The sequence below is a fragment of the Centroberyx affinis genome, unplaced genomic scaffold, assembly GCF_046629955.1.
Source record: "Centroberyx affinis isolate AG114_WGS23_722 - 3 ecotype Tasmania unplaced genomic scaffold, CSIRO-AGI_Caff_v1 ptg002187l_1, whole genome shotgun sequence".
NCBI classification, from domain to species: Eukaryota; Metazoa; Chordata; class Actinopteri; order Beryciformes; family Berycidae; genus Centroberyx; species Centroberyx affinis.
Genome location: NW_027280495.1, coordinates 182,501 through 309,281, shown reverse-complemented (window position 1 = coordinate 309,281; position 126,781 = coordinate 182,501). Strand labels below are relative to the sequence as shown.

Sequence of the window (126,781 nt, the reverse complement as noted above, 5' to 3'; positions counted from 1 at the left end):
TAAACCTCGCCGACACGTAGTGCTATGACAGCCGCTGCACTAAACACACTGCTGATGAGGGACAGAGACTAACAGAGACTAACAGCCCGCAGGCCGACCGAGTGCTACGATAAGTGCATTACTAAAATGAAACATCACTTACATCAGGAATGGCAGTCCCGTAGTGTATTCATCATTTATGCGCAGCGTAAGAAGAAATCCTCATGCCTGTAGTGGCCCGAGTAGGACGAGCCGATGCATTGGTATGATCCAGATGTGTAACACCTTCCCTGCCTGCTCGTTTGTTCATGTATTTAAAAAGAAAAAGAAAAACAGGAAAAAGAAATGCCTGCTTTGACTGGAAGATTATACAGCTCGGCCGGACTTAAAAATAGATAGATAAATAAATAAATGTTACCAAAAGTGCTTAGCCAACTCAGCTGGCGTCATGTCTGAGCGTGTGTCACTCTGGGCTGCGATGCTTGTGTGAGGAGACAGTGATGGGGGGGGAGGGGGGCGGGGGGGGAGGGAGGGGGGGGTGGGGTCTATTGTCTCCACTGTGGATGACATCATCCCAGACCAATGGCAAAACACATGTGATAAAGGCTCAGTCGGGCTCTGTGGCAAGCTCAGCACGTGCGGGGGGGGTGGGGGGTGATGGTTAGGGAATTGAACCCACAACCCCGTGTAACAAAAAAAGAGCTGTAGTAACCATTCACATATCACAGCATGTGTTTGTACTGGAATATTACTGTAATATCATATGAGATGAATGAAAAACAATAAAGTTGGATAAGATATTGAGTACTACAGAGACACTATATGAATATTATGAGTCCCTTTAGTAATATTATAGGAATAGGCCTATTATAGTAATTTTAATCAGGATGTTGGTGCATTCAGGCACAATTAAGCAAATGGTATAGTGGCAAATACATTGAACCAACAACCTATTGTACTAAATTAATACTAACTGTAACAAACATATAGCAATGCTGCTGTATTGCTGTTCCATACTGTTCACATATGACAGCAAAACGATGTGTCCCTATAGGAATATTCTTGTAGCATCATAGGAGATAAAAACAATAAAGTTAGATAACATGAGCTCACTATTGATTACTGCAGACACACTGTCCCTATAGGAATATTATAGGAATATTATAGTGATATTTAATTAGGATATTGGTGCATTCAGGCACAATTAAAGGGGAATGCCACCCATTTTAACACTTCACATATTTTATTTCTGTGCCCCAGGACAGTTCAATCAATACTGAATGTGCTCTTTCCTAAAGCTAGAAACTGGAGAACTGACCCTTGGATTTGTGATGTCACTGGGATGTAAAATCTGGCACTGGTCCATAGACAGTGAATGGGACACTGACTTTGTTGACCCATAAAATTTTTGTATGAGTTCTTGCAGTTCATGCCTGTTTGCAATGCTAATATATAAACTTAATTTCAACTGAACTGGGGCACAGGAATAGCATGTGAACATGTATTGATAATGAAGATGGTTGTAGCTTTTTCTCTTATCTCACCATTGAGCAGCTAGGTATCCAAGGCTTTCAATGCAAGAACAGAGAAATCCACATTTCTCTGAGTTGAGGTGATTGACACAGATGTTATGCTGATCTACAAATTATCTTGAAATTATGTTAAATTGTGAAAAGAACAAAATGTCCTTGTCAGGTAAAAACGTATCTCCCAAAGGTAACTTTTCAGGAATTCAGTATAAGGGTTGTAGAACTTTCTGAACCCACACAGGAGCATGTAATCCTTCAATTCAAACTTAAATATGAAAATCACCCCCCAAAAAATAGGTTTTTACCCGACAATGATGAAAAGTTTTGGACTCTGGCTAAATACAAACTATGGAATGACTAAGAGCACAACAGCATGCACCTCTAAACGCATACAAATGAGGCAAAGCATAAGATAATTTGTTTTTCTAGTCGTCTGCCACAGTCACCCATTACAGCGAGGATAACGAGGACGAGTATGGAGCAAACAGATCCATATTAATTTTAGCAAGCAATTTTAGCATTCACAGCTGCTGAAAAGGGCAGCAAGCAGAGACGTTTAGCTGAGCCAGTAGTTACGCATCTTGATGTAATAAAATAAATCAAGCTAAATGACTGAATTATCCTGAATGTGGTTCGATTTTTGAAACAAGCCTGAAAATGAGGGAATCATTATCATTTCCATCAGATGAATCACTTTGATCACAGTTGATATTAATGCTTGATTAATGCTTAAGACTTGAGTTGTCGATTTTGTATGATTCTCCCTCACTTCCACAGAGTCAAGAGGCTCCTCTGGGAAAGGAGTTTGTTTCTCACCTGGAGATGAGAGGAGAGCGTCCACAAAGGATTAATTACGGCTCTTCCTCCTTGGAGCTTTGCTACCGCTCTCCCCTGACACGACGCGCCTGCTTCCTGAAGTGCTGCTTTTCCTCGAGGCTCCATCTCTCCCCCTGCCACGACTGGAGGCCCTCACCCACCATGCCTAAACCCAAGGCCATTCCTGCAGGTAAACACTTAGTCTCAAACTAACAGTTTGGCCTGGCCCACCAATTCACTTTACAATGGATAACAAAGGGATACATCTGTGCATGTTACTTGCCCTTGCTGTACTTGGTAAAGTACAGTAAGCATCTGTATATCAGACAATGTGAATAGCCAATGTTGCACATTTGTACATCCTGCATAATATACTGCATGTCCTTGCAGTGTAGCCTAAATGTCTAAATCTAGAACAGCAAACATCTGTAAATCTATATATGAATCAAAAGCCAACATAGCGAGAATTCTTTTTACCCAGTAGAAACTCTTTATTATTGCAGCACTATGAATACAGTGGATCTTCAATTTTTTAAGATTCTTCTTATTTTATTGGACTTTTCTTTATACCCTATTAATTGCCACTGCAATGACCCACTTTGGGATCAATAACGTTCATCTTAATTTATCTTATCTTACCTTTTCTGGTCTGGTCTGGTCTGGTCTGGTCTGGTCTTACCAGAGGTAATGATGGTCATAGTGAGTGGTTCATACTCACATTGTTCTCCTTCATTACCATGTTAGAGCAGCTGGAATGGGAAGGCAGTATTAAGTTGCGATATGCTTCTCATATGTGGGAAGTTACCTCACGATCTGCGGTCAAGTTTCTGTTGATTCATCCGCTTCCAGGAGGTGTCAGTTACGCCTCTTGTAAACCTCTTAAAGTTCAAAACAGGCCCTGTAATGAGGACTCCAAGTATGATCTGTGCTGAATTTCGATCAGATAAATGATGGAATAGTTAAATAATGAAAATATGAGACCTGTGAAACAAGCCATTATAATTCTCCATTCTCTTTCTCCAGAAGTTTCCACATCATTCATGAGACGTATTCCCTAATCTGGGCCCCAGGTTGTATTCTTTCTCTTTTTTCGGTAGCAGGGTGGCCTGGTGGTTAGAGAGACTGTCCTTCAGCCAGATTACCCGGGCTAAAGCCCTGCTGAAGTGTCCTTGAGCAACCCGCTGAAGCCCTACCAGCTCCAGGGCCGCTGCTCTGTAGCTGAGCCTGCCAGAAGAAAAAAGGATTTGCCTCCCTTGGGATCAATAAAGTATCACATTATTATTCATTCATTCATTTTATTTACCTGCTTATTCCTCTTCAGGGTCACAGGGGGGCTGGAGCCAATCCCAGCACCCAAGATATCTTTTTATCTTAAATTTTTATCTTAGTTTTATCTTACTTTTATTTTATTTCATCCTTACTGTTTATTTTTGTTTTTCATCTCACGGAAGCTGAACAGCTTCTGGCTTTAAGTTCACTGTCTTTCTTTCATATGCTTCATCTACTGCATCTTTCTCTGGCAAAGTGAGCTCTACAAAGTCCACAGTCCTGTCAGTGTCGGGCTGCTGATCTAGACTTCTTATAGACTCTTATTTGCATGGGGTTTTCTCTTCTAACAAGTAAAGAATTGCTATGATAACAATGGCCCATGTTCACTCAGAAACATTGTTAGTCATGACTACCGCTGACCTTGCCCCCAATAAGAATCATGTTTGCAAGAGCACCCCACACTATTACAACAACATCATCACTTAGTGTTTGTTGCTAGTGTTTACATGCTTTTATTAGACAGTGTGCAGAATCACAGAAGATGCTCTTTGCCCCCAGACCCCCACCACATTTTGGTACCTTCTGATGTTGAACAAACTGTTTTGCAGAAAGAGTTTTACCATTCTAAAAAGTTTGTTGTTTAGGGAGATTAGGAAACACACAGCTCCCCTGCTCAGAGACAGTTTAGATGAAAAACAACACTCATCATCAAAACCTCCAGCAGCATATGTTCCAGGTTAAGCGAACCATATGGAGGAGGACAAGGAAATGAGTGTTGAGGGTGTGAATGCTTATGCAGTTGAGTAAAAGTTCTTAAAGGAGACTTTGCACTAACTGGTAATTTGAGAATGTAAGCAGAATAAGTGAATGGCTGGGGAGTCACCACTAAAGAGAAACCCAAACAAAACAGAAACATGGAACTGAAAAATATTGATTGTGAAAGAGTATAAGTTTAAGAAAACCTTGCCAGCATAGATGTTCTATATTTCACTTGATGAGGGAGCCTGAGCAGGGACCAAGCCTGGTAAAAACAACCTGAAAACAAGACAACAGTAAACAGCATGTCTTCCCCCATGAATGCTGCTGTCTTCCTCACAGCCGATCAGTAACAATATGTCAGTTTGTTTGGACCTGTAATTGAAGCGCCCCCCCTGGGTCCCAATCAGAGTCATTTTGAAAATGTTAAGAGTGCAGTGGTGAGATGCATTGTTTCCCCAAGTTTCACCAAAATCTGATCAGTGTTGTCTGAGATAGTGTGCGTGACACACGGACAAACAAACAAACCAACAAATGAATGAACAAATGAACCAACGAACCAACGAACCAACGAACCAACAAACCAACGATCCAACCATCAAACAAACAAATGGATGAATGAACAAACAATGTAGCGCCCAACTTGGACTAATCAGTGTAGTTTGGAAAATGCCACATCGCAGTGGTGAGATGCATCATTCCCTGAAGTTTGTGTACAAACAATCACATCATGTAGCGCCCCCCTTGGGCCACTGGGTGTAATTTGGAAAATGTAACAATGCAGCAATGTGTAGGGCTAGAGTTACTTACCAACGGCCATAACAAAGAGAAACGACAGCCTATAACACACGATGACATCTTTTGTGCCATTTGGGTAACTTGGGTAATATGTATCCAGTATTAAACTTGGTATCTAAATGTCAATACAGTTGTGTGATGTAGGAGTCCTGTACTAGTGAAACTGCCAGTTATTAAATACGCTGCAACACCTTATTAAAATGACTAAATGGTTTACTTTTTTTATCTTATCATACTTATAATACTTATTTATCTCACTGACTGTGTTTATATACACAATAATCTTAGAATTGTCCTTACTTTGATTATGAGAATAATATGAGAATAATTATGTTTATCAAAGTTATGTTTTGTCAAATAATCCATGAAATAGAAAAATTACTTTTTTGAGTTGTTGTTCTGCTAACAAGTTCAAAAAAGCCAGTTATCAAGGCACAATGTAAGCTAAAGCAGGTAAAGTGATGAAACCAATTTGGATATAAGCCTAATCACATTTCATCACCATTCATCACTTCATTTTTTATTGGCACCTCTTCAAATACTATGTAATCTGCTATCGCCATTGAGCAATTCATACCTCCTTTTTTATCAAAGACACACCTCATGTATTGAGCTCTAACTGCCCTTTAATGATAATAATCGGACGTACTGTGATTATTGGCTGAGTCAACCATGCCTCCCCCTGAATGTTGATCACTTCCCTCATTTCATACAGCTTCTCTACTGCTGTATGTCTTCTGCTTCTCTGTAACTTTCGCAGAATTTATCCAGTACTGAGACTCAAGGCATGAAAGACAGATTTAGATGGTAGTAATGAAAAATAACAACCCAAGGGCTGTGTCTACATGCACACCAGTACTTCAGTCTTGATGTAATTATGATAATGGAGACATGGGCCATGGGACCTTAATATAATTATGTTACTTTGATTAGGTCATACTTGAGACGTGGAGTCCTGCAGTCAGACAGCTAAGTACCATAATCCACATAAGCCTGTCCATCAGTATTTTCATAAATGACATTGCTTATATCATCAGAATCACTTTATTTGCCAAATACAACAAATGTATAGGAATTTGTCTTGGTCATATTAGTGCAACTATGCGTCAACTCACTCAGTGACACAACTGTATACTGGCTCACATGCCACTATAGGGGAATAAGTACGTTTACATGCACACAACAGTCTAATTATTGCCCTACTTTGATTATGAGAATGTTTTGATTGTTTTTACAGGCATTACAGATTCCATATTGACTGATTTTGTTGTGAGCCTCCACGTCAATCCTTTGCCTCCGGTCATTAGCTGCAGTCGGATGGTTTTTATGTTCCCATGCCACTTTCCCACAGCTTGTCTAGAGTTGAGACTCAAGGTAGGTAGACTGGGAGTAAACAAAGATACAGTATCGTTCAAAATGTTCAAGTCAAGGTGCTTAGGCAAGTGTCAAAAAGCTAGTGACAACTCTGATTGACAGGGTTTCTCATATTAAGGTGTTCACATGTCCAAACAACCCTCTGTTAATTTAATGTCACAGTACTTCACGCCTTAATTGCAGTATTAGCATTAATTTGCAGTATTAATATTCTGATTACATTGCTTTATTTCCTGAATCAAACTAAAATAATATGATTAAGATTTTTACATGAGCTATATTTTAATCAAAGCATTGGTATTCATATAGATGTACTGTACTCTTTGGTGACACCCTGCAAACATAACAACTCTCTTTCAGAGTATTCATTGTTTTGTGGAATTAAGACAAACAGTCCTTAAGGTAGCATAATAAATCAACGTTTATTTCCACTGTTCACACATTAAACGTGCATATCAATAAAATTAAAGCTGAAATGTTCATATAAAGAATACCTATACTGTAATACTGTTACAATATAATATGGCTCTACAGATTCTAGATTAAATAAAGAAAAAAACAGAACTTAATATCACTTGCTGAGCAGCACAAGGAGACACTGTCAGTTTAGGAAATAATAGGAAATGTCTTCTCTTTCAGCACATGTATCAACATTCTCAAATTAATGGACCTGCTCATTGTTTGTGCTATGATAAGGACAAAACTTTTCTTTACAGTAATTGGAAAAGCAGCCTCTTTGCTCTCTGCTGTGCTTTTTAAAAGTCATGTTGTTGGTCATGTTGTTTGAAAAATGCTCAAAGCTTCGGTGTGAAAGATAAGAAAAATGGTGTTCCTCTCGTATCGGTACACAGAAGTGCAGACTTGTTGTCATAACCGCCCGTACTCGCAGAGAGATGAGATAAAGCCATGCCTTTCACCATTTTGTGCTGAAGACAGAAGAGTAGTGCGCACACACACACACACTGCACACACACACACACACACACACACACACACACACACACACACACACCCACATGTGCTTAAAGAATTTTGTATTTCATAGCCCAATCTAAAGCAGGATCTCTGACCTAGAATGATTTCAGTTGTCGCACCTGGAATAACAAGGCGTTTGAAACCCTGGAGAGCACCTGGGCTAGCCGCGTCCTACATGGTACCAATGAGAGTAACTGACCTTGCGGGACGGGGCACCAGGCAGTGATAGACTTATATGTGCTTAGCTGTGATCCACATGTACAAGAACACATTAACAGCCATATCAAAATATTACGTACGGTACTTTAAAATAGATATTACCACAAAATTCTTAATCCAGTATACGTGCAAAAATAAACACACCTACTCTCTCACAAAACTCTCACACACTGACACGTGTTCATCTTTTACATGATATACAATGAATAACCAATGTATAGATTAGTAATAAATATCAACACACAAATATTTTTTTTTACTGATCACTGTTGCCTTGGTAATACTATTCTTTTTGTATAAATGTCGGCTAAGTGTAATGTCACACCATGCACATGTCAACTTCCATTTCACGACTCCCTTCAAAATACAAGAAATCTTTATAAAGCCTGTCTGAATTGCCACTTCTCGTAATCTGAAAGACAAACGAGTTGAATTTCCTGGCTGACTATTTTCAAATAAGCCCACACAGAGGGGGGGGCTAGATACTGGAGGTTTGGGATTGTGTGTTGTGTTAGCCAAGTGATAAGAGGTTGGATGTGGAAAAGGAACTCAGGGGGTGAAGATAGGGTAGAAAAAGAGTGTTCAGAGAGGAGTTTAACGGTCACCATGTCTCCCCCTTGGTTTAAGCTGATAGCAATGATTAGATAAAGGTCCAGTGGCACATATCACCTGGAAAGTGAGAAGAAGAAGAAGAAGTGAGAACTTCAATTCCAGTGGCTAAAGCTATCCTTCGTAGCATAGTGGATGGTAGCAAAGTTCAAAAGTCCAAAGTTCCAAAGTCAATCAGATATTGTACGGTATCAAGAGTAAATAATGATACAAATATTTAGAAACGCTCAGGATAAAAGACAAAAACAGAGAGAAAACGCGTTTAATTAATAGACTGTAAAAAGAAGGAGAGGAGCTGTCTCTTTCTCTCTCAGAAGCCAGGCACGTGGCAGTAGGCCTCCAGCGAGGCCAGCAGGATGTAGACGAACCAGATGGAGAGGAAGAGGAAGAGGGTGAGGAGCTTGGCAGTCCGTGGGCCCCCCAGCTCCCCGCCCGACACGCCGGGACGCCGGCGGTACAGCAGCACCAGCACGCACAGCACCGCCATGATGGTGAAGAGGGTGACGGAGAAGGCCAGCGAGCCCGGCTGCACGTGGAACGTCTTGCCCTTGGTCCTCCAGTAGACAGAGGCGATGGTCCAGGCGACGCCGATACCCAGGAACACGTTGACGGCGTTGCTGCCCGTCACGTTCCCGATGGAGGCGTCGGCGTACTGGTCCTGGATGGCTGCCACTTTGCTCGCAAATGTATCTGTGATAATATAGAGAACAGTTGTGAGGGAGGCACGAGGCAAAACATGAGAAACTGAAATGTGACTCTTGATGTGAGAATATGCAAATCAGGTTTTCACATGTGTCAGTCAAGTAAACCTCCTTCCATTTTGTGTCTCATGCCCCGCCCCTTGTGGTTTCACAAAACATTTTTCTCAGGACGTGAAGTGTTTTCAAATTCCCTCAATTTTTGTGGAAATGTTTTTTCCTCCCTTTAAAGGATTTGAACAAAATAAATAGGTAAAAAGGGATGTTTTTAATAGTTGAAGATATGGTGCTAAAAATTTGCTTATGGCAAGAGCCATTTTCAAAACGTGTTTTATATGTTTAAGACATTAAACCAGTGCAAATCCCACTGCCAGTGACTTTCTAAAACACAGACTGGTGACTTATCATAACCATAATGGGATATCTACCAGCTGCACATTAGCCCTTAGAAAGATAAGGATACTGCAACTCCCTCAGAATTTATGGAGGGCAATTACCAACGAAACACTTCTTACATCAGCCAAGCGGAAAGATTTAGCAGCCTACAGGACAGTGGTAGGTACAGGATCTCCTCACCATATGTGGCAAACTAGGCAGAGAGTGTGATCCTAAAATATCTAGGGTTCACTGCACCGACACCTGTCAAAAGCTTATTGAGTATGGATTGAGAGTCACATTTGTGTTTCTCTATGGCAGAAAAACCTGTTCAGAAAATAGTGAAATAGGACTACAATTAGGCAACAGAAAATAACAAAGAAAATATTTTTTTCCTTTACAGCTGTAAAGACAAGAACTGTGGAGAAAGGGGATCTGCCGAGTATGTATATTTGCCACTACTACAGAGGCAACTTCAGAGGTAGCACAAGACAAAACACTTTGATTATAAAGAGAGCTGATGGAGCTGATAGACGGCCAGACACCCACCTGGAACGGAAGTGCCAAGGGCCACAAACACCACAGCGGTGACTGAGTCTTTGAGGCCAATCGTGCAGCCGAAATGCGAGGCTAAGTCACCGGTCACAGCTGTCAGAACGCCAATGAGGGAAATAGACACGAAGAAGCAGGCCCAGCCATTCCAGTACTCGGTGGGCGGCACAAACGCGAAGAGAACCTTCCAGAAAACTGTCAGGAAGTGCATAATGTAATCAAAGCAGGATGGCAAACGTTCCTCCCCACTCTCCTCCTCGTCGTCATCGCCTGGCAAAGAAAGAGAAAAGGGGCATGAAGATGCACAAAGTACATACACATGCAACGCTATGCTTTTGAGGTTTCCGAAACCGCGTGACAGCTAAATCTGTAAGTATGGGACACATTTTTCTGTCACTTCTGACTGTGACTCAGTGACAGGGATATAGGATAGGATGTAGTCTTGTAGGCTTACTTTCAGTGTATATATGTGCATGCAAACTTAAATGAGTTCAGAGAGAGAGAGAGAGAGAGAGAGAGAGAGAGAGAGAGAGAGAGAAGGAGAGAAGAGAGAGAATTTTCAGAAAATGACACATCCCTCTTTTGCAATGCAGCTTTCTGCCCAAACGTCCTGCGCTCTTGTGCAGATCTAAGAGGTTCAGAGAGGCAAATGAGTGGCTTTTGAAAGGGCAAGATAAAAAGAGGGTTCACCATACTGCTTACATCTACATAAATTCTTCAGATCCATTTAATTGTTCAGGCAGCGGTGGCCAATTAGTTTTTAGGGTCGGCCACATGAAGAATTCACCATGTCATGCATTTTTAATACAGTGACTAGCCTAAAAGGATGCAGTTCTCAAAATAAGCACAGCATTACCAGAAGATATAAAAACAGGCATTGTTTTAGGATTAAAGTTCACCGTCAAGCTCATGAGCAAACAGCATCGTAGCAGTGAAGCCAACCAGAGGATCCCCCTATTGTAATACTCAATAAAATGTCCAATATGGGGCTATTTTTGTTTTAATTCAGCAGTGTGAAACTGGAAGCATTTGTGAGGCAAAAAAAAAAACATCCTGCAGAACTGTCAGGCTGGACAGAAGCAGCTGGTGGGCCGGATCTAGCCTGCAGGCTCGTCTCCCACAGGTCTGGTGTAAGGGGGACGAACAGAGGAGTCACTTCAGGACTGTGGGACTCACCTGCACTGACAGTGACAGCACTGACAAACTGCTCTCTCCAGCTGCTGCTCCCCACCACCAGAGCCAGGTTGGTCTTCTTGATCAGCTTATCCACTGTGTTCTTCGGTTGCAAAGACAAAGAAAGCAAAATTAACACGACAATCAGCTGATGCCCATCTTTGAGTAGTAGTAAGCCAAATGAACAAACAGCTGAGAAGAAAATTACACCTCTACGGAAAAGGATTAGGGCCACATGTGAAAAGTTTTGAGATTCATCTCAGAATTCTGAGTATAAAGTCAGAATTCTGAGATCAAAGTCAGAACTCAAATACATTTTTTACATGGCCCTAATCCTCTTCTTTAGACCTCACTATACAGTCTGGCCTCATTTTATTCAATGTCATCTTGCCCTGTGTGTTTGCATGCTGTTCCTACTGTACTGTCTTTAAAAGGGTGTAAGGATGTCTATCTGTTACAGTCTCTCCGAAACCTAGTGAGCCGCTGTGTATTCAAGAGCAAGTGGCTCTTGTCAGAATGAATGAAACAATGACCTTCACCAGCCCCCGTTAGCTGGTAAGATGCTCCAAAATATGTTAAAGTCAGTGTGACAGGTGAAGGTGACACTGTCTGCTTGTTTTTGAGTTACCTTGAATTCATATGATTCCTCAATGACCACCTCCAGCTTGGTGTGCTCTCCCAGACAGGGGCAGCCCATCTTCGCCACGTCCTCCAGTCCCACCACTGTCTTGTTGTCATTGGTATCTCCTGGGACAAAAACAAGCAGCCAATATTATTCTATATGGAAATACACACTAATATCCCTATATCAGCCAATATTATTCTCCATGGGCATATGAAGAGTTGAGTGTTGAGTTAAGCACATTATGGGTTTGTTTTGAAGTTAGGAGTCATCTTAAGACGTTTGCTTATAAAACAGTTCATTTCTGAGGACAGAATCATTTATGTTTTTCAAATATTGCCTGATGAAAAATTTTCCAGATTTATATATAGCATTTTGGAATGAAACCCTTCGTATACAAGTAGTGATATAAATACAATATTGAACATACAGAATACCAAATTTGGACCCAGTCATGTTATTTTCTTCTTTTGCAACGATGCCACAGTTTTAAGAATAATTCAAATGCACAGAAGACATTACAGTGCATTTTCTAAACAAAACAAAACTAAACTAAATATTAATGTGCAATTTTATGTGTGGAGAAATACACTAACCATAAATAACAATTAATGTGCAGCAATAACTACTTGACACCGCAAGGATAAAAGCTGTCCATGAAATGCACCGAAGAGACAAATCCTTTCAATATTACACATTCAGAGTCTTTCCATTTAATGAGAGGAGATCAAAGTTATCAATCTCACCAACCTTGGAATTACCCCTGAGTTCAGAGGCCCTTTATATCACTGGATATAAACCGCTCTTTTAAAAGCAAGGAGCCAGCTCCATTCCAAGAATTTAAATAAAACATGAATGAGAGTGAATGCAAAGCAAACTCACTTGATACCATCGTGTCATGAGGAAGAGTCACACTGCTGCTGAAGTATGACAGTCGTACCATATGGCTGTGTAGATCACTCACCGTGTTTCTGTCCCACCTCCAGCAGAATAGGCTCCTCCAACACAATGGTGAAAATCTTGTTCTTCTCATACTCCTCATCGTCGATGATCTTCACATCCAGCAGCTTCCTACAGGCAGAAGGGTCAGAGCATCCGCGGTCAAATGGACAGAAACAGACAGCGAGTGAAATGGAAAAGAAATAAAGATGGAAGCAAAGACAAGATGAGCGATGGTGGACGGTTTTATTGTTATTTCCTGGAATTGATAATGTGTAAGTGTGTGTGTGCCTGAGTGCGCGCGCGCGCGCGTGTGTGTGTGTGTGTGTGTGTGTGTGTGCCTGCATATGTGACCACAATTTGAGGAGCTGAAAGCACATTTGCTGACTGTCTGGCTTGTGCTGAAGTAAGAATAGCCGACAGTTTTCACTAGCCCTGTCAACATCAGTTAACCTGCAGCTGCTGTGGCATGGTGTGATGTAGTTAAGGTTACTTTCCCATCACAAAATGGGAACCAACACGCCAGGAGTGTTTTCCAGCTGCCTTGAATATTCTAATAAAAAATACTGTAGACAAGTGGTGGTCTACCTGCATGAATATGATCACATAATGAATCATGAAACGAAGGTGTTGGATACAGTGAGAGGATGGCAGCTTTGCCTCTTCTAAGTCAAGGTATCAGCAAAACATCAATAATCCTTTAGTACAGGAAACCTGCACAACAATTAGTTTCTTAACACCCCACAAGAGGGCGAGCTCCATCTACACCAAAAACTTCTACCAGAGAAATCAGATGAAATAGCTTCCACACCTCCCACTCACATCAAAACTATTCACATCAAAACTGTTCAGATAGGGTCAAATAAGTCGCCAAGTCACGGTAAATTGATTGAATTATATTGTTCTTGGTGTCAGTTAAGCCCAACCCATTTAGCACTCCAAACAGGTTAAACACAAACTCTAAGAATTATTGATAAATACAGTTTGTAATATTAATACTAGTACTGAAATATAAGACAAACGTGTGGCTGTGGCGTCTCATTGTGACCGACATGCTTGCCTCAGCCCTCTACATTCTCCTACACTGTCACATTGAGTCTTTCTCTCTCTCTCTCTCCATCTCCCTAATGATATGTGGGTGGCTGTCTATTTCTGTCTACACATATACTCACAGGATTGGACACACGCAGGCTGTGCTTTTGCAAGCAGAATAAAAGAAGTTTATTTTAAACATTACTGATACGTCATTGACTGTCTAATGCTAGAGAAAGTCATGCCAATAGGAGCACTGCAATGTACGCTTCTTATAATAGAAGAGAACGATAAAATAGTCTTTTGAGTTTATTTTTAAAAAGCCGACGTTTGCTTTTCATGTTGGAAACCTCAAGGTATTTATTTAGAAGCATCGTGGAAGAACCTGAAAATAAAATCATGATTCACCTTATTCCCACAGCAGCCATTTTGAACTTATGTCACCCTTGGGGTTTCAAACTACCCAGAAGAACAAGTAGAGCCCAGCTGTGTATAACTGTACCAAGCATCTACTAAGATGCACATCATACAAACGCTGGGAATCGGACAAATGTTGATCATGTCACAGATTCCCACTGAAAAACATACTAGAAATGAATGGATCTCAAGAAGCTGGAAGAATATAGGTTTACATATTTGGCCGACTCTAGCCACAGCTACTGGAATCTAGCTAGCTTGTAGCTAACTAGGTAGTAAGCTAACTTCCCTGCTAAATTAAAGCAGTCATTGTTGTTCCTGTGATTGCTAACTCATTAGTTAACTGTTACATCTTTCTGAAGTCCTCACTTTTGTGTTGAAGTAAAGCTAGTTTTATATAGCCTATAGCTATGGCACCCTGGGTGTGACAGAAGTTCAAAATGGCCGCTGTGGGAATAAGGTCCATATAGCAACACCAAGTTCTGCACTCCTGAACCACATTCTGCAGGTTGGTACAGTGCAACCCGAAGGGCACAGTCATACCGCATCAAGAGTGTAACTCATCAAAAGTATATTACATTCTGGGGTAAATTGGCCATCTCTGCTCCTGTGTAGGCTCTATCACTGGGATACATTTCTCTTTAAGGCCATGCTGGGTAACATTCACTGTTATTGCATCTATATCACACAAACGTGGAGAATTGTCTGAAGTCCCAAGATTAATTTCTGTTTATGATCCCTAAAGCTCCAACTGGAAGGAGCATAATCTGCTCCCTGTGAGGAACAAACTGCAGAGCAACTTAAGGAGCTTCACAGGCTCAAAACAGTTGTTAGGGTAAAAGAAGGTAAAACTATGGAAAGTGAAATTTGTGAAAATTGCCAGTGCTTTGATTAAAATTATTTTTCTTTCCTCTCTTTACCTTTTCTGTGACTGTCTATTGCTTGTAATAAAATGTTTTTTGTCTGTAAATGCATGTGCTGCCTGCCGATGTCTCGGGTAGGTCCCCCTTGCAAAAGAGATCATTGATGTAAATTGGATTAACCTGTTTAAATTAAGGCTGAGTAAAAAGAAAAAAATCAATATAGGTCCCTTGGGTGGCACGGTGGCTCAGTGGTTAGTCACCTGGCAGAAAGGCCCTCTCTGTGTGCGGTCTCCATGTTCTCCCCGTCTTCGTGTGAGTTTCCTCCGGGTGTTCCAGTTTCCTCCCACAGTCCGAAGACATGGGATTGGATTGGACACTTAAATTGCTCATAGATATGAATGTAAGTGTAAGTGATTGTTTGTCTATCTGTGTTAACTATGTGATGGACTGGCGACCTGTCCAGACTGTCTCGCTGCCTTCCTCCCAGTGCATGCTGGGAGGAAATTTAATGAATGAATACATTTCCCTAATCGCTGTAGCTATACATTATGTCTTTATGCCCACTTCCTCCAAGAAAAGTTTGGGCAGCTGAGAGGCATATTGATCAGGGGAACTGCCATTCAGTTGAACGACCCCGGTTCAAGCTCCTGTCAGCAAGTATCCGCCCTGCTGAAGTGTCCTTGAGCAAAACACTGAACCCTACCAGCTGCTCTGTAGTTGAGCCTGACCTCTGCCCCCAAACAATTCCCCTGCTTACATCATTGTTATTACTAGTGCAGTGCCCGTTCGCTTTGAGCCCCACTGCTGCACAGAGCGCTGTTCGCTTGTTTATTCAAAGTTTATTAATATTGAACATGTCGCATGTCCAATCCGACACTGCACGTCCTTGGGTCCCCAGTAATACACCCGCCAAGTGTGAAGTAGATCGGACGAACGGTTCTTGAGATATGCGAAGGACACACATACAGACAGAGATTCCTTGCTCAATAGTATGATTAATATTATTATGGATGCAAAAGTAATTGTATTTATCACTGGTTTGAAAAAAAGACAATATATGGGTAACCCATTGTTATTTTGATCTTGGTGACAGTAATAAGAAAAAAAATAGATATAGATGCTGATCAAAGCACCACTATGAGGAACGATTTCCCTCCCATAGTTTCTCTCCAGCGTGAGATTAAGTTTTGTCTCCTTTGTAATGCGTTATTAGGTTATTATGCATATTTATATGGAAACAATAGGTTAAATACAATAATATATTGTATTGATGATGACATGACCTCATATCTAATATGTTATCTTGACAAATATAGTATAGTATAATAGTACAGGCTGCGTAAAACCTGAATGAGCACAGAAGGAGACAGGTGAGAGGAGATGAGGAAGAGGAAGAAAGGAAAAGAGGAACATAAATGCAACGATATGAAGCAAAATAGGAACAAGAATCACCAGGAGATATGATGACTTACTGTAAGCATAAAATACTAGAATAAACTTGCGACATTAGAAACAGGAAATCTCAAACCAGTGATGCTTAAATGGAGCAAACCTTTTCTTCTGTCTTACTGACGGCGACTCTTTAGAGAAAGTACACAACTTCAGAGTGGTTTTACTTCCAAATGTGTTCCCCGAAAACCCTGACTCTGCTGTTATCTGCATCTGTCAGGACGTTCAGGTTGTTATTGATCTAGTCTGCATTAAGCGTGAGAAGTAAAGAATATCAAGGTATTGATCTCCCTCGCAGAAGTGATCTCTTTCCCATCTCTTTCATCTTAGCTTATGTAACTGCTCCCGTTATCCACTTCAGCCTAAACTAGTGTGTAGTGCCACACACTTACAGCAGCTGACAAAAACATACAAGCAGAAAATACACAAGCATCAAAGGGTTTGTGCAGATCTTTTCCTAATCCATGAACACATAATGTAAAATGGTTCTCTATCTCAGGCTGTTTATTTTGGCTTAGAGGTTTGTGTCTGTAAATCCTAATCTATTTACTGCAGTGCAGAATTTAGACGGCAAATTTTCATTATACAGAACGCCTGGATTTTACCCCATTCCTCCTGGCTCCATGTCAAGTGCTTATAAAACTTGGCTTCCTCCTCTCTTGTTCCTCTGCATGCTGAAGCATTGACAGAAACGGGCAGATGTACACAGACACAAAGACACACAGAGGAACAGACAGTAACACACACACACACACACACACACACACACACACACACACACACACACACACACACACACACACACACACACACACACGCAGAGATGTCACAACAAGCCCCTCTGGTTGTGTTGTGCCTGCCCAGGGAAACACCCAGGTAGGAAAAGCCAGCTCCACCATTTGAAAGAAGAACTTTGGCAGCCTGCTCAGCAGGAAGAAACACAGATATACAGAGCATCTGCAAGCTTGTGTGCTCAAAGACACACACACACACACTCATGCGCACAAACAGAAATGCATAAATGAGGACGATGGCAAACACACAGAGATGACATTTGCATACATCCTGTTAATCTTTTAATAGGACTGATTGAGCAACACTCCAAACGAAACAACCTCCTTAAATTTGAGTCAAACTAGAGAATCTGATTAGCCTAAAGTGGGATGAAATTCTGATCTGGTTGAAGGACCTGGGCTTCCCTTTTGAAAATCTGTTCAACTAGAGGATTTTAGTCTCACAGATCTATGCCAAAGGTTGATTGCATCAGACAACTCTGATCAATGCCTTTCATCCACACACCAAGATAGCGATGTGACACTTAAAGAGGAATGACACCCATTTTCAATAGTAAAATATTTCTCTTTCTCTACCCTTCTGACGCCAGGTTCACGACTTAGACTTACTTCACTCCAAACCTCCATTGTCATTGCCTTGTACTGAAAAGGGGGCGTGCCAAATTAGCATCTAAGGTACTTGAGCAGGCTCTGGAACTGAGTCAAACTTTTCCCGTATGATCACAGTACTCCCCGAAGGGTAGAGAAAGACAGATTTCTCTGTTAAAAATGGGTGGCATTCCCCTTTAAGTATGGCGTTCTTCGAATAGGAATCATGCAGCATAGGTTTTCTGGTGGCAAACTGTTCTGCTCCACTGGATCAGCTCTCCACACTGTTGAAGAAAGCACGACTCCAGACACCATAAAGTCTGCAGACACTTCTGCCATTGTGAGCTTGCTCCAGCCCGATGAACAGGGTCATGGTCCTGTAGTTGAGGAGTTTATTGAATGTTCAGCTTCTGTTCGAATGCGGACACATGCTGCCTGTCTGTAAATCCAACAGATCTACGGGAAGGACTAACAGCTGCAAATAGCCTCTTCAAATTCTGATATCATTTGTGATCCCATACTCAATACACATGATGGTTTGCGATGTGGGTGGTGATGAGGATAAAAATAATGTCTAGTTGTGTTGCGTACCTTATTCATATTGATTCTACGGGGTTTTTTTTAGGATGGTTATTATTATGGTTATCAAACCACAACAGAAAAGGGAACAATTGCCACTCAGATGGTCTCATAATTTTGGAAATTTGCCAGCAACCTCCTTCTAGTCTTCCCCAGCCTTGGTAATGCCGTGTGCTGTGTGGTACGGCAGTGTCAAGTCATTATTACAAAGATAATAGTTATACACTATTATCTCAATAATTGCACCTGTATGTGCTGTGTTAACATGTTCAGAACGTTTGGGACTCCTTTTACCCCTCTTGACTCCCTTTAATCGCTTTGGCTGTTTGAGAAGCTCTTTTTTAGTTCTCATTTGGAGCGACATTTTGTTTGATGTGAGTTTAAAGTGAATGTAACACACACACACACACAGACAAATACACAGCGCCAGGCAAATACACAGATACATGTGCACAAAGATAGACAAGCAAACTGACTAACACAGAGACAAATATATTCACAAATTCTCACCTGCATTGCAAGGCAAAAAAAGACAAATAGGGATATCTGCATTCTCTTTTGACACAATGTATTCACCTGCCTTTTCTCCCACTCAGCCGACCCACATAATACACCTACACACGAGCCCTGAAATCCTCCTCACATAATATTCATCTGACACGCACAGACGCACACTTTTTCTCCAGCAATGATTTCCTTTCCTGTTCCTAATTGTATTTGCTTTGTCCTTTGTTCCACTGTAAAGCATTTTTGTGATGAGCTTGATATGTTAAAGGCATTTTCTTTGTCAGGTAAAAATGATTGGCGTGGATAATTGCCAGTCTTTTGCTCATCGCAGATAAGCAGATAAAACAGACACTACAATACACTCACCATTATCAAAGTGTACTCATCATTCAGCCAATCCTTCCATGCAATGTTCAAGAGATAGCTGTAAAAACATCACACTTTCACTGTACTCTTTGCACTCTCTACCTTTCCCCCCTTGCTTTTGTATCTGCCTCTCTGCTGGTACATCCATGAATTGTTTTGTTGAAATTATCACACAAGCTACAACACATACACCTGTTTCAATAGCTGCTCAGCCTTCTCCCCATCTCTCTCCTCTTTCAGTCTCTTGTCTGATTTTCTTTCCTCTAGTCTGTCTTTCACATACCCTTTCTTTGTTTTCGCTGGAGCATTCGTTGCTCTGCATTACAATGAACTCCCATATAACCCCCATAGAAATCCCAATGTGCATGCATGTTAATCCTGAATTCATAGCTGCTGCTATTTTTTTTTTTTTTTTACAGCAGCCACATTGTTTCATTATCTGCATCACAATTATATCCTCTTATCCTCCCTCTCTCATCCCTCTGAAAGATCTGAACTCTTCACAGCAAATCTATGGCTGCCTTTACACCAGGTATTAGCATGTATCCTAGGTGACTGGATTATGATCAGATAGCGCAAAAACACATAAAATCCAGGTGTAAATGCACTTAACACGCATTGAAAATCCAATCATCTAAACTCCAGAGGTGGACAGAGACGCATTTGACCATATTAGTAGTGTAAATGCAATGCATCTGCAATGCATAGTGTAAATGCAATGTAATCCACATATAGTGGCTACGTTAACTACGTGCACGGATCCAACCGCAAAGCACAAAACAAACTTGGACAGTAACATACTACCAAAAATTGATCAGGGGAACAAGCAAGACAAGGTAATTACTGTCAGTTTTAAAGGATGTAAATATGATGAGAGGAAGTATGTACATGACAATCTGATGGGGGAAAGAGAAATCCGCTCCCAATGTGGATGCATGAGATGCATTTTAACACCAGGTATAAACTAGCTAAAAGATATCTGGGCACAATCCAGATACGAGACGCATGTTAATGCCAGATGTAAAGGGGGCCTATGACTCCCAAACGTAGTCCCGTAAAGGTTAAGGCTGGTGTTTTTTAATGCATTTCTTACTGTCAACAAATCCTATGAAAATAACAAAATCAGCAATGAATTTGTTTGCCCAATGAAGCCATGTCCCAGCAGCCATAGAACTCCATTGTATTAAACGATTAAAAACACGTCAAAGAGCCATGCCGTTGCTCTGGGCAGCATATTTCATCATCACGATGCACCGGGCTGGCCGACTTTTTCCTCAAACATCTTAATAAGCCGGCTGTAAACATGTTTTCGATCTCAGGAAAGTAGTTCCGTAGCACCGAAAATAGTCCCCGGCGTAATGAAGAATTTGTTCCCATTTGAATTTGATTTGGTAATAACTACAATAGCCTGACTTTTCATGATAACAGTTAGCGATTTTTAAAATTGAAACTATGTCTTTGTGAGCTGTATTTAAAGGTTTTTAGCTTAGAATTGGAGCCAATCACTTCCGGTTTGAAGGCTAAAAATGGTATGTGGGAAGTCGGGAAGTAATGGGAGTAGAGCAAACACATTGTTGATTTTGTTTTTTTCACAAGATTTGTTGATGATAAGAAATGTATTTAAAAACATCAGCGGTATCCTTCAACCCATAACCAGAATAACCAGCTTAATCTAGGAAGACTGTTTAACAAACTAATGTGTAGTCTGTAATGCTTGGTCGAGGCAGTGATGAGTGACAACAAGACATTCACAACAAAGGGGGAGCCCAAACTGAACTGTCACTCACATGGTCTCATCGTTCTGGAACTCCAGCTTGCCCGCCACTTCCTCGTAGTCCTCCCCGGCCTTGGCGGTGCCCTCTACTGTGTGGTACGGCACCGCCACCTTCCCCCTCGCCCCGGACGTCCGGTGAACCTTCACCTGCATGTTGCCGACGCTCTCGCTGACCCGCATGGAATTACTCTCAAATGTGAAAATGCCAGCATGGTCGTCATCGTAGATGGTAACCGTGGCGGTGTGAGCGTTGCCCAGAGCTGCCTTAGGGGGGATGTGGGACGAGATGCCACTGCCCACCATGCTGTTGCTGGAGGTGATAGAGCTGGGCTCCAGGACAGAAACCTCAGCACGGTGCGCGATGCGAGGGTTGCTAAGGTGCACGTAGAAGTGCTCGTCCTCTTCGAAAATGTCGTCATCGATAACGCCAACAGTGAACTCTTTGACCGTCTCGCCGGGCTTGAAGACCAATGTGCCTTCAGCAAACTCATAGTCTGAGCCAGCGTTGGCGGTCCCATCCTCAGTTCGGTAGTCCACCTGTGTGGCACCGGGGAAGAAGTGAACTTGAAGTATTATATAAGGTATTACACTATTAAATAATTTATCAAATGGAGTTATAATAAGATGCTGAATTATTAACATTTATGTATGCCTAAAACAGTTAGATAAGTAGGCGTGGAGTTGATTTTAAATTGACCTTGAGCTGCATTTACAATAATTCTGAAATCACTTACCTTTACAGTGCAGCCACTTTCTCCTCCATGGCGCCCGACTGACAGCTTAAGTGAGCCGCAGTTCTCAAAGCACTGGTAGTGATGAGGTTCAAACTGCAGGTAGATGGTATGGGGATCCTCCTCCTGGCCACTGGCCTCGTGACAGCTCACCACCTTCCTGGCCTGGTCGGCGGCATGCTTCTTCAAGATGTTCCCAGCTCCAATCATCATGCGCGTGGCTTGGATACGATAGAAGGCCCGGCTCTTCTGTTGCTGGACCAACACCTGGTAGTTGGCCATCTCGATCAGCTGCTCCATGTCCTTCTCCGGGTGCCTCTGTTTTAATTCTTTCAGTGTGCGAGCCATCTCCCGTCGAGCCTCTTCCTCTTGGTCTTGACCCGGACTGATGCCTCCACCTTCCTCTACCCCCTCCAACATCCCATCCAGAGCCTCTTTGGGGTGAGTGTGGGAGTTTACACCCTGACCGTCCATCTCCAGATCCATTTTGGTGAACATGGCATCTCCCTCCGTCTCGATGATAATACCACGGTTCTTGTCGGCACGATAACGCTTATGGACGTACTTGTAGAAGAGCAGGCGTCGGTCTGCAATCCAGGCTTGTAACACACAGAGGGGGAAGAAGAGGAAGGTGAGGACGGCTTCCCACACCTCCACCTCTCCAGGGGAGATCACAGATAGGATGAGATACAGCCAGATGTAGGCGAAAATGCTCCAGGTAGCAGTAACAAAGAACACCCGCAGGTGCTTTATCTTGCGGGTTTCATTTTCTGGCACTACGTACACACAGATGGCGATGATGATGAACATGTTGAACGCAGCGCTGCCCACAATGGTGCTGGGACCCAGAGAACCAGCCTCAAACTTATGGCCGACCACTTCAATGACAGAAAGGAGGATCTCCGGAGCGGACGAGCCCAGAGCCATCAGAGTGAGGTTGGACACCGTCTCATTCCAGATGCGCACGGTGGTTGTGGTCGTCTCTCCGTTGGGCTTCTTGATGGTGATCTCCTTCTCCTGAGAGGTGATGACTTCGATAGAAGACATGAAGCGGTCTGCGATAATGGACATACCCAGGAACATGTATATGAGAGCTGCAAAGTAAACGATGGCGCGTGCCACCTTATCGCCCACCGAGGGGTTTTGGGGGTTCCACATGGGCAGCACCACTCCCTCAGAGCAGCTGTCCTCGCCTGAGCAGTTGCCTGGCACGCTGCCGGCTGCATGGCTGGAGCTGGCCAGGGAGAAGTGGGTGAGGCCCGGCAGCAGGAGCAGCAGCACGGAGGTGAACAGGCCAGGGGTGAAAGGTGGAGTGCAGCTCAGAATACGCTTGTGCATTAACATGGCGGCGTGGCGATGCTAGGAGTCAAGTCTTCTGAGGCCTGAGTCAAATCTACTTCACGTCCAAATCTTCATACAAACTTCTGGAAGACAGAAGGAGAGGAAACTGCAAGTTGTATGGAGAATGAGGTCACATTCTTTATCAGTGGGAGGATGTTATTCAGATGTTTTTGTTTTTGTATTGTATGAGTTATTTTCTTGAAATAACCTGTATTATCAAACCTTTGGCATGACAAAAGTATCCACAATTATGCTCTTCTGTATGCAAATTGTGTGGGATCCAGCAGTTCAGTCGGACTGGAGAGTTTTGAAAGCCCGAAATTTCAGCACCTGGTGAAGTAATCGTTGAGTCATTGGTATTGATCAACAACCCTATCAAACCCACACAGATCTATTATGGTCATTTTGTGCAATGGGGATTTTTACGTACCTATTGCACATTTAACAGAAAAAACAGAAATTAAAAATAGAAATGAAAATTGCATGAGTACAAAGAAAAAAAAAAACGGTAGTCCTACTACTTTTGTCTTTATAGCCCAGACCAGTGGATAAAGACTTACACCACCGCAATCTACTATAATATTTAAAGGGGGAAAAAAAAAAATCCCAATTTCTCATGGCAGTACATCATTCCTTTCAACTCTGGTCTTAAAATTTCATTTAACATTTAATTTTGAGATAACTATGCCATTTTGACTTTGTCTGGTACCAGGTTTATAGCTTATAGTGTTACTCTTGGTAGCACCGTTCAGATGGCCACCTCAACACCTCAAGTGAAAAACAATTCAGAGAGCACAGCCGCAATGCTATCCAGAGGACTAACGTCTGCATCAATGTGAAGGGATAGGGAGAGAGGGAGAGAGAGAGAGAGGGAGAGAGAGAGAGAGAGGGGGAGGGGGGGGGGGGGGGAGGGAGGGAGAGACAGCTAAAATATCTGGGACTGTAATTTAGTGCATCCTAATGAAAATTTTAAGACCAATTCAAAAATAGGTTGCCTACCTAGGGCAGAAAAGATTTGACAGTGCTTAGTGTACATGCTCTCATTGACATGCAGCAGAGAAAAGCAGCAATCTCTACTCTGACCTGTATAACGGCTCCAGAGAGGGGTGTGAGTGAGGGGCGCGGCTTTCCATGAAGGCTACATTTGAGGGTGAAGCAGCGCAGCAAAGCACAGACGGAGAAATTAAGTTGTGCCTTTCGTTAACTTGCAAATAAATTACCTACAAATCAACAGCATTTCTTAGCTTAACAAATTCTCCTGTCTGCTGAACAGATTCAGTAAAGCATCAGTCAGCAAACCTTCCTCTAACTATGGTGTCTGATACCCAGAACAGGACCATGGACAGCTACTGCTGGAACAAGCAGGCACAATGAAACTGAAACATGGCCCTGGGTCTGGAAGTAAATTCATTTTCTCCATAGACATTTCAGAAAATCCTGATAATTCAACCGGCTACTAGATGAATCATGAGCTTACTGTATATACCAATAGATTCATAAAAAATAAACATGAAAAATGAAAACAAACATAAGAATACAAGACTGTAAACAATATTTTTAAGAGGGAATGAACAGCTCGTCCCATACAGCACTGTGAGTGACGTTATCAATTCCCTCTTCAACAGTGATACCAAATAATAATATAATATCAAAATAAAATGATGATTACCAATTTGTAATGATTTTGACTGCTGTGCAGACTCTTCTCCTCATCCATAACAAACAGAAATCATGTCTGACAGTAAAACCATGATGGAGCGGTGCCAATCACCTTTACAGGTTGCTAGCCGACTAACGTTACTTCACACTGGTCTGGCTACCATCCATGTGCAACTTTGGAGTGGGTGACGTTTCTATGGTAACAGTAAGCTCTCCAATTGGTGGGAACTTGCCAAAGCTTGTGGGTAGTGTAGTATTTCACATGGAACTCAGGAATAAAGACACCTCAGATTTACTGATGGTTTCTATAGGATCATACACTGTATAGTTGTTTTACAGTCTGGTGGCTCATGGTAAATCCACCTTATACTGTTAAAAGGTATGGCTAATAAACAAATTCCCTGTGGGAAAAATGTGTGAGATATTCAGTAAAAAAAAAAGTTTAAAAAATTCCTGTTGACATAAACAATAGACATTTGATGTTAGCCTATGTTTTCCTAGTCTTCTTTCAAATTGCACTTGTATTGTAATGAGATGGACATTTAAATGTGACGATCTAAACCTACTGCAGTAAAAACTAGCTCAGCAATTAGTGATGAATAAGAACTGTATTAAAGAGATACCATAATATTTTGACATTTGTGTGTGTTATTTTTCTTCAGTAGACACTTGCGACAATATGGAAGAAAAGTTTCTACATTTTGTCTTTCGGCGATGCAAAAGACGCCATATTAGCATTGTTAGCATTCCTCATTGAAATCATTGGCTACTAGCAAGCCAGAGGCTGCCAGAGGTTCCCATTTGTTTCAAAGAAGAATGCAGGACATTTTGCACATCTACCGATGCCAAAACTTTTTCAGCACACATTGACAATTTGCAAAATGCAAATGCTGAAAAGACACTCAAAGGACCATTAATCATTCATGATGAGGAAGGAACCTACTAAAGACCAAAATACCGAACTTGTTTATGCATTCAATGAAGTTTCTGAAGATGTAGCTACACTGGAGATATTTGACATATTCAAGGCTGCTAAGATACAGATGATACAGATGTGTATTATGTGTGTGTGTGTGTGTGTGTGTGTGTGTGTGTGTGTCCTCCAGAAAGCTTTTCAGTATTCTGAAAAGTATGCCTTGAACTACAACCAAATAAAACTCTTTTACATCAATGCAGTGCCAAGCTTAAGACACGATTATACAAAGATGAGCAGCTCTTTTTGTTTGTTAATCATCTCAAGTCTCCATATGCCTCTCACCCTTTCCTCACTATCAGTTATTGACAATAACTGCAAGATGTAACATGCAAAATTGCGCTTTTCCAGTTCGTACAGTTCCCCATTTAATTCTAAAATAATCAAAATCAATTGGAAAAACACCTGACCTGATATAAATGAGAATGATTTCATCCTCAAAAGTATTACTGTGTGGTAAGTAAAGGTCTCAGGCTGGCCAGTTACTAGTTGTACACAATGAGTCATACTTTGATACCAGCACTCATTTTGAGAGAGAAGGTGTGGGTTTTTTCAAATGGTGGATATCTCATTTTGTAATGAAACTCTTCATAAATGCTATTTCTACTATCTTGGGGATGAAAATTCAAAACAAAATAAAAAATGGAAAGAAAATTGAGCAAGCACAACATGTAACAACAATGAAACAAAAATGTAAATAGAGTATTTCAGAATAGTTTGTAAATGGATATTTCAGAGGCAAACATTCATTTGGAAAACATTATAATCAATATAATCTATGCAAAGAGGACATAAAGCAGACGCTGTTGCTGCATGCAGAGTGATTGAGCTCAGCATGATGGACTATGCAGAAAAACTTCAACTGGCAAATAACAAGATGGCCATGTTAAAATTAAATATTACTCCCCATTTTCAACATTATAAGAAACTGCAATACTCACCTGGGTGCAGCGGTCAGTGAGTCAGCTCAGTGGGGAAGTTGTGGCCTTAGGAGGTGAACTTGTCTTTCATATTGGTCTGAGGAAAAACAGACCAGAAAAGACTGTAAAGTGTTTCACCATGTATCACCATGAAAACTAACTGGAATGGATTCCACATTAAGGAACAAAAAAAACAAAACACAACAACTAAAAAACTAATAGGCCAGCAACTGGAATACGTATCCAAATAAATATTACTGGTCTAGGCTGGAGACACACCTCCAAAACATTTTGTTACTGGAAAATGAAAAAGACACAGTTGATTTCTGAGACAAGTTCGAAATTACAGATGCAAGAAAAAGCCGTTCATCCCAAACAGTGGGCTGCTCTGCTGTGCATAAGGGACAAAGTAGACTGATGCCCCATCCATTTGGTGCGCACAGTAGTCCCACAAATACTCACATAAAGCCCTATCTGAGCTGGACCCTGTTCCTCCACCGTCCCTACCCTGCACAACCAGCTAAACAGCGGACGGCACCCCTGTGAGCCATTCACACAGCAAGCTGATATAATGGTGTTGGCTTGTTGCGCTGGTGTCTTGGAGATGACGCGTAGCTTTCCATGGTGCCTCTTCGCGATTTTTTCTGACAGGTAGCCTACCTCAGCAAACTTAACACTGCCGGATTAGTTCTTCTGATTAAATTCCCCTTGTTCCACCGCGGTGACACCTCCCGTGCAGCTAAATATATTTTTTTGAAAAATCAAAATGCGTTTTCAGCTTTATCCTCTCCAGGCTACGTGCGATTGTTGATGCGTAAAATAATAAATTAAATTATTGACTCTGTCCTCAATCGTCCCGCTTGTATCAGTCATAAATTCCCCCAAAACAGTCAATTTCTAACAGCCTGTAAGAGTGTTTTTTATCCGAAAAAAAAAAAAATATTGATTGGAAAAAAAGAAATCCTTTTTTTCTCAGAGCTGGATAACGCAAAGAACCAAACAGGACTGCACATGAGAGTAGGCGTGAATGGATGGTGAAAGATTGAGAGGACGCAAACCATACAGTATACACGGATCAGGACAAGATGGATATCAAGCAGAGGGATGGTGGAAGACAAGAAAGAGGAGTCTGGTGTTATGCAAATGAAAGCCTTGTCTTACTCTTGCGGTGGGCAGCTTTGGCACAAGAAACGATGAGCGAGAAGGAAAAGCAGTAACACTGCAGAAACAGGGGAGGAGACGTTCAGAAACAGCTCTACACGCACGGCTGGTCCTACTGACTGCGCATCAAGAGTCCAGGATAAATGACTATTTCACCCCAAAAATCCTGACAGTGTGCATAATATTGTTGTCACTCATGATCCAGCGCGGAGTTGCTTGCTGTAGCCCAAAGGCCACAGATGTGAAATTCGTTGAAACACATAAAATCATACAGATGTTACCTATAGGTCTGTTTTGTGGGTTGGTGGTTTGATTTTGTAGCAGTCTGCCTGGCTATAGGCAGGGATGTAGTGGAGGGTAAACCCACCTAAACTCTGTTTTTAGCCTGGCATAAATCTTTATGAGGCAAATTCATAGTTCATATTATAATAAGTGGTAGCAAACTTATATAAGTCACAGGAGGATAGTGTCTTTTAATTGAAAAAGCATTAAGTCTTGCTTTTCTGAAAATATAATTGATTTTTGCTTTTATTGGTGGCTGTTAATAACTAACTGAAGGCCATAGTTTACCCACCTATTTATTTACCTTAGTAAATCACTGACATCCTGTCGGGAAAATGATGACCATGGTACAGTTTGAAGAGAAATAAAAGAGAGATTACTCTGGGATCTGGAGGCTTAACAGGAGCAGAAGGGGAAATACCCTAAAGATCATGAGGTGGAGCAGCACCTTGGAAAAAGACTGTTCCTGCAGAGAGCACTCACTGTAAATCAGAGACAAAACCTGGGTAAAGACTTGTATCATTACCCATGGAGATGCTTCACTTGAGCAATCCCAGGTGATTGATGCTGTGCTCATTCCAACTCGTCTTTGTTTATGTACAATGGATAATAACTGTCCATTAAAGTCACTTAAAAACAACTCTCCCCTCTCTTTTTGTACCACAAATGCATTTTCTCTGTGATAGTCATACACTGTTCAATCAAAGTGGGAGAGAAATTCTCGACATTTACTAGAAGGCATGAAATTCAAATCATTCACCCTCAATTTCAAGTGATTCACTTTCGCATTTAAGTGGTACATTTTTATGGGCTGCAGTAACCAAAGGGTTAAATCAAATGAGCCTTAAAAACTTTAACTGACTTGTAAATTTTCAATTAATTTGTAAATTGAGAAGACAAACTCGACAAGCCTCGCTTAATGTTGGGTGTTTGGGCCCAAATGTAGATTCTGACATACAAGCAAATTTCCCCAAACATATTAATGTCATTTAAAGGTTAAATAGCTTAAGTAGTTAAGGGGAATTTAGGGAGCATGTGAAACCACACGTTTAATTTAATCTAAGGCAGACCGCCTCAAGTTCAACTTAATTGAAAGCCATTCATTGTTTTGTTAGGGTAGAGCCAAAGATGCAAGAGCAAATAAATGGGAGTCATTAAACCCCTCTAAAATTTAGGTGCAGCTCATGTTGTCGAGGTAAGAAGCCTTTCAAGAATTTAGATGTTGGAAAGCATAGCTGCCTGGTTTTCTTTCCAGCCCATCTGCACCCTCTGGTGATGAATCTCAGCACTTTGCTGCATGTTGTTGGGTTTTCCATGGCTGCACAGCATGTGGAAAATATATTGAGATTGTTAGCATTGCTTTGTCTTTTGATTTGTGTTGTTCTCCAATTCTTTTCCTCTTAACTGACAGTTTTCTCAAGTTATTATTTTTAATAAACTTTACTTAAATGTAAGTCTTATTTCATGCTTACACCATCACTATTTTGTGGGTATCCAAAAAAACACACAGAAAAAAGACTTGAAAAGACAGTAGTATGGGAAAGAGAGAAGTATTTAGATAGACAAGAGGCCTGTTTTATGACATCAAATGACTTCATTTACTGTTTTTTGTGTTGATCCCATCCATATTGACAGCTTGCAATTTGTAAAAACAAATACTTTGGAAGTAAATGATGATGACGTGTATGACCAGTTTTGTTTGCTGAACCAAGTAAGCATAATTCTGGCCTTGAATTGCTCTTTTAAGAGGAAATTCACATACTACATTTCACCTCTAAGTGCACAGTTCACTTGATTGACCTTGCAGATGTTTCCAACAGAGCATGAAGTGGAGTCGTGAAATGCAGCATCCTAGAAGACCCCAAGGTTTTTGTTGTGATGTTAGACAGGAAGTTGCTGATCAACAGCATCAGTGTATTATTGACTGTTATATCCAGCAGCTTCTTAACCATAATCTTAGACTGTTTGGTATTGTAAAACTTGTCAGTGAAGAGAATCTGTGTTTATGCACCAGCTTTCTCAAGGTGTTTGTAAACCTGATTTTACATGGCAGCTGCTGCATCCTCCCCGACACGCTGTGCCTTGCAGGTGAACTGTGCCTTGCAGGTGAACTGTGCTTTGATGTTTTCAGATTTTAAGTGACCAATAATGCTGCTTGAAAAACACGTCATCACAGTGGACATCAGGGCTACAGGCCGGAAGTCATTATGTTCATCCAGTCTGGGATTTTTGGTCTATTGGCACTGAAGCTGATGACTTCTGTACCCATGGGATAGCCTTGGTATCTAGGGATTGCTAGAATATCCTACTAAACGCTGCACTGAGCTCTTCATGACATTAATTTATCTGTGATTAGGCCATGCTCTAAATTACACTGAGGCTGTGTGATTGGGCTAAATTAGTGTAAATACAGTAAACAAGTCTGAGTTATTAATCCAGCTTCCAATCAACATTTTTCTGCTATTTACCGTAAAAATTGGTACTGGATGAATGACTGGAGCATTTTTTTCCCTCATCACTAATTTTCCCATAAAGAGCCACAGTACCTCACCTGAATTATTGATGTGGATGCTGCCTGCTCTCCAGCTGAGGTGGCATGGACGCCTTAAAGCATATATATGTTGCCATCTTGTGGACAATTTAAGCTCTGTCACTCTTCATCTACATTAACTGCGCCAGTTAAGACATAATTCTTGTGAGAAAATAGAGAAGTCCAGATATAGACTTGAACCAGAGTTAAATTAATTAGTGTCAGCCTTTGTTGCACTGGCAGTAACAGTCCACAGATCTGGTCCAGCGAAAAACTGCACAAATGAAACTCTCTTCTTGTACTAACCACCAAACCGCAACCAAAGTCTTGTTTCACTTACTGATGGTTACAAGACAGTCTGTAGTACGGCACATGATTGTTGACTTAATTGATTAATCCTTTTTGTGTAAATGATGCATCAGTGAACAGACCAGAATATGATGAGGCCCATGATATTTACTTGAATTATCTAATTTCTACAAGAACATTATAATGACATTGAGACTGGGACACGAGCAACCTCATCACATGACCATAAAGAAGGACAATGAGACTTTATACTTTCACTCAACTACATTCAGATTTTTTTTATTATTCCTTCACATTTGTCATCTTAAGTCACTAGTTGTGTTGAATTATAAGCTTTACAGCTTTATATACAAAACATGTAATGAAAATGGCACAATTTCAGTTTGAGCCATGCAGCCAACTGTATGAGGAGGCGATCAGAGGCAGAATAACAGCGACACCAACCCATGTTACATAACCTTTAGAGAACTGAATACTGAGCACGCTATACCACTGAAAAAATAAAACCTTATTTATAATGTGTACTTTTACTTTAAATACTTAAGTATGTGTGTACTAGCAGAAATGTAAATATGTCTATAGCCTATGTCTAGAATACCAAATTCCTGAGCATTTACAAGAGTGCTGCTCTATCGGGGTATTTCTGCTTTTACTATTTTTGTGCTTCTTCCACCGCTGAGTGTGACTGGAAGCTACCAAATGGATTCTATACAATAATGTTAAACAAGCTATAAATGTACTAATCTCAGTCCATATTTCAGCATTCTGTGTTCATGTGTGTTGTGTTCCTGGAGAGGAGACTTTGGTTCATCATACCGGCATTTAACTAAAGTAGTTGTGGCTTGCACACACAAAATCAGCTTTCAAGTCACATCAGCAGTGTGGAAATACAGCAAAAGCTGCAATGACTCATTATGACCACTGGTGGGAGGTCTAAAGCCAGCAGTGAGGCAACAGCAAGCCTCAGTAGCCTACTGTGTGGGTTAAGACTATAAATGACCTGTGTGTACAGAGTCCGGCATGGGGAAACAAGCAAATATTAGTGACTAGTACTATTTCTTGTTCAAAACATTGAATGATGACCCTTAAAGTCTCCACCTTCCCAGGTCTCAATAAGAAGATTGATTACTCTCCTTTTTTGAATACATATTAGTTATTGTTGGTATTATAGTAAATAATGCATTGAGGGTGGTCCGTCTTTAAATCTCAAAGATGTGGAGATTCCCTCTCATTTCCTGTGAATACTGGTGTGTCTTTTTAATTCTTCTTTACTGAACATTATTGATTTATTTTGGTTTAGATACCCAATTTATTTTCTTATTTTATTTTCTTATTTTTCAATTTCCACTGGCGTTGCGTTTCATCGTTGTGATACAGTAAATTGATTACAATGCTATGATTTCAGACTATATTTAGACACTAAGTTTTGTATACATCAAAACATACAAACAGTTTTTAGCTGTTTTGGCTGCACCAGAGCATGGTGGCGTCAGGTCGTCTAGAGGAGTGCTGGATTCTCATGTAGCCACCTGGGTAAGAAAATGGATGAAATGCATCTGGTAGGCTCTCTGTCTAGAGATAGATCATGTCTCCGTCTGTAGACTGGAAAACTGCTGTCTTTCTGCACCTAGTTTGTTTTACAATGGGCCAAGCACCTGTGCTAGGACCACTGGAGGAGTGCAGAGGATCTGACAGGGAGCCAGACTTGGTGACAAGCCAGAGTCAGAGTTGACAGCAACTTGCTGAACTCTCTTAACATAATGGCAAAGGTTTGCAGAATGCATCTCAGGGAGAAGGTCTACCAGGGGCTTCATAAAGTCCTGGGCATGCCAAGGCCATGAAAATGAAAGGTTTGATGGTGGCTGGGCCTCTGAGCCACATGTAAAACCAGATCGGTCCCATAGGACATGGCATTTGAGGTGTGGGAGAACGTATACTGCTCCACTTCCTGTTTGAGCTCCTTCTCATTAAACTGGTAGCAGGAGGGTAAAGTGGACAGAACATCCTCGTCGGGGGAGACCTTAGTGGTATCTTAATAAGTACCTGCGGTAATATTACCTGGTAGGGCAGTCTTAATCTGAGAAAACTCAGGAGTTAGTGTTCACTTTGATGGCCAGAGGATTAACGTTACTGGCCTTCCTCTGGTGGATTTTTGACTCAGTCAAGTGGTGTTTATGGTTTCAGAGTGAGCTGTCGTCAGCTACATGAGATGAGAGTAGCTCATCTTCAGATCAAGCTGAAGCCAAAACCTCTAAATTTAAGATAGTCTGGCACCTTCAGCGCCTGTGGCATGTAAGTGCAGTTTGTATATATATATCTATATATCTATCTATCTATCTATATATATATATATGTATATATACATACAGTATATATATATATGTATAGGCTATATGTTAGAAAATCCCTCACTCAGTAGCTCAACGGCAGTACATTGAAGGGACATTGATGATGTCCATCTTCACCCTGGAGAGGAGCCACACAAGAGCTATAACCATGGGACACAAGCATACTGAGTTGAGAATGCACCAAACTGAAACTGAATAGTGAAGAGCGGGCGCACGTCAGGCACTAAACTGATAGGCTAAGTAGCACATCATGTTAACTATGTCAGTGTAGCACTAAGAGGCGTCATGGTAGCTGCTGAAGGTAGCTTACCCCAAGAGCTCCGTCTATCTGGCTGAATCTCATTAGATGGTACAAAAATATGTGCCAAAGATGCCCATTGATATGGTTTGGGTTTGCCAATTTATCAGCCGAAATTTCTTAGATGGTAGGAATAACCTTATTCAATGGGAAACTCATTCATATTGCAAACAATATCCCAACCCAGATTGCCCAGACTGCAGGGAATCCCCATCCACTGGCCAACACAGCAACCCAAATTAGAGCAACAACCTCTGCTTAACCATTAAATGGCTAACACACTAACCCAGATTTCTGAAAGCCAAACACATCACTCATTCACTGCTCTGTTCAACCCAGATCACATTATTCATACCTATCTGCATGACAAGCCACCAACCGTAAGCTGTTCAGTCAAATGTATGTAATTTCACAGTATTGGCTTCTCTGCACATCAAGCCAACAACCAATAAATAATCAGTAAGTTATTGATGTGATTGGCCATAAATATTGTAGCCTGGGACAGAGATTGGGACAGATTGCATCTGTGTGTGAGAGAGAGAAAGAGGTCAAGTGAAACTTCACACATTATTCAAGTTGTGTTGAGTGTTTTTTGTATTTAGGAGAATTTTGAGTGTGATTACTGAGAATTTTGTATATTTTGTGGCCAAAATCAACATAAAACCAATTTATTTGTCTCTAGTTGTCTTCAGTTAGCTTACACGTGAAGAGGAATACTGCAATACAGAGGAATAAGGCAATGAATCTTGCAGGTCTTCAGAGTATTTTGGTACCACATAAAAATGTTTTTCCAAACAGCAGAATAACCACTTATGAACATTTTGGGTTGAGTGGAACTATTTTGCACATCATGCAGAGTCAAATGGAGTTGGACTGTATCATATCACCTATAGGCTCGGCTTAGGGTTAGCTGTTGATGTGTTGTCAAATATTGAACAACCACTTTAATCTATGAAATTCATCTCTTTACACAAAGAAAGACACATTTAACCAAAGTTTGTCATGTGGAAACGTAATTTCATCATCGCTGTTAACTTTAGGCTATGAGCGATAGAATGATGTTCTCTGCATGGAAACTTTGAACGGGACATGTATTTGGATTAAAAAGTATGCCAAACTAGAAAACCTGATTTAATAGCACACATTACATGTTAACAGACCATTATAAACACTTGACGTGACGAATGGAACTATTCTGGACATTATACATAACTCAGAGTCAAATGGGGTTGGATTGCACAACAATCCAATAAACCTATTGCCTGTGAGCGAGGGTTAGAGTTAGCTGTCAATGTAATGTCACATATTTTAAAAAAAACTGCTCAAATGTATCAACTTTACATGAACTAAAGTTGTATTCCATTTGAAGTTGGCAAATGTAAATTTCCAGCTGGTAGTTCACAATTGCAACTCTGTGTGCCTCAGTGGTCTAGCTCGGAAAAATCATTGCATAAGACACATTTAACCATGTCATGTCTGTCAAATCTGTCATCAAATGATGGTTCACATGGCGAAATTATACATTTGACTGAATGACTAAAGGTTTTAGTCATTCATGCATACAGAAGATATCAAAAATCAAGTTTTTTTTTTATTGTAAATTAGAGAGGTTCAGTCTCTAATTTGGGTTGCTTTCTGGGGTTGGGATGTAGTGTGAATGAACTTATCACTGAATGAGGATATACCTACAATCTCTGTAAATGGCCAATCCCAACCATATTAATGGGCATTTTCCGTTTTGGTAACATTTAATGAGATACAGTACATCCAGATAGATGGTGCTCCAAGCTAACCACAGTAGCTGGTTAGCTAATGTGACCTTATAATAGGGAGAGTTGAGCCAGAAGCTAACAACAAATCTAGAAGTGGACCGTCTCCCTCGCCTCCCTCAGAGCAGATGCCTCTCCCCCTGTGGATCCACTGGGTCATCACATCGCCCCTCTCCTGACACAGCTGGCACAACTGGGACAGCGCCATTTAACAGCACAGAGCGCAAAGATTAGAATGAGACTTACTGGATCTGGTACAGTAGAGAATATCACATTTGCAAAATCCTGTTTGTGTTTTTTTTTTTTTTTGTGGTGCAGTTTATTCTTATAGATTTTGTCAGTCAAAGAAATGCCATACTGTAAGGCTGGGGAATCAGCAGGTAGCACACAAGTCAAAAAAAGACAAACTATGGTCAACAGATTAACATGGAAGATCAATGATGATATCAGGAAGTTGTGTGGGAAGCTTTTGAGATAAGAATGGCCGGCAATGGGTATTAGACGGCACCAGTACGGGCCATCTCATATCTCTAAAATCACAACCCGAGGTGGGAGAATAATAGAAAAAATGAAACAGGTCAATTCTATAAAGGATGAGAGAACAGAGAGTGAAAAGAGAGTGAGAGCAACAGCCTCATATTTCATGAAATGATGGATGGATGGAGGCTATCAAGAAAGGGAACAATAGAATGGGAGGAGAAGAAGAATTCAGAAAAGCAAGAGAGAGAGAGAGAGAGAGGAAGAGGGAGAGCGAGAGAGAGCGAGAGAGAAAGAGAGTGGGAGAGAAGGATGCAGACAAAATACAAAAAAACATTTGGAGCCTCCCCTGCCCCCTCATCAGTCTCTGGGGAACAAGGGATTATGGAAATGTATAAATGCAAGGGAGAGGGAGACTGACAGAGACAGAGAGAGAGAGAGAGAGAGAGAGAGAGAGAGAGAGTGAGAGAGAGAGAGAGTGAGAGAGAGAGAGTGAGAGAGAGAGAGAGAGCAAATGAGAGAGGGAGGGGGAGAGAGCGATGCTATTGGATGACCGTTATAACATCAAGCGTGATAGAAATATTGCTCTCGCAGTCTAAGAAATAGAAGAAGAGACAGAGACAGACAGTAGACTCAGGAAATATTATTCAGGTCTGTTTTCAAAATCTCTTCAAAAAAAAAAGGTGGTTTTAGAGAGAGAGAGGGAAGGCAAATGAGGAGGGAGGGGACAAGAGAAAGGTGGATTAATTAACTTATGACTTCTGAGGGCTGTGGAGATTTTTGCTTGAGCACAAGAGTGATCTCAAAATAAGAACAAATGCATCTCAACATGTAGATGTTCTGCAGGGTCCTGGTAGATTTCCTAGATGCTTTTTTTTGTATCAAGACAAAATCTAAATGTTTGAAGGAATCTGAGGGATGCGTCTGAGAGAGAGATGCAAAGCAGAGAATTCTGACATGGTGCCGACCCAAATTGACAGAGACAGAGTTGGGCGAGGAAAGAGTGGACTGTTCAGTGGCAGACACATCTCCAACCAGACACAGGTATTCTCTACTCGATATTAAGATCAGTCGAGGTATTGATCCATGCTATCTACAACACTCTTTGATATTCTGCTGTCATCTCATCTTCATGTCCATTGTTTTACATTTCATTAGCGTTGCTAGTTTAAACAGCCATTTGATTTGAAACGTCATTTCAGTATTTGCTGCCTGTGATCTATACTTGGCTCATTTAGTTGCAGCGATCAATAACTTGCTGTGTTAAAATAGTGTTACATGCATTCTTAATAGAAGAGCAATACCCTATATTTTTTAGCAAATACATGTTCAGATACATTATTTTTTTTAACAATATAGTAATAAAATAAAGTAATATGCCAAAATACTGTCTGATGTAAATAATAACTCATAGCTAAGCTGCCAAGTACGGTTGTTTACAAACACAGTCAATATGATTTGGTAATATGCGTCATTAATGGTATTCATATACTTGATTTAAAGCAACAGATGAATTGAAAGCCATACCACAAATAATTGAAATATCATAAGCCATACCATCTTTCACAATAACCATTGCTGTTTTTGAACACAGCATTTTGCTTAGTATCGAGAGGAATCCTGCGTCTCTGTAGTCAGTGAGACACTTTGTGCTCGTGTTACTGTGAATAAAATGTGTAGGCTTTGTCTAAAGAGAAACTACAGGGAGGGGGAAGGGGAGGAGACAGACATTATGCCTGTCAGAGACTGAAAAGAGGAGCAGCAGACCAACTGACAACTGTGGCTGTGAACAGACCATATAAGTGCTTTCTAAAGACTTCTCCTGCTCAGACATATAAAATGGGCCAAGGAAGGTACAGAGAATGAGCGGATGAAGCTTAGATAAGAGGGAAGAGTGAAGCCACGGCTCAAGTTGAGTCCTTCACCTCACCTGGACAATACAGACTCTCAATACAGCTTGCATCCGAGGGGAAGAGTCAGAGAGAGGAAACAGGCAATAGCCTCCTTAGAGGAAGGAGGGAGAGTGAGTAATAGAGAGAGAGAGAGAGAGAGGGGGATAGAGAGAATAAAGAGAGAGGGAGAGTAGGGGAAAGTTCCCTTCCTCTCTCTCGACCCATCTCGTCGTCAGGCTGGCTGGCACAGCCATGGCGTTCACCTTTGCGGCCTTCTGCTACATGCTCACCTTGGTGCTGTGCGCTGCTCTCATCTTCTTTGTCATATGGCAGGTGAGTTACACACAGAACACAAAACGGACGAGCTGTAGGCCTGCGAACGTCCATGCTCTCTCCCACACAGGCAGACAAACACACCCACCTACACACAGTCACACAGTACTGAGAGGAATGGAGAGTGCATATATCACTCATGTACTCATGTACGTATTCAGGTAATCACACACAAGTATTTCTTTGTGCGAGCTGAGTCTGTTCTCAGCGTCCATCTCGGCTAAAGAATTTAAAGCCTGTTTCGCACAGAAGAGCAGCCCAAAAAATTTTTTAAATATGCAATACTGGTGGATATGTGACCCTTCACATTGCTTCTTAAATGACAGTATGTTCCCTTAATACTAAGCGCAGAAATGCTGTATTAACGTACTTAATGGAAAAAGAATTAATTACACAGATAGGATGGCTTATACTAAACGGACCATAAAGTTGAGCCTTGAAAACACAAAATGTGCAGGGTTTTTCCAGCTCCTTTCACACAGCACCAATGAGTGGCTTCAAATGACTGAGTTACAAGGTGGCTTATTACTGGTATAATAAACTGGTGCTCGTCTGACCCTTTCACACAGACCATCGATCCGGCAAAAAGGCAGATCCCAGCCTGTTTTATCCCTCCACATGAAAGGGGCTTCTGAGTCCTTAAAAAAAACAGTTCTTCAAACAAGCTGACCAGTTGGCGTTAGCAAACTGTACGTAATGTGTCTATAGGGAGGGAGAAATACACCGTGATCATAAATCTCCTTGCCAGATTGTAGTGGACCTGTCTGTCTGCAGAATTTTGAGTGGAATTTGCACAGACATCACAGGAGACCGGTGCGCTCAGTATGCTGCGTTTAGCCCTCGTTGTCACAGGTGCAGACTTCTCAAATACTTCAGCCTTGCTCCTCCAGCTTTAACATTCAATCCATGGCGGCATGAATAATGTGAAATACAAATCACATCATTACGAAAATAAGGCTTGAAATGACTAACGTACCGGCTCTTGAATTGACTAAGTGGGTGAGACTACATATGAGTCAGTCAGTGTGTCTGTGTGTGAGAGAGACGGGTAGAAGCTTGTGTCTGGCTCGGCAGTGAACCATGTGATTGAAAATGCTTATCAAACTATGATTTAGTTCCACCCCTTCCCCCAATCTGCCTCCATCCACGATTAGAGCTCCCCATTTTCTGTGTGGCTCTCAACCAATCAGAGCGCACATTCACTGCTATAGTAACCATGGAGCCCACTGAGGGGCTCACCATGTCACCATGGAAACTGCATCTGTTTACAACAGAGCTGAGTGTGAAAAAGACAAGGGAGAGCCATATAGACTTGTATGGGGAAAATAAAAGCCTCTATTCAAAACAGATAAAAACATTCTTCTCTTTTCCTCTTATCAGACATTGTTGACGCAAGTCGGATGCAGACGCTTGCTTACCTGCAAACAATTTCTGCTTTAAACCATTTTATTCAGTTATTATGCCTTTCAATAAGCCATTGAAATTAAGCCACGCTATTTGAAAGCTGAACTGACGATTAGCACAGCAGATGGGTATTCCACCAGGATTTATCAGTATTTCTATTTGGCTATTAATCACAGTTGGTTAGGAAATAATTATCACCCACATTCACCTTACAGGGAGCAGTTAGCCTGCTATGACAGACAGTGAAGCTAATTTAAACAATCAGTCTTTGCTTTACCATATCCTCAGCTTAATATATCTTTGATGTTTCCTAATAAAAAGGCCAAAGAAAATAGCAATACTAAAATTATGCAAGAGTTTAGCTGGAATATTTACATAGCAAAGAATGGGGCATGTTGTTTGTTTGCAATGCAATAATCCTCTTCCACACAAAAGCAACAAAGCATCACATTGTCATTATGGATCTTATTAAAGATAACAGAGTCACTTACTACCCCTCACATAACTTTGGATATGGATTGATTGTTTATGCTGCCAGGAAAATGCTAATTTCCTATTACATGGGTATTCTGGTTTATAATGTAAACTCCATAAGAGCTTACTGAGACAGAGACTGACCTCTGAGAGTGAAAGAGGAGATGAAAACAGGTGAAACAGTGCAAGGAAAGGGTCATATCAAAACCAACACTATAATAGTGACACAGGGGGAGAATTTCAATCAGAATCTTGTCTCTTTCAGAGACATTTTGACATCTTAGTAACACACTGCATACTGACCTACTGACACATGGCACAACAAGGATAATATCTCACATAAAGTGCAAGGGACAGAGCAAGACTATACATGTCAGTCTGCATTCACCATTCAATCACCATCTGTGTTCAGGCGACAGGCAAACAGTAGAGGGGATGTAGTGAGTGTCCAGTGTTACATTGGTCCAGGTTTCCATAAACTATACTGAACAGAATGATATGCATGAGATAAACTATAGTATTATACAACATAGTCATAACTCCTGAGGCTGAAACATGGTGTGAAAAGAGACAGAAATGGTTAAAAAATACCAGAAGATGCATAATGTTTTTTGTGTTTTTTTTTGTTTTTTTATGTATTAATTAGTATTCCAAGGTAGAATTTACACATGTACATTATTTTTCAGATCATTGCATTTGATGAGCTTCGCACAGACTTCAAAAACCCCATTGATCAGAGCAATCCCACCAGAGCGGTAAGACCCCTGTTGTTTGAGTGAGACTTGAAATCTTTCATCAAATGTGCGCACAGAGAAATTCCCTTCCGTTTAATGTTGAAGGATAGCAGCCGATGAGCCGCAAATACAGACTGCGAACAAACTAAGGGTTTCATTCCAAAACACTGCATGTCCACTTTGGAAACATTTTGCAAAATTCATCAGTCAATATTTTAAAAACACAGATGATTCTATTTCAAAAACAGATTGATTGCATAAGTAAAGGTCTTAAAATAAATCACAGTTTAATTAGTATCCCACAGTGTGCTGTAGGCTACTTTTATTCCATCGGTCATGTTGAGTCGGCATCAGTTTTTTTTTTAAATGGTTATGTGATGATGGTTAGGTGGTTATGTGATTTTGGAATGAAACTTTTCAAATGTTTTAGATGTATCCATTCATTTTTCAACATCAAATATTTGTATCACTTTGGAAACAATCCTTTCAAATACATACTTACAGAGGTTGCAACAATGGCACAGAGGCATAGCTTGCCTTGAATATTAATTTGTAAGCAGATTAATGCAAATCAGCCTTCCAGCAAGGCGCCTGCATGATTGGCTCAATCAGTTCAAGGGATGGATGCAAATGAAGCTGCTGTTTCTACAGTCACATTCTTTGCCATCTCTGCAACAAAAGCACAGATACAAGGTTTCACCTCACTAATAAGGGTGAAGTTATTCCACAAAAGTACCACAACCTGCTGGAGTTGCCTAAAGTCATAGTAGAAAACTAAACATATTCTGGGGGAAAAAACATTTCGACAGTCACATAACAGTGAAGTGCCGTTAATTAATCCAAAATAAGTGGAAGTGGCGCCATGCCCACTCCTGCTGTGGTTTTTCCCTCAGTCTTTTGGGGGAAAAATTAACAAGAAATTACCATATGAAAAGCTAGCGCTTTCCGAAGTTAGCTAACGCACCGAGAGGAAACTGATTGTAATTATTAGTTTAGCGAGCTAGCGACAGAGGCTGAATATTGTCTATTTCTCAAGCTTTGTAGCTAAAGTAGCTATCATGTCAACCTGCTTCTGAAGTGAAAAGTGAGAGTCATAAGGAGCTGGAGAGAAAAATGTGAAAACAGACTGTGTCACAGTGGAGAACTGTGGAGTATGGAGGAAAGCCAATTACATTTATTAGGGGCAACCTCTGATCTGCTGCCATCGTCCTAAAACCTGAACCGGTGTCTGGGGGAGATCGAACATGTCGGACGTGTTCAGAAATATCGTTGCTCAGACAAGTTCTGTCAGGATGCAAGGCCAGTCCTGCCCAAGGGTGACAAACCTGACAGCACAAACAAGTACAGGAGTGCATGGCAGCAGCATCTGAAGACAGACAGACAGCTATTTATTCTTTTGTAGGGAGAGCGTCCTGCGTGTTTACACAATTGCCTTTGTCTACAAAAGAGAAAGGCAGTAAAGATTTCTCATTGAGACAGACATTTTTCAACGGCTAAGTCAGAAATGAGGCTTATTTTATTGGCGGTGGCTACCCCATCCATAAGGAGTTTTAATTGTTGTCCTCTGGCCAACATTATAGGAGGATAAAACGGAAGACTGAGAAGACTACTGTAGGCATGTGTTTCCAAGTCAAATCAAGTTTATTTGTTATAGTCTCAAAGGGCTTCACAATGGCCACATTATGAAAACAAGCAAGGAATCTCTGTCTGTATGTGTGTCCTTCGCATATCTCGAGAACTGTTCGTCCGATCTACTTCACACGTGGCGGGTGTATTGCTGGGGACCCAAGGACGTGCAGTGTCAGATTGGACACGCGACACATTCAATATTAATAAACTTTGAATAAACAAGCGAATAGTGCTCTGTGCAGCAGCGGGGCTCAAAGCAAGCGACTGATAGCCTACGCCTATTGTGTGTTTTTTTTTTTGTGAACGGGCACTGCACTAGTAAATTAAAAATGAAAACAACTCCCCCTTCAACTAGACCTTAAACTAACTAACAAGAAAAAACTCCCATGAAAACTTTGTTAAAGCTCCAAAATGGAGCTTTAACAAAATCCACAGAACACCCACAGTGAGAAGTCTAGCCTTGAGGCTGTTCAGCACAGCGAGGGGAAAAAAGTGCCGTATGGTAACCTTCATCTGTCACTCTCCGGTCGTTCTCGCTTTTTGTTTTAATGTATTTTTCATGTCGCGCTTTTCGACGGGGGTTCAGACGCCACAAAACGCTTGCTCCGGCGCTGTCACTGGAACTTGCTGGGGGTGTTGCTCTCAGTGCCACCACTCAATCTGACAACCTTGGAGTGAGGAGGACGTGGGCGCACAATATCAATATCTCACCCCATCTAGGCTGTGATTGGTCGGTTGACAAAAAAGGGACTGAAGTGCTTTGTCTAGAGGTAGCAGCATAATCTCTCTCCCTGTGAAATAACAAATTATGAAAGCCTCTCAGAAATTTTAACCTGGTGGACACACGCTCTTAAGATTTATTTCATTTCAAGGGTTCTTTCATTTCAGTGGATGTAGAAAGTCTATATTTGACAAATGAAACAAGTGACTTTGCACTTACTTTCATAGTTTTTTGGGCATATTTACATGTTCAGGCAGTGATTTACTTGATGTACTTGTTTTTTTCTACTGAACTACATACTTGGCCTTGTTGAATTTCTTGTTATTGGAGTGGATTGGATACCCCATCTTTGCACTATTGCTTGATTTGTTTGTGGTTAAATGCCTCTGTTGCCTTTGATGAATGTTTGTCCGGGACATATTTCCCCTAGTGGAACAATAACAATTTGAATTGAATTTAACTGCATTGACACAAGTTAGGGCAGTTAGGGGAGGCTAGGGATTGTGAAATGTGAGCAGATGTGGGCCAACACATTAAAACTTTAAATTAAAAACGTTATACCTTAGCTGGTACTGAGGTCCAACACTGCTCCGGTGCCTTGGGAGGATGTGGTGCACAAAGCATACGAAAAGGAGGTTTTCACATACACCAAACCAGCAGCTGAGGCTAAACAGTGAGGCTGGAAAGCCAGTGTCTGCCAAGGGGAGGCTGGATGCTGGTGGATTTAGGGCAACATCCACTTTCAGGTCAGTAAGGGAGCTTGGAATTTGCGTCCACGGCTTCAAAAGTGCTCAAAAGTGCAGCTTGTGGCTCTGGCTGAAGGGAACGGGCCTCACAGGGGGCCCAAACTGGGGAAACTCATCCTGCAACTAAGATAGATGCCTCAATATCTCTTATAGAATAGGTACGTCTTTTCAGTTTGGGCTACATACAACACTAAAGACACCAAAAAACAGCATGGCATACAGCATGATGATATGAGGCAAGGGCGGCATATATGAGGCACATCCACCCTACGTCTGCTCATCTAATTGATGTCATTTTCACAAAATAAATGATCCGGAGAAGAATAACAATTTAATTGTCAATTGCCTGACTATTGCTACCCTATTTTTCTCACTTTCTTGCTCTGGTGATTAAAACAAATCACTCTAGGTGCATGAATACCAAGCCACAGCTAGCCACAACCAGAGTAAACACAGCTAATGGAGACAAGGCTTAAGACAGATGGCTTTAATTTCTAAAACTTATAATTGAGTCTCCTCACATGGCTCACAGGAGACTCCAAAACAGCCTGGCTCACAGCAAGATGATATGGGGCAAGGGCCTTAGCCTTCATTATGGCCTCAAATGTGGCTGCTATGTATTTGCATTTACTTACACATCTTGAGTTTGAATGTGGCTAATTTGAAATTCAGTCTTAACAAAATACCATGCAGTACAGAAACAGGTTCTGGTTTGATGCGGTTGATGAGGTATGAAAAATGTGTAAAGAAAAGTCACTCAAAAGCTAGAATGTGTTCTCAAAATCAACTTAAGTCCAGCTTTGGCCCATCTGTGCAATCATGGTTGTCTGCTTCCATACTTAATGCTGGGTGCAATACAGGTGCATCACATGCTGGTGTACAACAGAGCTAGGCTCATAGTTCATACATTGTACAGATGCAAATTTACCAGCTAAATAACCATAAAAATTTTGATTTTAACAGGATTTTTTGCATTTTGTGAATGTCACTGGAAATTGTGCATATGAAGCATTTGATTAGTTAGACATAACATGAGATTTATTTTTTAATGATAAGTAAAAATGCTGAAGAAACATAGGGGCTGTTTATCAAACTGTCTCTCCACTTCACAGAGGGAACGAATTCTCAATATTGAAAGAATCTGCAACCTGCTGCGGAGGGTGAGTAATGTTGTTTTTCACCTGGTGGTGGTGGATGAGTAACAGGGGGGCATCAGAAAACCACAATCATTTATCTGTGACTATTGTGAAGACCACGACACGCTGATTCATTTCTACCTTTTCCACACACCCATCCGCACTATGCACCATCACTGCTCTGCAGACACACACGAGCTCCAGGGGTGATGAAAAATACTGAGAGTCTACAATAATATCGCAACACTTTCCATTTGTGTCTCAATGTGGTGGGATATTTCTTTCAATAAAAGACCACATTATGATATTCCCACGGCGGCCATTTTTAATTTTCATCACACGCTGGGTGGGAAACTCTACCAGGAAGTTTAGCATTTAGCATTAGCATAAAACTAGCGTTACTTCAACATATAAGTGAGGACTTCAAATAGATCTAACAGTTATCTAGCAATCTCAGAGATTCCCTGCTTGAATTTAGCAGAGAAGTTAGCTAGTTTACTAGCTAGTAAGCTACTAGTTACCTACTGTCTCTGGCCAAATATTTTATCTTAAAAAGTGAAATGTGAAAAGTGAACTTATATCCCTCCAGATTTTGGAGATTGATTTGTTTATAATACATTTTGCAGTGGGGAAATCTCTACTTACTCTTCTGGATAGAGTTTCCCACGTTGACGTAGGCTATGTTCAAAATGGGAGTAAGGTCTATTATATTCAAAATGGGAAGGTTTGCTGAGAAGAGTGAAGGTTCATAGTAACTAATTTGCCACGTTTTAAGTATGATTGATGTTTTTAACTGATTTATTGATTGATTATTTGCCCTAAAAGATAACATTAATTTTTGTTGCAAAATATTGCAGAATCAAATAACAGTACCAGCCGTCTTACAGACAAAAACAGTATTATTGTTTCAGGGTTTTGGTAGTACTGTATTGGGAGCTTTGTATGTGTGCATTTGGTGATCCCCACCTTGAGTGCACACCCACACACACACACACACACACACACACACACACACACACACACACACACGCACGCACATGCACACACACACAAAAATCAGATTTTGTTCTGTCTCTTGTGTTTGTGTGGGAGACAGAGGAAAGAGAGAAAGACATAATTAGCTCCACTGTTCACATCCTCCACCTGGCTCCCTGTTTATGTTCTTCTTCTTCTTCTTCTTCTTCTTCTTCTTCTTCTTCTTCTTCTTCTTCTTAGTTGGTGGTACCGGAGTACTCCATCCATGGGCTCTTCTGCCTGATGTTCATGTGTGCTGGAGAGTGGGTCACACTTGGCCTGAATATCCCCCTGCTATTCTACCATCTCTGGAGGTACGCAGCACCACATAACACATCTCTAATAGCTTTCTGTCGGTCCAGCGATGGGTGAAACTACTCTCTGCCCTTTCAGGTTTTTTCATCGGCCGGCAGACGGCTCGGAGGTCATGTATGATCCTGTCAGCGTGATGAATGCAGATATTCTCAATTACTGTCAAAAGGAGTCCTGGTGTAAGCTAGGGTTTTACCTGCTCTCTTTCTTCTATTATCTCTATAGGTAAGTTTCAATTTATAATCTTTTCAGTGCGCTTTTAATTGAACAAGTTTCAGTGATGCCTTTGAGCGTTGTCTCGAAATTCTATGAAATGGAGCAGTTGCAAGGAAATATAATTACTGTTCTCTCTCCCATGTTTTCTCATCTGTTGCCGCACCTGTTTCCTCCTGAAAGTATGGTCTACGCCTTGGTGAGCTTCTAACAGAGGACAGAAGACTTAGGGACAAAAACAAAAGGTCTGTAAGAAAGACATGGAGGAATTAATGGAGACATCACTTTTTCCTCTTAGTCCCATCACTGGCCTGGGTTTACAACAATCTAACCTTGGATTAACGAAGAAGACCATTTCTGAGTGATAATGAGACTGTAAAGGTTTTGCCTCCATTTGATTATATTGCTTTAGCCCAGATACTGCCATCGGATGGCTGGACAACCTTTTTTTAAGGAGTGAAATGAAACAGAAAGAGAACATCGACAGCGCTTGTGTTGCCTTTGACCCATCACATGATCTAACAATATTTCTGAAGGGCTGGAGTTTTCCCATGCTGCTCTTACTGATCCAGTCACTCAACTCACTGTGAACCTCCAAACACGTAGGGGCTAAAACACAAATTGATGCACCTGCGTTCTTTGATTATGAAAACAGACTACAAGCAAGATGATTTTGGTATTATTCCATGGATTCAAGATGATAGACACCTCTAATATCAAATCACTGATATTGTGTTACAGGTATAAAACAGAATAGGAACTTTTATGAACCGAGTCAAAATTTACCGGAGAACTCTTAAGCACTGTAAGAAACCCAAAGGGCCCGGCAGGGAAAGAACAACAGTTTTAATTAGTGTGTGTAATCATGGGGAAAGGATCATGGACGCCCTGCAGCAGGGTTTGAGACAAGACCTGTATCAAACGCACCCATGCCCCGACCCCCGCTCTGCCACAAGCAGAGACAAATTTCACACTGTAACAAAATCACTTAGGAATTAAGTAGAAGTTTGACTTTAAGGGTCAATGCTTATAAATAAGTATGTCCATGGCTGAAAGGACTTATTTCATGCTACATGCTAGGCTCCATGCTTTCCAAAGAGCTCTGTGCTCAGAAATACAATACCAAAATGACTCAGTTTATTCACAAAAAGCATAGTGCAAAAATTAAAAGTGAATAAGTACAAGTGAAGACAAAAAAGATAAGGCTAGATAAACCCTATTTCTATCTACATGTCAAGGCTCTGTCTGGCCTTGTCTTTATTTTCACTTGCTTCAATGCACGTTTGATTTTGGCACTGTATTTTTTGTAAAAAAAAAAAACAGAAAAAAAAAGAAAAAAAAAAACACATTAGTCCTGTTGTATTTTTGCAGCGTGCAGGGAGCGCCTTATTCCTATTTCCAGTGAAGTTTACTCTACTCATCTGCATCTATACTATAGTCATCTCAGCACAGCAGCATTTCTCTGATCCGAGATAGAATATAGAAATCTCATGTACAAAAAGCAATTAAAAACAGCAAACTAGCAATGTATCAATATCATTCATGAGACATATCGATACACACAGTGTTATTCAGTGTATGTAATAACAGTGAGTGAGGCAGATGAGACAATAACGACAATGACAATGTTTACTGTGTGACAGCGTTTCAATCATAGAAATAAAATGTGGTCTATGGTTGGAATGGCATATTTGAGAAGTGTAAAGTAAGTTAAGTAATCTCAGTATGTCTCCAAGGGGCAGACACAAGTCATTAATGTTCCCATGTTGACCGAGACTTTTGTAAACAGCAAAGCCTTTGCTCATCTGGTGCTGCCTTTGCTATCACGTGTTCATTAGTCTGATCTATTTGTAGATAAGTGATGGTTCAAATGTGTGATTTCAACATCAGTAGAAAAACAGTAACTCTGGATCCTGAGAGCAAACTGTAATGTTTGTCATGAGCTAGTCCCACTTGTGGTAATTGATGGTGATGACATGTCTGGTATAGTAACTATTGAACTCACATAGGAAAAAGCCTTGAATACTAACAGCCTATTAAAGTAATATTTCATTTTGCCAAACAACTTACAATTTTAACACACACCTCAACATGAGTTTACATGAACAGTTAACAGTAGTCGCCTCATTAATCCGTGGTGACACTGACATTCAGGCTTTTTCAGTCTCAAACGGACAAAATCACTTCTGAAAAACTTCAATACAGAACACAGAAAAATATTACTGTTTAAATCTGATTGCAGTACTTTATATGAATGTATGTTGGAAGTATGACATGTTGGACTATGTTTAATTGTATGTTTAATTGGAAGCACATCATTATGGTTAGGATACTCATTGAATTGTTTCATTCCAAAATCAGATATTCACCATTTGAAACAAATTATGCCTACTCTCATAAAATGAGTGCTGGTATGAAAGTAAAGCAGATTATGGTTTACAAATCAAGTCATGTTGCTTACAAAATATTCAAATTTTTCAAGAATAGAACGATCTTTCTTACAATCTTTCTTTCTTCCAAAAATGGAATTATAGCATTTTGGAATAAAACTCTTCTACTAAAGTAAAATGTTGCTTAATAACCTTCAGTGCAGAGCATTATTCCTAGTTTGCCATTACTAGTTATTTTCATATCCAACCAATCAAGGAAGCTCTCTGGGGGAGGTAACCCCCCCCCCCCCCCGTCAATCATACTCCATTTCATGTCAGTTTGGTAGTACTGTAAGGATGTGTTAGAGCAAAGCGAAGGGGGATGGTTGTGTGTGTGTTTGAATTTTAACTGAAAGCAACTTTAATAGTCTGTCAATATTCTTGAGGTAGGTATTTATGCCAAGACATAGACAGTACATGTTGTGCCAAAAGATGTTCCCATGAAAGTAAACACAGGACACTGAGACCTCAAAACTCTGCCAACAATGTGAGTCTGTTGAGTCTGGACAATCACTATTTAAGCACATGAACAGGGGTAAAGGAGGAGAAATACAGCTAGGTTGAATGTCATTATGTAGTTGCTCAAAATCAAACATTTTAGAAAAATATATTTAAGTATATCTATTTGTATCTGTCTTTTATACATTTATCATCACTGTATGCTATAGTAAATTTGGTGGATTACTTTATATTTATTAGATGATGTACAGTTCATAAACAGCAATTCACATGCAGTATTCTAATAAAATAGTAATGTCAAAATGATTATCTATAAGTTTCTTATTTCCCATTTGTCACGCATCCGTATTTTGCTCATCTGTGAGAAGAAAAGAAGAAAATATACTATAGAGGATGGGGGACAGCTTAGGAACTGAGGGACACAGTGTAGGAGACAAAATAGCATAAGCCCTTTTCACATAGAAAGCTGTCAATAAGAGCTGCATTTAGAAGTGAAACACTGCTGCTTTCAGACACTTTCACACAACCTCTTAAAAGCCTCCAAAATAACAGCCCATGCAAATCTGTTGCTTTTGAAAATGCCTCTCTTCATCTGTGAAGAGGGGATGATAGCCCCTTGTTAATGTACCTTAATAATATTATCAACATATCAAATTATAGCAGATGCCTGTTAGATTACATAAAACTAAGTTGATAGATCTCTACTCTACAGCTATTTATCACTAAAGAAAAAGTGTCATTCTAGCTGCCTAGGGCTGACAATTTTGAGAGGTTTTGGGAAACAATATGCTCAGCACAGGTTCATACTTTTAATTTCTGATATAGATGACAAACATACTGGATGGGCTGAAGCCAGCTGTGTGACTGGTTTGGAAGGTCTGGCATGTTACTGCTTGTCTAAATAACGTTTCAGACCCTTCCGACAGGGAGGCTTCAAGCCGGCTTTTCCTCTCTGTTTGAAAAGGACATATCATTCCCCGCTGTCACCATGGAAACAAAATTGTGTTCGAGATTCCTGTTGACTCACTCTAATGCTCTCACTCAAAAACACAGAAAAATCCGATTCAAGTTCAGTCTGGGGGTTTATGTGCCTGGCAGCGCTGCTCCTCTGCACGCCATACCATTTCTCACATGTTTTCAGTGGAATCAAAGCCAGAATGTACAGCAATTAAATATACGTAGTCATGGATTCAACAAGCCTACCGCTTCCACCAGAATGTGTGATTTCTGCTTGTGCACACACACACACACACACACACATGCATGCACACACACACACACACACACTCGCTCGCTCACTCACTCACTCACACATGCATCTGTTTCTCATTCTGTCTCATCCCACGGTTCACACTATTTCACACTAATCATCCTGGGCTCTTCCTTTTTCAGCACCCTCCATGACAATAATTGTCTCAACTCCTTTCCCCTCTCTCCTACGTCTGTGCTCTCAGAGAGATGTTGCCATGGAAACTGGCTACAACTGATAGGTTTGAAACGTCACGATTGGCATACACAATTGGCAAGTGCGCGCTTGCACACACACACACACACACACACACACACACACAAAGCAGAGACATCTTGCCCATTCATTATTATGCAACACACTCAAGGGTGTTGTACTGTATTTTATATTGGCTATACAGACATGCATAGATAGAAAAGACATTGAAGCTCCTGAACTCATTAAGCACAAGATCAAGAAGCCTAATGCTGCATCAGGTGCAAACAAGTCTAGGTAATCTAAGTTTTACGTGAAAGTTTAGTTTTATTGGCAGAATACCATGACAAAGGCAATTACCATAATAGCAACAGAATCAATATGTGAGGGGAGACTGAAAAGGGAAAGAGTGACAAGAAGTCAAAATCAAGCTATTTCACTGAAAGAAGAGAAAAATAAAGTGGAGAAAAAGGAAAATAAAAGAGAGGAACATAGGGTGGATCAGGAACTGTAGCATCTTGTCTGGCCACTGTCGTCTGCACATTTACATACAAGCGCTGAATTCAGTTGGTTTGTTTAGTTACAACCAAGATTAAGATGTTCTTCTGTTTGCATCTTAATAAGGACGAAACAGCAGCAGATGTGCTGCCTTGGGCTGCCTTAACACTGGCAGGGCGAGGGATCTGAGCCTTTCCATTAGTGTGTCAAACCTGTTCGCACACTGCTCTGTATGTAGTGTGGATCATTTGTGTCTGTACAGACAGAGGCTTCAGCATGACTCACACTGACTGTCAGCTAGTGTCTCATTTGTAAAAATATCCATGGATTTCATCTGGAACTCAGTCGTAAGTTCATTTTCAATTAGTGGCCAAGGTAAGCCTGATTTCTAAAAAATAATTACATTTCATTCATCAATTATGAGTGGGCTTTGCCAAATTTCAGTTTCCCACTCACTGAAACAAATTAGAACATTTCATCTTGAAAATGTGTGTAGGCTAAGTTGAAAACCATTGTTATTTATAAACTGTGAATCTGTGGTGGAAAATAAATAAAAATCCCAGTCCTACGCCAGTCCTGGTGCTATTTCAATAAAGCCTTCATGTGTGAATTTGACCAGTGATAATAACTAAGACTCCTTCAAGACTTCAGGACAGCAATAATATGGGCAACTGAAAGCTGTTCTGTTCAAACTCCTGAGGCACTTGCAGGCTAATTTATGGATGGATCATTATTCAGTTGTAATTATCTTTCTAATCAGTCAGGCCTGCCCACAGCAGATTTTAAGATTAAATTTTAAGATCAAATCAAAGTATATTTTTTATGAATGAAGCCCTAAGGCTTTCCTGTGACGGTCCTTTTGCTCTTAATAATTATGTTGACAGCATCTAATTTTACTCCTGGTGATAGACTACTCTAATATTGATCATGACGATGAGAAGCCAACTGAAAGATTCATCTCACTTTCTATGAATTGGAACGGCTGTATTTGTGTTTGGTAGCTGTGTGACAAGGACACTTTGACTTTGGTCCTACAACAAATTTGCTCTGACTATAAAAACACAAATTGACTGGCCAAATATCAGATCTGTATCAAATTTGAACCACACTCAAATCTGACTCTGAGTATATCTAGACAGTTTAGACAGCAATAAAACAGATTTTTGGCGTCTCTGTCCAACTTTATGATGCTCTTATTATCTTCAACAATGATGGATGAGCAGCAGCAGTTCAACACAGTGCCTTTGACAGGGTGACACGACCGGTGCCGTTTGTCATTTCAGGTGCATGATCAGTGCAGACAGACATGATAAGTTGTTAAGGCCATGGCTGTGAACAAATGTTATAAAACACCATTCAAGTGAAAGGTAACAAGTCAACACTATAACACATTAGAGGCTATAGGCAGTATTTTCTCCACATAAGTCCAATCACCACACAGATATTCTCTCACATCTAATATCCAGGAGTGTGTTCCTAATTAGCACTTAGCATTTGAAAAACAACACGTAATAAGCAGAGACGTGATGTGTGGGCGAGGGCAGAAGCACAAAAGGGCTTAAAGGTGATCCCGGAAAAATGGCGGTGGAGGTCTGCAGAGTGCTCTGTAATGTGTGTGTGCACCCACAAATGTCCTTTCCAGGAAATGGGGAGGGCGCTGGGTAAATTTGCAACATAAAAGGGCAAATTCGGTGTTTATTATTTTTGTAAAGAAATTCCATGTTCCATGTTTATAAAATAGCCGTCCAGATACTTATACATCTATTTGCAAAGGTGGCCAATTTCAAGGGTTGTAATATTAAGATGTAAGGAAAAATAAACTATAATACAGCATTAAAATGTCTAATGAACCAAATTGCTGATTTAGACAACCCAGGTGAACACCTATTCCACATTCCACTGGGAGACGCACCTGTGCATTAACACTAAAACCATCTGTCACTTCCAGTTAGTATAGAGCTTCAATATTGGCAATTTATACAATTTATCAAGAGTATGATGCTTCAAAATACTGTAATAGTTCAGCCTACTCACAGCGTACTCACAGCCGAGTCCTCATAGCACAGAAATGCGAAAAAGGCTTGTGGGCTTGTTAAATGTTACGGCCTGTACACTGGAAGTATCAATCAGAAGAGGATGAAAACCAGTTAGGAAAGATTACCAAAAAACTGGTGCAACTCTTTGGTGCTATCTTTTCTATTTTCTGCTTGGATAGTTTGGATTCAAATTTGGCTCACATAGATTTTCCTATACATAAATAATTCACATTATCTTGACATTGCAGCTCACTCATTATACAACATACTGATACAACAAAAAGTTTCCTCAGCAAGTGTTTTATACTTCCCAGAATGTCCAGAGAGGTTCAAGAAGTTGTTTGTCTTAGTGCAATGAGACTTGAATTTGTTTTTCTATTTGTTTATTTAAAGTGCATTTCACATGTCACAATACACTTTACACAAAGCAAATCTTAAAAAGAACAAGGCATACATGGAAAAAAAATGGTTTGGAGATAATGAGATTTTATTTTGACCCATTCTTTAGTTTAACTACCCAATAGGCACTGATGTTTATACGGAAGAGTGTTACGTTCATCTTGGAAAAAAGTTAGTGGAAAATACACACATTTTTCACTTCATCTATGTATATCTATGACACATTTTAACATCATTCAGTTATATAAGAGATAATGTACAGCGAGTCAGTCATTATCACAAAATTAGCCCAGACAGGTTGATCTAGAGAAAATCTGTTTTTTTTTCAAGATGAACACAACAAGCCTCTGTATGTTTATTTAATCTATTTTGCACTGCATGTTTCTAATGCTACTGACAAATTCAGGTCTGTCTATTTGAGCACTGTTGGATTGTGCTTTGTTCTATTTGTTCATTTTCCCTGCACCCCAACTGGCCCACAACACAACTCGAGTGTACCTTCGCTGCTACACACCAACTCAACAACACATGTATGTACATTTAACACATCTGTTTAAATGCATTCATTCAGCCAGTATACCATATTATTTTCACACTGCTACTCTCATTCACAGAGTTTCCACAGTGTTGCGCTACTTCCATTACTTAGGTGTGAGGGGAAAAAATGGATTTATGTAAGAACTACGATTCTGACTTTCTGCGATTCGGCAGGAATGGGCAAATTTCAAAACTTGATGTTCCTATCTAATTTTCAGGATTTTAAAGTGTTATTATGATGCCATCTCGAGCAAAGTCAAAAAAGGAGTTGTGAGAGATGGAAGCATGAGCACCGTTTCCACCCTAATGGCCAAAGCCTGTTACGCTGTATTGCTATTAGCAGGGGAGAGCCTAAGAAATGTGTAACACGGGGGCTGATTTTACCTTCATCTGATTCCTGGGAACTGTGGTGGTGAAATCATAAAAATTGTCAGCAAAGTAAAAAACTATACTAAATGAGACGGAGTCAAAATAGTGATGCATCAAACATCATTTTATAATTGAACCATAGCCTTTTGAATCGAGACTGAATCAAACTGTGAAGTCCCTGCAGATTCCCTCCCACAGTATTATTTGTGTGATTGAAAATGGATTAAAATTCCAGGTTATTGCTGTGTGTGAGCCACAAGGATACAGTTTGACAGTTTTGGTCCAGTTCAGCCCAGCTGATTTGCTCCTCAGTAAATGTAAGGGAAGATCCTGTAGGGGACACGTCGGCAGTAGGTGTCCCATGCTAGTCCATACTTGGTCCTGCACTGCCTCTCATCACGGGCTTCTCGGTGAATCAGCAAGACGGTGAAATACACAACGTAGAAATAAGGCAGAAGATGTGAGAATCCTATAAAAAAATGTAAAAAAAAGTAAAGATGAGGGAACAAGGATACATTATAGAAAAATCATTACAATGTGCTCTTAAAGAAAACCATTGATGATTCTTTGATAAATTGATGAATTTCAAATCAGATAAAACTGGAGATGAGCTAACACTATTTTATTTTTACTATTGATAGTATAGTTTATGCCATAAAACACATGTTAACTGATTTGGCTTGGTCAATTCACTGTAGTCCAACTGGACTACAATGCAAATCAAGTGTAGCTCCTCCTCTGCTGCAGCTGTAGTTCCTACTGACACTTCAAGCAGCTATACAACGTTTGTCTGTATTTCCCAAAGGTAAAATTATATTTATGAATCAAAACGCAGGCCATAATGTTCTTAATATGCCACTGTATGTGTAGTCAGATACTCCCTGCCTGTCAATTTGGTGCTGGGAAAAAGCAATTTTCTTAAAAGTTTTCAAATGCACATGTATAATGGGTCATCTGTAAAAAGTGAATTAAACCATATTTTAACAATGTGACAAGTGCACTTTGAAGTCCAATTATCAAAATTAGAAAGAGGGCTAGGAGATGGAGGACAAAGATCATATATACTGTATATACACTAATAAAACTATTAATAATTATTATAATAATAACACTGGACATAAATAGAGCAACATCTGTCCAAGTACACAGTGCAGCTCGAGCCGACTCCAGTGTCCCAGTTTGGAAATAGTGGAGCTAAGAGATTTTTTTTTCATCTTTATTCAGTTTAGCAATAACTAATTTATTAAGAAGAAAAACATATTTCACTAAACAGCAAATATTGTGAGATCACGACAGTTTATTATGTTGTGAAAACATATTCATTCATGTCGATCATTTTGTCTTTCAAATTCTTTTCAAAGTATAAACAAATTACATATCATTAAATACACCAACATATCTATATATTGTGAATACAGTAATAGTAGACGTAGAATTTGTCAATTAACTGACAGCAACAGACTCGGCCTTATAAAAATCTCTTGCCCATGCCTTCATCCACATCTTTCATTAAGACCCTCAGTAATGTGTGTGTGTGTGTGTGTGTGTGTGTGTGTGAAGCAAACCTTGCAGTGTGTTTTCATGCTGACTTACCACACGGCAGAGACCAGGCCAGGGCCATGAGGAGGTCACCGAGGTAGTTGGGATGACGGACCAAACCCCACCAGCCCGACACCAGGAGCCGTTTCCCCGTGGCTGTGGCGATGGTTTCCAGCTCTGCAAGGAGTCATCGACAAGACAGAGGTTTCCGTTTTTACATGTGGCCGTCACTTCAGAGATAAGGTTGATTATCATTCACTCCCCATCTCCCTCCTCTGGGACTAGAGTCTGATCTATATTGTTTCATTCTATACTTTATCCTGAAACACAGTAAATGCATTTTCTAACCTCCTTTGCAGGCAAATATGTTGAGATACATTTTGAAGAACAAGCTGTGAGATACAGCCAGTAATGAGAAAGACAGGGTAAAAGTGAAAGAGTCTTAATAAAAAAATACTGAGAGAAAACAAAAGATGTACTGACTTGAAACACTTGGATGTGTTGGGTCTCGTCGGAACTGGTTCTTCTGTGAGTTGGATTTTCTGAAAATATAATACCCAAGACCTAATGGCAAGGAGAAAAAATGTTAACACACCATAATGTTTTACTACAATATGGTCTGGTGACAAAGAACTGACACATAATTACCATTGAGTGCTACTATAGCTGTGGCTCCGAGCGCACTGAGGTCCTGTGGGTGCACCACCAGGAAGGAAGCCTGCAGGCTGTAAGTGAAGGGAACCCAGGCCAGGTCTCCAAAGACCAACATGAACCCAAAACCATCATGCACAATGTCCATGGTGGTCAGAACAGCCTCCTGTTAAAACACAACTGTGCATGAGATAAAGGAAAAATAATAAACTTTATTTGTAAAGCACTTTTCAAAACAAATGTTGAAGAGCGTATGAGAAAAAGCAAAAATTTGTAAAACACAAAGTGCAATTAAAAAAAAAAGGTAGATACAAAAAGCCAAAAAAAAAGATAGAAAAAAATATGAAACACAAGTGCCAGAAAGTAAAACCGAATCGAAGATAAAAGAATAAGAGGAAATTATAAAATCAGCCATTATAAAAAGGTTTGATCATAAAACTGCTTTTTAAGATTGGATAAGATTGTTTCAATGTCCAAGTTAAGTCTTGCTTCCTCCAATAAAGGAAAAACAGTCATAGTGAATGAGAGTGTGTTTGTCAATGTGTTTGCCCTGTGATGGACTGGCAACCTGGCCAGGGTGTTTCCCTGCCTTCTGCCCAGTGCATGCTGGGATAGGCTCCAGCCCCCCGTGACCCTGAATAGGAATAAGCAGGTATGGAAAATGAATGAGTGAATAAATGAACTAATCCCTCACCTCGTTCCACAGAGCGTCTGCCACATACAGCAGCTGGAAGCTATTGACCAGTATCATGGCGAGGGACGGGGAATCGCGAAGCTCCACCTCTTTCATCAGCATCCCGAGGTTTACGACCACCTGAGAGAAATCAAGTCAAAGACAATATTAGTCAGCATCACTAAAATTAGAAAACATAAGCAATGCTTTTACCTGCACTTCCAAACCATTGGTAGAGAAGCTCATCTCAAAATGAATTAGTTTGTGCTCCTGGTGCAAGAACAAACCCACATCCCCCACCAAACATGACTGGCAGGTAAAACATTTTCAAGTTTTGTGTTGTGCATGTTGTTTCCAGCCAGGCGATGCATGGCTCATCCAAAACTCATCACAGCTGCTGAAGCTGTGACACCTTCTTAAGGACAAATTCATGAGACAAACAGTGCAGCAGGGATTCACTAAAGCTATAATCAGTAAAGGCTTTTAGCGAAGGACACAGAAAACTAGCTCCCCTGCTGGTAGCATTCAATCCAGAGAAAATCCCCATTCATCTTCCCATTAAGAACATTTTTAAGAACATTCTTCATGAAAAATTAACTGCATGAACTTTACCAGAACAGAGATTTTTTTAAAAGATTAGTTTGTAAAAGTTGACGCCACCATACTGACTCCCAAAAGAAACTGCCTTCCATCGCTCTTTTATTCTTTTGGGGTCAGTTTGTTTTATTATTGTTACTATACTTTACTTTCCACTTTCAAAGACAAGTATTAGAGGCTCGGTGGAAGAATAACAAAAGAACAGAAACAAATTGTACATGGCTGCATACTCATCCCTACACGCCTATACATGCACATATTTAAACAAATAACACATGATGACACATGGATGACACATGGATGCCCCCAACACACACACACACAGAAATCCCTATACCCTCTCCACCCATAGCATTCTCCCATCCCTCCCCGAACTCCAATATCAGCCATTTATTTGTAAGCTCCATAAATGAAGCGTCGTTGAGGAGACTGGCAGTGAGGAATATTCCTCCCTAGAACAGTAGACCAAATGTCTGACACCGTCCCCCAGGAGGAGAACACCCCCGGACAAATATGACCTATGAATAAACTTAAAATGGATCAGCCATCGCTATTATATTTATTAAATTACACACTTTAGTACCGTTTAAAATTCCTGTCATATGTTGTAATATTCGGGATGAAATGGGAAGAGATTTCATCTTGCCCACTGATAGAGAGAGATGTGAGTGGCATAGCAGCAACAATTTAGAAATGAATGGTAATTAGGAACATCTTTTGAATAGTTTCAACCACGCTGAAGTGAAATACAGAAATGCATCAATACTCTTATACTGCTTAAAGGTTTCATGGGAGAGAAGTTGTGAATAAGATGCAGCAGGTTACAGTTTGTGTAGATGTGTGTCAGCGATGTTCTCCAGGGATTTCAGTCTTTTAAAAAAAATATCTTTTCTTTCCTGCTGATGTGCTTGTTCACGGTCACTTGTTGTATCGTCTGTGGTTATAATGGAACGCTCTTGTGAGAGTCAACATGGCCGCTGACGTCACTGCAAGTCATTGATATCCTACAACAATGATCACTGAAATACAAACCTTGAAACTCAGCTTCATCTTTAGCAGCCCACACGTACTAACAATCAGTAAAGAAGGGTTGTTTTATGTGGAAATGGAATCAAAATCATGTTGACGTCAATGTACTCTGTAGCATAATATAATATCAAAATCCCTATGCAGAAGACAAGAGCTTTGAACGCAGCAGTCCTATATTACACTTATTATCTGGGCATCTGAACTGATAATAAACTTTCATGCGTGGAGTCTGAATATATCATATTCAATTTATAAATAGGCTTGTAACTCAGACTGAGCTCGCCTGATTACTATGAACTTGATTTACATCCAAGGGACACTATTTGGACTTTATATCCCAGATTTCATGCAAAATCCATTAAATATGGGATTTGGGAGAACTAACCCATAACAAATGTCAATATTTGGGACATTTTCTGTAGTTGTAAGACATCTTCAATAAATAATTTCATACATACACAGAGGAATTGTGTGACATGTGTGCAGAGCAAACCCTCTGCCGTCTCTATGTTGTCTTTTTATTATGACCAGTGCAAATACAGAGGGCCTTGTGGTAATTTTAGGAGCGCCTGGTCTTATTTTTTCCTGCTGTATTTGGTCCACTAACTCAGACACAGAAGCTAGATGATGATGCGCAACACTGTCTTCCAACAGATCTATTTTACTGTGTCAGGCCATTAGAGAGAATAGTTTCCACCACTGTATCAAGCTGCGGACTGGGACTTGTTGAGAGCAACATCGCCTCCTGTTGGTCTTGTGAGGCTCTCAAACAGAAATTACCATTACCGTTAATTATTGCATACAGCGTGTATCTTAAATTATTCAGCAGACTTAGAAATGAGAAAATGAGATCACAGTAGTATTTAGTTTTAAGTACATTACACAAGTCACCATGGAATTAGAGAAATCGGCTTTCAGTTTTAATGAACCCTGCAAATATAATAGTTTTGGACTTAAAATGTGGAACTGTAGGTTATGAAAATTTGAAAGTTATTGATTTGATGAAGTCAAATTTCTGTACTTTTTGCTGTTTTGAGGGTATGCTTTTAAATTAAGTTTATGCATTCCCTCATTTTATTGCATAATATTACCTTATTTCCCCTGTGCATGAGAAATGACGGCCATGCTCTCAATATGTTTTCTCAGATTAAAAGGTTATTGAATTGAAGTAAATTGAATTTAAAGGGCTGACAGCAGAGACGTTATTGTAAAGTTAATTGTAGCTTGTTTCACAGTGTCAGTTATCATCCAGACGTTATCAATGTGGTTTCACTTATTCTGCTTTCACATTATTGTATTTTTTTATACAGTACACCAGGGTTGGGGTCAACTCATTTTCATTCATCAATTTAAAATGTAACGTGAAGCCACTAGTAACTGGTTAATGACAGAGCGTACTTTCTCAAGTATTTTATTTAAGATGGGGTAAATGAACCTTTGTAAGAGAAAAAATGTTTGTCAGCGTTTGGATTTCAATTTAAATCCACTTCCTGGTTTCCAATTGGTTGATCTTAAAGTGATTTGACCCCAACCCTGCAGTACACTCTTGCATCTCATTTCCTCAGTTTTAACTCACCCAGCCAACCAGACCTGGTCTCAGCTCACAGAAATATTTAAGGTCAAAGTTTCCAATCCGTGGGTTCAGCTCCCGTCCCATGAAGAAGTCATACAGGGGGTTTCCTGGACAGGACACAGGGATGAACAGATATACTGAATCCACATGAGGATTTGTGTAATTGTGTATTTTCAGTGTCTCCAGTTACATAAGTGAACAGTGATATTAATATCAGCTCTTGAAAGATGATTTAATTGTCATGTCAATATCAATATCAGCATTCATTAGTTAAAAAAGGCTTCATGAAGCTTCAAACAAAGATTCATATCTATAGCCATGTAGTTTAAAGGAAAAATCCACCCTTGGATACTATTACACGGTTATATATCATCAATCTGTGATGTATATTTTGTGATGCAGTGTTGAAATGTACTTTTTTGGTGTACCCACTTTATCTCAACCTCCAACATCTACTTCTACATTTCCCAGAATGACTTTCAACAACCCAAAAACCCAAAAAAGGGGTGTGAACTTGTTGCACTCAGCTGAGAGAGAGAGAGAGAGAGAGAGAAAACAAAAGCAACAGCAATAATAGAGTGAGAGTTTTTCTGGTCAAGAAAAAACAAGAGTACCCCCAAAATGCAAAATGTCTTCTGCATTCTTGTCTATTGCGCCTGCTGTCAGGGGAGAAACTGGCAGCCAATGTAGCATTGGTTAACTGACTTTAAAGGGAGCATTCACAATGACTGACGCCTGATGGCTGCAGTGTAGCAGGGCCTTAGATAGTGAAAAATGTTTCTGCTATCAAAATCCATTGTAGCTGTGCTGGAAATATCCCAAGCTATCCGCAGGAATAAGAAAAATCCACCACCAAACAAAATGGGCCTTGCTGATTTTTAACAGTGTTTTAAGTGTTTTAGGGTGAATTTTCCCTTTAATGATCAACCTCCACTCTCACCTGTGTTGCCCCCCAAAGCGAGAGCATGGTGAGCCGCCCAAAAGGAGCGTATGTAGAGGTAGAAGGAGAGAAGGAATGACACTCCGATTGCACATACTGCAAGAGGCAGCAGCAGTTCAAACAGATAGCCCAGAGGAGCGCCGAGCCACAGCAACAGCATCAGCAACACAACGCTGATGCACAGGGCATGGAAACCTGAGGGAGACAAACAAACACAACAAAATGTTGAGGCAAGGGGTAGAGAGGTAAGAGAACTGACGGAGATTGTTCTAAATAAAGGGAAAAGGTGGAAGAGGTGGAACTTGAGATTGTGTAACGTGGTGAATCTTTGTTCAAGGACGGATCCGGCAGAGAGAAGGAAAGTTAAGATAAAAGAAACATGAAAATCTGTTTGGCCATGTAGATTTGGGTGTATTTTTTTTACTTTACTCTCCCCACCATACCATTTATGGGATACTTGAGGCGTGTCCCATCCCTCAGCACTAATCCCTCCGACACCTGCAGGAAAATACATACATTTTACACAGTTGAACACATCAATATACGTCATCTTTCTAACTATAATAGACCAACAGCTGGAACACAATTACTGGCTCAGACAATGAAGCTGTGCAGCAGGTGGATATTTTACTTGAAAACGCTAATCAAAATTGTGCAACTTATGTATAGCTTGGCTGTTTAGAATTCATATATCATCATGTCATCATAAATCCATGCTTATTATAGAATATGGGTATTTACTTTCACACACCATTCAGCTCAAAGCTGCTGCAGTGGTTGGCAATAATATCGAAGGCAACATATGCCCAAACAAATGTTTCCAGAGACAACAATTTCTACTTCTCAGATGTATTTGAGTGACGTGTTCTTCCACACAGCTGGTTCTAATTCAAGATGAACGTCTCGTACCTTTCCGAGCGGCAGCAGATAGAGGAAGGTGTGCAGAGCTATCCATCCCAGCAGAAGCAGCGGGGCCAGCGGGTCCCACAGGTGACTGGTGGAGGGTAAGAGAGGCGGCCACCGAAGCACACTGGCCTCAGGCGATCGACTCACACTGATCAGGAAGAGCACCGTCAGGGGAAGAAAGATAGGAATGCATGTAGCACCTGAGAGAGGAATATGGAAGAAAAAAACAAGTTAAATGTAAAAATAGAGAAAGTCAGACAACATATAATCCCAGAAATCATACTGTGTGCGTGAAAGTGAGAGAATATAGATTATTGGGGTTGAAGGTCCTTATAAATATAAATGAACAGTAACTAGGAGCATTACAGCTATTAAATGAGGGGTCAAGCAGTGTCTTAGTGGATGCTTTGCTTTTGAATGCAACACATTTGAAGGACCAGTGAGACTATTTGATGTGGCAGATTAACACTGGACGTTTATGTTAGCAGGTGAATAATTAAACCATTTCAAATAACTGAATAGTAGCAAAATAGTTACACTACTTGTCAATAGGGGTGTAACAATATCCTAAACTCATGGCTCACTTTGATATTGTTATATCTTCATTCATCTGTGGAGAGCTTCATTTTTTAACTTGACTCAAAACACGATTTCACTTCAAGCACAATGGGGCAGCAAATTGGCTTTGATACTCAACTGAGGGAAGGCAGACACACACACACACACACACACAAGCCTTGGCCTCAATTTGAAATCTGTGATGTGTTTGTTCTCTTGTTTTTATCTGTATTTATGTTCTTTGTTTCTCTGTAAAGCACTTTGTGACAAACTTGTTTGTTAAAAGTGATTAAAATGATAAACAAATTTGACTCGGCTTGTTGTGGCAATTCTCAGTAAGAGCTAAAATAGGTAAACCCCTGCCCCTGAATTTTCTGCCATGATATTTGTTGTTGTGTCTATTGTTGTGACAGTTTTTATCTTCTTTTTATGTTTATTGTGGTAGCTGTTTTTATCCTCTGCCAAAGAGGATGTATATAGGATCTATATAATGTTGGGCATCTGTTCATGGTTTTATGGAGGGAAACATCTTATTTGCAGAAGACATTTCTCAAAGTGAAGGTGGCAGAAACATGGAGCCAACAGAACAAGCTGCCAGACTGAAGCATCCTGCAGTGACTCACCCAGCGTCCCTCCAAACTCCCTCTCTGTGCTGTGTGAGGATCTGCGTTTGATCGAGTGACTGTTCGGCCTCATCATCGGTCTCCTGTGAAAATGTTGGGGCAAATATATTTAAAACAATAAAAAAAACAGCCTAAATAATAAAGACAAATGAGGAACAAATGAAAAGCAATATTCAATCAATAATATTAATTAGCAGTCTATTACAGAAATAATAGGATAATAAGTAAGTATAGCAGTCTTGCTGGCCATGTTGATTCTTGAGAAATTTTCCCATTGACATATACAAAATAATTTTTCAGGATGAACTTTGCTAGTACAGTTGTAGGCCTACACTAGACAATACTGTGAGATAATACTATAATTTCAGTATAATCAACAATAAATTGTATTGCAATTGAACATTCTAAACCTTCTAAACATGTAAACACCCAATCTTCCTCTTTAACAGCCTGCATTCAATCAAACTCAATAAAGAACATTCAATACACACAATTAGCCTTACTACAAACGGCGAGATAAATCCTTTTCTCACTGAGTTTTGACCTCAAAGAGGCGAAATGATAGCACTGACGGACTGATGAGTATGAGGATGTCCTTTAATATAACTGTGGTTAACAGAGACATTTATTCTCATATATATACACAGCCTTTGTCTAATGAAACCTTTTCAGACAGTAGGTGCACTTTGATAACTGTTGTAGAGAACCATAATTATGCTGCCTTCAGGTACCTTCTAGAAATTTTCTATGATACCTGAGTAACCGAAATGTGTCTTAATGTCAATTACTGATGGTTTAACTGATGTATTTGAATATAGTAATTATTTCACATTCTATGTACATATTTAGTATTGTTGTATGTTTATATTTTCACCCTTTTTTTTTAGTTATCACACATCTTGTTTATAATAAGTTCGTTAAAACATCAATTACATGCCTGATGCACATTTTTACCTCTTCATTCTGCTGCTGTAGGACCATCTGTGCCGCTTGATAAAGACAACGACACAATAACAACCACAAAAACGCTACTTTTGCTTCCGGGCCCATTTTAACATTATTTCCAACCAGAAGCACCTGAACGAGCGACGAGTCATATTAATGACTTCCGAACTAGGAAACAGAGTTTACGAGGAGCACCTGAAGGCAGCATGACACCCAATAGCTGTTATTACGCATACTTCGTTGATGGGTAGCCTGCCTGTATTATTACTGCGATTGCTGATCATCACCGATGCATAGCTGGTCATTTTACCTAGTATACTATCTAGTATACTGTGTCCATGTAGACTGACATTTCCATTATGAGACGTGAGAGAAAAGGCCGTCAAGTATTGTGTCATCACTTCTTGACGATACTGAAATGATCTCAACAAAAAAACACATGACGGAGCCTCTAAAGAGATGAAGGCTTTGTAGAGAGATAGTGTGTGTAGAAATAGTAGATGCTGTTTGGGTTTTAATACAGCAATTATAGTGTCTTACCGGTGTAAAGCATGGAGGTGTAGACGGGAGTGTGCAGTTGTGCACTGATGGAACTCGTGTGCAGCCAGCCTGCAGGTGGACACGCCCCCAAACACACGTTTTCAGCACGAATTGCCTCTCAGCCAATCAGATTCCTCCGTGGTCATCAGAAGAGGGTGGAGAGGAGAGGCTTTAGCCAATCAACTCTGCACGTAAGGTGGCGAGTAAGCTTTACAGTACTATCAGCTAGGAAATGCTTGTGAAATATTGTGATATTTTTCTCTAAGTACTTTATTTTTAATCACACAGGTTTGTTAAGAGAAACATGGCATCTAAAGTTTGTCTACCAGCACCAAGATTTATTTAATGCATACAAGGTGTGCAATTATCACTGGGGTTTCTAAATATCTTTGAGTTAAAAGGAAATAATGCAGGGAAGCAGTTTGAATCTTGCATCCATATACTTTATTGTAGACAGATCATACATTTAGATCTACCCTAAACTTATACTTGTGTAGAAATACACAGAAGAGAATAACTAATTCAAAGGCAAGAGACAAGTCTGCTGCAGCAATTATTAAGTGTTAGACTTGGATTACATTATCAATGACATTCACATGGCAAATTAAATTAGTCATTCACCAAAAGATCCCCAAAAGGCTTTATTTACACATAAGATTTACACAGCACTGTACATTAGTCTTCAACAGCATACAAACTCACCAACCGTTCATATTCTCAAACTCATATTCAAACTCTGAGGCTGAGGCTTTTCAGATGAGGAATATGTTTGCTTATATTGTAGGAAAAGTTCAGCTTGTATTACAGAACATTCACTTCTTTTTACCTCGGCTAGAAACAAATGAGAGTTTCTCCTCTGACACACCGCTGCCTTCTAGAGAATAAACTGCACTGAATGACAGTGAGAGTATCCGCAATGATTTCTGAACGGAAGTGTATATTTTCTGATTTGTAAAAATTGTCAATTATGTTACAAAGCTGACTTAAATGTTACCAGTTAAAGCAAACATTGTATAATAATAGGTGCCTGTAACTCCAATTCATTGTCAATGAATAGCATCACAGCCAGGTTTTGTTTTTATTGTCTCTAGCGTTGGGAGTTATTAATGTTCACACAATATTTACCGTACTGTCCCTACACCACAAGAACAAGGTGTGAATTCCTAAATCTAGTGGCATCCCCCTTTAAACCAAAGAATGTTTACCTTTCATGCAGAGTGTTTCGTTTTTCACTGAAGCTCATGATGTTTGGGCTTTTGCCTACTTGTCACATAAATCTTGAGGTCCACCCCCCATTGATGAATGTTTATGAGCATGTGATCACAACAGAGCTCCTAACAATATCAATGAGACCCAGCAGAGAGGTAAAAGGTGGGTTATGATGCTGCTCCCTGCTCTCTCCCAAACAAAGCTATTTCATAGGTCTGGCTGAACAAAACAACATTAAAACAGTCATTCTGTAACCATGTGGACCTCACAGAGAGGATGTCTAAATTGTGATATACAGTTTGGGTTTTTGATGAACCATTACATAATCACAGTTATTTTTGTTGTGGTGTTTTGAGGCTTTGCTTCTGGTCCGAGGCTTATCCTCGCTCACAGATTACTTCGATCACACTCTGCTCCATCGGGGCAGGGTCCAAACAGCGGTGGGCGGTGCTTCCCACTATCTCGTCCAGCAGGAAATGTACAAGGTTCTCATCGGAGACGAAGCGCCACAGGTACATCTGCAGGTAGTGGCAGTCCACCTGGATCTGCTGCAGGCCGTAGCGGCCGAAGGTGCGCAGTCGAACGCACTCCAGGAAGGTCTTCAAACTGATTTTGATGATTCCTGTCATCACAGAGACCTGGGAGAGTGGGAGGGGTGCGTGAGTGGGACGTTTTTGTGTATAGCTGAAGGCTGTGCTGAAGGTTTTACAGCTTAATGAACTGCACTGCACTCACCTTGTTGAATTCCACTGAGCTGAAGATGTCGATCCTCTCAGAAAAGAGCTTGTGTATGTTGCTCAGTAGATTAGTATCCATGGGAGCGCTGCGGGCAGACGAAAGAGACAGTGTCAGTGCTTCACAGAGCAAATCACTTAAGTCAAAATCCACAATAAAACACAATTCACCTTGGTCTTATCATCTTAGACAGCTCAGTTAATATTTATGAAAATTATCAAAACTCTCCCAAGCTAGAAACCAGAGAGCAAATATTCTAATGTGTTATTATCAAGAAACAAAGCCTGGAGCAATTCCATTTACACCGACTTGGAGACTGACTTGGAGCTTCAACATCCTAGTAAATTTCAGTTCAATATAGTGCAATGAAGCGGCAGAAAATGTGTTCATATCCCAGTAAAATTACCCTCGGTACACTCTGTGCAGATGCACTGCCAGTGGAACGGCTCCACAGTGTGTCTCTTGATGACAACGCGTGAAAAGAGTGTGCAGTGGTGGTTTTCGGCTTTGACAGAGTTTGATGACATGGCATTTCTATTTGAAAGGGCCCTTATGACTAACAAAGGGCAATGTGCCCTCAACTTAAATATAGTAGAGAAATGAAAAGAGAAAATCACCAAATTCGTATTTTGCTTTAATTGAAGCCAGACTCTATGACTCAGACTCTCTGCTATGAGAACTCAAGTGAAACACATCTAAAACTCCTAGAGGACACCACCTCATCTCAGCATGATGAGTCTTTGTATGCAAGAAGTTGTTTGCAGCTGCAGTACCTTGGAGTGTAGCTGGCGGCATAGCGGGCTTGCTGCCTCGAGCTGCTGTAGACAGAGAAAGTCCTTTTGCTGGAGTCACTGCTGTGTGCTTTCCTCACACCTTCCTCATATAAAAGACCCACCTGTGGGAGAGCAGAAGGGTGTTAATAAAAGGATCCAATCAGGCTTCAATGGCTTAAATATACACAGTTACAAATGTGTAGAGGCTGTACTTCATACGATGGAGACGACACCACTGTGATCAATTATACAAAGGAAGTGTCACCTGCACGTCAATGGAGGTAGTGTCCTCCACCACCCTCTTCATCACAGCACGGACATTTCGAGGCTCAATGGTGTTGACCCAGTCTCGTGTTTCTACACTCTTCCTCAGCATCTGGGAGATGATCAGGCCCTGAACCTGCCAAACAAAACCACCGGAAGCAGGACATGAAATACAATATGAAAAAGTGAGGAAAAAGTCATTTGTAGAAGTATGTTCTTGCGTTGTTAGCTCTGTTATTCCTCAGTAAGTAAAAAGGGGTTCAGTGAATGCTGTGGGTGAAAACCAACCTTGACATAATGGTTCAGTAGTTTCTGTGCTGCTTCCCTGGCTTCTGCACATAAAGCTGTGACTGCTGTTACAGGACTGTGGTGCTGCAACAGAGCAAAAGAAAAGAAGGCTGTATTTTTATTGTCATGCCGTTGTGAAGACTTGGAACCCGATTTTATGGTTAGGTTAGGGAATCTTTAAAATAAATAAAAATGTCACATAAAATGCACTCACATGGCCATCAAATGTTTCGTGCAGCACAATTAAAATTTGTAATTATCATCACATAAATGGATAGTCAAACCAGCTGCTGTTTGACAGAGCATGTCCCTCCTTGTAATGCATTAGTTATATATAGAAGAACCCATACAGGTTCTCAGGATTAGTGTAAAATGTACACTAAAATGATAATGTCAAGTATCAATCTGATGTTAAATACCATGTTTTGACATTGTAATAGGGTCTTTTATGCATGGTGCTACATTTTATCGTAAGAAATCAACAAGACATTACCTGCACCAGGAACTGTTCATCTGTGAGAGTGAGTATGTAGGAGATGGTGGAGGTTTCGTAGTCCAGGCAGAGCCGAGACAGTAGCAACAGAAGGGCTGGAGGAGTTGAGCCTCCCTTGTCTCCGGCACTCTCACAAAACTGCCGAGAGGACTGGCACACAAACTTTATAAAGCTGACCACCAGACTCTCACGGACACCCTGGCTGCAGAATTCACCCTAAGAGGAGAAGACGGATACAAAAACACAGGCTGTCACTCTCATTATGTAATTACAAAATGTAAGATTAGACATATTAAAATAGTTCCACCCAAAATGAAAATTCAGTCATTATCTACCCCATGTCAAGACCACCAAGCACACTAGTTAGCCCCCATAGTTATAATCTGAGCCTATTGAAGTTAGTGGGGTCATCTTTTTACAGCTCCAAAATATATAAAATGTCAATCAAATCTCTCCAAACAGCTTGTGCAGTGTAATATTTGCCTCATTATCTCCCATATTTTCCTCGTTGATAATGTTCTGGTCACACACTACAGCGCTCTGGTGGAACACTGCTTGTTATTGTAGGGTGTGACTGACAAAGCAGATAATGAGGTAAATATTAGACTTTATTTATATTACTTTATATATCCAGCTTTTGAAGCTGTAAAAAGATGGCCCTGTTAACTTCAATAGTTTGGGAGAAGGCTGAGATTGAACTTCGGGGGCTAACTCTGTGTGTTTGGTGGTCCTACAAACTTCAATGGAGTTTCAACTGACATGGGGGTGAGCAGATAATGACAGACTTTTCTTTTTTTTTTGGGGGGGGGGGGGGGGGGGGGGAGACTATTCCTATAACAACAAATGCGTAACTATTCACCTTGAAGTAAGGCTTGTTGGAGAAAGTAATGTCCTTAGCGGTGAAGAGGTGCACTGACGCCAACACTGACTTGATCTGATTGAGAATAGAGGCTGACAGGGAGGAGAGCAGCTCCGGCAGGCTGGTGGGAGCGTCCCTCCCAGAGGCCGGCCCCCCCAGCAGACCGCCACCCGCAGCCACCGAAGCACCGGCCACAGTGAGCCGAGGGGCGGCCAGCGCCTGCCTCACGTCCGTCAGGCTGTCCATGTAGAAGCTCTGCAGAGCGGACAGGTACTGCTTGACCCGCTCCGTCGCCGCGCGGACTACAATCTCCGTCCCCTGGTTGGGCACGGCAGAGCCTGGCAGCAGCTTGGCCACGGCCTGAAGCCGGCGGTGGAAGCGGTCGAGCGCTCGGACCAGCAGCGAGTTATCCCCGACGCCTTTCTCCTCTTGTATCCTCCGCTCCACAAGCGAGAAATACCGAGCAGCCAGATCATCCACAAAGACGTGCAGCTTGCCGTTTGCCATCTGAGGGATATTTTTGGATGCCAGCTCTCCCTTCTGAGCGTGGTTGATAAACAGTTCTTGATAAGAAGTAATTACCAAGCATAAGCTGCTGACAAATTCATTGCAGCCCCTGTCAATGAATTCCAGGATGTCAGTCTTGGAGCTTGGAGAGGGCAGAGCACTGGTTTTAGGGGAGTTATCAGTGGGGGATCCAGCGACCGCGGCAGATGACGGCCTGCGAGCAGAAGCGCCGGAGGCATCACTCTCTGCCGGGGCTGATGGGTACGGCCTTATCTCTGCTTCCAGGCCCTGGAGATCCGTCTCCAGTCGAGATCGCGCATGGCTCAGGAATTTATCACAGAGCTCCTCCGCTGGTTCATCCAGCTGTAGCAGCAGCTCCACACACTCTGACAGATCCTTGGCGCTTGACCCACCATCCCTACGAGCACAAAAACATAGGTAGAGATAACCAACTTACATGATTACAGTATGCTATTTATGAAATGGCAATAATTAGACAGATATTATGCTCTCTATCAACATTTTGAAATTCAAAGTGCAAAAAGGTTGATGCACCCATCAAAGATAAAACATCTGAATTAAGGATGCAAATTTTATCTTAATAATAATAGTCTTAAAACACTATTAGTTAAGCATAAATATGTTATAATATAGCAAATTTGCAACCTGAAAAAAGTGAAATTTATTTCCACCCATATTTCAGTAAAAACATTATCAAAACATTTGTCTCACATGAAGCAAATTACAGCAGAATGGCAAATAGTCGGAAAGAACAAAATTGTCAACTCTGATTTGATCAATAGTCACGGTTCATAAAATCTTGCTGCAGCTCTTTCAAGTCACATTTCTCTCCAACACTGAACCATGCTTTACTCGTTTGATGGTCCCTCACTCAGACATCCCTGATCTGAATATAGGTTGGCAAATTCCCACCTGAACTTCTGTCGCAGCTCCTGTGCCAGCTTGTCCATGATGGCGTGACAGTCATCCTGAATTCCCTTGAAGGAGGGCAAGTGACTGTACTGCTGCAGCACACAGCGGGCTCGGCGGTGCGAGCTCACTGCCTGAGCGTACGCCTGCAGCTCCAGACACTTGTTTAGTCTAGCAGGCAGCTCAAACAGAAACTGCAGCTTCCGTAGGAGAGTGTGGACCCCTGGAGTGACAGGCAACGACATGAAGAAGTTGGAAAACAGACATTTGGACGTTATGAAGTGGCCCACAATTGACCAAACAAGTCTGAAAACAGAAAGTCCCAGTTTTAGATCTCACCTGAGAGTTTGGTAATCTGTGTGTGCTGGTCTTGAAGAGTGCCACTGATGCAGGCACTGAACTCTGTGATAGCGGCCATGTTGGCAGAGAGACAATCCATTTCATCTTCCATCTTTTTGAAATCGTTCTTCATCTTTCTTATGGTGTCTAAGAGGAAATAGAAGTGTGATTTAACAATCAAAGTGTGTGCGGTTCAACAAAACTTGCCATTTTAACAGGAATTTAATAGTCATCTCACCTGTAGCGGATATGAACTTGTTGTAGTTTTCATACACCAGTGTCTGCATATCGCTGTCCAAGGAGCGGATCTGCTTCACCATGCAGCTCTCCTGGTCCATCAGCTCTCCAAGAGAGCATTCTCTCCTAAGCTGCAGTCACAATCAACACACACAGGGTTAAAACTGAAAACAGTATATTGTAACTGTTGAGTGATGAGTGAGTTTAGTGAATTCAACACCCAAAGTCCTTCAGTATCAGCCAAGTAAATCAATGCACTTGCTGCCAGTTCATGGATATACTTACTCCCCACCATTCCCCGGCAAATACTGTTTTCCCAAAAAGCTATATAGAGGACTAACAAGTTTGTTGAATTTAATTTAATGCTTATAAAATCAGAAGTTATGTTTACTGGTGATTTGCTGTATAATGTGGTTACTATTTACAATCCATTTAATTCTTTGGCATTACCTTAAGTTGCAATGTAAATTGAATGGCCACTGGTTAATTTATGCATACTGTTTGGCAATAAAAAATGCATTACATGTTGGCTTTGTTTTGGTTTTCATTCCTAGAAACTGCATGCTTAATCATAACAATATCCCCACCTGTCCTCAATACATTGCCTGGCACACTTACGGAGACTGGCCAGTATGTCATCCCTACAACCTCACTGCTGCACCATGGTGGTGATATTTAGATGAAGAACACTAAGGATTCAAAACACACTCATATCCCTTCATTCACATATATGCTCATCAATATTATCCCCTAGTAATCATACCAATACAGCATAAGGTGTTGAGGGGATTTGTGTGTCTGTGTGCAGTGATGGACAACAAAACAATCAAATGATGAGTCAGCTGACAACTGTGACTCAGTGGAATCCTTGCAATAAAGCTAGTTGCCTTCCTTTAAATTCTGATTTCTGTGTAACGTTATTATTTGACAGCTGGTTTTATCACACACAGTAAAGTAGGTACATACTGACTGTGGAGCCCCAGGTGACGTTAACTCTGACAGCAAGGAGCTTTAATAACAATATTGAGTCAACAAGTAATTATCTGAGTTTGACGACAGTAATGTTATAAATTGAAAACCTCTTAGTCTTTATATTAATGGAACTGGACCAGGCAGCCTTTACCTTGTTGAGGTAGACCTCCGGGTCGAAGTGCGGCCCGTTGATGTCGCAGGGATCCAGGGACTCCGGCTGGTCCGCGGCCTTTCCTTCCTCGTTCAGCCCGTAGTAGAGCTTCAGCATCCCGTGTACCCTCCGCTTCCTGCTGGGGTCTGCTGGGTCTACGGCTTCAGCCTCCCGGTCCATCCTCAACGCTAGCTAGCTAGCTAATAACGATAGAAATAAGACGTTGACAAAGAGCGATGACGGAAACAGGAATGAATTGGTGTCAAAGCGTCCAGCTGTCTGGAGACTCTTACAACCTGAGCTGACTCTGACCTGCTCCTAACTGATTGATATCCGTGCAGCAGCCTGCCTGCCGCTCTGATTCACAAAGCTTTTTCAGGATACTAAATTTGAAAACGTTGTCATTTTTTCCTGCAACATCAGTGACTAGGTATGATTATACAGGCTGTTGAGCTGTTGAGGCTGTTGTCAGAAGGTTACACTATTTCCGGGTTTGTTTCCGCACTGCAAGCGGTGGTTCACATTTCAAAGACGCTGATTGGTCAAGAGTGTTGACAACTGGCTGCGCTGTTTGGGCACTTCGGAAGCGCACTACTGCGCATGTCCAAGTATGTGATCTATGTAAACTGAATATATAAATGTAGTTTATATGTTACACAATGTATTTATATCAATATGTATAAAAATCGAACATGTGAATTGATTTGATTGGATTTTCTCAACATTCAAAATATGCCAGTTTACCCAATGATTTAACCAAGAGGAGCAGTTTTGATTCAAAAAATCAATAGAAGCACTTGCATGAATTGCACTAGCCTATCTGTAGTCGGCCAAACACTAACCATGAAAGGGAAAAATACATTTAAAGCCAGAAAATGACAGTAACAATGAGAAAAAAGTAAAGGGAAATTAATAGGTCTAATCCTCAGAGAAAACGATGTTCATTTTATTTTTCAAAGATTCACACATACTGCATAACAACAATCTGTATAGGCTGCAAATGTTTGTATATTGTGTTGTAAATAAAAACAATGGAATAATATCCTATAATTTCTTTTAGCTATATTTGAAAATGGGCCCATTTTTAATATTAAATAAAAATTGCCCCTTGCATGGGGCTTGGTAAAGTCAAAAATCACTGAGCTGAGTTTAGAGGTGCATATGAAACGATTAAAAAAAAAAAAAAAAAAAAAAAAAAGACCAGATCTCCAACAGAGATGGATGCGTGCCTGAGCTCAGGAAAAGCTCTTATTTTGCTGCAACATGAGCAGTGTACTATTTAATTTAACAACTTGAATGCATTCTCAAAACAGATGACCAAATACAATTGGTAAGAATCACACAAATTTTGAGAAGTGAGTGTCCTCCCCAATAGCTGTTGCTTCCATTCTATAAATGCAGTTTTCAGTATCCAACCAGCTTAATTAACTGAAAACATGGCAAATTTAAGAGTTGCAGAAAAGAAAGTTTTTAAATCATTAGCTAAGGCTATGACACATCATTCCAAGAAGGAATCAATCAATAAATCTTGAGTTTATATAGGGAAGGAAAGTGCCAACAAAGATAATCCATCCATAATCCATTCATTTTCCTGTGTTGACAAATACAAAATAGTCTCTTATAAACAATTAACTTCATGTACTGTATCAGTTGTTTTTAAATACATACGCTTATGAAGTATAAGCTATAATGTTTGTTGTAAAGAAACATTGTAAAAAAAACAATCAACAGCAACACAAGTAATTACAGTCAAAGGAAGATAGTTTTTAGGTGGAAATGGAATCCTTCTGTTTATTTCAGTGTACTCTGTAATATAATTTTACATACAACTCCATATGGAGAAGTCAAACTTTTCTCAACTAGCTTTGAACACAACCAGACTCTCCCTCCCCATCAGGCCTACATTGGTCGACTCTGACTGACATCAATGCAGCACACAGTTAACGGCAAGTGGGCATATACCTCATGACAAAACTGGTCAATATCTATGCAGAATATTACCAAACTGTTTCCCATACATCAAAGCACATCCTTCCACTTTAGTGATTAATTTGTTGGTGTTTGCGTGCTTTGTGAAATTATTTAATTCGCAGTGACTCAACAGGTAAAATGTCAGTGAATATGGAATATGACTACAGCACATTTGAGCTAAAGCTAAAGTCTCCTATCTAAAGTTACCTTTATCTCAGGTAGTAACTGCACTTTTAAACAGACAAGAGACTAAGAGATGAGACCACACTGTATGTCAGATACATTTTGATGAAAGCACAGCTGACTGTCCACTGCATTGATAGGAACCAGATTACATTATTGAACAGCAGCCTGACCAATGTAGTTGTCCGGGGAGTCGTACAGGCCTTAACAAACTCACATCAGCTAGGGAAGATGAAATGCATCATTTAGTTGAAAATGCGAGACACAGGTTACAGCACCCTATGCAGTTATTTTAGACCACCAAAGAAGCCCAGCCCTGGTTTCCAAGTACCAAAACATTCCCTCAGAAGCCAACTTAGTACAAATAAAAAAGGCACTTTATGTTTCGGTAAAGTGACTGCTTGAGAAAACAATACTTAAAATGACCTATTTCTTCATTTTCGTGTAAGAACACTAACAAATATATGAAAGTGAAAGTAAAAATATTCTCTTATGAAAGCTAACAAACAATACAAAGAATCAGCAGATGTAAAACAATTATATACAGTGTATTAGTATTAATAGTGCAGTATCATATCACATGATGTGTGGTTTGTCGGAATGGCTATTCTACAATATAACATGCATAGTGTAACTTAGCAACAACAAATCAGACTGTTGCTTTTGCATCAGTTAAGTTACATAACTGACATATAAGTGAAAGGACATAATGTAGAAACATTCAGCAGTTTGCATACGCAGAGAATCAGAAAGGATACATGTTAACTTTGATTCCTCTGGCATCACCACATCTCAAATGAGCACATCAAGTTCAAGTGGAAGGCAGTACTATAAAGTTGTATAGTTTTGTGTGTATATTAGTGAGATAAACAGAGCTCCCTTGTTAAATGTAGAAAAAAACATATACTGGTACTGCTTCTACTAAGATCAGGGTGAAGTTCTGAGAGGCATCTGGAGGATCCTGCCATGTAAAGGTGGGGGCATGCCACTGTTTCCATAACAAATACAGATCTGGACTGTGTTATTGACACGCCTTGCAATTTTGCTGATAATTCAATATTTCTTCAAAATATAAGGTAGTTTTTAATTTAAAGCACAGTTCTGATTCTGTGGTACAGAGTGATATGTCACTTATATTACTTACAAAGAATGAGTAAGAAAATATGATCATTCAAGAAGTATAAGATATGCTTGTTATTTGCAAGTCCAGATATTCTTTATCTTGCTGGTTAAAGATACCAATCCATATGAAGCCACAGCCAGTGTGAACATATAGATAGGAGAGAAAAGGGACTAATTTTTTGGTTACATTATTGCTGCTCTCTGGAATTGTTAGTTTTTGTTTGGTTCAGTGATTGCCATAGCCATTTTTCTATTAGCTTAGTTATTTTCCATTCTGCAGTGTTGAGAATCAGAATAATAAAGCTACAGATAAATAAAGGTTGTTATTTTTAATTCTACCCTGTTTTTGTAGAAATAATTAGCGATATTGCAAGGGGTGCCAATAACATCAACTGTAAAAACATGAGACTGAATCTGTCTCTGGAGTGTTTAAGTTGTCGTATTGCAGCATGTGAGATAGGCTTTGGTATACAGACTGAGGTTTTAACAGCATAGTGACAAGTCCTTGGTCATTTGCTCTGTGTCATATGTACTGTACATTTCTATACAGTTAAAGACAGTGCTCCCCCACTTGTTTCTAATGATCGTTTTGAAATGAGCTTGTATTTGCAGGGAAAAAAGGCTAACCAGAAATTAGACATAATGGCTGCAGCATAAATGCGACAGTGTGGTTCATGGCTCCTCAGTGGGCTGCAGCTGTATAAAGGCCAAACGTTCACATTACTTAACAAGTTTGTTTCATTTTAGCCGCTGTCATGTCTAAAGTTACAGAAGTACTGTATTGCATAATCTTTACAAAGAATAATTCTGTTCAGGCTGACTAAGCAAGCAATCAAGATAATCTCCAATTTAGTGTGTGTGTTGTTAGGTGAAGAGCTCTCCATGGATGTTACTGGTATTGATGGTGCTGAACTGGCAGGTAAATTTTGAATTGAATATTCTAGCTTGTACGCTGCTGCAGGGATGACAACTGCAAACCATTTGGTAGCGGAGAAAAATAGGATGGAGATGGTGCATTTAGTCACTACTGCTGAACCAGCGAGTTCGAAGGCAAGAGAACTATTTTGAAATAATGTCAAATGGGTGACATATCCCTTTAAGCCATGTTAGGCCACATTAAGCCCACATATATCCATTCACTTCTAATTCAGTCTTGACTGATTTGTTTACCTGAAATTTTCCACAGATGGTTCATGCAGTTTGACTTTGAGTTTTTACATTTTTAGTATTAGTTGATCAATACATCACAATAAACCTATGGTTTTATTAGTTTTTGATTGTGATTTAAAAAAACTTCTCTTAATGCACATTAATGATTTTTGCTCCATAGCCAGGGCTTATTACTGTCAATATTTGGTTTGATTTTGACCTCTACAATTGGATGTTGTAAAGTGTTGAAAAGTCTGTTTTTCCATTTTTTTTTACCTGCTTAGGGTGAGCTCACACTATTCAGTTTTTTGTAAAAATCCTAATAATAATAATAATAATAATAATAAAACACATAAAATGTATTTGAAAAAGCGGGTTGTGCAACTCACACTGTTTCTATGACGACCAGCAGCCTCTATCAGCAAACAGTACTTATGTCAAATTCTCAAATAGGCCGACTTACCACAAACTCCCACAACACAGCCAATGTGCCAACCTTTCTACCAGTACTGTCTCCAGTTTCATTCTGGTTGTTGTAGCCGGTCAGCTGCCAACATACCATGAAACTCTGCCTCTGCTTCACTGGTGATTAGTCGGCTCACAAAAAAGCTGACTTCACACATGTTCCTCAAAAACGTTGAACTTTTAGAAAGCACTCAACTCTACCAAAAACGAAATCAGGCACAGTAAGTTTAAAAGTTTCCCATTGACTTTCATGAAAAAAAGTTGCAGGCAGTTTAAAAAAAGCAGAATAGTGTGAACACACCCTCAGATCATCCCCTGAAAACGTGTTTGTCATGCTAACTGTAGTAATTACGTAGCATCAGGTTTTTTGGTAACACTTGCAGTTTGAGGAAAAGTAAACAGCGTCTAATAGTGTTTGTTATTTGTGGCTATATAGTAATGTTTGTTAATGAATTAATTTTACACTCAGATTAGGCTGAACGTTTTAGAAAAATAGCATTAAGTACTGCTTCAAAGGGCTGGAAAACACTACAAAACTTTCAAAACTGGTTTCGACTGAGGGCTGCACACGTTAAGATTTCATAAAGTCCTCGATCGGAGCCAGTGTCTGAGGATTATTTCTAAAATATGAAGACCTGTCTCAGACTTGTTCCAGTCTTTAGTATAAGTTTGCCTGAAGGAGAACAGTGATAAAAGGCCACAGCCACAACATGGCGCTCCTAAAATGATATTTTTTCCCCATGTTCATCAGGTTCATCTTGGGCCATCTAATGAAAAGCCACTTCTGTTTAACCTTGGAGGCATAATTGCTTAATAGATCATTTTGTTTTTCACATTACCGTATTCTCTTAATATACACAACTTTGACGGATAAATATTGTCATTCACACTTAGATCCCTCTCTTGGTCCATTGCATTTTCATTATGAGTTAAACCCTCAAACTTGTATCAAGTCTTTTCCTTAAATCTCAATGTAAAATGTTCAGGTTTGGTCTTTGAGAAGCCTGAGGCAGAGCCGATCCCCGAGGTTAGCCCTGCTCCAAACTCTCCACCACCTGCACAGCAGAGTATGTGGGTGCAGGCGCCTGCCGGGTAAAGAAGGAAGCCGCTCTTTTCGGCTTCAAACGCTTAATTTCTTTCCCTGAAAGACGACAAGAGAAAAAAGTATTAAAATAGCACATATCATCTCTATCAACTCTTATCATCCAGATTAGCATCACCTATTAGTATTTGACAATACAGTGACTGAAAAATAATTCTGATTGGGAGATTTTCTTGGCACAGAGTATCAGACTCAATAACAGTTGTTTGACTAAAATGTGAAGGATTTCACATTTCAAAATCCAATTTCAATAAAAAAACAATAAACACTTTTCTTTAAACCCGTTAATTCTACCGTGCTCACCATTGTCCACGTAGCTAATGGTGTTGAGCGAATGGACCCGACTGCACACAACACTGCTTTGCCTGCGCAGTTTCCCGCGCTGTCCCCCACGTCCTTTCTCGTTGCTGCCATCTTGTCCAGCAGGCTGCTGAGACAGACCGACCTCGCCATCAGCTTCAGCTGCGGCTCCGCCCTCCGCCGCAGACTTCAGCTCCACACAGAACTCAATGAAGCCACTCATGAGCTCCGCCTGGTGGACAAAAGAAAATTAAAGGTGAGTAACAGTTTGTTAGTCAAATTAGACCCATTGGGCTATTTCTTGGCAAAATACATGGGGAAATTTAATTAATATGATTAGATATTGAAATTGTTAGTATTTCTTTCATTTATTTCAATAGTTGAGCTCCACAATGACGTCCCAATGGTGAACCACAGGCATGTACTCTTCTAATGTCTCTTACAGTAACAGGACTGGCTGTGATTCTGTTGAGCAGGGTACAGGGTCGCCAGTCTTGGATTAGAGCCTGGTGTGATTATGTTTTATCGCTGCTTCTACTGTTATGTAAGAGCTCTTCACCATCTGGTGGCTCAGACAATCTTTTCCACAATGATCAGGCTACCTTCTCTGACGACACACAAAGCTTGTAACAACGGTTAGAATTTACAACAATTACATTTTTGTGAAAGAAAAAGTAAAAAAAAAAATGATATATATTATATAAGATTATATATGTTTTTAAACATAAGTGCAATAGGGTTCTTATGGAGTTTCAATCCAACAACCGTCCCGTCCCCGAGTTGCAACTGGTTAGGTGTCAACAAGTAACACCGACTGTTGCTCTTCTGCAAACTTAAAATATTTTAAATTTGAAGCACAGAAAGCAGATTAACCAAATAGGTGAAGCTCCAAAAAAAAACACCAAGCACTGCACTTTTATACACACACCAGCATAAGCTCTTCCCTTACTGAAAATAATTGAAATAAGGCACTGATACACAGAAAAAGAATAATAGAAGACTTTACACACAACCTCAGCCTATTTTCCTTTAAAATTTATTTTTTACATGGCTTGATATCAAATGATCATGATTTTCTTACTTGATTTCACAACAGGTTTCCTTACTTGTTTTGAGTAGATCTTCAGCAACTTGTTGACAGGGGTGCCAGCTTCCTCTCCATCAAATTCTAGCCAAAGAATATGTGAGTCCCCCTCCTCCTCGGGGTAGCTGTGGTCCCAGGACAGCTCGCTGAAACGCAGGCCAAGAAGCACATGCTGCAAGGAAATGAGTTCAAGAAGAGAATTGAGGGTAGCCTTTATGAAAAAATGCAAAATCTTTCTCCCTGTCTTTTATCTTCTTCTAAGCAACGAAGCTCATAAAAGCTGTAAAGTGAGAAACATAGTATTGTATCTCTGTTTACCAAAGCTGTCAACCCAACAGAATACAACACTCACCTTCTCTTTGATATCCATCACATATACTCCCTCCAGGCTGATCCCAACGTTGACAGCTTTGCGTCCTCCCCTCTGGAGGATCCCTTGCACTGGCTTGTCAATCTCCCCAAAGAAGAAAGCACACCTGTTTAGGCAGTTATGTTCATTAAATTCACATAAACATTGAATGAGTCAAGATATGTGGGTAATGTGAGGCGTCTAAGAAAATACTTTCAACTTAAAAATTCATTCAATTCAAACTTTTACAAATTCATACCCATAGTAAGGCAGAGTGTGGCATTTGTTGAGGTACTGGTGTAGGAGCTGTGAGGGCTCGGGAGGGCTGCCAGCAGATGTGCTGATCCTTCTGTACTCCTCCAACAGGTTTTGCTCCAGCGCTGCCTGACGGCTCCCTTTCCCTCTCAGGGTAGAGAACAAACCTCCACCCCCCATCGCAACATGTGCAGGCAGGAAAGAAGACAGCTTCTTTTCTCTGTGGCAGGCAGATGACAGAAAATAGTCGAGTCAGTGTGAAAACATGGTGCAATATGTAACGAAGTGTTGATGAGATGTCACAAATTGAATACTCATGTTCAGATTTGCATAAATGGCATCTTCTCTCCACAGAGCTGAGCTCTAGATTTTCTTCAATTTACAAAATCAATCTGTTGCCCATTTGGAGTTTCACTTCACCTTTTCCTTTTTCTGAGCCGCTCTGTCTTTATGATTAACAAGATATGTAAAAGATGCCGGAGGCCAAGTGTGCAGCTTTCAAGTTGTCAATATATCTGTGCAGTACCTAGCCTATTGCATTGATGTACTGTACTATTTTGCTATTTTGTGTTTAATCTTTACAAAAGAGTCTCTTCATTTCTCTGATTCTTGGCTTTGAACAAAAGAAATGTGAAGTGTGACAGCAGCATTTTTAAAGCTGGGCTGAGTGCTTGGAGAGAACATCCACTTGGTACGGATAATGTTTTTGTTCTGAACCCATCTGATCATGTTGTGATATTATCCATATTCAGAGAACTGTAGCTGACAAAATCACACACTGCGTATGTTAGCCTACATTCCTTTGGTGTCATTAAGACCATGTGTTCTGGAAAGACTTAGTCAGAGCCTACATTTACATAGTCCGCTTAGAGCAGTTCTCCCTTAACTCATCTATTTTCTCTCCTCTCACACACAGGAGGGCGTCCCAAAACCCCTACCAAGATCACTACAGCTTCTTTCCTTTCCTCAGTCTCCACCACTCATATCCTACCAAGAAAAAAATGGGTGAGGGAAGGAAGGGAGGAAAGGAAAAGAGAAAAGTAAGAGAAGAGCTCTGAAACTGGGACAGCTTCTGTTCTTCAGCGTCATAAAGACGTCGACTGATGAAGACCATCTTATTAGACGTCCTCTGATATGATGATGAAGTAGTCATCAAGTTCCAAGTAATTGTATTATGAGGGTTTATATTTTCATATCATTCCAAGAGTTGTGTTTTTCTCCTGCTAACTGAGAGGCATAGAATTTGATTGGGCTATACTGGGGACACATCAAACATCTTATAATTTACTTCCTGGAGAGTATACACTTGAGTGCCTTCTCTCATTTCCTCTATTATTGGGACAGCTGGCAACATGGCAATTGATTTCTGGGTCACAGAGAAAAATGAAGGAAATGAGAAGTGATCTTTGGACTTGTGGGACGAAGACTTAAAGCTGTTTCACACCGGTGCGACACGAAAATGCGGGATGGATTTGCGGAATATTCATGTGGGATTTTTCCGCATGTGAAGCTTACACACCGGGTCCGGTGCGACATTTTTGCATTCTAGTGTTCCAATTCCGCAGCAACAGAAAAAAAAAATCCTGTTTATTATCTGAGAGAAAATGGACATAGAAAGTAGCAGTCACAGCAACGTTATCTTCATTCTTTTACACAGTAAAAAGAGGAGAAAGTGTTGGGCCCATCCTATTTTGGAAAGGCGGATGGAACACAGAGAGTTTATAGGCTCATCCAGGAGCATGCCAATAACTATCATACTGAAATATGTAGGCTGTAACACAAAGGTCATTCAATAATCAAACTTTCTCCACGATTCAGCAACAACAGTGCTCACACTAAAGCCTATAAGTGATTATTTATTTTACTTATGGAATCGGTATGTATTTTTTATAGTTATGGCTCTTGTAGCCTAAATAAAAGTTTAAAATGGTATAATATCATTGGGGTGTTTAGGACTACTCATTAGTCCATGATGAATATTTATAATTGAAACCAAACGAATATAGAAAAGAAAGAAGGAGACCATGGAGAGATGGATCACTCAGCTTTTGTCTGGACTACAGGCTTCTGCAGCCAAGCAAAGACCAACAGACCGCATCAGTAACCTATTGTAGCCTATAGGGAAAAGCACCACAGCCTACCTCAAATCTTCATCTTTGGAAAAAAAAACATCGCAACGAAATCAGCATTAATTTCTAAAATACAATATATACGGAGGCGCAGCCATTACTTCAATATATTAAACATTACTGGCACATTGCCAAACGTGCTTGAGCAACAAAACGGCACAAAGAACTGAGCAATTAAATGATAAAACAATAATGAACTATAAGGTATTTTAAAAAAACATGACAGGCTCTTTCAATCATCGTGAATTTACTGCATGGAATCCTTGGAATGCGCCATTACGCAGCGCTCAGCTCACGTTTCCTACAGCCGACCTTAGTGTTATACTGTATAGTGTTAAATCATAGGAAATAACCAGTATTGATAACATTTGCTAAATGTGAAATATTTGTAGATATATAATGAGCTCTGTCCATTAAATGCTTTTGGGGACGTGCTTTACGCACAGATGTCCCATGGAAATACAGAAGCACAATATTGCGCAATTAATCTTTCAGTTTATCCACAGACAGAATATCTCACGTTTCATGTCCAGGAGCTCTGTGTCTCATCACACTGTTGTTCTAAAAGTATGCAATCATATGTGTGAAATTACTTTACATGGAGTTTTGATGGCGCTGAGTTGGTCAGTGGAAGAAAGGAGGAGAAGGAGAGAGAGAGACTTCACATCTGTCTACCAGCGCCCTGTAGCCCGTCATACTGGTGTAATTTGCAGGTATGTTGCAGGGAGAAAATTGAAAAAATTTATTTAGGTACAATACCTGTTTTTTAGAATTCTGAAAAGGCCTTTAAAGCGAGACCATAGTATTTCCAGTGTTTCAGAAATTGAAATTTAAAATCTCAATACCAGCCCATGGCCTTTCTAGTGTTAATAGAAAAAAATACACCAAAATACTGATATTACAATGGTTAAAAAGCCTATGCAGTGGATTTTACATGACATGGTGCAAATCGACCCTGAGCAATGACTTGCAGTGTGTGTGAGGTGAAACCAGTTGCTGTTCTGGCTACAGCTGTGGAGAAAATAGATCATAGTTTACATATGTTGTCTGTGAAGCGCTACCATACCCTCAGTTTGGCAGGCGATAATTTAATTTGTGCCTATAGTATATCTACTGTATATTAGCCTTCCTAGTCCACTGTATGAGTGAACGTGGATCAGAGTGTGCCTCTGCCTCACCTGCGCGTAAAGGCGCACAGCCTAACCATCATCCCTGTACCCAAGCCTTTTAGCGATCGAAAGCCACACATATGTATTTCAGCCTGGGACAACGTTTGAAAATATGACATCATAGAAAGCAAAAGATTTCATTGGTCAAGTGTATATTTTCACAGATGGAATGCCGCAGAAGACAAAGTGGTTCAGAATTTTTTTCTTGCCACATGAAAGTACCGCCCAAGCTTCCATTATAACCCACAAAATCATTTTTTGTAAATCTCTGTGCGAGTAATCCGCACCGAAATTCGCACTCGGTGTGAAAGAGCTTTTAGTCTCCAGCCAGACTTTGAGGTGTCTAATATTTAAACAGTTACTGCAGCCAACAGATAGAATGTTAAGGAGGATTATATGTTGAAAATAATTTTCCTCAAGGAAAATGTTATTTATCTTCCCAGCAAATAGCACTAACTTGAACATGAAAGTGAAATATAACATTAAGGACAGAACAGCAATGCTCTTTCAATTCCAAATAAACTCATTGCAAGTTGCATGAGTCTATTTTAATCAGTCATTCATCCATTAACATTGTGTCTATAGAAGCTTTCATGTGTTTAGGTTCTGTTATTTAAGTTATGGAGGAGACAAAATGGGGCTCATGCATTTCACAGCTGGTACTTGAGTAACTTCAATGTTTTTTTTTACCTGTTTATACTTCAGTCATACATTTCAGGGCCAACTTTAGAGGTATGAAGCTATCTCTAATGATCTACACGCCCCTAGTCTTTTGTGTTGTTGTTGTTGTTGTATGCTATTGGTTAGAGAAAATGTAATCTTGTTTACACCCCCTTTGCTATCAAAGCCCCTATAAATATGTATGAAAACCAAACTATAAACCAAGCTTTATAACTTACTTTATAATAGTAGTCAGTTTTTGGCTGTCCAGACCAATTCCCTCATTGAGGGCGAGCGACAACGCTCCGAGACCGGTCCAGTGCTCAGGGTCACAGGGGTAGCGGCCTGTGAGGATGTTGCTCCTGGCCTCTTCATACAGCAGCCTCAGCACTCCCTCGTCATCCATCTGCTCGAGGGTGACAGGATGACAAAGCACATTCCATTTAGCAGGAAAATTAGCTTGAAGGTAGTTTCAGTTTACACATGATATCAATAAATAGAAATGCTTCTTCCATCAAATGTAAAACAAGAAAATACGTTTGTGCCAGCAGTATGTATGGAGCCAGTGAAATGGCAACGTTAGCTTACAGCAATGCACAATTATGAACAATGCAGTCTTTGGTGTTTGTCTGGCTTCCACAGGCATTAGCCAAACATTTTCATTAAAGCCCCAATCTGCTTTTTTTGAGTAAACCAATTAACTAAACTTGGAATCTTTATGGGTACGACTCACTGATGGATAAAGATGTTTCCAAAATTTTCAGATTCCACTGCAACTCAAAGTCCATTTTGGTTAACAATAATAAGCTAAATTTGAATAAGATACTTTCATTTTTATATTTTTAAAGTACTTTTAAAATCATGTTATTAGTCAAACACTCAGTCACTGCATAAATAACTCAGTCAATGTACTTTAGAGCAAAAACGTTTTTAATTTATGTAAATATAATCAATGAGAGTTGTGGGGCTAAAGTGGCAAAAGGCAATTTATCTTTTCCCAGAGAATGAGACGGTTTCACAAAATCACAGTGAATCAGGGTTAATGGTACCTGTAGCTCTTTAGACTTGGGATAAAACACATTCCGCCTGTATTGGAGACATGGTTCATCTTGGAGAAAAAGAAGAGGACAATGAGTGCATAAAGGCAGTAAAAAACAAACAAACAAAAAAAAAACATGATGGCAGATATGCAGCTTAGGACAAGTGATTAAAGTTGACTATTATTTCAAAAAAAATAACTGGAGTTGTTGTTCAATTAAACAGATGTTAAAACTTGGATTTTTTTGCACTCCAGAGAAACAGCTTTACTGAGAAGCTGTGCAGTTAATCCAAACCTGAGCAGAGTTGAGCGCAGTGCAAGAAAGCAGAGTGCAGTGAGGCTAGAGTGACGAACACAGTGATGTGAGGTGAGGGTGAGCAGCACACTGGAGTGTCTGCCACTCAAGCCCACTCCAATCCACTCTGTTCCTGCTCATTCCTGTAATATTCGATAGGCAGAAATCACTCCCCATAAAACCCTTTAATAATCCCATGCTTTACTGCATTAAAGTAATAATCCACATGATTGTATTTTTTTATTCTTTTTTTTTTTTTTATTCTGGCCCTGTTCAACCATGGCGGCTATCATTGCTCATGCCAACTACTCAGTTCTTTATTTCAAACAAACCACTGTTGCTGAGTGCCAAAAGATTGTTTTCCAGAAAGAAGGTACTCACTCATGGGTGTCTACAACACTAAATGTAAAAGCTTTCATGAACATCAGTATTGTGTTATATTGATCGGTGATACAGTGGCAAAAAGGAAATATATTTACATGAAAATGTCAGGAATTATTACTTTATTTTTTGGGCTTGTTCCCTGAGGTGGGGTATTTGTCTTTTCACATGCCACAGGGAGTTGAGTCTGCAGAGTGCGGTGCAGAACAGTGTACCTGGAGCTGGGAGGAATTTTGTTTTTGTGTTTTGCTCAAGGACACTTCAGCAGGGCTGGCACTCGCCCTCATAGGGAATCAAACCTGGGACCTTCTGGTAACAGGACAGTCCCTCAAACCATTAGGCCACATTTTGCAGGACTTTCTACTCACTGTAGTGGGAGTAGGAATGTTACAGGAATGATGCAGTTTATAACTGCTGGTCATACTCTGAAACTATGACAACCAGGCCTGGTTATATGTAAAGAATGCATTCTGCATAAAACATAAACAGAGATAAAAATGGATACATAGCAACCACTGACAGTACCTTTTTCTTTTATTTACCTGGAGTTGGTTACTAAGCATAAACAATTTATGAGTGAGCTTCAAATCCAGAAGGAGCTGCTACAGAAAAAGAAACAGGCCCTGCTCCACATACACTGACACAGACAGACCAGGCTCTCACCTTGTGATATGTCATCCTCCGAGGCCTCAGTGAAGCGATACAGTAGGTCCTGCCACTGCCGACACAATTTGTATGGCTGATGCCTTGGCTTTAACTGCAATTCTGAGAAATCGGGGGAAAGTAAAGATGATACAGTAAGATGTGTGTGCTTTTCTGCTCTGCTTCTTGTGCCCTTCGCCAGTGTGGTACTGGAGCTGGTCACATCAAAGTGAGCCCACTCAAATCATAACAGTACATGGTTATTTCAAGGAAAGAAAAAGCAATTGATTCTCTGTGACTGACTAGACCTTACCGATTCAAATTTTTTTTTCTTCACATTGACGATTTGTTATTGTAACAGTTGCAATAACAGCTATTGTAACAGTTGCAATGAATCAACCATTTTGTAGCACTTTATTCAAAATTCAGGCATAGCCTACAAACCCTGTTTGTAGAACAGATATGTCATTAGGCTTGTTCTACGTGGCTGCAGGCATGTAGGCACTGAGCCCACCTGACTTATCTGCAAAGTGAAAAGGTACAGCCAAGTATTTTGGATGGCAAATTATTTCTATTTCAATTCAACATTATTGTCCCCGAGGGGAAATTCTTCTTGCAGTCAGGTCAAAATTTGTATTGGTAACACTTTATAATAACCATCATTAATAAATGGTAAATTGATAGTTAATTAAACTTTAGTTAATAGTTATTTTACTGTTAACAAACAATTAAATGATCATTAATAATGTTTACTAATTATTAGTAATGCTATAATTTATGTTATTTTATCATTAGTTTGTGTAATATAAAATCATTTGTTTATAAATTATATATTGTATCATAGCTGATAAGAGACGGTAAAAAGGGTAAAAAGCTATGATACAATATATAATTTATAAACAAATGATTTTATATTACACAAACGAATGATAAAATAACATAAATTATAGCATTACTAATAATTAGTAAACATTATTAATGATCATTTCATTGTTTGTTAACAGTAAAATAACTATTAACTAAAGTTTAATTAACTATCAATTTACCATTTATTAATGATGGTTATTATAAAGTGTTACCTTTGTATTTAAAGATCAATCAGGCAATGCAGGAGCTTCACTTGCCTGTTTTTTGTTTTTTTTTCTATTTCGAATACACACACACACACACACAAACACACACACAATCATTATGATGTATCCCCCTTATGCAAACTATGACACCATGTCTAGACCTGTCAAATACCTCTGTCACTGCTGATCCTATAGATGCAGCTACTGTGTTTGTGAGTAAGATGGACAAAAGAGAGAATGCACACAAGCATCACTGACTATGTTTACATGAATGGAGCAACCCAGTTATTGGCCATACTCCGGTTAAGGTCGAGTTAAGTTGTCTACATGAACCTTTGAGTACTTGACGATTAAGTATCCCTGTTGTCATGAATAAACCAGTTAACGGAATATTCCCGTCCACCTGCAGTGTCCCGCCCACAGATAGAACCGTTCACCAGCAAAAAAGTATCAAAATCTGTGCCGCCAGTTATCCCCTCCCTGTTTGACTTTCTATTACAGGGGGAAAAAAAACAATCCCAAAAACAAGTGCTGCTCGCCGCCATGTTTTTTGTTGACATCAAAATGTACCCATAACGCTTTATGAGTCAGAGTTTGCGCAGACGGCGCACATCAAAAGTGAAAGGAATAAGATGTTTACATACTGCAGTAACCTGTTCAGTATTGGAGTAAACAGGACATCTTAACCAGGTTTCTCATAATAGGAGTGTGAGCTTAACGGGGCTTTTCTAACCAGCGTTATGATGTTTACATGTATCAACCCAAAACCGGGTTACTTGAGCAACCAGGTTAAGAACAAAATTCTCAGTGCATGTAAATGTAGTCACTGATTTGCCTGTCCATCCCCTGCCAGCCCCCTCCCCACCATCCGGACTGGAGTGCATATACATGTGGCTACAACAATGACTTACTCTGGCCAAAGTGGTTCCCATCCAAACTTACTACTGCTGTACTATGGCAACCGCAATGAAATTATATGCTCCATCCTTTGTTAGGAAATCACTGTATCTCAGTTGAAAATCACAAAAACACTGATGAGTGTGAAAAGTGTTGCAAAAAAGCTTCTTACCAAGCAGGGGGGAGCAAAGCCAGAAGGCGAAAGCCTCCTGTGCAGAGTCAGGAATATGGAGAGCCTCACGAACACTGCGGCCCAACTCCTGCACATTGACGCTGCCAACCCCTTCCACACATAAGTGTACAGCACTGTCACCAATCAGGTAGATAAGCACATCTTGAGCTGCGTGAAGACACAAACAAACATTAACAAAAATTGTATTTAGTTTATTGACGACAAATAAGTGAAAACAAAATCATATTGAAATTTAGGTAGCTTTAACTTTTACTTTAAAAAGACAGTTAGCTACAGATAAAAATGATAATCTTTAGAATATATTGAGGAGTTTTAACCTCCAAGAGTCATATTCATATTTACCACGGGTAAGTGTTGCAGAAGAGGCAACACTTCCTCTTTGCGAGTGATCATCTGATGATTCTGCAGGAAAACTGCACTCATCTCCTTCCATTTCTAGTCTGAAACATAAAGACCAAACTCAAAAATTCTACCACAATACAAGATAATATTAGCATTACAACATAACTATTTGATACCCACATAGGATTCCCACTCTTTACGGAAATTATTTTGCTGGAAACCAGGATGATATAACTTGATATACTTACTTAGTTACATAACAACTTGATATACTCAATCTTTGAGTAAACAACAAGATAAGTAAATCTGTTCATTTATAAAACAACTGCAAAGTTTGTTTTGTGGATGTTGCTAAAAGTACACCGTTTACATCCTTTTTCCAAATTGTTTACTTCCTTTTTGTAACATAAGCTATGACACGCAAACCGCACACTTGGCAAAGCTGTAACAAGCCCCTAACTTGAATGGCTTGCTGGAAAGATGCTGGAAAGATTTGTGTCACCCCATCCCTTGTTTGCATCAAACAAATTCTTCTAAATTTCTGCTAAATGCATTAGCAGCAACAGCATCTCACTTTTGGTACCTTCCACATAACCATTTGCTTGCCCAATAGGTACTGACCAACAATAAAAGGTGCAAGGGCAAACACACAAGGGCTTGTGGTGTGCAGCTTGTATGTCCTCGTATGCATGTCGGAAATGGGACTCCCTATTTTCACACCATTTCACCCAGGGGAAGTGCTTTATGTCTTACAGTACGTCAGACTGAGTGGCATGTGCATGATCCATGTCTGCTGTGCATTCTCACACTCAAACTCAAACCTTCTAGCAGACTCCAATTCATATGAGGTTACAGTTACAATTTTTTATGGATTTTGAATGGTTTGCTGTACATTATCGCTCTCATATACATTTAGAAGGCCAACGTTGTTAATGACCGGCTCACAGCTAATGAACAGCATGCCGGTCATTATTACACTTATTGCACGGCTACTTAACAAATGCATCAATGCATTAACCGTTATTAAGAAATAACAATTTCAAATAATTTTATTACAACCTGAAGCAACTTACAAACTTCCACCAAAAAATAGTTCAGCAGGACTGGCAACCAAAGAAATGTCTGTAGCTAACATCCATGGGATACACTAGTTAGTAACAGAACTACAAACATAGCAACAAAACCAAAACCAGTGAGATTGACATTCAGCATCTAACTAGGAATCAAGTTTCATGCTCTCCAAATACATCAAACTGAATATTGGAAAAATCTTCCAAGTTTCTAACCTGCCAAGTGTTTGTCTGCAGTAATCAAAGAGCAACATCTTTTTGGCATAAATAATCACTAGTTAATTTGATTATAAATCAACAAAATGGACCAGACTTCTTGACTGCAGAGTGATGATTAGATGTAAAACAGTGGTCTGTAATTCAGAAATTATCTGAATGTCTTCACTGGCCAATCAGAATTGAGTATTCAGTAACACTGTGTAATAATTTTCCTCTTGATTCACCCTTACAGGACTTATTTTGCGTTATTTTACTGGCTCAATGTACATTATGCCTTACTGAGACTATATATTTAGAAAAACAACATTGTTATTAAAACAAATTAGGGGGAGGCACTAAATAATAACATGCAGGACAAATTTTATTTCCATCAACTGGAGCTCTACACACGCAATCTTAACCATGGATCACTGAGTCTGTCAATATATTCAATTGTAAACATTGCTAACATGAGTCATTCATTACATCGTCACTTCATGTGCAAGTACTTGTTCATGTGCATCTTACAACAGCAACATGGAAGCACTGAAAGAGATCTACATTATTGCACATGGAAATAAATTTGTACACTTTATACTGTTGAAATCTGAATTCACAAAATAGTCCAATTATCAGAATATTAAGCGCAACAAAGTTAGCTTTGTACATTTGTACCCGCACATAAACAAAGCAGAGCAGAAACACAATGTGCCAGAAAGCGCAGAGGCACATGCAGCACCCGCAGAGGGTTGCAGAGATGGTTCACAGACTGAAAAAAGGAACTATGTACCAGGGTTGGAGATGCTGCAGATATACTGATTGGCTAGTCAGAGAGGCGGGATTTCCAGTGAAAACACTATTTTGCTTTCATTCTGGCATTATATACAACTCATTCAAAGATAGATTTGAAGAGAGGTTAGTGGAGCAAGTTCACTAGGTTTGGCATCTCCACAACCCATCTTCTAGCGATTACAAATGTTTTTATGCAACTATGAATTCCTGGCAAGAAATTGCTTTTGCAATGCAATGCAGTTTTGCAATGCAATACTAAGTGCAACACTATAAATGATGATTGTTACGTTCTTGGTTAGTACCACAATGTGAGTAACTTATCATTCTTTTCTCAGTCGGGAGAGATCAGCTCCAGAGCTCTTGTCAGCTGCAACCCTGCAAGTGTAACATCAACACTTGCATACGCACTTTGATCAGCCCCAGTGTGAAGTTTATGTGTGGAAAGAATGGACTGAAAAGGGTGAAGACTGGGATTCAGGGGTCCCATGCTTGCCTTTGCTTAGGGCCCCAAAATCAGTGAGTCTGCCCCTGGGTGGGAGTCTGCATAACATCCAGCAGCACAAGCAGAACAGACCTCTAAATCTCCCACTTGAACCAATGTTTACTGCTGTTGATATCATGCTGCTTAATTGTAACTAGCCCAAAGGGTCTCAATATGTCACTATTATTCAGTTACATTTATATTGTATTAAATTGCATCTTCGTACCCAAAAAGTTCCAGGGGACGATTCAACAGTACTAAACAAGACAAGATTGAAAGCGCCCTTAAGAACAATCGTGCTAGCTAAGTAATGACATGTTCAGCACATTTGTCACAGTATTATTTTGGTATTTTAATGTCGCATACATTTCAACTACCAATTGGTGACAATGAGACATAAATATCCCTTTGATCACAAAAGTAGCTACTTTTTGTCGCTCTATCCAATAAAGTTAGCTACATTATTTCAGTCGAGCTTGTCTTATGTACTGTGTAGCCGTTAGCTAGCAAGTGAAGGAACAAAATGTCCTCTGTTGTCCACCTACCCTGATATTTCTGGTGAAAATCCCTCCACTCAAGGCGTATTCTCTAGATGGGATGCTGCCAGTTTTGGAAATACTTCTCAATAAGTAAATTTACGGTTCGTTTTTAGTTTCCTGGCTAGCCAGTTGTCTAAAACTAGCTTTCCGGGCAGCTGCAACAGTTACAGTGATGTGTGACTGGCGAAGGATTCGCTCATTTTGAACCACACTTCGTTGGGTGTGACAATCACTCCAGTCACTGGGGAAGCAATGAAGGAATATGCCATTAATTGAAGTAGCCATTGAAACAGTTCAGAGTAAATGCCTTCCACAGAAGATTGTTTGAATGTAAACTGATTCACCGTGACAATTGTGACTGGTTGTTTTTAGTGAATTTGGATGCAAATCACATAGAACCTGAGAGCTGTAACAATCCTTGTAGAAGTATGTCAAGTCATAGTTTTAACTCATATTCACCAGTTACAGTGGAAGTCTGCCTTGCCCCTTCTTCACATTGGGCAACTGAACAAAACGAGGGAGATAAATCAAAACATTGCTCTCCACGGAACAAGTTCGAAAGGCTCAGATCCCGAAAATGACTCGAAAATTTCAGTCGAGTCGAAAATGCAGAGAGCGTCGTCACGTTGTCACATGTTTGAAAACGTCACCGCAACTGTGTTTACGTACGCAGGGCCCAGATCACTGGAAACATTTGTTTTTCTCTCCCTACCGCCTTGTAGGCTACTGAAAGTTAGCCATCTGTTATGTAATGCTAACAAATTCATTCAAATGAGTTTTTTTTTTTTAATCCGTGCTAAATTATTCATTAACAAACATAAATTTGCAATTAAAGTGGCCTACAGAAACTTGATGTTTCTATTAAGATTTCAATATCTTATCGAGTCTCTAAAAATGGTTAATAATAAGAAAAATGTAGACCTAAACCTTTTAAATCATTAAATGAAATATTTACTGATGTAATCTAAAAATAGGCCTATATATATAAAGTAAATACAAAGTGTAATATGTTATATTAGCATTTAATTTATTTGTTTGTTTGTTTTTTTTACTTTTTTTTTTATTGTATCATTTATTTCAGTTATAGGCTCATTATTTTAGTTTTTTCTAATATGGTGATGTATACAAATATATGTTTTATTACCTTTATGATGTTGTAATGCATTATCCTCAGGGGCGGTTGGTCTTAGGCCCCACAAAAGACAAGAATAGAACTAATATAAACTTTTTAATCAATTTAAAAAGAAATGTACTTATTGAAAAACACCCCTCTTTTGTTACAATAAAGAATGGATTAAAAAGGGAGAGGGTTGTAATTCCCCATGCTTTCTTTGCAAATCACTAATTTAAAACCAAAAATTGTCTCTCTGTCTGTGAATGTCACATATTCCCAGACTGCATGTTCCCCAGAGTATTCACCTTTGCTTAAATTGCCAAGATGGTGCATAAGGATCTTTTTCTCATCAGGTCTCTAATATGTTGGAATGATGCAGACAGGTTCAACACTGATCAACTCTCGATGCTTTGGCAATATATAAACTGACATATTTTTTGGCAAATAACCATAGCTCCTTAGCTAAGCTTAGAGCAATTGTCATGTCTAAACATAATCTGCTACTCTACACCAACCATGCATATTGGCTAAAGTCAACACAAAACCAACATTATAGGCTACTTGACTCCTGTATAACTAACTGATATGATGGACATCTGGTTATGCAATATAGGACATCTAGCGGTCAGCAAAAAACACTGCGCCTTTAAATAACTAAAATAAATAATAATAATAAATAAATACATAAATAAAATAACTTTCCATAACCTTTCCAACATCCAAAACTTACTTACCTATCTCATCAAACGCAAAACATCATGAAATAAACTGGATCCCATTCCACAAAATCTTAATGGACTGCCACCACAGTTACAATAAATGCATACAATAAATAACTCCTCACCTAGACAAATGTTTAATACATGAAAATAAAATATTACATGTTTATCATGAAAGCCTTAACGAGTTAGAAAACATACACACTCCAAGTAAAACATTAAGAATTCTATATTAGCACAGAATTATATGTAAATATCCTATTTTATGCTACGCTATTCAAAACAATCACAAACTAATCTATTACCAACTCATTTCATCTTCTCGCCTAATATTAATAAGTTAGTAAATACACTTTATTATGATGATTAACCCATGCAGGTACTCAAGCACACTATTATCTCACATCCACACACTCTTTATAAAACCTATTTACAATAATCATTACATTTCAATTGCAACACAATAAATTACATCATTACATTTTGTTCTTCTCAATGGCCAACCTATTAATCAGTCAAGACATTATTCAAGACTGTAAACAAATGACTTGTATCATCTCCACTCCAAACCCTCTGTCTTCTTAATAAGCAGTGTTGATAAAAGATTAGAGGTGTTGTTTGTGTCCATTACTGTCATAGAAAAACACTCTCACTTGTTACAGTATTTCTCAAGATGCTCACAGCTGGCAGGCATGTAACTAGCACTAAGCTAGTTCTCACTTTTTTACCCTTGTACCCCAATTAATTGTTTTCAGAGCACATTCTCTCTCTATTTTTTTTTTCATATTTTCCAGCCACTTCAAGCAAGCACAAGGGTACTTACCTGTGTTCTTGTCCTATGCCGGGAATTTTCAGACTTTTTCAGTCAAAATTTCCATATTTTCAGCCAAAATGTTTGAAATTTGTGTGTGCCTCAGAACAAATAACTGTCATCAGCATGGACCAACATCCCTGTGGAATATTTTCGCCACATTATAGATAGACATTATGTAAGGTATTATTATTAATAGTTTACCTCAGAAACTGGTCACTGAATCAGGCTCATGTACTGTTGCTGCCCTGAAATAGAGGAACCATGTTCATGAACAATTCAATAGTGTTTCCCATTATTTAGTTATTTCTTTTTTCGTGTGATTATATTAGAATGTCTCCTCTAATAAATGAATGATGATGGTCTAATGAGCCCCCTGTGTACAAAGAAATTACAGCATATCTGCATTCAAAAGATAAATGTTTTTAAGTATTTCAACTTGTATAAACAGATAAAAACTTTGCATAGTAAATCATATCTCACATCCACCTGACGTAGGAGTGGGACTGCTGGGGCAGCAGGTTGAGTATTAACAAATTGGATTAGCAGCTTTCAGAAAGGTGTCAGGACAGAGGACACACTTCACAGCTTTCACTGCATTACTGACATCTATTAATCACTCTTCATAATCCTATTCCTTTCCCTGACAGACAGAGAGAGGGAGGGGGGAGGTAGCACCCTGTGCCTGTTATGGAGGGTGACATTGTGTGCAATATGATGTATAATGTGCGTGTAATTATATTGGAAGAAGAAGGAATAAGTGACTCCACTCCACAGAGCAATTAGAAATTTAAATCTTTAATAAATAATCTGTTATAATAATTCTGCATTATAGTGTCATAGACTTTTTGCAGTGTTGCGCAGCAGAGCATTGTGCCTCATGTCTCTCTACAGTCAGCTTTACATCGCTGTTTTTTTTTTAGGAAAAATTAAAGATCAAAATAGTTTTTGTACGTCACCTTTTGAATTATTATATACCCAGTGATTATGTAGTGATTTGTAATACCTTTGACATAGGAAAGGATATTTGCAATTAGCAATGCACATGGGAGATCATTTCTGAACAATGTTATGATACAAACTGGTTTTGTGTATTTGACAAGCTGTAAACAAATATAACAATAATGGGTTTATCATTCATGTAAATAACAGGAAAAAAGAAATAAAGATGGTGCTCAATTCTTTTGAGCATATTATTCATTTTAAGGAGTATTGACAAGTAACTCATCAATGTTAGCAATCATGGATAGATCATAACTGCCATGGGTATCTCTTCTGGTCACTGAGTGGGCGTCAATTCAGTATTTGGAATTTGAACGGGAAAGTAAACATGCAGTAGAAGATAGCAGGTAAATGATTAATGTTTTTCAGATAACTGGTATAAGAAAGAACACCTTTACCCTGATGTGACTGGATGGTACGATCCACATCACTCCACATCATTTGGGGATAAAACATTACTTTACTTCAGTCAGTGAAATTCAAAGAAATTCTTGATTAATGTGTTGTTTTCAAATTTATATTATCATTCATTCAATTTCCCCACTCTGTATAAAAATCATCTGTGCTCATCATGTGTGCTTTAGGTGGCAGCCCCTGCAGGAGTGCCCTCTTCCACCTTGTTTAACAAGAGGAATGCCAGCACAGGGTTCATGTACTCCATGATGGTCTCCTTCACCCCTTTCTCCAGCAAGTACCCTTCTGTCTCAATCTCTGTGTTTTCCTGCCCTGCCACTGCCTCCATGGCTGTCTGCAGGTACCGCAGGCTCACCAGCACAGACCCCTGGGAAGGAGGAGGGAAAGAGAGGGGGAGCAGGTTAGACAGAGAATGGCTTCTATCACAAAGCATCACCCAGGATGCCAGCAGAAAGTGGCATTTTATGGCTAAAATTCTGCATATCAGACACTTAAAAATACATAGAACACAAAAAAATGAAGGGCTTAATTAACTTGATCTCCCATGTCAACTACATACATCTAGTTCTCACTGTAAATCAAGTCAGGATTTTAATCTATAAAACCTTTGAGTTATAGCATTTTTGAATGCTAAATCAGCTGGCCTTGTGTGGCTTCTCCAAAGCATGCTATATGTACATTAAAAAACAATACAAAAATCATGATAATGTAGTTCAGGTGTCTTGCACTACTTGCGCAACAGTACTTTCCTTCATCCAACTCCTACAATGGCGTTGTTAAGTGTTGATGTGCCTCCAAATTAAAATCTCACCTTGGTATCACCTGTATCTCATTTGTATCAATTCTGCCTGAAATGATAATAGGACCATTGTAATTCTTCTCATAGTACCTGTATCAGGAAGACCGAAAGCACTCCAGCGCCTATGGTGTTCATCAGGCCCATGTAGTAGTTGACCAGCGCCTCCCTGCAGCCTCGGACGTAGATGTTGAGCTCCTCGGTCTGGTGCTCATAATTGTAGTGAGCTGAGTTGTTTGTGATGTGATACTGGATGCATGGCCGTGGAGAGCTGGGGTTGCAGCAGCTGAAGGGGACTCCATCTACCAAGTAACGGCCGTCCACGTTGCTCTTGATGCGGCTGGAAGAGAAATGTCAAAGATACAAGACAAAGGGTCTACAACAAGGAAGGCTTTGCAACCTGCATTTGTGTCAGATTACTAACACTGATGGCAATTCCATGATTGTTCATCACTGGATCATTAAATCACATGGGCCTTCTGCGCCTGTGATAAACTTTGCTAATGTTGCTGATGCAAAGGTTTCAGATCCAGCCATGAATATTCACAGATGTGAAACACACATCACTGCACCCAGCAACATTTTCCACAACTTACTCTTTCACGTCCTTAGAGCTGAAGTCAAGGTAGCGGTTGCTGATCCACTGGACTTCGAACCAGTCCCTGTAGTCGGAGTTTCCGCAGCACTGAAAATCCATCTGTAGGCGGTCGATGTTCTGCTTCTGGAAACAGCGCCCTGGGGTGTCTGTGTCCTTGTAGAAGCGGATGCCGTTCCTCAGGCCAATCTTCAGAGAAGACTCCAGGTTGCCCTTCATGGCATAGCTCATTACCACAGTCAGCAGCATGAGGACAGTGAAGAAACAAGAGACTGCAAAATAGGGCTTCAAGAAGGTCTTCCATCGAGGAAACCGCCCGGCGTCCAGGGCATCCTGACAGATCTTCCCAGCAAAGTAGTTGATACCCAAGCAGGCCAGACCCACAAGCATAAGGGTATTGGGCACAACATGTATGTCTGTGTTATCCATTACCTGTAAGCAAGTCAAATAATAATATAATGAAGATACATTCCATTTATTTTCTGTAGGGAAATCAATACATGAGATGGGCAAAAATACATCAAAATGTATCTGATTAAAAGTTGCAAATATCATTCAACCAATGTATGAAAATATATTACAAAATGCCTGATTGAAGCAATGTATTTACTTAAATTACATCTAATTTGTATATTCAAAATGCATCTGAAAATGTATCTTTGAACATTGATTTCCAAAAACCAAAACAACAAAATTCTACCAACTGTCTAATGGCAAATGTTTTTGTTTTTAATCTTTATTTACACAGGGAAGATTTCCACATTTGTTATTTTTCAGCATCACTTCACACTTATATACAAACATCCATTCTTATGAGCTTCTCAGTTAGACCACAGTCTTCTGCTGTTGGCCACTGAGCAGCTCAACTGGGGCAATTGAGGCTTAAGTGTGCTGCTCAAGGGCAACCTAACAGTAACTGTGAGGAAGGGGAGAGCATGTCTCATTCACTTCCTCTACCCAAATTTTACCAGCTGGGATTCGAACCAGCGAGCCTCCATTCACAACCTTGCTTCTCTGACATGATTGGCAAAAGAGAAAAAGTATGAAACCACAAAGTTATATAACTTGTCAAATGTCTTATTGCCCAATGAGGCTATGTGTTCCTAAGGGATACTGTATGTTTTGTGCTCATTTTTTAGGTTTTGATTGAATTGTTTTGAATGATTGCAGATCTGAAACCCCTTTGATATGAGGTGATGTGGATTGTTGGATATACAGCAGACAGTAGATGATCTCCCTTGAACAAGACATTCTGTGCCATCTGCTTTTGAAGTCTTGTTGGTGTATAACTAAACATATTTCACTGGTTTGTGCAGAGGATAATGTAGTCCTACTGGTGTGATCTGCTGCTTTTTCTATTATTGAATATTGCCATCAGTCCGCTATTACAGGATCAAGCTGTTCAGGTAGCTTGAAAAGGGCTTTTTTTGTCACAAAATTCTTTGTGAAGAAATATTTTGGTATTTTTAAAATAAAATTAATACAATTAATTGTAATATAATATAATGTAATACAGTCGTAGCATAGTAGAGAGAGAGAGAGATCACATTATGTTTTTTTGATGTCTGCAAATAATTAAAAATACACAAATATATTTAAATATGTAATTAAAATACATCCAAATACATTGCAGTGAATGAGCAGTGTAGGTTTTGTTAATGATGCAAAATTCTGATGATTGTCTTCAAACGTGGGGATTAAGGTGATTAAGAGTGAAGACTGTAGACAGAGCCAGGTTTAGCAAACGATGAGTCAGGATCCAAAGTGGGTCACAGACGTGTTTAGTTCTGGTGGGTCTCCATATAACAAGAACATTTTATTTTCATGAGCCAGGGTTCGACAGTGAGAGACTTAATTTCTCATTTGGGTCCAGGACTCAAAAAGAATATTTCATATGGCTGCCTGTGTTGGATATGAGGAAGGATTTGAAATATGCTTTGACCCACAATCTCAAACAAACTTCCAAAAAGTCTCTGTGGCCAGATTGCTTACAAAGATTGTGCCAGTGGTTTGAAAATAAGTCAGGCACAGATGGCATGTTTGTTCATGTGTCAAGTGTACTTATAGTGTAGTTATTAATGTAAATAAATACATTATAGTATGTCATGACCTGTATGACCTTACAATTATCAAATATCTATTATCTTGCCCCTTAATGTAGGTCTTTTACTGTACAATTTAGAGAGTTTAGAAACGGTATTAGTAGCTTGTGTATTATCTGTATTGTCGGTCATAAGTATAGCAAGTATAGCATGGCAACCTGACTCACTGATTTGTCATTTGTATATTATGTCCATAGCATGAATGCATTAGTACCTACACATACTGTATATTAACTATTATTGAAGAATATCACAGTACGTCACTAATTATGTTACGTAGTCACGTAACAATTATGCTATATGTTGTATCCTTTTATGCTGGCTTTACACAATGCAATTATTGTGCACTCATCCTGAACTCAAATGCAAATGACAATACAAACCCAATTCATGATTTTCAATGGAAGGCTTTCCTAAGAGACTCCAACACAACTAAGTTGCACAGGACTGAAGTTGAATTCCAGCTGCACCATGTAAAGCCAGCCTTACAATATTATCTTGATCCTTGTATCTTGTTGGTAATATGAATGTAGAAAAAGAACCAACAGCAAAAATGGACCAAAAATGCTTATGAATTATTGCTTAAACTCCAAAGTGGCAGGATGTAAAACTTTAGAAGTACCTCTGCCCTCTTGCGGAGCTCCGTCTTGAGGATGCAGCCCAGGGTGAAGGTGATGGCCCCGGCCACTGTGGCCACCCAGGAGAGCAGCCATAGTCCCTGGGCTAGCTTCACCCTCTTCGCAAAGGGGAACTTCATCTTCATCACCACCATGGTTGCAGCGAGGGGTTTCGAGGGCTCCGAGTCTTACCAGGGGAAGAGGGGAAGGACAGCGGCGAGGACGGGACGATGCTGTGCTTTATCTGTGGGAAAGGAGGAGAGTGCAGATGTTGGACTCAAAATGAATACTTGAGGAGCTGAATTAAAAAGGTTCAAAGATGAAAAATTAGAAAAATGGACCAGTAGCGTTGGAGTGATTACAATCAAAAAGACACTGACGATAGCCACATGAGAACAAACTTATCCAACAGTGAAAAAGAAAGACAGGTTAGCAAAAGAAAAATCCTTGGAGAATACTAAGAACCAGAGAAAGCGAAAGAGAAAACTTTTATATCTCAGTTGGTGTGTCTTGGATTCGTTAGTGGGCCAAAGATCACCTTGTTTGTCGCCCCAAAAAGTGCAGAAAAAATCCAGATATGTCCTCAGACCACTGTACACTGTGCCACACAGTGGATTTTACATACTGGATTTGGCAAAACTGGATGGCTGGAGCGTCTTACCACTAATACCTACCTATCCTATTAAATTGGTCTCTGAATCCAGGCCATTGTCTGCTCAGCAAACCCTTCCTCATATAGCAGAGAGGGACATGGATGACAAACCAAATTGAACATGACAGGGAGATAGATATTATAAGGCATTAACTGTGCAGCACTGATCCTTTTGACACAACAACTTCAAAACACAAGCACACACACACACACAGGTACACACAGAGTGTAATAAATATCAGATGAAAGAATATGAGATGAAGACAAGACTTAATCTGATTTCCATTTTGAGAAATATTTTATTCATGTTTTGCTTTCATACAATTATGTCTGACGTATGAACGAAAAGTTGAAAGTAAAAGTGAAATGAACATGTCTAAGCTCAAAGAAATAAATTCACATGGGTGGAGTCTTCCTCTTCAGTTAGTGGAGAAGGGAAGGAATAGAGGCAAAGAGAGTAAGTGTTGATTATCCTTTCTAATGCCCATGAGAAGCTGAGAAGGGCATTCACAGAAGTGTACCTCTTTGTAGGGCCCATTTACATAATACACCCTTCTCACAGATTTTATGTCATCACTCAGTGACATTTGGTTTTTCATGATTGGAGTAGTAAATTCTGGAATTACTCACTTGGTTCCAGATGCACCTGACCAATGGGACTACTGTAAGTTCATTGGTTACCTTTTAAAAACAAAATGATACCCTGATTGTGTTGTATTATATTTAAAGGTGCTTATCATAAGTTTGGGGTATTTGTAGAAGGTAGTTGAGACTGGCAGGGAACTATACTGAATCAAAGAAAATAACTAGGCTCTCTTTGCCATCCTTAAATTGAAATAATCTTGCCTTTAAATACAAGGTATCACAAGGTACATTATCAATCGATCCATTTTCTTCCTGCTTATCTGGTTCAGTGTTGCGGTGGCAACAGGGCAACTTCCTCCGTCTCCTCATGGCCGATCCCAAGGCGATCCCAGACCAGCTGGGAGATGTTGTCCCTGCAGCGTGTCCTGGGTCTGACCCAGGGTCACTGGACCCACTCAGCGTGGACTTTGAGGTCATCTTGGATCCCTGAGCTCCTCACGCTGTCACAGAGAGTCACCAGCCACCTTGCAGAGAAACGTCATTTCAGCCACTTCTATCCACAATCTCAGTCTTTCGGTCACTACCCAGAGCTTGTGACCATAGTTGTGGGTCAGAATGAAGACTGACCAGTAAATTGAGAGCTCAGGGAACACAGTTTTAGGCCTTTAACAAATCCACCCAACATGTGTGTACAGCGTTAGCAAACTCTCATGAGCGTTTGATTATTCATGAGAGGGTAAAAAGCTGGTCCACTGTTCTGTGACCATGGACAAAAACACATTGATCCTCCTGAGGCTCAACTATCGGCCAACCATGACGGCCTAACAATATCCAGAGCCTTCAGCATTTCAGGACAGATCTCATCCATTATGGATAAACTAATGACTAACACAGAAGTCCAATAACAACACAGTGCTCAAGTTCAGATCAGGAAGGCTATTTCTACCAATTACACCCCTCCAGATTTCCCAGGCAGCGCCCATGCGAGTGTTGAGGTCTCCCAGTAGGACTATGGAGACAGTAGGCGCCATCTTCTCCAGCACCACACACCACAAACCCCCTCACCCACCATTTCCACACAACACAACTCGTAATCGCATTGAGGCGACCCTCTCACCCACTGAGACAAACTCTAACTGTGCAGCAGTGAGCCGGGGACTCGGAAGTATCCCCACATACTGCTGGTATGGTGTGTTTGCATTTTGAAATTTCTGTAAACACTAAAGTAAATTACAGCTGTACTTTGAACCGCTGTAAAATTGGTTAAGGTAATTCCAAAATATCCCATCTACAAGGCAAATTCTTCAAGAATATATGTGAATATACCCAAAATGTAGACCGTCAAATAAATGATTTTATCTTTATTGTTTGTGTTATTAGATGTTACATGGAAAATGATACATGGATGACAATCATACAAGCAGGTGAAATTACATTAATTAAAGAGTAATTCTGTTGCACCAGTTGTAGGTTAATCGTAAAAGGACAGCGTTTTACACAGAGAAAGGAGAATACCTTTACCCATACCTATATTCAAATCTAAGCTGTATTTGTTATGTATTTTTATATAAATATACATTAATATATGATACATACCTAAGACTATGTATGTTACATTAAAATAGGAAAACTGATTTACAGGACAAAACAGGAAAAATATTTAATCTTTTTGCATTTTTTGCCCTCCACAATAAAAACAATTAGTGTAAATTGTGATAAATAATTTGTAGGTTAGAACATCAAATATTTAACAATGCGTAATTGTGGGTATCTACACAAAAAATACAACATCTAATGTGAATAAATAAAGTTTCATGCAATAAGGGGAATAGATATAGAGAATAAATATTTATTTTTCTTGTTTCCTATTCCTCAGAATGAATGAATATCTACTTTAAGTAGGGGATGCCTACATCTGCATCTATATAACAGAAATACAGAGCTAGCTTATCATTTAAAGACCAAGTGTAAGGTGTTCAAGGTACAGAAAAAATTATTATGTGTGTGTATAAATACATACAACATACAAGTAAAACACTGAATACAGGCAAACAGTTATGGCTGTCACAAAACTGCATGTGCTTATGAGAATAAACATAATGTAGTCTGTCCACAGTGCTTACATATTGAACAACCAAGAGCCTAAACTTTCTCTGTTTAGTTCAAGTATTGAGGAGATACTCTGTAATTATAATTATTAACATTTATAAATTATACATTTAATTTATAATCAAAGAACACGCCCTTGATTATAAATTTTGAAAACACCATACTGATATCAAATTGAAAAAGCTAAACCCTCCAACTTGGTCAGAATGTATTAACAGATCTTTGTACAAACAAATTACTACTGTAATAGCGTTAAAAGAAGAAAAAACAAACCAAACTGCATGTAATCTCTTAGCTTTAGACATTGCTCTAATGTAACTATTGTCAGTCATTAATTGATGGATGTTCTTTCAATTTAAGATTGACTGTTGGACAGAGGCCAGTGGTTTTGCTTCCACTGCCACTCAACAAATGTTGGTTGTCTTGTTCTCAACTCATATCAATTTGGTTAAAACTGTTAGTGTGTGCTGAGTATATTTATCAGGAGAGAACACAGCCTGAGTGCTTGCTGAATATGACTGGCACATAATCACCTTACATGCCAGCTGTTCAAGCACTGATTATTTATTTGTGTATACAGGTTCATGAAAAACAAATGATGCAACACAGGGTGCTGTTTGGAAAAGGGTATTTAGTGACAGTCTGTCCAAAGCAAAGCCAGTGTGTCAGACAGTTCAAAATGTAAGTCTCAAACCACATGTAAATGGAGTGTGGCAGAACTACTGTTGAGGTGTCCTTGAGCAAGGCAATTAACCCCCAACTGCTCCAGTAGAGCGGCACAGTGTCAAACAGTAGAAGAGTGTGTGCAGCTCCCAGGTGTGAATGTGTGCATGAGTGTGAAAGTGAAGCAGGGCGTTTCTGAAAAAAGAGCATGCCTGCTCAGTTGACTTTCCCTGGATAAATAAAGGTTAAATAAATAATTGTGACTTCAATAACAGTGAACCTTGCCCATATTTTACTGTCACAGCTGTGTTCGTTCATCTTTCAACACCTCGTCTGGAAACCCTCCTGTCCAGCCTTGCACCTCCCCCCTGCCCTGACCATTTCCCTCACTGGGCTGCAGTTCACAGATAAAGTGGTTGAGCATCCTCTGGGCTGACTGCAGGCTGGCCAGGCTGCGATCCGGCTCCGACGCCCTGCTTTCTAGAGGTCTCCCCATGGCTGCGTCACTGTCACTGCTCGCCCTCCAGTGATGAATGATCTCATTATCTGAATCCTCGATGGCTTCGTCCTCTGGATGGTGGAGGTCCATCATGGCCTCTGTGCCTCGTAGCTCCTCCTGCATGCGGTGATGTGCCAAAGGCATTTCCTCCAGGCTAGCTGACCGGATGAGGATGGGAGAGCCGAGTTTCTGACCTGCGGTGACCCTGTAGCCGCCCTCGCCCATCATGCCGTCAGATAGGTTCATGAAACCGGCATGACAAGCATCGGTTAGAGGGACGGGTAAAATCTCACTGTGGACAGTGAACTGGAGGTGAGGTATCTGCAGTGAACGTGGAAGGTGTCTTCGGACGATTTCCTCACCCCCTGACTCGCTGTCTATGTCCCCTTCTCCCTCGCTGTGTCTCCATGGGGAAAACGCAACAGTCTTTGCATGACCTCTGTTTGATCCCGTTAGTATAAATCGTGGGGTTTCTTCACCCATCTCCGACCAGTCAGACTCCTCCTCCTCTGGAACGGACCCCAGAGATTGCTCCTGCCCAGCTGCTTTGACCTTTCCATAGTTATGACCAGTTATGTCCATGAACTGAGCCGGAGGGGGAGCACTGGGGAGAACAAACTGGTTGATGGGATTGTCTGACTGGAAATGGTGGTCAACAGTTTCGTGCAGCGCTGATGTTACCTAAGTAGAGGTAAGTTTGGAAATGGATCAATTTATTAATCAAATGGTCCCAAATCAAAGAACAACATGTAAAAACTCTAAAATATGGGGATAAATAAACCAAACAGAGTCCATGGAAGAAGATGAAATATAGTGTGTACAGTAAATTAACAGAATAAGGGCATATCACACTCATTCAACATTTAATCTACATTTCTTCATCTTTGCATTTTGGTCTTAGATCTTTTTTTTTTCTTGCCTGGAGTTGTTTATCAGATGGAGGTGAAGTTCTTACATTAAAAGTTTCCATGTTGGTGGCAAATTTTGCATTGGCAAGCTGCTCTGTTAGTGCTGAAATACGTTGATTCAACCTCTCACGTTCTCCTTCCATACTCTGAGCCTGATGGAGTACAGAAAACATAATTATGACAGAAGTACATTAAACCCTCCATAGGTAGGGGACCTATGTCACATTCTGTCACTTTCAGCTACCACTGCTTAGTAAATCTTAAACAAATTGGTAAAGACAGGCCTATAAATGTCCCTAAAACTTGTATCTACCTATCTATCTATATATCTATGTTGCTCTTAATGTAGGTATAAGGTAGGTAATGTCGATATATATATATATATATATAAATATATATATATATACATACATATATACATATTCAGAGGACATGTAGAAATAGTGTGGATCTCACCACTGAATGAAGCTTTTGTTCTAGAAGATTATTGGTCTGTTGTGTGGAGGAGTAGTTATCATGTAGTCTAGAGAGAGAGAGGGAGAGAGAGTGAGAGGTAGAGGAAGTGAGAGAGCATATTTACTCATACAATACAATATATAGTTTGCAACATCCCACATTACATAAGGTAAAGTAATATTACTATCCAGATCATCATGTATAACAACTCTTGTGCTACTTTATTATCTATTGTCTAAAGCAGGGATCATCAAGTCCTCCGCCCTCGAGGACCGGAATCGATGAACCCTGGTCTAAAGCTTGGGACAGAACCATGGCAATCTTGACAGACGATGAAAACAGAGGTCAATTCACAGTAGACAACCTCAAAAATTCTGGCTATGGTATTGGAGAGGTGCACAATAGAACATGAGGTAAGAATGAGGCAAGAATGGGGATCACATACTAAAAGACTTGGATTTGCATAGATCCTCAACAGAGCCTGTCATTACTCAACAGTCAAAACAGACAATTAATAGCTGTGTAGACAAGTGGAGGTCATGTGAAAACCGCAGTATCTTACAAAACACAGTTATTATTGAGGGCAACAGATCGGGGCCAACAGATTGAGGCTTGCACACATTAGACTGATACTAGAAGATCATCAGTGCCACCGTCTGTTCTAACGCTGCCAAGATTGGTCCATACTGACTGGTCAAGATGGCCAAATCAGGTCATTAACTGGGGCAGTAGCCTTTCAGTGTGTGGCTGGCTTTGGCTGTCAAATATTGCACATTCTTTACCTTTTGAACCTTTCCATGAGGTTGCTGTGCTCCACTCGTGTCCTCTGAAGCTCTGCCTCCAACAGCTTCTGGCTGCTCATAAATTCTTCTCCTAAACACTCCATTCTCACCGCTGTCTTCAGCAAACTGTGGTGCAGGCCCTCATTCTGCTCCTGCAGCATCCTGTAAGGACAAGTAGGCAAAAATACAAAAGAGAAATAACACACTGAGGGAGACAATGTACAGCAATCTCTTTAGTCTTTGGCCCTATACTCATATTAAATTGGATGTGAAATGACACAATGCCTATGTGGTTAGTGCAGAGTGTTGGCTTTAATTTGAGGCTATTTACATTTCAGTATGATTTTTATTTTACTTTATAAAGATTCACTCTGACTATACATAGCTTGAAATGAGGCAGTATAAAGTACACAATAAAAAGTAAACAAGGGCCTAAGCATTCAAGCTAGCTCTGAATCACTGTGCTCCTGCTACAAAAAAAAAAAAAAACCTTCAAAATTGTCATGAACAGGTTTAGTGCTGTTTGTTTCTCACAACTCATTTTCCATTTTGAACTATTTGGGAAAATCAGTCAGCAGAAAATCTCAAAATGTTTATCCAAATCTTAAAGCTCTCTAGCAGGAGCATGCTGATTGAATTCTGGTTCGATGAATAAAACACTCGTTCTCCTTTTTGTACTTTTTAATTTACTCCAACCATCTTTTTCAACAGCCTCAGAGCAATTTCTGAGTAAAGTCCATCATCCTCCTCATAGAAATGTGAAATGTGAAAAGGCTGGAAATACAACCTTTCAAGAAGATATCAACATCCTGGTGATGTTGATATAGTTTGCAGACGACTGTAAAACTGCACAGTCATTCTTAATATCTTGATATCATGTATGTACAAAAAAAGAGCTGTAATTCTTCAACTGTTAATCCAATGTATCTGAAAATACCCTCAAATTAGAAATTAGAACAGGCAATCTGCACTTTAAACTCATAGTTATTTGGCCATTTCACATCCAAAGTAATTTGAATATGGAGCCAACACATCAATCACTGTCCAAATACACATGGACTTCACATATGACTTTTACCAGTTAACCAAACCAAGAGAATCAAATCAAACTTACATTATTCTACCCAGCTCCTGTGTCTTATCCTGTATTGAAAGAAAAAAATATTTTTGTACCGTGACATTCATTGTGCAATTCAGAAATAAGTATTGATGAAGCCCAAAGAAAAAGAAATTGAAAACCAATAGAGACAAATTGTATGTCAATTTGATGTCCATGTGTGATGAGTAATCTATTGTTCTCACACAATGAGATGCATGCTCATGCCAAAATCAATACTCAAATGAGTGGAACATTATTGCATAACTTGTTAATCAAGAATATAAACCATGGGCAACTATTAGCTTGTCAATAATACCACAGTGTACATGTCGTAACATCATGAAAAATTATAGCTTCAACCCCAAGAGTTATGCCATACTTTATGTAATGATGAGCCAGTGTATCCTGTCTGTTCCTCATCCTGACTGGAGGGGCTGCTGGTGTTCCTGGGTGAATCTGACTTGCTGGAAAGAGACTCAAGCTTCCTGTCTGAAGGCAGACTGACAGGGAAATGCCCTTTCACATGACTGTGGTGGTCACCATGGTGATGGAAGCTATGTGTCTCTGCATGTAAGGAATGGTGATGGGGTTCCTCGCGGGTAGGATGATGGCGATGATCGGACATTTGGTGAGAGGAGTGATGGCCATAGTGTGATTCTGAGTGTGTGGGACTGTGTTCAGGATCTGAGAGAGGTGATGGGTGATGGGAATCTGATTGAGCGATGTGGTGCTGATGGTGAGAATTATGCTGGTGGTGTTGCAGGGAGTCTGAATGACCAGAATGGTGCTGGACGTCTGAGTGAGCCAGATCATGAGACTCAGGATCATTGTTTTTGGAGTTGTGATGTGACTGAGGGCCATCTCCTTGGTGATGACTTTTGCTGAGATGGTCTCCATGGAGATGGTGATGCGTTGGGTTGTGGTGGTCTCCATGCTGATGCTGATGAGCTGGGCTGTGGTCGTCTCCATGGTGATGCTGATGAGCTGGGCTGTGGTGGTCTCCATGCTGATGCTGATGAGCTGGGCTGTGGTGGTCTCCATGGTGATGGTGATGAGCTGGGCTGTGGTGGTCTCCATGGTGATGGTGATGAACTGGGCTGTGGTGGTCTCCATGGTGATGGTGATGATCTGGGCTGTGGTGGTCTCCATGGTGATGGTGATGGTCTGGGCTGTGGTGGTCTCCATGGTGATGGTGATGGTCTGGGCTGTGGTGGTCTCCATGGTGATGGTGATGAGTTGGATTGTGGTGGTCTCCATGGTGATGATGATGATCTGGGCTGTGCTGGTTTCCATGCTGATGGTGATGAGTTGTGCTGTGGTGGTCTCCATGGTGATGGTGATGATCTTGGCTGTGGTGATCTCCAAGGTGATGGAGATGATCTGGGCTGTGGTGGTCACCATGGAGATGGGGATGATCTGGGCTGTGGTGGTCTCCATGGTGATGGTGATGAGTTGGGTTGTGGTGGTCTCCATGGTGATGGTGATGAGTTGGGCTTTGGTGGTCTCCATGGTGATGCTGATGAGCTGGGCTGTAGTGATCTCTATGGTGATGGTGATGTGTTGGGCTATGCTGTTCGCCATGGTGATGTTGATGGCTTCTATTGTGGTGGTCTCCATGATCATCAGTTGGGCTGTGGTGTCCAAGGTGATCTTCATGATCAGAGTGTTGTGTTTTGTTTGGGTGGTCGCTATGGTGGTGGTGATGACTTGAACTGTGGTGATCTCCATGGTGATGAATTGGGCTGTGTTGGTCTCCATGGTGATGATGATGAGAATCTGGAGTAGAGTGGTCTCCATGGTGATGATGATGATGAGGTGCGTTATGGTGACCTCCGTGGTGATGAGCAGAACCATGGTGGTCTCCATGGTGATGGTGATGAGCAGGGCCATGGTGGTCTCCATGGTGATGATGATGAGATGTGCGGCGGTGGTCTCCATGGTGATGAGCAGGACCATGGTTGTCTCCATCATGATGAGGAGATCTACTGTGGTGGTCTCCATGGTGATGACTTGGACTATGGTGGCGACCTTGGTGATGGCGATGACTTGTGTTGTGGTGGTCTCTGTGGTGATGATGACTTAGGCTATCACGGTCTCCATGGTGATGATCAGGCTTGGAACCGTGATGGTCTCCTTGGTGATGGTGGTGGTAGTGCTTGTTAGAAGGTGAATGGGAGTGATGCTGAGAAGTTAGAGACCACGAGTGACGTCTTTTGGAATAACTATTTTTTGGGCTGGCTCTAACATCAGTGCAGCTTCTAGGGCTGTGATGCATGTGATGGGGTTGGTCTGCTGCAGAGTGACGGTGACTATGGCGATGGTGCATGCATTTGCCAACTTTAGAGTGAGAATGCCTACTAGAATGGGAATCCTTGCTGAGCTGGGAATGCATGCTGGTATGAGAGCAACTGCTGGAGCTAATTGAGTCTGCGCTGCCAGGTCGACTCCTCTGCTGTCTGTGCTTCCCGGTTCTGCTGTCTGTCTTATGGGATCTAACGGAGGCCTGGCCTGGGCTGCAGGGCCTCTGAGCATCTGTAACCCCAAGAGAGGTGAGTCTCAATGGGCTGAGCACCTGTCGAGTGATCTCATTAAGAAAGGCAGAAAACTTCAGTTTCTCCTTCACCAAATTCTTCCTGGCTTCGTTTTTTCTCCTTTCCAGTTCATCTTCATCCTCATTTTCATGCTCTTCTCTTTCCTCAGGTCTGGAGAGGGCCTCCATTGACTTGGCTTTCCTTTGTTTGTTCTTCTGGGTGCCCTTGGCAGGACCACAGTGAGAGGGCTTGCCTCTCCCTCGTTTCTCTTTGGCAGAGTACTTGTTCAGATGACCTTCATCATCGATCAAAGGGGTTGTGTCATCTCCCTCTTCAAAGGCCCTTTGTCTCCTGGAGATGTCAGTGCAGGACTGTGAATGCTGAGGCTTCCTAAGTGGATGTCTACCAAAAGACTCACTGCTGGCCTCAGAGGACAATGTAGAGGAAGAGGTAGAGGTTGAAGTGGAGGAAGAATCAGAGGCGGAGGAGGAGGATGTTGATGAAGATGAGGAGGAAGAGGAGGATGAAGAGGAACCAGTTGAGGAGCTCGAAGAAGTCCCTGAAACAGGCAAGTGGCAATTCCTGTCTGCAACATGGTGACGCTTTTGTTTATGACGGTAATGATGAGGGTGAGAATGATCAGTCTTGTCACTGTCACGCTGATGGCAATGGTCATGGTGATGATGGTGGAGGCTGCTGTCCTCTACTGTTGACTGGGTGCTATTACAAAAGAACATAGTTACAGTGGTATTAGAGGACACAGACAAACCAACACAAAGCTGAGATAATTATCCTACTGATCACACTTTTTTGTAAAGGCAGAGACAGTCTATGAATGATTTAACACATAAACTCACATGAACATAGTTCTCTGCTGAAAAAAAAAGCTAAATAGATATTAAAAGAATATTGAAATATTTCAGTCCATCGTAAAATTAAGCACAGATTACATGTATGAATGTTTTTTTACACTATGAATTTACAATTCATAGTATTCCCATGATGTCACATGCATTGCCTACCAATATGGCGCTTTACAATACGCACAGCTCATTGGCTGTGTTTGTCATTTTATTGTAATCACCTGTTAATTTATTACAATCACCTATTATTTTCCTACCAAGATGGCCGTGTGGTGATGTAACAGACTACTATGAATAGAAAAAATGCCAAACTTACTCATGGCTATCATTTCCATCTGATTGATGTGACTCTTGCTGGAACTGGTAATGATGATGGCCTTGACTTTGGTGGTGGTGTTTTTTGTGTTGAGATTTTGGGCTAACCGTCTTTCCGTGCTTGTGGTCCTTTTCTTGATGGTCATCTGTCTTGTGAACCTTGTGGCTCCTGGTTTCCTTGTGAGGCTGCAAAGGTCTGAAAAGCTTCTCCATCACCTGGTGCTGTCTAGGGCAGACGTCCCCAGGAATCGGTGCAATAATGATCCCTAAGCAAATATTTTCCTTAGAATGACTTTGTTGCTGGTCTGGTGCTGGTATAATGACTGATAAATGAAAATAATGAAATAATCAGTCCATTGACAAAACTCTCATCAATGTAGAAACTAAACACAGCAATACTCAAATATTAACTCCTATTACCATTCCAATAAACTAGTCATTACATATATCACCAATAACTACTAATTAATAATACTATACTGGTTAATACTGACTATTGCTAATAACACAATTAATGATCAGTTTTCATGCACATAATTTCAGAACTGTATTAAAGTATGAAAAGTGAAAATTATTTTAATTCAGGATTAGTTCAGTCCTACACTGCAATAAAAAAAGGCTAAGGTATATATATAAAAAAAAAGTCTGATTGATCCAATTCAGTTTCTTAATAAGGAGCAACATTATGAAATATACTGTAAGTATACAACAAGTTCTAGCACTACACTATAGTACAAGTTGATTCTAGTAGTTTGAAAAGTTTAACTGCTGTATCTGGAACAAAGTGCTTCCTCCCAGCAGCTAAGGAGGAATTGTTCTCCAAGAATTAACATACTGTAGATATTTCTGTGTACTAACTTGACTATCATAAAGTGAACATCTGTACTTACTTTCTCAAAGAATCCACAGGACTGACACAGGGAGAGGTGCTCATTGATGCTTTGTACTAGAAATGCAATGACTCTCTCTATGTGATGCCCCTTCTAATTGAACTGGGGAGCACATGTGAAACCCACGCACACACATCAATAAATACTTCTGGGCTCGTCCAATGGCCGGAAGACCAGTTGTTGCACGCAGCTATGATAGTTCATTCAAATCTCATCTCACAGAAGCTGTGGAAGTACAATAAAAAAGTGTCAGTCATTTCTTTCTTGCATATCTTCCCTCTCTCTATAAGAGTTTGCATTTGGGCTTGCCAGAGTTTGTCACGGTATCTCAATGACATTTTTGTTGGAAGATGCCCTAGAGTAGTTTGTTACAGTGTAGAATACACAGTGATGACTATGGATGAGTTCATGTCTAGGATCTGAGCTACTGTACCAGCCAAAAAATACTGACTTGCCACAACCATTTGTGAATTTGTCCTTTCAGCAGTGTGGCACATCAAAACCCACAGTAGTATCACATTGAACACTAGGGTAACTGGTTTCAACTGGTATGCACCTGGACATTTTGTCAATGATAGAGCCATCTATTTATTTTTTACCATATTCTATTTATTTTACCATAGGACAGAGACCAGCTGAACTCCCACTGTGATGCTTTGTTTTGCATGAGGCTGTATTGTTGGCAAAGCAGAGCCTCAGAAAAGTAGATATCAAAACTGGTGGTATAGTGGTATTGATGGACCATAATCTGCATGTGGTTAAAAAGGATCAGGGACCAATATTAAGAATATGATCAAAGATGTAACTTTAAGTTAATTTGCTCCAATATGTATGTTTGGCTGAAACATCTGCTGTTTATTTTTAATAATTAATTAATAATAATTAATATCAATAAAATTAGAGTCAGAGTCAGAGGCTGACAGTCTTTAGATCAGATCTTCAAGTTTCAGGAGTACACAGCAAAAATAACCAATTTCCAACATTTTAGAAAATTACTGTATTTATCAGTTGTTGGAATGAATCAATAGTTGTTTTGTTAGATAAATAATTGTGTGAAAATATCCTTGTGAAAAGGTCTAGCCAAGAACCATGAAAATGTGAAATAAAACTATTAACAGCACAAATAATTCACTCCAAATGCCAACAATTCATCACAAAGTTAATTTTTCTACATATGTTTCTTGCCATGAGTGTGGTGCTTACGCACATTAACTACAATGTAGCAGGTTATTGACCAGGATGTCCCTATTATGTCAGTGCAATGGGCACTCTAATAACTCACAGTGAACACAACGTAACTAAGAAATGCATTGAATTTCAATGGGATGACAAGAGCAATTACACATCACAAGAAATCATGATTTTATATTAAATCACTGTATGATGACTTAAGAGTTTTGATATGTGAAGAAAAGGATAAGATGATACAAACCACAGACACAGATGTGGTACAGATGTAAGTAAGCTAGATCTGTGTTGTAATTTTGCTGCGTCTATAATCATCGCCCCCAGCAGCTTTCCCTCAATCAATATAATATGGCTCAGATCCACTGACAATCAATGTCAACCCTACACTGATGTAACTGTTCAAAGAGAATGGAAAGTTAGCAGAGGCAACACACACGCACGCACACACACACACACACACACACACACACACACACCAACACACGTGACATATTAGTGGACATTTGTAAAACCAGTATCTACATTTGATGTGAGGTACCACCGGGATTTCCAAGGGCTGCATGTGACAAAGTTACATAATTAAAATACAAAAAGTCATCCATCACAGTCACAGGCCCAGTCCTGAATGCAGTATGGTTAGGCCGCTCCATGTTGAAGCACAGTCATCTCATAACTGTCTTAGTTCATACTGACTTATTGAAGACATTTTTTTTCAGTTCTAATTCACTGTCAGAGATTTCAGTAGAAGGAGTTACAATATTTGACATGAACAACATTAGCCTGTGATCCAGAGAATCTGTCTCTGGACCAACTTTTATGGTTTGGTCCCTGAAAGCGAGAGGTTAGAGCGGTGTTTCAGATTATGACATCTCCACTACCCAGAGCCTCAGTGTAGCTTCTGTGCAATCTCTTGGGGTCATTCTCTGTTTTTAGAGCAATTGTTTGTGTTTGGCTGGACAGCAACCAAGAACAGATCAGTGTTTTTTTTTTTTATCAGAGATGTTGTGTTAGCTGCTCCTTATTAAAGTGCTTCATACCTGCAGTCCAGTAGCACAGACCAATACGCTGCAAAAGAACACTTTTCCTTGCTGCTTTAAAATCGAAATATAGTTCAGAACAGTTAAAGTTCATTAGCAGTTCTAATGCAGGAAAACTCACTGAGGGATCAGTGTTATATATTTTTAGTGTCGGCTGTTCATGTGTCACAAAATTATACTTTTGCTAATAAAAAAACTGTTTTGTTTGGTGGGTGCTTGGTAAGATGTTCTCCTGAACTCATTATTATAAGTTATGAAGCTGATAACTAGCCACTGTAAGTAGAAATTGACAAACACATGTATATAGATTGAGTTCATGGTTAGTGGTTAATGGTTAGAAACAATTTCACTAAATCGCACAATGTGTTTTTACAGTATAATGAGCGCTGTGGCAACTCATTGGGAGATACAACCCTTCAAGGCCGAACCAGCAGGTATACAATGCTATTCTTGAAAACATTCTCTCTTCTGTGCTCTCTGACTGGCATGAAGGAGTCCTGAGCCCAGGATGCTCCACCAGGGGGCGCAGTGTGGGACATACAGTATCTGCATGGCAGTGTCACGGTTCAGCACTACAGTAAGTCCATCCATCTGTTTTTACCTAATGGACATGTCTGCCTGCTCTTTCACCCAGTCTGTCTTCAGCATGGTTAGAGGTGGAACATAAGAGTACATGGTTGGAGTTTACTGTTCATTCAAGGTTGAATTAGAATAATTTTTGAATGGGAAATATCTTTTAAAATACACAGGTATCTGAGTATCACAGAATTAGAAATGTTGAATGAATATCTGCCAGTGACACCAACGATTTATTAACTGAAATGTTTTGCCTGTTGTCACATTTCACCTGTACCATTTGTAAAATTCTCTGCAATTAATGAATATATTTTAAAATTATGTTTACTTTCTATCTTTAGGAATTTAAAATAAGCATACATGTTATGTTAAAAGGAGATTAATTCATGATTAACGAATGATTGAGTTCAGCTGAATGATCCAAAATCATCAGGTTGGCATATCCAACATTTCCCAACAGTTTCCCACACTGATGCTTATGCCCATGCTTGTTATATACATTTCATTCAGCATATTTAAAACTGGATGACATCCGTTGGAGGACAAATTCATCAATTTATCAATTCTCAAACCAAATAAATTTGTGCAATACTATTGAGTTTTGTGATATGACTTACATTATGCACATAATAAATTGGCTTTTTCAGTGAAGTTCGTATTTGTTTGCCCTTAAATGAAAACATTAATGTAAGTACTTTCTTTTAGCTTGCTATTGTCTTTGCTACCAGTACTCCAACATTGTATCATGTGACAGTGTTGAAAAGTTAATTTTAACCACTTACATTTCCAAATAAATTTCAACAGTGTTTCTATGGTAGGTGTCCCACCTTTAACATTATGAAATATAGAATGCACCAGACCCATGCCATTTTTCCTAATCTTTATGTGTACTTTGATGGAGCTTACCATGCATTATTGGAGTATGGAATTGCTTATTGGACAAGCTTTAGGATGCTTTCCAGATCACCTAATCTGAAGTAGGATAGCTTTCCAATACAAAGTAAAGGATTAAGTGGAAAAATGTCAAGTGCCTGACCTTGTATATATGCATGTGTCCCACTTCTATCCAATGAATTTGCAAGTAGGAGTGGCCTTTCACAAAACCGATTAGTAATGACAAATTGCCCTGGAAGTCATAATGAAACTTGGTCCACCTTGAAATGCTGCGTGTTTTGCCATTCACAGTATGTTAATAGAGAGATGGATGCGTACAGGTCACAACTGCCACAATCTCATTTGGATGAATGTCCCCATCACCGTGAAATTTGCAGTAAGGATCAAAGACAAATCTTTAAACATTCCCATACAGCTCTCGACTGTTGACAACCTTAAATCTTAATATTGCCTTGTGGTCATGAACCCCAGAACTACTGTGACTATATCTGAGCTCTTCTTTGCAGCAAAGCATGCTCGTTAGTGAAACTGGATCTGATTTGGATGCACTTTGCCAAAATATCTACTTTAACCTGCCACCGTTTGAAATAAGGAACAAACTGCAATATCTTTGAAGGTACTGATTTGCCCAAGGAATGATTTTTGATTTATAAGGATTATAAGGATTTATAACAACCCCATAAGACATATAGACATGTACAGACATATACACTCCTGCCACCACACTGAGACAGAGAGGGAGAGTGCCTACCTGCTTTCACCCTTCCATTTTCTCTCCTCCTCATTTTGCTGAGAACTGATTAAGTTGGATTCATTATTGCTTTAACAAGGATCACAACAATTTACAGGACAGTTATAAGAGACAGGGGACAACCTTATTGTATGAACAGGGAGAGCTTTCCAGTACACAGAGGATTGCATTGTGCACAGAGCATTGCCTGTGGGATCATATTTAAAAGGTAAATGACTCATAATTTAAGAATTCGAACATGATCTACTTGCTCCCTGGAGAGTCAATAGTATGGATCTGTAATGACATCAAGATGAACCTGGAGATGCTTCATGAGAATTAGGGAATGGATTCACAGAATATTTGCTGGAGCTTTTGCACTCAAATGAGGACTATTTTTTTTTTTAATCATAAATTGTACTTTTATCCCCAGAAAATGTCCCTGGGTGCACTTAATCACCTTTACCAACTTAATAAAATTCTTTCTCATTGGCGCTATAAACAGGACTGAAAATTCAGACCGGCTGGCTAGACAAACTCTTCACTCTGGATTCTGACTATACGCAGCAGCAGATAATGTTCACTAATACTAACTGAGCTTTCCTAAGCATTAAAAACATTTGCATACCGAAATTCTGTAGTATTCCCATTTAATGGACAGTCAAACATGATGAAAATGTACATACAGTATCTATGGCAACTCTAAAAGCAATGCACTGTATAAGTTTGAAATTTCATAAGTAATGCAAACACCCATAAATAGTTATGTATTAATTACGTGTGGTGGATAATTGAGTCCAGTCCAAAAGGGTCAACCCTATGTCCTTGTGCCTTATGTCAGGTACCTGGGAGGGGAGAAACTGCACTCCAACTACACTCCAGGTTACTGAGAACAGTCACTGCTCCCAAGGGGAATCAGTTTAGAACCGTGCAAACTGAGTGAACGCTACTGCCAACCATACATTACTCATAGTTTTGCCAGCAAACAATTTTTGTGAATTAACAGTGTTGATTTTGATACCATTGGACTTCAGATAAATAAAATAAATCATTCACTTACAAAGATCACTGACAAATGTTAGCTGGGTTTTGCAAATATGAATACTGCACCTTGTTATCAATAGGTATTCAGAACAACAACTGCAGAAATCCTTCCAATACAAACACTATCCCATGGACACTTTCTGAATGCCCAGTTTGCAGATAGCTTTGCTGGAATCAAAGGTAAGCCCCTACCAATCGGAAACCCCCTGAATATGGTGAGAGATTGTTTTCCAAGCCCTGCAAAGAGCCTGAGCATGCACCAACTGCCTGTTTGAACTGAATGGAGCCAAAGTTTGCCTCCATCCTAAAAGGTGCAGTGTCCCATTCTCTTCTCCATTCAAGTTGGGTAACGGCTCCCTCTGTTGGCCCCACCACGTTAGGAAAAGTCCCATTTCAGCTGATTCTACACAGGCCTATGTTGTGTAACACTCAAAAAAAACAAAAACAAAAAAAGAGATACTTGTTTTCAGTTTTTCCCCACACGGATGTTGGGGTTAAGAAGAGGATCTAGGTTTGGGTCTGAGCCAGCCGAGGCACGTCCGAGTTTAGCCATAATGATAATCAGCGTAAAGAATCCCAGAACTCCGACCAGGAGAAGCATGAAGACCCGCTGTTTCCAGGACAGAGAGGTCCTCTTTCCACCTGTGCGGTTTCTGAAAAAAAAACAAAAAAAAAACAGGGCAATTCACATTGTGGTATTCATATACTGATTTAGGTTTTTGGACGAAGTAACAATACAAAAGAGCTCTAAATTAATGACAAATGATGATACTAACTTGAGAATTTGAGCAAACCAGCTTAGTGCCGGTCGTCGCCGGTACTTGTCGTCATCAAAGTCAATCTGTGTGACAGAGCTGTGAGCAATGTCCCGCGTGTCATAGATCTTTCTTGGCGATGATGCTGGGAGAATATCAGTAATAGAAAAAATGTGTTAATCTTCCAACAAAGAAGGTCAAATAATCTGCATTTACATTAAAATCTTTAATTTTATATGTATTTCAGAAATCAGCAGTGGAATTCAAAGTTGAGGTGAGTGCACATTTGATTGATCGTAGTTTGAGACTTAGCTGTGACTCTACAAGTCACACTGGACTAAGGAACAGATGAGAAAACAATACTTGCAGTGGGTTTTCACCCTTTAATCTCTGTGGGACCCTGTGCCGGGTCTTACATTTATGATATGATTAGCTTATTTTTCCTCACATATATAGTGCACAATTTTAAAGAAAAAGAGAGATCCCAAGGTTTCGGGTGATATCAAAATGAAAATAATTAAGAGACTTGACACATCCTCATTTAAAAAAAGCTAAATAGATGGGATCTCACAGGTTTGAAAACATTGCTCAATGTAGATATTCTATAGCTGAAATTAAGCACAAAAATCTGCAAAAAATAAAGAATATGTGCATGAAATTATCCTAGACAATTTTCTTACTTTTGAAGCGGAAAAAGGAAAATAAGGGAAAATAAAACTGTAATTTAAAAGTCGGCAATGAGAGCAGATTCAAAGAGCTTTCCGTTCCTGTACCTGTGTGCATTGTGATTGTGTCGCGGGTAGTAGCAGCAGTAAAGTTGATCACAGAGTGTTCCTGCATAATCGGATCCCCATTTTTACGGGGACCTGCATGATCTTCCGGTGCTGGAGGTGCAGCAGCAGTCTGGGCTGGGCTGAGGTTGGAGTTGGAGTTGTAAGATTGGCTGGGGTAAATTTCACTTTGTTCTCGTGCTGCGGCAAGGAGAGAGGAAAGAGATGTTGAGTATCCGTCTGATTATGACAAACATGACATTGACTTGTAATATAAATAATACCGCTTTCAACTGCTAAAGAATATATCCTTACAACACTGTACATATTGGAAGGAAATTGAATAGAAGACTCACCATCAAATGTTGACCAATCAGTATAATCAGTGACATCATTCGTTGTTGTCTCCTCAAGGGCCCCAATAGGCTCTTCAATCTGTCAGTCAGAAATCATCATATCATTTATAAATATCTCTGGATATTCATTTGTTTCCCCAGTACAATAAAACCAGAAACTTGAAAGGGAAAGTTGCATTTTTTCAAATCACAGCCTGTATATACTGCTCTCTCAAGTTTGGGCTTAACCACTGTTACTAGTAAACAATGGCATGTCATTAGTAAGGTACTTCAAACAAAGTGAATAAACCTGTAGTGTGCTTTATTTCACACATCACACATTCATGTTTGTTCTCCACTTTCCTTACTCCAATATTTACTTTCACTCCATGTGGGTCGCTATCTCACCGCCACAGAGAACTCGCACAGCAAACTCGGACACACATAAGCTGAGGCATGGTGGGGAGGCTAAAAATGGAGGAGGGTTCTTGGAATAATTAGAACTGTTATGAAATTGTTCACCAACAGTAGTCAAGGCTTTTTTGCATATTTTAATGCAACAACACATACCAGCATACTCTAAATTGAAGTTGCATGGTACTAGTTGGTAAATTTTTCTGTATTACTAAATATTTAACACCACTTTAGTCAAAAGTGACCCAAATACAACTACAGTACAATACCCATTTTATGCCTTGTGACATCTATGCATGCTGAATAGAATTATGTGTTCAATGATTGTATAAAATGTGCGTTTGAAATGTTTGAAATTGGTCATATTCAAACACCAGCATTATTCATGTAACACTGAAACCATCAGGCACAAGCAGGCTGGTTTGTAAATGGAATTACTAGAGTAGAAATAGCAGAGCAGAGCAAAGAACTGATCTCTGTATTATTTATGGAGGCAAAATTTAAGTCTCTAATTTGAAAAATAGGCTTCTGAAAAAGCTAAAGGTTTCCTTCCTGTGCCCTTATTAGCTTGTTGAAATTTCTAAACCCCTTCTGAAACTGATCAATTTCATGTTTTGTTTTTTTTCTCCCTTTCCTAGTCCCAAATTTCAGGGAATATAATGCGCAGCTCTAGCCATTTTACTTGAGTTCAGCTGTTATTATGGCTTATAAACCTATGATTTATGTTGATTTGCTTTCAAGACTTGTTTGAAAATTGTCGGTGAGGTCACCAAAGAAGGTATTTAGCAATGACAGGCCCTTACCAGTGGCAGCCCTAAACCAGCTCTGGCCCAGTTAACAGATGACAGCTGCTCCTTCAACACATCAGCAATTGGGCTGGCCAGGTTGGAGGGGGGAAACACTGGGCCCTGACAGGTGGGACACTGGTATCCTGCTGGAGCCGTATGGAGCGGCAACCGGGCTGCCAGGTTATTAAGACAGGCCCAGTGGAAGACATCTGTGGAGGATGGAGGGGTTGGAAGAGGGGAGAAAAAGACTTTCAGGTCATTCAAAATTTAACATTGTGAAGTGTTAAACAACAGAGGATTTGTTTGACACAGGTGAGCATAGATTCCCAATGAGTTTCACACTAGAAAGTTGGTAATCTTACCGTAGCAGACCAATCTGACAGTGTCTTGAGCAGTCAGCAGATTATTACACAGACTGCAGTTAGGGTTGTAATCGCTGTCCTGAAGCCATTGCAAATATGACTGCACAATACACTAAAGAGTGGAAAAAGGAAACACATAATTTTAATAAGAACACAACATATTACTTGTTTTATGCACTATATGCCAACATATTACATGTATTACTTGCACAGCTACTAACCTTGTTATGGTTGGAGACAAGGCAATGCTCACACACATTTACACGATGTTCAAAACAGAACAAATTGGTCACCTTCCTCTTGGGACACTTGCAGAGACCCATAGCCAGCTGCCCTGTGTTGAGGATAAACACAGGAATAGATGTTTGTTTTGAATGTTTACAATAAACATTGTACAGACTGAGGATTTTGGTCAACATTGTTCTGTGCTATAGCCTATAGCCTGAACCAGGAGAGCGTGTCTTCTTTTTTTTTTTCATGAGAGAAAGCACTTGTCTTTAAAAGGTTTGTGATAAATCTATTTGTCTTGAGGCCAATGTTCTTCTTATGCATGACTAAGTTTTGTAATCACAATACAGGCACTGATAACACATGAATAGGTCTTTTCCTTTTTTTTAATGAGTACTGAAATTCCCCCAGACATGTTGGCTGATGTCAAATTTCCCTTGTGAAAACCCTGAGTGTATTGAGCTTCTTCGGTCTACTGATATCCAAAACAAAACTTAAGGAACAGAGGTTGACCACAGCAGGGGTGTTTGTGCGCTGTGCTCCATTCTTCTGTCAAATCATCATAAATATACATTGAGTGGATAGAGAAAAAATCATATACAGACATTTATGAGTTTGCATATCATTTACATCCACAAATATTCCAAGGCTTACGTCTGTCGACTCTCCTCCTTTTCTATTATCTCAGATTTAGCTGAATGTACCGCTCAATGGCACACAATGGCATAAAAGGAAAACAATAATAGTGAGTCACTGAGATGTACACAGCTGTTAACATGCAGTTTAAATGTAATTGTCTAACATTAAGCTTAATTTACTATATTTAGGCTTATGTGCATGCGTTCATACAGGAGAGGAATAGCCTATAGCTTCTGTCAAATTTTTCAATAAAATTTTTACAGTATGAACATAACGGGTGACATGGTCTGCTAGCATGTTGCTTGTCTGGTTTAGGGCTAATATCTTGATCCAGTTGCTATCAATGCGATGTGTGGTGTTCACGTGGTGTGGGTGTGGTTTTGGCATATTGTTCAGCTATACTTTATATGCTGTTCATGCTTTCTGTGGACGTGGTTTTGGCATATTGTTTAGTTGTATAACGTTTGAAGACATGCTATTTGCGATCCTGACATATCATAAAAGCTTGGGGTGGTCATGGGCCAGTTTTCCCGTCTCACTTCAGACACCCCACCTTTCCTGTACAGCACAAAACCGCCTCTGACTTGCTTTGACAGCATAGCTCAACATTAGTCTCAGCTAACGTTAGCTGCTAGCTTAGTTAGGTGCGAAAGTTGGCTGCTAAGGTAGCTAGCAGCTGGTCAAGTCAACTTAGTCCTTACGATAATGATAAATAATTATAACGTTACCTGTCACACCAAATTTAAACGATTCCCCTCCGTTTCAGGTGATGTTGTACGACTGTCATTTATCCTTCGTCATCAAATTCACATAAATACTATCTCCAAAAGATGATAATATTAAACTTGTCTGCTAGCTGGTTACTTTCTGTTTATATGCCACGTCTCTTCCGCTTATTCGTCTTCTTCTATTCTTTTCCTGGTTCGCAGACCAACACAACGGTTAATTCCGCCATCTACTGTACCGGAGTGTCTTTTTCTTGAGCTGTCTTATAATTGAGCTTTTCAAATCTTTTTTCATCTGACTATTCAAAGTAAAGTGAACAGAAACAATACTATAAAGAATGTGTATTAAATATATAGTATACTGTTTACCTGCATCTACAACCTAGCTAAGAACCGACGGTTATTTACCATCGTCGCACCACCATTTTAATTTCGTCTTCTTCTTCCCTGTGTTTAACAGCGGCCCCTAAATCAATGTAAAGATGCGTGTCACCACTTACTGTACCGGAGGTGGCACTTTTTTTCTTTCTTTTATATGTCATGGTGGTTGCCATCTAAACTGTATGACAAGCGCTGCCAAGTGAATTGTATGAATTACTTCAGATGATATAAATCCCTTCCTGCATATCTTCTCAAGATCTTCTCTGGCAGCATCAGTAGGCTAACTTCCAAAAATCTCCTGGCAGAATTTACCAGCATGGTTTTTTTTTTTTTCTACCTTTACTTCTGTGTCCATTGCAGGATTTATGACCAAAGGCAATAAATAAGGAATCCTTCACCATCCAGACCAACAACCTGCGTCTCTCTCATTTGACAGATTAATCCGTTATCCTGACAAAATCTCAGAATAATTCTTCACTACTTCAACACAGGCTATACTTCACGGTTCTTGGTGGACACTTTTGACATTTCTTCACAATGTAAGCACAGTAAATGTCCCCTCTTCAATTTGCAGTAGGCTACAAAACATCCCGTCTTCCCATATCCTCCACATCATGTATAGCATTCTTTCCACATAGAAAACGACCTAACATAGGATACTACATACTGGAGCTCCAGCATGGCGCTCTCTCTCACTTTTAGAAAAGATAATCTAATTACAAAAACATTAAAAAAAAATAAAAAAAATAAAAAAAAACTATATCAGGATATCATCAAAGAAAATATATAAAAATAATAAAATATCACCAAAACAAAGAAATTCCAAAGTTTGATTTGATAATAATACATTTTGATATTAGTGGTTTATAGATATAAATGCAGGCCTCATTCTCACAGTAATTGCTTTATCAATTTTACAGACAATTGCTGTCCACTCTTTGCTCTGCTGTTTTTACAGGGTGACTTTGGTAATGTTTTCCTTAATCCACAATAGTAGGGCTACTGATTTAGCTACAGTATAAAGAACAAAGACAGTTAAACAGATTTTGAAAACAGTAATTGGCAAATATGTTTACTCAACAAAGCAAATTGGTGTGCAGTCAGTGCGATGTGGAGGAAGCATGTAGGTGACGTGGGAAAGGCATCTACTGTTAGTCACCAAATACCAGTGGCATTGAATGTGTCACACACTTTATGAAAAGTGTGACGCATTCACGTCTTTCTGTGAAGGACAGCAGGGAAAGGCTCCTTAACCTTTTGTTGGGCTCTTTCAGCTTTTTGTACTTGGCAGGTTTGTGTGAAATTGCAGTTAGCCTACTTTGTCAGCAGATGGTGGACGCAATAAACTGGCAGTCAATAAAATGTTATTACCAAAAGTACAAACAAAATGATGCATTCAATAATTCACCAAATTCAGCTACATTCATAATGATAAAAGATAGAAGAATAGGCCATAGATTTTAGTCATCACTAGGTATATGTGGACCTACTACATACTGTAGATAATCTAAGATAAATTATTGCAGGGATTTATGATCTAAGCTTATGAATGACTGCAATAACTTTATTAAAAGCGACACAGCAAACAGGACAGATGTTATATGGAAGAAAAGAAAATGTAATGGATGGGACCAGGTGGGAAATGGAAACTTTCACCTGTCCATGGCATCATTAGACAGACATGAACACTGTTAAAATAACCCATTACTTTAACAAGGTGAGAGTTTGCAGCTTGGGCACCGGCAGCCATGTTAGCATGACAGCTGGGTGTTTCATTACAACAGCATAGCCTTCAAAGCACTGGCAAGCAATGTTTTAACTGCGTAGATAATGACCTTGGTGTGTGCATGTCATTGCCTGTGCATGCACAATAATGACGTTTTGCTTATTTACAATATGCATCTGTGCATGTGTGTGTACATGGTAATGGATGTGTTTCGGAGTGAGGGTAAGAATCTTTTCCTTCACAGCTCACTGCACATCTGGATTGCCTGTAGAAAGGAGCGATGAGAGAAAAATGAGAAATGCAAAGCAAAAGAGGGAAGGCCAACACACAGAGAAGTGCCAAGGATGGAGGCAAAATCTGGTACTACGGCATTGAATCAAAATGAATCAAATGTTGCTGGATAGTTTTTTTTTTACACAAAAATCCATTCAAAAGTCATTTAATGTAGCCTTGAGTCTCAAAATCTTTTTATTCTTTTGCAAAACAAGTGAAACATTTGCAGATGTGATGAGATAAAGACATTTTCCAATGCAAATCAACTTGATTGTAGATTTCTTTATTTTTTAAATCAAGTGTCATATTTTTTTAACATTAGTGGAGTGATCTGCCTTGTTTGGTCTTGTTTTCAAGATATCCGTATTCCTGACACATGTTAAACTGCTTTGTAAACAAGTGGAATTATCTCACCCCGCTGGCAGAATATTTGACTTTGTTTAGAAAAATAACTTTGTAACACTGAATTTAAGACTAAATGACTCGTCCAAATGGAGGTTAATTTGTACTGTGCTCAGTGATGACCAGGAAAACACATAACTCACTGAAAATGG

General features: G+C 40.0%; 8 protein-coding genes across 14 annotated transcripts; 1 reads left to right on the top strand and 7 right to left on the bottom strand.

Moving 5' to 3' along the window:
- Window positions 1–8,634: 8,634 nt before the first annotated feature.
- Window positions 8,635–23,127, bottom strand: LOC139655094 (sodium/calcium exchanger 1-like). 5 transcript variants are annotated; one of them, XM_071532391.1, is made up of 8 exons: window positions 21,787–23,001; window positions 21,066–21,589; window positions 12,725–12,815; window positions 12,534–12,546; window positions 11,751–11,866; window positions 11,126–11,225; window positions 9,947–10,219; window positions 8,635–9,014 (listed from the first exon to the last, which is right to left on the bottom strand). In XM_071532391.1, exons 1-8 carry the CDS (start codon window positions 22,939–22,941, stop codon window positions 8,635–8,637), a joined length of 2,652 nt encoding a protein of 883 aa, XP_071388492.1. In that variant the 5' UTR covers window positions 22,942–23,001. The 5 variants fall into 5 exon arrangements, with proteins under 5 accessions (XP_071388492.1, XP_071388489.1, XP_071388490.1 ...); XM_071532388.1 differs by lacking the exon at window positions 12,534–12,546 and having other exon boundaries at window positions 11,751–11,869; window positions 12,709–12,815; window positions 21,787–23,127; XM_071532389.1 differs by lacking the exon at window positions 12,534–12,546 and having other exon boundaries at window positions 11,114–11,225; window positions 12,709–12,815.
- A 14,867-nt stretch (window positions 23,128–37,994) lies between these two features.
- On the top strand, window positions 37,995–46,669 carry cnih2 (cornichon family AMPA receptor auxiliary protein 2). The gene is made up of 6 exons (XM_071532401.1): window positions 37,995–38,075; window positions 40,640–40,708; window positions 44,896–44,943; window positions 46,135–46,247; window positions 46,327–46,470; window positions 46,642–46,669. The coding sequence occupies exons 1-6, from the start codon at window positions 37,995–37,997 to the stop codon at window positions 46,667–46,669; spliced, it is 483 nt and encodes a 160-aa protein (XP_071388502.1).
- Window positions 46,670–53,777: 7,108 nt separating this feature from the next.
- Window positions 53,778–65,235, bottom strand: tm7sf2 (transmembrane 7 superfamily member 2). Its single transcript, XM_071532399.1, has 11 exons — window positions 65,204–65,235; window positions 63,719–63,801; window positions 62,541–62,737; window positions 62,075–62,129; window positions 61,632–61,826; window positions 60,695–60,798; window positions 57,514–57,633; window positions 56,817–56,985; window positions 56,652–56,732; window positions 56,223–56,345; window positions 53,778–55,098 (listed from the first exon to the last, which is right to left on the bottom strand). The coding sequence occupies exons 2-11, from the start codon at window positions 63,792–63,794 to the stop codon at window positions 54,938–54,940; spliced, it is 1,281 nt and encodes a 426-aa protein (XP_071388500.1). The 5' UTR covers window positions 63,795–63,801; window positions 65,204–65,235; the 3' UTR covers window positions 53,778–54,937.
- A 409-nt stretch (window positions 65,236–65,644) lies between these two features.
- vps51 (VPS51 subunit of GARP complex) lies at window positions 65,645–73,422 on the bottom strand. 3 transcript variants are annotated; one of them, XM_071532381.1, is made up of 12 exons: window positions 72,961–73,422; window positions 71,839–71,968; window positions 71,601–71,747; window positions 71,265–71,484; window positions 70,597–70,749; window positions 69,825–70,491; window positions 68,966–69,181; window positions 68,473–68,556; window positions 68,186–68,320; window positions 67,921–68,042; window positions 67,148–67,235; window positions 65,645–67,050 (listed from the first exon to the last, which is right to left on the bottom strand). In XM_071532381.1, the coding sequence occupies exons 1-12, from the start codon at window positions 73,138–73,140 to the stop codon at window positions 66,790–66,792; spliced, it is 2,403 nt and encodes an 800-aa protein (XP_071388482.1). In that variant the 5' UTR covers window positions 73,141–73,422; the 3' UTR covers window positions 65,645–66,789. The 3 variants fall into 3 exon arrangements, with proteins under 3 accessions (XP_071388482.1, XP_071388481.1, XP_071388480.1); XM_071532380.1 differs by having other exon boundaries at window positions 69,825–70,749; window positions 72,961–73,160; window positions 73,273–73,422; XM_071532379.1 differs by having other exon boundaries at window positions 69,825–70,749.
- A 762-nt stretch (window positions 73,423–74,184) lies between these two features.
- On the bottom strand, window positions 74,185–92,984 carry frmd8 (FERM domain containing 8). The gene is made up of 11 exons (XM_071532382.1): window positions 92,847–92,984; window positions 89,761–89,858; window positions 89,398–89,565; window positions 87,277–87,378; window positions 85,948–86,006; window positions 85,138–85,304; window positions 80,945–81,160; window positions 80,689–80,812; window positions 80,359–80,508; window positions 79,256–79,484; window positions 74,185–78,991 (listed from the first exon to the last, which is right to left on the bottom strand). The coding sequence occupies exons 2-11, from the start codon at window positions 89,849–89,851 to the stop codon at window positions 78,879–78,881; spliced, it is 1,419 nt and encodes a 472-aa protein (XP_071388483.1). The 5' UTR covers window positions 89,852–89,858; window positions 92,847–92,984; the 3' UTR covers window positions 74,185–78,878.
- A 3,300-nt stretch (window positions 92,985–96,284) lies between these two features.
- rom1a (retinal outer segment membrane protein 1a) lies at window positions 96,285–101,600 on the bottom strand. Its single transcript, XM_071532383.1, has 5 exons — window positions 101,549–101,600; window positions 101,016–101,254; window positions 98,293–98,723; window positions 97,790–98,036; window positions 96,285–97,267 (listed from the first exon to the last, which is right to left on the bottom strand). The coding sequence occupies exons 2-5, from the start codon at window positions 101,163–101,165 to the stop codon at window positions 97,067–97,069; spliced, it is 1,029 nt and encodes a 342-aa protein (XP_071388484.1). The 5' UTR covers window positions 101,166–101,254; window positions 101,549–101,600; the 3' UTR covers window positions 96,285–97,066.
- Window positions 101,601–105,317: 3,717 nt separating this feature from the next.
- LOC139655099 (uncharacterized) lies at window positions 105,318–112,618 on the bottom strand. Its single transcript, XM_071532396.1, has 9 exons — window positions 112,474–112,618; window positions 111,122–111,853; window positions 110,281–110,826; window positions 109,143–110,179; window positions 108,779–108,807; window positions 107,665–107,826; window positions 106,883–106,949; window positions 106,474–106,578; window positions 105,318–106,199 (listed from the first exon to the last, which is right to left on the bottom strand). Exons 1-9 carry the CDS (start codon window positions 112,616–112,618, stop codon window positions 105,318–105,320), a joined length of 3,705 nt encoding a protein of 1,234 aa, XP_071388497.1.
- Window positions 112,619–117,895: 5,277 nt separating this feature from the next.
- On the bottom strand, window positions 117,896–124,011 carry zfpl1 (zinc finger protein-like 1). Its single transcript, XM_071532397.1, has 8 exons — window positions 123,851–124,011; window positions 122,477–122,589; window positions 122,256–122,367; window positions 121,909–122,102; window positions 120,713–120,791; window positions 120,360–120,557; window positions 119,608–119,731; window positions 117,896–119,484 (listed from the first exon to the last, which is right to left on the bottom strand). The coding sequence occupies exons 2-8, from the start codon at window positions 122,576–122,578 to the stop codon at window positions 119,298–119,300; spliced, it is 996 nt and encodes a 331-aa protein (XP_071388498.1). The 5' UTR covers window positions 122,579–122,589; window positions 123,851–124,011; the 3' UTR covers window positions 117,896–119,297.
- Between the last annotated feature and the right edge of the window lie 2,770 nt (window positions 124,012–126,781).

What these genes read in the sequence shown, in the direction of transcription:
- LOC139655094 (XM_071532388.1), bottom strand. Translation starts at nt 23,127, where the DNA reads ATGTTAATGCACAAGCGTATTCTGAGCTGCACTCCACCTTTCACCCCT. An exon ending in AAAGTGGCTGCACTGTAAAG is followed by an intron (nt 21,590 to 21,786) that starts GTAAGTGATTTC and finishes GGTGCCACACAG; the next exon opens with GTGGACTACCGAACTGAGGA. An exon ending in TTCCAGAACGATGAGACCAT is followed by an intron (nt 12,816 to 21,065) that starts GTGAGTGACAGT and finishes TTCTGCCTGTAG; the next exon opens with GAAGCTGCTGGATGTGAAGA.
- cnih2 (XM_071532401.1), top strand. Translation starts at nt 37,995, where the DNA reads ATGGCGTTCACCTTTGCGGCCTTCTGCTACATGCTCACCTTGGTGCTG. An exon ending in TCTGCAACCTGCTGCGGAGG is followed by an intron (nt 44,944 to 46,134) that starts GTGAGTAATGTT and finishes TCTTCTTCTTAG; the next exon opens with TTGGTGGTACCGGAGTACTC. An exon ending in CTATTCTACCATCTCTGGAG is followed by an intron (nt 46,248 to 46,326) that starts GTACGCAGCACC and finishes CTGCCCTTTCAG; the next exon opens with GTTTTTTCATCGGCCGGCAG.
- tm7sf2 (XM_071532399.1), bottom strand. Translation starts at nt 63,794, where the DNA reads ATGATGAGGCCGAACAGTCACTCGATCAAACGCAGATCCTCACACAGC. An exon ending in AACACATCCAAGTGTTTCAA is followed by an intron (nt 56,346 to 56,651) that starts GTCAGTACATCT and finishes GACTCCTTGCAG; the next exon opens with AGCTGGAAACCATCGCCACA. An exon ending in GGCCTGGTCTCTGCCGTGTG is followed by an intron (nt 55,099 to 56,222) that starts GTAAGTCAGCAT and finishes ATTTTTTTATAG; the next exon opens with GATTCTCACATCTTCTGCCT.
- vps51 (XM_071532379.1), bottom strand. Translation starts at nt 73,140, where the DNA reads ATGGACCGGGAGGCTGAAGCCGTAGACCCAGCAGACCCCAGCAGGAAG. An exon ending in ACAGATTACCAAACTCTCAG is followed by an intron (nt 71,485 to 71,600) that starts GTGAGATCTAAA and finishes CTGTCACTCCAG; the next exon opens with GGGTCCACACTCTCCTACGG. An exon ending in GCCGCCAGCTACACTCCAAG is followed by an intron (nt 67,236 to 67,920) that starts GTACTGCAGCTG and finishes GTCTGCCCGCAG; the next exon opens with CGCTCCCATGGATACTAATC.
- frmd8 (XM_071532382.1), bottom strand. Translation starts at nt 89,851, where the DNA reads ATGGAAGGAGATGAGTGCAGTTTTCCTGCAGAATCATCAGATGATCAC. An exon ending in GGAGGATGACATATCACAAG is followed by an intron (nt 86,007 to 87,276) that starts GTGAGAGCCTGG and finishes TTTTTCTCCAAG; the next exon opens with ATGAACCATGTCTCCAATAC. An exon ending in CCAAGTCTAAAGAGCTACAG is followed by an intron (nt 85,305 to 85,947) that starts GTACCATTAACC and finishes ACCCTCGAGCAG; the next exon opens with ATGGATGACGAGGGAGTGCT.
- rom1a (XM_071532383.1), bottom strand. Translation starts at nt 101,165, where the DNA reads ATGGTGGTGATGAAGATGAAGTTCCCCTTTGCGAAGAGGGTGAAGCTA. An exon ending in AGCTCCGCAAGAGGGCAGAG is followed by an intron (nt 98,724 to 101,015) that starts GTACTTCTAAAG and finishes ACTTGCTTACAG; the next exon opens with GTAATGGATAACACAGACAT. An exon ending in AGCTCTAAGGACGTGAAAGA is followed by an intron (nt 98,037 to 98,292) that starts GTAAGTTGTGGA and finishes TTTCTCTTCCAG; the next exon opens with CCGCATCAAGAGCAACGTGG.
- LOC139655099 (XM_071532396.1), bottom strand. Translation starts at nt 112,618, where the DNA reads ATGACCATCAAGAAAAGGACCACAAGCACGGAAAGACGGTTAGCCCAA. An exon ending in GATGGAAATGATAGCCATGA is followed by an intron (nt 111,854 to 112,473) that starts GTAAGTTTGGCA and finishes TGCCTGTTTCAG; the next exon opens with GGACTTCTTCGAGCTCCTCA. An exon ending in AACAAAAGCTTCATTCAGTG is followed by an intron (nt 106,579 to 106,882) that starts GTGAGATCCACA and finishes GTACTCCATCAG; the next exon opens with GCTCAGAGTATGGAAGGAGA.
- zfpl1 (XM_071532397.1), bottom strand. Translation starts at nt 122,578, where the DNA reads ATGGGTCTCTGCAAGTGTCCCAAGAGGAAGGTGACCAATTTGTTCTGT. An exon ending in TTGTCTCCAACCATAACAAG is followed by an intron (nt 122,368 to 122,476) that starts GTTAGTAGCTGT and finishes TCCACTCTTTAG; the next exon opens with TGTATTGTGCAGTCATATTT. An exon ending in CTGGTTTAGGGCTGCCACTG is followed by an intron (nt 120,792 to 121,908) that starts GTAAGGGCCTGT and finishes TCTGACTGACAG; the next exon opens with ATTGAAGAGCCTATTGGGGC.